At 40.1% G+C, this 144,179-nt stretch overlaps 2 protein-coding genes across 2 annotated transcripts; both read left to right on the forward strand.

Moving 5' to 3' along the window:
- Positions 1–3,607: 3,607 nt before the first annotated feature.
- On the forward strand, positions 3,608–80,908 carry PEX7 (peroxisomal biogenesis factor 7). The gene is made up of 10 exons (XM_042939929.1): positions 3,608–3,834; positions 5,617–5,674; positions 6,578–6,728; positions 18,306–18,383; positions 19,191–19,299; positions 33,615–33,721; positions 35,166–35,279; positions 37,042–37,097; positions 55,715–55,814; positions 80,437–80,908. Exons 1-10 carry the CDS (start codon positions 3,705–3,707, stop codon positions 80,503–80,505), a joined length of 972 nt encoding a protein of 323 aa, XP_042795863.1. The 5' UTR covers positions 3,608–3,704; the 3' UTR covers positions 80,506–80,908.
- Positions 80,909–91,538: 10,630 nt separating this feature from the next.
- SLC35D3 (solute carrier family 35 member D3) lies at positions 91,539–94,471 on the forward strand. The gene is made up of 2 exons (XM_042937416.1): positions 91,539–91,996; positions 93,029–94,471. Exons 1-2 carry the CDS (start codon positions 91,558–91,560, stop codon positions 93,856–93,858), a joined length of 1,269 nt encoding a protein of 422 aa, XP_042793350.1. The 5' UTR covers positions 91,539–91,557; the 3' UTR covers positions 93,859–94,471.
- Positions 94,472–144,179: the final 49,708 nt, after the last annotated feature.

Here is a 144,179-nt window from a genome sequence, read left to right on the forward strand (position 1 = left end):
ATTCCTGCCTTTCTGACTAAGAGGACTGAACAGGTTTGAAGGAAGCCAATATTGTTTTTATTTCTTAGTCAATAAAAATGAAATGATAGCTTTTGAAGAATATGCTGTCTTCCAGAGCTAAGAAATTCAAGGCACATAATGAGCATACTAGATTTTTAATATCTGATGTTCAGATTTAAGATGATCATACATATTCCCTATATACCTGGTAACTTGTTTCTCTAGCTAAACTTCTCTTTCTTAAGAATATATAAACAACATGGGGCACCTGGGTGACTCTGTAGGTTAAGCATTGGATTCTTGACTTCGCCTCAGGTCACGATCTCACAATTGTGAGTTTGAGCCCTGCATAGGGCTCTGTGCTACTAACACAGAGCCTACTGGGGATTCCCTCTCTCCCTGTCTCTCTGCCTCTCCCCTGCTTGTGCACTTTCTCTCTCTCTCTCTCAAAATAAATAAATAAAAAGTAAAAATCCAAATATATAAACAACATATATAGTTCACAGAAATACCTTGGTACTCTATTGCATATTTATTCAAAAGTGAAATATATGTACCGATCTTAGAGGTTTGTGCTTATTGTAAATGGTAAGATTTATGAATTGCTGAGTAAACCTTACCAAGAATCCTAGAAATGAGTGATCCTGCTTTGATTTCTCTCTCGGGTCATTTCTAGGTCACTGTAGTCAGAGTCTTTACACTGCTTAGTCATGATGGGAATTATAGTTGACCTGGATTTCCCCATTGACTTTTCTGCTTGATGACCTCTGAAATATAGTGTGAGCTCTGTTTCAGTCTCGACTTCAGTAGCAGGAAACTTCTGCTTTTTTCCCAAACATACTCCCTCAAACTTATGCAAGTCAGAAGCCACAGTAAAATCACACAACAGATGTTTCTGGCATATGATGCACCAACAGAGACTCTGTGGGCACCAGTCTAGAATTTTTCACCTGCTCCCAGGTACCACTTAACACATTAGAACCATTTCCTACTAATTCAAACTAATGAGACAAGAACAATCTGAATGAGTAAAATCTTTAGTCATATACTTAAGAAAACCTTTCCATTATAATAATTTTACACATATAGAAATATTACAAGAATAATTCATAAAATTCCCATATATCTCTTACCAAGATTCCCAAGTCCTTTACATTTTTACCATATTTGTTTTATCAATCTATTTGTACATGTCCATATTCCTTTTTTTTTTTTCTGAACCATTTGAAAGGTCATTCTTTTATAATTCCCTTTACATTACATTATTTCCTATGTATTTCTTAAGAATAAGGGCATTTTCGTACATAACCACAGCATAGTCATAAAATTGGAGACACTTAAATTTTGCACTTAATTTTATCTAATCAACCATTCATATGTTTTCAGTGATCCCAATAATGTGTGTATAACAGCCAGCAACTCTATGCCTTGCAACTCCTCTTGGGCTTGGTAAACTCCTGTTGCAGAACCTTAAAGATCAACCCATTTAAAACCTACAAACCTTTTCAAATTTTTTCATTCATGCACCCCAGAAATGTTATGATTTCATAAGCAATCAGAAGTTAATAACACCAGAGAACAAGCATAAGCACCTTGCATCCATATAATTTCCGGCTAAAAACAAACAAAAAAAGTTAGAATTTTAGGCTGGCTTCTGCTGCAGAATTACAAATGTGCAGTTCCAGTTAGGCTTTTGAAATATTTGGAATACTTCATTTCAGCCTGTTATAGTCTATAAGGCCTCCTAGCTAGAAATGATTGATGTAGTCGAAACTCTTCTGTTTTACAAAACTTTAGGGAAAGTATTGTAAAAGTCCAAGTGTTGTGTGACCTACTTGCATTTAAAAGACTAATATTCCAAGTAATCAATTAAAAAACCCACAAGGAATACATTTCTAGTCCTAGAATACAGGCAGTTCTTAACAGGCAAAAAATCAGATCAGTGGTTGATTGCGGACAGGGATAGGGATGAGTTTGACTAGGAAGGAGCACAGAATTTTTCTGGAAGGATTGAAATGTTCTATATGTTGATAGGGGTGTTAGTTCCATGGATATACGCACTCGTCAAAATAGACTGAACTACATACTTAAGGTCTGCTATGAATAGGCCTTTAGTAATGTAGTGGTAAGGTGTGGGGACAGGGGAAGCATTCTATATTCCTACAATTACGTCTCAGTCTTAGCCTAGTTTGTGTCTCTGGAGTGTGAACCTCCCCAGTGTGTTCCTCAGTATTTTTCTCCCTTAAGTAGGACAGGATGTCTAGAATGGGCTGGGATTGGCTATTTCCCTTCTTTCAGGTCACTTAGTAATCAGCCTAAGTTAGGCTAATTAGAATTAGCCTAAAATTCTAATGTGGTTAACTAGTTTTCTCTGAGGTCAGGCCTTGTTAAGAACAGAGTGCTCTGGCATGTTTCAAAATGGTTCCTTTACCTTCCACCTACCAGAAGCACAAGATGATTTTTCTCTGATATTTACTGTGGGAACCTAGTTGGCCTCATGGAGGTAACACTCACAATATTTTGGGTCCCTCCCTATGACTACATCCCCCCTGGGGTTTTTAACTCTAAGATTTCACCACACTGTGCCTCCAGTAATTTATTAATCCTAGTTCATGATTTCCTACCTAGGCACTGGTTCCTCTGGTAGTCTCCACTGTTGAGGCTTGACTCTGATAAGTCGTGTCTACCTGTATTCATCTGTCTATCTCTTCAATCTGAGATTGGGCAGAGGTTTGCTATGTGTCTTCCCCTCTCTTAAAAGTCCAAGAAGAGTAGTTAATTTACAGCTTTTTAGGACAGAGTATTAACTTCCAAGCTCCTTACAGGTAAAACCAGAAACCAGAAGTTCAGGCTTTTTTTTTTTTTTTTTTTTTTTAATTTTGAGAGAGAGAACAAAAGAGAATGTGCAAGTGTACATGCAGGAGAGGGGCAGAGAGAGAGGGAGAGAGAGTATCCCAAGCAGGCTCTACACTCAGTGTGCAGCCCAACATGGGGCTTGATCTCAACAACCCTGCGATCACGACCTGAGCTGAAATGAAGAGTCCAGTGCTCAACCGCCTGAGCCACCCAGGTGTGCACCCACATTCAGTATTATTTTTTAATGTTTATTTATTATTGAGAGAGAGAGAGAGAGAGAGAGAGAGAGTGCAAGGAGGGGAGGGTCAGGGAGAGAGGGAGACACAGAATCTGAGGCAGGCTCCAGGCTCTGAACTGTCAGCACAGAGCCCCACGTGGGGCTCGAACTCACGGACCGCGAGATCATGACCTGAGCCGAAGTCGGCCGCCTAACCGACTGAGCCACCCAGGCGCCCCTAACTTGTCTTATTTTATAATCATCAGAAATACCTCCTGATGCCAGTCTTCCAAAATCACAAGGAATAAATAAAACCCCCAAAACGCGCAGTAAAGGCTAACATGCTAAAACAAAAGTTGTCACCTAACCCTACAATCACACTGCCTTGTTAGGTCTAGTACAAGATAGGTGGCGCAAATCACTTTGTTTTGCCCAAAACAAAGATGGACTCCGTCGGAGTCAGAGCCCTTTCCTTTCCGGACCAATCGAAATCCAGCATTCAGGGCACTGGGTGTCCTCACTTCCGCCTCGTCTTCCTGGGTCTCTAATTTGGCGAGGCGGGACTGTCCGCCTCTGATCCGAAACGGCTGTGGCAGCGCCAGGGCGGCGAGGCCCAGAAGCGGCGGGCGGGATGAGTGGGGCGCGCGTCGGAGCGGTGCGGACGCTGCGGGTGCCGGGCCGCCACGGCTATGCGGCCGAGTTTTCCCCGTACCTGCCGGGCCGGCTGGCCTGCGCCGCCGCGCAGCACTATGGCATCGCGGGTGAGGCCGCGCAGCGCCGCCGGGGCGGGGGCGGGTTCCAGCCGAACCCCAGCTTCACCCTGTGGTGGGAAAGCACTTCCGACAGTAGACAGTGCCACAAGTGTACACCAGGGGGAGCCGAGGAGCGCGCGAATTCTGGCTTCCTCCTTTGTCCATTGTGGGGGGTGGGTCTGGGTCTATGATCCTTTCAGTTACGTTGCGGAAGTAGCATCTGGGAGGTGCCTGCTGGCCCATACCCTTATTCCTTAGCGCACCTCCTCCACCTCCACCTGACCCCCCACCCCCACCCCCAGGCACACACTTCCTGCCTTGAGCGGGCTCAGCGGATGTGACCCCTCCGGCCATTCGGACGCTACCGACAGCACTTGTAAGGGGACGGTCCGCAGGGTCACTTGAGTACCTTGCTTATGGGTCCACCTTCCTCACAGTCTGCATCCGGGCTGTGGGTCGTAAGAAGGATGGCCTTGAGCGGACGCTTGGAGTCTCCCCACAATTGCCATCATGAAATTGATCAAGTTCTGCCCCTACCTCTTGTTGTCTCAGGAGGAATACACACATTTGCAAGTAGTTGGAGGTTCAAGTTAACTCGTGCGCGCTCTCTTTCTGTCTCTCTCTTTTGTAATGTTTATTTTCGAGAGAGAGAGAGAGCCCCTGAGCAGGGGTGGGGGCAGAGAGAGAGAGGGAGACTGAGGATCCTATAAGCAGGTTCTGTGCTGTCAGTGCAGAGCCCCATATAGGGCATAAACCGGGAGATCATGACCTAAGTGGGATGCTTAACCAACTGAGCCACCCAGGGACCCCAAGTTCACTGTCTCTTTTCAAGGACTAGACTGGAAGGCGGGATTCCATTCTTAAAATTTCTTCTTTTAACTTAAAGCTTATCTGTTATTTATGCGCAGAAGCTCTGTGAAATAATTCATTGCATAACGTCAGCTTTTGATAGTTGTTTTTCTTTGGCCCTAGGGCGGAAAAAAAATGGTATGATTTCTAAAGTTCAGAAGGCAAGAAATATTTACTTATATTTTCACCACTTAGCTCTTACTGCTTGCACTGGTACATTCAAGTTTACAATACTTACCCACCAGTTAGGTTGAAACTCATGAGTTTGATACTTTAAATTAAATCCTTTGTAAAACTTACAAGGAGGTTTTTTTTTTTTTTAATCCTGTTTAAATTGAGTGTTTTTCCTCCCTCAGTCTATATGACAAATACATCTTTTAAAATATGCTTGTCCCTTAGAAAAATAATTCATTTTGGGTAGATAACTAACCTACTCAGCACTTTACCATCTAATATGTGGTAAATTCCACCAGGTATTTTGTTTTAAAATCCCATGCTGAATGTATTTCAGATTTATTAGCAAGGCAGTGTGATGCAGTAGAAGGAGCAGAGCTTCTGGAATCTGTAAGCCAAAGGTTTCTTGCCTGGAAATAGGGATTATGACACCTATTTGGGAGGTTTATGTGCCTGGCAGGCTGTCTGGCCATAGAATATTAATTCAGATATCTCCCCCTCCCCCCCCTTTAGGGCTGTGTCTGGATCCCAAACATAGGTGAGATAAGTTTAATATTTCATGGTTGAGGTGCAATATAGAAAAACGAATGGAGCTCACAGTCCTGATCAGTTTGTATACACGGTCTCAATAACTTTAGGGAGAAATTTGTGGTAGTAAAATTAGGTACTCATTCCTCAGCAACCTCCCCCACCTACCCTTCACCTTAGCTGTTCCCCTGGCAAGTTCAAAAGCATGATCTTGATTTTTTTTTTTTTTTTTCTCCTTAGGCTGTGGAACCCTTCTGATATTGGATCAAAATGAATCTGGGCTTAGACTTTTTAGAAGGTAAGGTGGCTCTAATGATTAAACTTACAGGTATTCTCTTTTGCTACCAAAGCCTTAATATAATTAGATTTTGAATCTTTTTGATCAGTAAAATATTTTTTCATTTTTAAATTTGTGGTAGAAAAGAAACTTCAGCATGTGCATATATAGAACTTATTTTTGCCAGTAAACTGTGATTATGTCATTTTTCTTCTAAAGCCCTTGTCTCTTAGTGTTCATTTATAAAGTAGAAAACTTAAACATAAAAAAATGTAAACTAGTTAGTATACTGTGTGACGTTTCTAACGTTGCTGTCTTCTTCACATAGTTTGGGTTAATTCATTCAGGAGCTAATTATCCATTTTGTGAGTTATCTAGCACTGCTTTCCGTTTCTTGTTTCTATGGCTGTCTTGACTGTTGGACTCATTAACACCTCCATCTGGGTTAGTCAATGTCAGAGAAAGGAAAGGAAACTCTGTCATGAGATCATGACCTGCTCACAGCTCAGGCGAAATTTTATGTGGGAAGTTGAAATTCTTGGTCTAAATTAGTATTGTGAAGTGCTTGCTGCTCCCTCCTGTGAACCACACAAAAAACCCCCAAAAAAACGCAAAACAGTGAGCACCCAGGTATGGCATCCTGGCCTCATAAATAGCACCAAATTTCTAAATGGGAGACCGAATTTTAATCCAGCTCCACAGTTTTCTTGCTGTGTGACCTGGGATGTTCCTGTCACATCTCTGAACTCATTTCTGGGTCTGTCAAGTTCTAGCGCTATTTCTCTTCCATAGTTGTGAAGACCATGTGAGATAATGGGTGTTAAAATATGTGATAAACTTGAAAGACTGTAAAATTATGGTTCCTATTTTATGTTCAGCTGCCTGTGCAACCAGATTTTTTTAATTTTACTTTTCCTGGTGTAGCTTTGACTGGAACGATGGTTTGTTTGACGTGACCTGGAGTGAGAACAACGAACACGTCCTGGTCACCTGTAGCGGCGATGGCTCGCTGCAGCTCTGGGACACGGCCAAAGCCGCAGGACCACTGCAGGTCTACAAGGAACACACTCAGGAGGTAGGAAGGCAAGTCTTTCTGGGCTGATTGGTTTTGTTTTAGATGAAATCCATTTGGGGATGGAAACAAGGGGACTGGAAGTTTAAGCGTTAGTGTTTCTTGCATATGGTAGATGTCATTTGTTATTTGATTATTCCGACATTAAGTACATCTTGCCCTAAGGAGCTAAGAAAGAAGGAAAGGTCAAGCTTTTTCTTAGGCAGTACAAACGCCCCCAGTAGTAGGTATGCTGTAGCGCTGTTTCCTCCAGAAGAGGCTCATCTCTTTCTTCCCGCTGTAGGGCATGCTTGCCCTATACCGCCTTAAGGAGGAAGTAGGCAGACTTTTCACCAAGGCGTCACAAGATCGCCTTTAGGGCCGCAGTAAGGTTCCTAGGGATTTTCAGAATATAGTGAGCAAGAGCATCAAATGCAGATTATGAGACAGAGCTTACTGAAGAAATTTGAAATCTCAACCAGTTCATGTATCTAGGTTCTGTGTGTATGTATACGGGTAGCACAGAAGATAGTTTGGTTTTCATATCCTTTAGATAAATACCTAGTAGTGCCATTGCTGGGTCGCGGGGTAGTTCTAGGTTTCATTTTCTTGAGGAACCTCCATACTGTTTTCCAGAGCGGCTGCACCAGTCTGCTCTCCCACCAACAGCGCAAAAGGGTTCCCCTTTCTCTGCATCCTCGCCAACATCTGTCGTTGCCTGAGTTGTTCATTTTAGCCATTCTGACAGGTGTGAGGGGATGAATCACTGGGTTCTGCTCCTGAAACCAGTACTACACGGTATGTTAACTAACTTGAATGTAAATAAATAAATTAAAAAAAAAAAAAGAAAATAGTTTGGTTTTCAGTCATATAAAACTACAAAGGTATTTTTAATGAATGTGATGGGAAAGACATTCCCTTATGGTGTTTTGCCTAAAATGTTTCAAAATTTCCCTCAAGGTAGCCGTAGATCTTTCAATTTTACTTTCAGATTTGTGTCTAGCACAGTACCTGGCCCATAGAAGGCCTTCAAAGGATGCTTGTTAAATGCAAGAATATTAGTCGTTTGTGATAAAAGGATTAGTTGTGTGAAGATTCCAGAGTGTTAAGAGAGTGGGTTAGGAGTGACATTCAAGGTGACATATACTCAATTTAAGGTTTACATCAACATCTAGTTCCCAATGTGCTCATTACAATTTTTGAAAAATAGTTAACATTTGTCTTCATTGTCAAATAATAGGCTTATCAATTTGCTTACCTTTTTTGAAAAAAGATTTGACCCACTTCAAGTTCTTGGTTATGAAAACTTACCTTTGAACTAAGGATGCAGCTATTTGTATTTCATTGTGGAGGAAGTGTATTTAGCTATACATTTTGTAGTAAAAATGTGCCATGTGGTTAAGACCTTGCTTACTTTAAGAAAATCAATGAATGGAGTGCCTGGGTGGCTCAATTGGTTAAGTGTCCAACTTTGGCCCAGATCGTGATCTCACGGTTCGTGAGTTTGAGCCTCGCATCGGGCTGTGTGCTGACAGCTCAGAGCTTGGAGCCTGCCTCGCATTCTGTGTCCCCTACTCTCTCTGCCCCTCCTCGCCACCCCCCTCAAAAATAAATAAACATTAAAGAAATTTTTAAAAAAAATTTTAAAAATCAACGATTGACTCTTGTGATATGGTAGAAGCTGAAAAGTTTACAATGATGGATGCCCATAAAAAATATTAATGCAGAATGACAATGAGTCATGCATTTAATACCAGTTTGTTCCCTTTAGAAATTGCATTTATGTTTAAAATGGAACAACAGACTTGTCAGCTGAAGGGATCTATCTTTCCTTTTTCCCTCCCTCCCTCCCTCCGTTCCTTCGTTTCTTCCTTTCTTCCGGGGCACAATTGAACTTGATATATTTCCTTGTGTGTATTTAGTCATGCTTAGCCATTTTTTCTGGATTAGGTTACTGCAATAAGATTTTTCTTAAAATTTAGAATAAATTTAAAGCATCCCCTCCCCCATAGAATTGTGATTATGGGGAAAAATAATTTCCAGTTATGTGTCAGTGAGTCTTGTTGGATTTTACTATGAATAGGATGTAATATCCTTCACTACTTTTCACTATACTATGTTTGAAAAGCATTCACTTTTTTTTTCTTTTTCTTTCTGTTTGTTTGTTTTTTTTTTTTTTACCTTGTTTAGTATTTTAAAGTTTTAACTTGTATTTAAAAAGCTAGATCTGTCCGTACTGGTAGCACATGTTTTGTGCCAGGCATGTGCTAGTCTTCAAAGTTGCAAATATGAATAAGACTCAGGTGCTAATCTCTGGTAGTAGATCTGGGACATGCAAGCAAACTAATATAATGTGATCATGTTGAAAAGAAGTGTCTAGAAGGTGCAGATAGAGAAACCAAGGACCGTCACAAAAGAGATGCCATTTGAGCTGAGTCTTGGACAGTTAGCAGGAATTCACTGGCAGCCCAAGGGGAAGAGGGCAGTTTTAGTAGAAAAGAGCATCTCACAGGTGCAGATCTGTGAAAGAGCATGACATGTTCAAGGCAGTCACAGGTCCTTTGGTGTGACTAGAGCAGAGTGTCTGTGTGGGAATGGTGGGAGATGAGGCGGGAAAGGTGGGGAAGGGCTATATCCTGATGGGCCTTAAATGCCTGGTTGGGGTTGCACTGGATGCTTTGAATATTCAGGGGAGAGATGGATTAATTTTGTAGATTTGGGGCCACACAGTATGGGCAGACAACAGGACATACACGGATGTGTAAGTATTAGCCATTTTCCACTTAATCCAACTTTTCCAGATGCTAGGTATGACTAGACTGTAATTTAGGTACTAAATTTTACTATTTGAAATGAAAACAAAGTAGAAAGTGCTTGTCTTAACTCAGTGGTTTTCAAACTTTGCCACATATAGAATCACGTAGGGACCTTTTAAAAATCTTCATGGTGGTTGGAGCCAGCCATCAATCGGCATGATTTAGATTCCCAGATTATTCCAATGTACAGTAGTGTTTAGAAGCCACTGCTTTAACTTCATAGGCATTCAGTTCTGATGACCTTATTATGTATATTGTCTAATATTTTGAGGGTTGTAGATTCAAAATGGAGATTTTAAAAACTACATAATAAAATGCATCTTTTGATTTACCTTGTGAAGTGGTAACCTCAAAGCTTTAAAACTTTTTAAAGAAGAGAAAGTGATAGTTTTAAATAGATGGAAACTGTGATGGAATATTTTTGGGTCAAGAATGACCTTCACGCATGAATATGGCTACTATATATGTAGTCTCTCTGTCATACACTCATTGTGGGTCTCAAACACTGTGCCTGTCTCTAAAGCAGGTTGGTGAGTGAATCATATCTAGAAATTAGAATCCCATATCTCCTAATTTAGATCTAGTAGGAAACTTACGTAGGAGAATGATGCAATCTTATTTGATAATTTTAAATCATGTGAAACTAGAAATTTTTTTTTAGTTTAGCTATAATCTGATAGTCTATGAAATTATCCTATTGAATTATTGGAAGAGCTGTTTAAATATATGTAGAATTTACATTTTATGTAAATGTAATGTGAGACAGGGAGGAATTTTATATATATATCTGCATATATTTCAAAAAGAAACAATGGAAAGAGAATCCAAAGCCAATAAAAATGGTTACCTTTAAAAAGGGTGGGGAAGATATCAGGGGAGGCAGGGGACAAGGATGGCTAATTTTCCAAATATAATTTATATCACAGTTTTGGCCTTGGAAAAGTTGAAATATTTTACAAAGTTAAAAATCACTGTTTAATTAAAAAGGAAAAAAAATTGCTAAAAATTGAAAACAAGCAGAAAACACATTCATCTAGTGATGTATCAAATTGGCATTATAACCAGGTATTGAAAAAAATTATTTCAAGTGACTTTAGAAATACAGTTTAGTGATTGTCCATGCCTAATAAGATATTTCTGATAAACAAAAAGAGTTGCAAGGAAGTTTTAAACTGCATTCAGAAAGATAAGTATTGTTATTTTGAAACTCTCATATCATGTAGGTTCACATATACCAGTAATTATGTTATTAGAAACCAAAAATTTTTATGTAAGAGAAAAGTAATATGAGAATAAAGAAGTTAAATAGAGACATTTAATCCTAAAACTGGGAAGTATCTGCACAGACTCATGATTTATTTTTCTCTGTTTAAAAAAGTCCATTTGTTCTGGTTCTTTGGACTGTAAAGACTGAGCTGCATTGACAACTCAGTCTCAGTGATATCCCTAGTGCCCAGATTGTTGCCTCTAAATACCATTTCCCACTAAAAGGATCTGGGGATCTTTGGAGAAATAGTTGATTCCAGGACTGGCAGGAAACGTACAAGGTGAATCCAAAACATCTTCTTGTGTCAGAAGACTGTGAAAGTCCACTGGGATCACATTAGACGTTTGGAACAGATAACCTGAAAAGGCTCTCAGTGGCCAATGATGGACAATTTCAACATCAAAAAGAATGACAGCAATGAGTTGGAACACTATACACACAGAGAGATACACACTTATATGTATATTTCTACCCATTACATGGAGTTGTAAACATTAAAAAACAACAGCTGGTCATCACTGAAGATTACTAGGACAATGGCCTCATTCTGAAAATTGATAAGCAAATATGAAGAATCAAGGCATTTATCCTGCCTTTCTGATGTGAATTTTATTGTGGGGTAGTTGAATGGTTGATGTGGAAAATTTCTCATAACTGAATTCTGACTATTAAATGCAGAAGGAATAGCACAATTATAGAGTCACCATTTAGTAGCCCGTAATGAAATAATGAGTGTAGGCAAAGATTAGCTATGAATGCTAAAACATTAATTTAATATTTATACATCTTTTGAACAATTTTGAGATCACTAAAAGTGGGTCAGCCAGCAATTATACACCTAATGTAATAGGAAGCTTAAATAAGATTGAACTGAATTGAACCAAACCTCTAGACCTAACTTCTAACTTAAAGGAAATGGGAGGAGTAGAGGAAAATGTTGACACCAGGAGAGACAATTAGCCAAATCCAGAATGCAGAAGATTCTATGGGACCATTAACTTTGTTTCTTCAACAATTATAAATGTCATGGGAAGGGTGGGTGGGGAAAACAAGATGGGAGAGGAGGACTTTCCTAGATTAGATCTAAGAGACGTAACAACTAAGGGTAAAATATGGATTTTGTTTAGTTTTTGATTCAAATAAACCACCTGTAAAAAGACGTTTTTGAGACAGTCAGGGAAATAAGAATGTGGACTGAGTTTTGGATGATATTAAGGAACTGTTATTCATCTTGTTAGGTGTGAAAATGGCCTTCTGCTTATATAAAAAAGAAAAATATCCTTATCTGCTTAAGTATTTATGAGTGAAGTGGTCTGATGTTAAAATACTCCAGCAGTCAGTCAGTCAGTCAGTCAGTCAGTAAGTCAGTCAGTAACAGGACAGATGAAGCAAGGTGGCAAAATGTTGATAATTCTGGAAAGTATGTGATAGATACCTGGGGATTTATTATGATATTTTTTCTTTTATGCACATTTTAATGTTTCTATAATGATAAATTTAAAAAATTGTTTCACATTAAAAGAAATATGTAGCCTTTTCTAATCGCTCAGTAATTAAAAGTCAGTGTCCCTTTCCTTTGTATTGATACAGATAAGTATGAACATTCTGGACATAGTTTTTATTTGATGATTTTTAATTAAATAGACCAACTTAAAAAGGGCAGCACTATACAGTAGATTAAAAGCGAGCTCTTTGGGAATTGATTTCAGTAATAAAATTTGTCCTCTCAAACTGTGGTTTTGATGAGGTTCAGATTTCATAAAGCAACGCAAAATACTGTTCAGTGTGGTTTTTTTTTTTTCTTTTTGCAGTTTCTCAATTTTCTTCATCACTGCCGAGAGTAATTACTTAAGATAGGCCTTTAGAGGACCCTGCTTTTAAAGCACAACTGCATTCCTCTCTTCTTTTTTATGCTTAATTGGGCCATTAAGTCATGTCCACTGTTTGAGTGGGAGTGGACAGGGGAATTGGAAATAGGAAAAGGTTGGAGGACTGGACTGATGTGAGGTGTGCTCTTCATGCAGATTTCTCTGCGCCTTCATTCATTCTAGAAACTTTGATTAACCCTACTGTCTGCAAGGGACTGTGTGAAGCCTAGTGGGGAAGATGAGTGAATTGGGAATGGTCCTTGCCCTGCTGGAGTCCTTGTCCTCTCTAGGGAGGGAGGCTTACGCTGCTGGTTATCTAATTTATAATGTGATAAGTGCTGTGAATGTATGGGGTACTACAAGAGGAGAGGATCTTCTCTGCAGGAAGGGACCAGGATGGCATCCTTAAGTCTGAAGGGAGAGTAGGATTTAACTATTCAAGTGGAGGGGCGCCTGGGTGGCTCAGTCAGTGGAGCATCTGACTCTTGATTTCTGCTCAGGTCATGATCTTACAGGTTAGAGAGTTCGAGCCTCACATCTATCTCTGCTCTGGTAGCACGGAGCTACCTGGGATTCTGTCTCTCTCTTTCTCTTTCTCTCTCTCTCTCTCTCAAAATAAATAAATAAATAAACTTTAAAAGATAACTATTCAGGTAGAGAGAGTCCAGAGGAATAGGGTTAGAGGCAAAGGAAAGTGCCCTCTTGAAGGGCGGGTACTGAGCCTGTGTGCCTGGAAAAGTCAGCATTTTGGCTGTTATGCTAAGACCAGTGGGAAGACATTGAAGATTTTGAAAAATTTACCATGAAAGATTTCATGTTTACATGAATATATGTAAGAAGTAAACATGTATAATGAATGCTTGCATATTCATCATCTAACTTAAGAAATAAAACATTACCTATGCTTTTGGAGCCCCTGCTTACAGATGCTATCTTCTGTCTACTTTTTTCTGATTCCACCCTTCTTCCTCCTCTTTTCTTTCCTCCCCTCTTCCCAGAAGTAACCACTAATTGTGAATTTCTATTTCTGTTTTCTTTTCTTTTTCGTTTTACTACATATGTATGCATCCCTAAATCACTCATAGTTTTGCATGATTTCGACCTTTGGGTAATAAGCAGCAGCATGGATGAATGTCAACGTGGAGTGAAGATGGTAAGTTGCAGGAGCCACAGAGCATGATACCATTGAAGGGCTTTCTGTGGGGGAATGACGTTTGTGTTTTTATGCAATGCGGATAATGGATTGGAGGTGAGCCAGGATGGATAGGAAGAGCAGTTGAAGGATGCTACGGTCTAGGTGGTAGGTAGCTGAGGAGTTGATGGCTGTAGCCTCTTAAGAGAAATTATGTACAAACTTGGAACTATGGTCTTTTGGGATCCTGTCTCTCCTAATTAGTTGGCCTTTCTGTTCCTCAGACGTGACAAGCTTGTTTCCTGCTTCAGGGTCTTTTCCTAGTCTTCTGCCAGAGCCTTTCCTCTCAAACGTGCAGAGTTCTGTCTTTCCTGCACGCAGGTCCCTGCTCAGAGAGATCTTCCCTAACCACTCTACTGAGAAGTGACCTCTTAATTCTACATTGTTTTCCAGTCTCCTTCCTTTGCTTTATTTTGCTCCATAGCTTTCCTTTAAAATCGCATTCTGAAATTATTTAATTATAGTCTGTCTTCCTCTGCTAAAATATATGACCCATCTGCACTGAGGCTTTGTCTTGTCTAACATTGTACTCCCCTTCCCCTTGTGCCTTGTACACAGTAGGTGCTTAAGAAATACTTGTTGAATAGATTAGTGAGGTAACTTGAAGTTGGGATATTGGAATCTACTCATCCTTTTTCAACTCTCTCTCATACATCTCTCTGACTGTAAACTTTTTTCAGAGCCTGAGGTTAATGCCCAAACCCTGCTCCCACTAGACATTTCCACTTGACTATCTTGCTGTCACTTCAAAGTTAGTATGTCCAAAATTACACATTATCTTCTTTCCTCCAGTCTTCCCATTTTGTTAATGCCACCACCACTGATAGTCCCCAGGCACAAAACCTTGGTGTTATCCGGCAGTGTTCCCTAGTCCTGATCCCTTGGGTGCTGTCTATGCCTGTATATGACTTTGTGGAGGGGGGGGAGGTGCAGTTCTGATCACTGTTTTCACTTCTGCTTTCTGCTATTGACATTTTAGCCAGGCCTCAAGGTCCTGCTTGGATCCTCTCTTCTGGGCATCAAGCTGAATTTTCCATCCCAGCACCCATGTTGTACTTATGTCTGTAGTTTTATTATTATTATTTTTAATATTTATTTATTTATTTTGAGAAACAGAGAGAGAGAGAGAAAGAGAGAGAGTGAGCGAAGTGGGGGGGGGGGCAGAGAGAGAGGGAGAGAGAATCCAAAGTAGGTTTGTGCTGTCAGCACAGAGCCCGATGTGGGGCTCCATCTCATGAACCGTAAGATCATGATCTGAGCCAAACAACTGGGCCACTCAGGCACCCCCCCCCCCCACTGTAGTTTGTTTATTTATTTGTTTGTTTTTTTAAGTTACTTTCCTGTATCCTAATATTTTAAATACAGTCAAATAAAATATTTTTTGAGTTGCCTTTTTAAAAAATGTTTTTAAACATTTATTATTTTTGAGAGAGAGAGAGAGAGACAGAGAGAGACAGAGCACGAGCAGGGGAGGGGCAGAGAGAGGGAGACAGAATCCGAAGCAGGCTCCAGGCTCCGAGCTGTCAGCACAGAGCCCGACGTGGGGCCCGAACCCACAACTGCGAGATCATGACCTGAGCCAAAGTCAGACACCCAACTGACTGAGCTACCCAGGCGCCCCTTGAGGTTGCCTTTATTTCTTTTTGTGTTATCCCACTTTCAACATCACCCTGGGGATCCTGTCCCTAGTTTTGTCCTAGAGTCCTACTGCTTGCACTTCGTTGTGTGACTGATAAGACAGCTGGCAGCAACACCGCCGTCAGCGTGGTTACCTTCTATCTTTTGTTCTCATTAGGGCTGGGTTCCCCTATGGGGGCTTTTGCAGTTTTAAAAGGTAAGAAGTCATAAGGTTTCGAATCCCGTGTCATACTGGACATGTGTAGAGGCAGTGGAGTGTGAGACGTTGATCTTAGTTTTTAGTTATATTTGTTCAGTTATCCTCTGAAACGAAAACAGTAGCTCTTTATAACTACTTAGCAGTGATGCAGATTGTGAAGGTAAATTCAGATGGATAAACTCTTTTAACTCCCATTTGTTGAGTGCTTATTATATTGCAACAAGCATAGGCATACAAGGTGGTTTTGCCCACATGACGGATCTTCCAGAATCTAGTAGGTATTTAACACAAGTTGTCGTAAAATATGGTAAATGTTGAATTATAAGTAGGTGCAAGGTGCTGTTGGAGTGCATGGAAGGAAACATTTAAATCATGGAGGGTTTTATCGAGGTGAGGCTTATTTCATAAAGGCTGTGGTGGAGCCCAGTCTTGACAAATGAGTGGGAGGTCACCAAGTGGACAGTGGACAAGGGCTTTAAGTTCTTGGATAATTCACGGAAACAAAGTGGGATCAGTTTGGGCTCCCACGAAGGGCGATACTAGTAAGGGCAGGCTTTTACTTCCCTAATGTCACAGCCCCACGTCATTCCAATTCAACAGTGCCCTCAGGTAGCATGATGTAGAGTCAGCCTCACGTAGTGATTAAGGGTGGACTCTGCAGTTAGGCTGCTGAGGTTCAGAGTTCAGCTCTGTCACTTAACTAGCTTTAGGAATTTGAAGAGTTTATTTATACATTTTGGGTCTTGTTATAGTATCAATTTCATAGAAGGGAAGATTAAATGAGATAAAATAGGGGCACCTGGGTGACTCAGTAAGGTAGGTGTCCGACTTCGGCTCAGGTCTTGATCTCACAGTCCGTGGGTTCGAGCCCCGCATCGGGCTCTGGGCTGACAGCTCTGAGCCTGGAGTCTGCTTCAGATTCTGTCTCCCTCTCTCTCTGCCCCTCCCCTGCTCACGCTGTGTCTCTCTGTCTCTCTCTCTCTCAAAAAGAAATAAACATTAAAAAAATTAAATGAGATAAAATATGTAAAATGCTTATGATAACATGTGGCACATAACAGGTGCTAAATAAGGGTTTGCTATTGTGGTTATTTTTGACTGTTCACATCAGCCTAGAGTAGGAGTTGGCAAACTACTACTCACGGGACAGGGCCCAACCTAGCCTGCTATCTGATTTGTAAATAAAGTTTTATTGGAACACAGCTACGCCCACTCATCAAGTATCAGCTATGGCTACTTTTGTGCTCTACTGGGCCGAAAGACAGACCAAATGGCCCATAAAGCCCAATGTGTATATATATACACACACACATATATATATACACACTCTATATATACTCTCTCTCTATATATACTACTCTACAGAAGAAATGTGCCATGCCCTGGCCTAGAGGATAAAAGCAAACTCTTCAGCTCACAATGACTGCTTCCAAGCCTATCTTTTTCCATCCATAACTAACAGATGGCCATGGCAGCTCTTTGGTTTTTGTTGCCCCTTCTTTATGAGCTGCTTCTGTTGCTGGATTGTGGTTTCTTCAGTGTTCCAACTGATTTTCTCTCTTTTTCATGAATATGGACAGCAGCAGGGCCAGGACTAGAATAGGGTGGGTGAAGCACTCACTTTAGGTACATGATTAAGGAGGACCCCAACAACTCAATAGTCAAATAATATCTTAATGCAGTAATTTAAAAAATCAGAAATACTGCAAAAAAATCTGTGATGAGAAAAATATTAAAGTTTTAAACAAAGACAGGATCAGTATTACCAATTTTGTTTTCTGAAACGAAGGTGCCAACATGGCTAGGCATAGTGCCAGACAGCAGAGAATGGGTAACCCATATTTAAGCCCCAGCAAACTGCATATCCTGCTTCCTACATAAATATGGTAGCTAGAATTTTTAAGACTCAGAAGGATCTGCTGGCTGGTCACTTTTAGTGCTATGTACTCGGGTGTATGTCAGGACTACTTTAATAGAGAATAATTATGCATATATGTTGTTGAACTTAGCTTACAGTAGTGATCTGTATATGTCTGTTGTATAAAATGACAGAATGAAAAATATTTCCATAAGTTTTCAAATGGTTCATTTGAAATGGTTCACTGAAAGCAGTAAGGCCTAGATTAGAATAGCAGCACTGGGTAACTACAGCTGTTTACCAAGAGATTGGAAAGGATTACCTGGTTCCTCTAAGCTTTTTCTAAGAAAGGCCAGATAGCGTTATTAACTGAATTTTAATGCTATCTGATGGACACTGACCTGGCAAGCTTTTTTAGATGACTAGCTTTCTAATCTGCTTTGACATTTCTACAAGGTGCTGCAAACAGTGATTTGTCGATAGGTTAAAAATATATATAATTTGTTTTAGTGAAGGAGGTTGGGAAATAATCTGTAGAACTCTGTTAGAATGGAATCTTATCATAAGGAATATGTCTGGAGGAATGGACAAAATGGTCTTTCCATTTCTCAGACACCATGGTGGAGATTTGTAGGACGTCATTTGATGTTTCAATGAAGTAAATTGGTTGTTCTAACTGGCTATCGCTGTTCTAAAGAGATAAAATGTAATATTTAACTTGATGCTCTTTTGCTTTCTAAATGACACATTAAAATGTTTTTAGGTCTATAGTGTTGACTGGAGCCAGACCAGAGGTGAACAGCTCGTGGTGTCTGGCTCATGGGATCAAACTGTCAAACTGGTATGTCAGAATCATTGTATTTAAAACCAATATTCTCTTCCCCAAACTTTCCGTTGAATTTTTTTTCTTCTCTTGAACATACTTCTATATCTTTTCAATTGCACAACTAATTTCTTTTCAAAAAACTGTATTAAAGCCTTTGTTAGAATTTAAAAATTTTTAATTTTTTGTCTGTGAACTAACAACAATTAACTCAGCATTAATTATTTTAGCCCCTTAAATACCATTTTGCTTTATATAAAAATAGACTGTAAAAAATCTTTGAGGGGTGCCTAGACGGCTCAGTCAGTTAAGTGTCTCACTTAGGCTTAGGTCATGATCTCACGGTTTGTGAATTCACAGTGCAGAGCCTGCTTGGGATTCTCTCTCTCTCCCTCTGTCTCTGTCCCTCCCCTGTATGCGCGCGCTCTCTCTCTCTCTCTCTCTCTCTCTCAAAATAAATAAACTTAAAAAAATTGAAATATGAATGTATATTACATGTGTATATGTAAATACATTTATAGAGGGATGCCTGGGTAGCTCAGTGGGTTAAGCATCTGACTTTGGCTCAGATCATGATCTCACAGTCTGTGGGTTCGAGCCCCGCATTGGTCTCTGTGCTGACAGCTGGGAGCCTGGAGCCTGCTTCAGATTCTGTGTCTCCTCTCCCTCTGCCCCTCCCCACTTGCACTCTGTCTCTCTCAAAAATAAATAAACATTAATAAAAAAATAAATACATATATGATGTATTGTATATTATATATATGTATATATAAACATAAACTTGAATTTACGTCTAAGTAAACTGATCTGTTAATTTATTTGTAGTGGGATCCAACTGTTGGAAAGTCTCTGTGCACCTTTAGAGGCCACGAAAGTGTCATTTATAGCACCATCTGGTCTCCCCACATCCCTGGTTGCTTTGCTTCAGCCTCAGGTAAATAATTCATTTACCAAAAAAGCCTTGTCGTGAATGGTGGCCTTACTCTCCCCAGTAGGTGGCACTGTGTACTTGAGATTCGCAGGGAAAAGGGACTTCATTACTATTCTTTGTGCTCTTTAGGATTGTTTCATTCTTTATCAACCTCTAGACAAGAATTAGCCAGGCCTGGATTACTTTTCAACTCCTAGTGAACAAATGTGGTTTGTCTTAGGCATATTATAACTGGTTATAAATCTGCCAAAATTGGGAAACGTTCTAGTTCTTTTTATTAGCCACTGAGCTCCTTTGCTTAGATGGCATTATCCTTGGTTTGTTTATCAGAATAAAGGTTGCTAAGTCTGAGTAACAGTTACAAGAGTGTGTAGTATGTGCTAATTAATGACAAATATTTGTGGTGATTGACAAAGTAAGACAATGACTCTTTATTTTTTACTTCTTTTATAACTTTCAAAAAATAAATTTATAAAGGAAAAACAAAAATGGTATCCTAGATAATCCCTATTCTGACCATATTACATAGTAAGGACATTCAAACAATGCAGAAACATGCCAAATAAAAAATAAGCCCTCATCCCTCCCCCTCCATAGAACCACTGTTAATATTTTCTTGTATTCCTCCATAAAAATTCTTATTCCTATTTCAGAACATATGGTATAAAAATGAAAAATATTTATGGGGAGTATTCTTGAGGAAAATGTCAGATGTCTTTTGCTTAGTGGTGTTAGGTTTTGTATGCTTATAGCTATAAAACTTTTGTTGTTGAAATTGTACAGGAAAATAATTTTATTTATTTTTTTTTTTAAAGTTTATTTAATTTCAGAGAGAGAAAGAGAGTAAGTGAGCATGAGCGGGGGAGGGGCAGAGAGAGCATCCCAAACAGACCCTGTGCCGTCAGCACAGAGCCCTGCGTGGAACTTGAACCCATGACCTGTGAGATCATGACCTGAGCTGAAACCAAGAGTCAGACGCTTAACCGACTGAGCTATCCAGCCCCTCAGGAAAATAATTTTATTATTGTGAGATTGTGAGTCAGAAAATCTCCTTCCCTGGGACACCTGGGTGGCTCAGTTGGTTGAACATCCTGCTCTTGATTTCAGCTCAGGTCATGATACCAAGGTTGTGGGATTGAGCCCTGTATTGGGCTCTGCATGGAGCCTGCTTGAGATTCTCTCTCTCTCTTTCTCTCCATCTGCTTCTGTCCCCTGCTCGCTCACTCACTCTCTCAAAAAAAAAAAAAAAAAAAAAAAAGAAGAAGAAAAGAAAAGAAAAGAAAATCTCCTGTCCCAAATTCATTTTCCCCATTGAAAACATTGCTGTTACAAAACAGTTTTTGATTGTGGAGATTTCTTAGTCGGCTTAGTCCAGTATTATAGTTGAACTGAGTGAATCAGAACACCATTCAGAAGGAGTTCTTAGACTCTAGTTTTAAATAAACTTGATGGAAAAGAACATTCTCCAATTATATTTTATGAATTATACACATAAATTTATATTAAATACTTAAAGTTATGAAATTAAAACAAATTTAAGATAGAAAAAGAGGTACACTACGTTTTTTTTTTTTTTTCATTTGATCTACTACCAATAAACATTTGGCTAAAGAATTTTCTGAATACTTTTTCCTTCCTAAAATCCCTGACACTTTAATATACATTGCTTCATTTTTCTTTTAGATAATTTGTGTAATGTATTGAGTGCCATTAAAGCTGTAAAAAGTGTAGAAATGAAACAAAGGTGAACAATTAATTGGCATAGGCAACACAGGGTTGCTCTGCCAGGCTGCCTCCTTGAGTCACTTCGCCCTTGACTCAGAGAACAAGTAGTAGGAAGGAGAAACCAGTGTCTGCTCAGAGCATTCCAATGTGAGGCATGATTAAATTAGACCATTTGGGGGAATATATTCATAAATATAATCTATATGACACTAATTACTTTCAAGAGTGTTTGTTTTAGAGCAGCAACACCTTATAGATTAATTGAAACAATAACAACAACTTTCCCAGTCTAGGTGATAGTGAGAATCTGATAATGTTAAGGTAATAGTTACTTTAACATTTGGACCTTGAAATGATAAATAAATGCACCTTAGTTTTTTAAATGTTTTCCAATTTGATGAGTGAACAATGATACCTAATTTTTGTTTTGATTTGCATATTTGGTTATGAGGGATAGTAAATATTCTTTATATGTCAGTTGACCACCAGAGTTTTTCTTTTGTGAACTGCAGGTTCATGTTTTGGGCCCATTTTTCTACTGAGAGATGTTGTTGCTTTTCTGTATTGATGCATGAGCTCTTTTTTTATATTTAGGAATTAGTCTTCTGTATCTTACATGTATTTTCCCAACTTTTTGTTTGTTTTTAAACATTTTATTTTATTTGGATGATTTTTTTATATATAATTTTAGAGAGAGAGAGCAGGGGAGGGGAAGAGGGAGAGAGAGAAAATCTCAAGCAGGCTCTATGCTCAGTGCAGAGCCTGACATGGGGCTCGATCCCATGACCCTGGGATCATGACCTGAGCCACTCAGGCACCCCTATTTTCTTTGTATATATATTTTTTACTGTATATGCATTTGAATTTCTTGGTAGTCAAAGCTATCAATTTTTTGCCTGATAAGCTTCTGGCTTTCATTTAGGATGAATAAGGAGTTGGCTCGGTGAAAAGTGGGAGGCCTTGGCAGGCAAAGAAAGAGCATTCCAGGCAGAGAGAATAAGATGTCCACAAGTAAGAACTTGGTGCATTTGAGATACTGAAAGAAGGCCAGGGAGACCATCGCTTAAGAGGAAAGGGTAGTAAAAATGAGGTTGGGCAGCAGATAGGCACCCAGATCAAGATTCAAGATTTTAGATTTTATCCTATGGACATGGGAAAGGTACTGAAGAGGTTTCAGCAAGTGATTTGATTAGGCTTGCATTTTCAAAAACTCATTCTGGTCATGTGTAGAGAATAGTTGGGAGATGAGCAGGTGTGAATGCAGGAAAATTGAGAGAGAGATGAAGGCAAGGATAATAATGGTGGCAGAAGGGCTGGAAGGAATTGGGCTGACTGGAGTGGTATTTAGAGATGGTTGTATAAGATGTAGAAGAGGGGAAGAGAGAAGGATAAGTAAAGAGTAACTCCTAGATTCCTGCAAAGGATAAAGTAGTGGGTGGTTAATGTCATAACTGAGGTAAGAAATACGTTTGAAAGAAAAGATCTTGAGTTTGTTTTAGAGCACATCGAGCTGATGGGACACATGGGGTTGAAATGATGGGGGTTGACTTTGGAGCTGAGAAGTCTAGCCTTGTGAATAAATTGTGTCATTGGCTCATAAACGGTAACTAAAGCCATTGCGGTATGTCAGAGCACCCAGGAAAGGCTAAATAGAAGAAAACTTAGACTAGAGCCTAGGTTGACAAACTACTGCCCTCAGATCAAAAGGACCCACTGACAGGTTTCATAAATAAAGTTTTATTGGAACACAGCTATGTCCATTCTTTTACAGATTGTATGTCTTTCTTTTTTTAATGTTTGTTTATTTTTGAGAGATAGAGAGAGAGAGACAGAGTAGGAGCAGGGGAGGGGCAGAGAGAGAGAAGGAGACACAGAATCTGGAGCAAGCTCCAGGCTCTGAGCTGTCACCAGAAAGCCTGATGTGGGGGTAGAAGCCACAAACTGAGATCATGACCTGAGCGGAAGTGGGACCCCCAACCGACTGAGCCACTTAGGCTCCCAGACATAGATTGTATGTCTATAGCTGCTCTTGTGCTGTAGTGGCAGAGTTGAGTAGCTATGGCAGAAATGGAATGGCCCTTGAAACCTAAAATATTTACTGCTGGGTCCTTCACAGATAATTTTTGCTCACACTTTGTATAGAGTCTTGCGGGGAAATAAATAAATGGAGGCTCTTTTGTGCAGTCTGGTTGTTTAGGGGAAGAGAGAAGAAAATAGCTAGGGGAAGATGTAAAATGTGTCCAATATTGTCTCCTCATTTAATTATCCAGCATCTCCAAATAGGCAATTAGTAGGATAATTTCTTGCTAATAAACTATATCAATGCCCTGAGTTGTTGAATTATGTTGAGTGGTTTCCATAGTAAATATAATGTCACAGAAATCCTTTTCTTTTATTTCTTTTCTTTTCTTTTATTCTAAAAACTTAACAAATGTCCCTGAATTCTAAAATATTGTTAGGTTAAAGACACTTGGAACTGAAAATCTTCAGGTAAATTGTATATAGACAAATATGTCCATTAGATTAAGCAATTTCTTAGATCCTAAGATAATAGCAAATAATAGTAAATTCTGTGTATTGAGGTTAAGTCAAAAAATGTGCAATGATTAAAGTTAATGGCATTGTTTTCTAGAATGAAGAACAGCATACTTATAAAGTTATTACTATTATTTAAAAAATTTCTAGGTTGTCTGAGTCATAGTGTTTTGTCCATATCTGAGTTAAATCTTTTCCAAGATACCAAGTCTTTTGGGATGGGGCCAGTAATATATTTTTCATTGGCACATTTCCTTTTCCAAACCTGAATTCCTTCTTCGATTTTTAAAATTTTTCTGTGGCGCAGCTAACTATAAGGTTGAGTGTGTATTAAGTAAGTGATAGCAATATTGATATGCTTGTTTGAGTTAACTAACCCATTAGCCTGCCTGTATATCTGGAGTTAGTCATCTTTATGCTTTTAATTTAGTGTAAATGCTAATGAGTTTCATGCTGATGGTTAATCAAGTCTGAAGATGACCATAGTTCAGCATAATGGTTATAATATTACTATTGGTGAAAAGCCCTAATGCAGAGTTCAATTAAAATTCTTTAAGGATGTGAATTAGATTGACATTAGCATTATTTTCTTCGAATAGGGATGCCCTTTGGCCTTATGTCCTATAGTTTCAAAGGATTCATTTCAAACCTTGGATGAAATGAGTGATGTAAAATAGATCTGTCTTCAAAATGAACTGGAACATACTTCCTTTCTAGTGAAGCAGTGAAGACATGTCTACTGGGAGCTCTAATTGGCAGCATTCATAATAAACTGGAATTAATAATGAGTATAGTTTCACATGTTTGAAAAAGTATTAGTAAGTAAAACTCCTCCAACTGATATATTTTTGAAAAAATTCCTTTACCTTACTATCGTATGTAATTTTGTTAATGTATACTATTATTAAGGTTCTAAAATTGTCTTTGTTTTTAATCATTGCTTTTTTTATGACCGTGACAAAATATGATGGTGACAAAATCTTGAACTAATATAACTGAATTTATTTAAGTGTCAGGTCAAATTGTGGATATTAGCCTTTTATTTGGGCTGAATCACACACACCTCTTCCTTCTACAATGGCCTTTTGTACGGCATGGTATACATAATATTAACTCTGGATGTTGCATATAGAATATTCAGTGTATGAGACTGAATAGAAGAAAAAGACTAATTGTGTATAGACAGTTACCAATATAACCACAAAACTTAACTATCTGCACATCGTAGATAGGTAATACATAAAACAGTGTTTTGTCATCGCAAAGTCCATTTGGTTTAATAGAAAAAAGATTATCTGTTTAAAGACATTGCCTTCATGTGTTATATTAGAAATAAATGTAAGCAGTGTTCATATCAGCCAGGACTTCTTTGGTTGAAAGTCAAAGAAATTCTGAACCAAACCGCCTTAAGTAAGAAGCTAATTTATTTGCTCACATAGTTGAAATGTCCAGAATCCCATCTGGCTTTATACACATGGCTGGATGTAGGCCTTAGTGGATGTCTTGCCATCTCTTGTTCTGTGCTCTCTTGAGTTGAGTTGTATCAGGCATCATGTGAAAGGAAGATGGCAGCAGTTCTGAACCCTGTATTATTTCTGGTTTCTGTCCAGTAGGAAAAATCATGAGTCTCCTTCTCAGACATCTAGGAAGTTTCATTTTCTCTCATCTGATGGTCCATGTGAATGTTTCTAAACTAATCACTGTGCCTAGGAGAGGCGGGCGTGGGGGGAGGGGGGCTTGGGGCGGGGGGGAGAGTGTAATATGTTGACTGGCTTGGGCCCAGCTTAGCTCCTGCAATTGGGAATGAGAAATGAGAGAGAGAGTGGTACTCAAAGTACATACAGCAAGAATGGAAAGAGTGAACAGTGATTAGGTTGAAGTGGCTGCATACATTCTAGGAGGCCGATACTCACTAAATTGTATGCACATCCAACACTTAAAATAAATCAGAAGGGATTTCATGAAAACCAAGCACTGGACGTATGAGCTATAAAATAGGCTTCTTTTTAAAAAAATTGGATAAAGTAAAGGCATTTTTCTGCCAGTTTTATGGTTTTAGAAACCCATTGGAAGGTTTGTTAAGCATTTGCCATTTTCCTGAAATATTCCTTCATAATGATTTTCAAATAGTAACCTATTTAATAAGGTTGAAAAAATTTATAGTTTTTCTTCCACTCTCTTAAGAAGAGGGTTTATGGTACAGTAAAAGTTGGGGCAAGCTCTGAAGCTCTCACTGTGCCTTTGCTCTTTCATGTGAGATGAGACAATGTGTTTACCAACCTATGCACAGTGTATTAGGAGGTAGATGAATTTCTTTGCATATTTTCTTTACTTGACTTGTTTTCATATGTTTCCTATAGGGCATGTGTATTCTTTTACATAGCTGAGTCCCTTATACAGGCAAACACTAAAATAGCTTTTATTACTATTATATAAGATATGGGAGTAATGAAGGGTGCCTGGGTGGCTCAGTCGGTTAAGCGTCCGACTTCGGCTCAGGTCATGATCTCGCAGTTCATGGGTTCGAGCCCCGCATCAGGCTGTGTACTGACAGCTCAGAGCCTGGAGCCTTTTTCATATTCTGTGTCTCCGTCTCTCTCTCTGACCCACCCCTGTTCATGCTCTGTCTCTCTCTGTCTCAAAAATCAATAAACATTAAAAAAATTTTTAAAAAAGATATGGGAGTAATGAAATTATTAGAAGTCTAAAAACATATCTAAGGTTAATTTTGATTGTTGAGAGGGACATTGACAGTGAGTCCATCAGATATTAAGTGAATGTTCACTGTTTTCTAAAAGATACATTGAAAGGCACTGAAGATACATTGAGGAAGAAAACAAGACAGGGTTCCTGTCTTCTTAGAGCCACAATCCAGTGGAAAAGAGAGATGCTAAGAAACAAAAACTAGCAATGGACAATGTTAAGGAGTGCGAAGTTCTTTGGAGAGGTAACACAGTAAGTATAGTGGTTACCAACATGGACTAGAGCTGGGATGCCTGAGACAAAATTCTTCTTTACCACTATTACCTGACTTTAGTCATGCTGCTTAACTCCTGTCTCTCTTCATTCCTCATTTCGAAAATAAGGGTGATAATAATACCTACATCATGGAGTTTTGAGGAGCATTAAGTGAGTGAATGTGTGTAAAAGGCTAAGAACAGTACCTGGCTCAGAGTAAGGGCTCTATACATGCTGCCTTCTGTTACCAACATGTGTGCTCAGAATTCTGTGGAAACACAGCTAAGGATTCTTGAGCTTGTCAAAGTTGACTGGTCAGGGAAGCTTCCCTGAGGAAATAGTGTTCACGCTGTTACCTGTGAACAACCAAGAGTCCAGAGATGAGAGCTGGAAAGCAGAGGAACAGGAGGTGGCGAGAAAAGAGCATATTTGAGGAGCATTGGAATGGCCATGGAATGTGTATGCGCCATAAGAATTACCGGTGCTTATCTGAAGAGCTTGCTCCAGGTCGACTCTAGAATGCATGGCTGTGTAATAACATACTAGGCCGGTGATGCCGAAACCTGGTTAACCATCAGAATTATCGGGGAGGCTTTAAAAAGAAACAACAAAATTCTGGGCTCCATCTTAGTCCTACTGAATAAAGTACCTCTGGGAGGCATATTTTTTTTTTTTATTTTTATTAAAATAATTTTTTTAATGTTTATTTATTTTTGAGACAGAGCATGAACGGGGGAGGGTCAGAGAGAGAGAGGGAGACACAGAATCCGAAGCAGGCTCCAGGCTCTGAGCCCTCAGCACAGAGCCCGATGTAGGGCTCGAACTCATGGACCATGAGATCATGACCTGAGCCAAAGTCGGATGCTTGACTGACTGAGCCACCCAGGCGACCCTGGGAGGCATATTTTTTAATCGCCCCAGCTGAATCTAGTGATCAGCCTCATCTGGAAAGCACTGTTCTAGTCTATGGTACAGCTTTGTTTGAGATGCCAGATTAATGGTTTGTTTCTGTTGGTGTAATGGGAATTTCATGTTTCTTTTAATGTTCATCTCTTTTCTATTTATTTTTTTCTTTTTTAATGTTTATTTATTTTTGAGACAGGGAGAGACAGAACATGAACGGGGGAGGGTCAGAGAGAGAGGGAGACACAGAATCTGAAACAGGCTCCAGGCTCTGAGCTGTCAGCCCAGAGCCCGACGCGGGGCTCGAACTCACGGACCGCGAGATCGTGACCTGAGCCGAAGTCGGACGCTTAACCGACTGAGCCACCCAGGTGCCCCTCATCTCTTTTTTTAAAACCCACAGAATGGTTTCGGTGCTGAATTCAGAGAGGAAGTGGTTTCTGTAGTCTGAGAATGCCTTAGCTTTTTTTTTTTCTTCTCAGTTTTGTTAGTGATAGTTGAGTCTTCATCAATTTTCTTACTTTGTCTTCTTGCTTACAGACAGGAGCTTGTTGTAAAACATGGTATAGTCTTTGCATCAAAAAAACCCTCAAATGTAAATTTCATGGTGGTGGAGCCCAAAGTCGCAAAATCTTTGTTTTTACAAATATCGCAAATAGTAGAAGCTTATATGATAGGTCGTCAAGATGTATTTTATGTCTAATCCTGTGGCACACATATGATTAATTATGCCACTCAACTGCTTATAGCAGTTTATATTTTAGGATAATATATAAGAATATAGCATTTAGATCATTCTAAGAATTTAGTCACCTTCAAAGTTAAATGGCATTTGCAAATCTAGAACTAAATTTGTTATCATTGGCTAAGTTAACACAGGCCAAAGAGGAGAGTTTTTAGAGATTGAGATCTAGATTTCCCTTCCAAAGCAGAGTTCTCTAAAGACATTGCATTCTGTCTAGTTCATGATATGAGATAGAAGGGAAGAATATTTACGTCTTTACATAAAGAACATTAACATGAAGTAAACTTTCTTTTGAACCATGAAAACTAAGTTATTGCTATTACAGACTCCATATAATTGCATAAGTCATAGTCATGCCTGAATGAAGGGGTCCAGTAGTTAAAAAAATACAAATAAAAAATAAAAGAAAAAAACCCACCCTCATTCTACTCTTAGAAAAAAGTCCTGTCACATCTGATAAGCATCTGGCATTTCAATTCAATTCAGTTATTTGGGCCCAGTATGCACTTTTTGCTGCTCCGTTCTTCGCAGTGTCAGATTCAGCATTTACGCTCATTCTCCTTACTCAACTTCCTCTTACCTGATGCAGTTTGAAATTAGACGTAGCCATAGCCAGCATTTCCTACTCCATACTGTGCACTTAAACTCACTGGTTCTGCTGCCAGTGGTGGGTCTGCAACTGATAAGAGAAGCTGGTAATTCAGGTGGGTCCATGGCACTATCACAGGGCCCTGGGAAACGTCTGGCTGGCAATGAAAGGCCAGTTGTCTGGAAAATGCAATTAAAACAAAACAAAACAAAACAATATAGATACAGATATCCTGGTGGCTAAGGGTTGAGTGAGTCATGGTACCATTTGGCCAGAAGCTGTCTCTCCTACCTGGAAAACAAAGGAGGATGAAGTAAGTAAGTGGAATTCTTAGCTCCTTCAGAACGGTTTCCATCTTTTTGTGTCCTTTGAGTTAGCTGCAAGAAGGGACACCCTAGACCATGGCTTTTTTTGCGTGTGCGTGAATGTTGCTTGCATATGGTAGTGAGGAACCAAAATATTGTCCCAGAGTAATTGGGAGTAGCCACCCACCCAGTCTTTTTTGTTGTTTTGTTAAATCTTTTAGTGGAGTATAATACACTCATGGAGCAGTGCATGATCTTAAGTGTATGACACAAAGAATTTTCACAGTGAGCCCATCTGTGTACCAGCAGCCAGATCAAGAAACAGAACATTCTGAGAGGCTCCCCTACCCCATTCCAGGATGACCACTGTCCTGCCTTCTAATAGCATAGATTCATTTCACCTCTTCTTATACTACTCCTCAGGTTTCTTTCATTCAACATTATGTTTTGTGAGACTCATCTATAATGTTGCTAGAATAAGTTACCTCTTGATGGCCTAGTCCACACTCACTGTAAGGTTTTGGTACTCTAAACCATTCACTGACCCATAAAATGTAATTATTAGGATGAACACAGCACATTCAACTTTCAACAGTGCTTTAGTTGTAGCTGTAGTGGACTTTAGAGTTTCAGACCTGATATTAAATATAAATTTTTGAAAGCTTCTGTACATCATTTAGGTATTTCCTATGTTTTAGTGGAAGCCTTGTGCTCAACCAGATGTTCTTCTCTGGGGCTAGGCTTTTTCCAGACTGAAGCTTTAGGGGATTCCATTTACTCCCTCCATGATGGTAAGGGGTCTCTTTGCCTACAGGTGTTAGAACTTGAACTCTCTTAGGTCTTTGTAGAATTTATTGAAAGGCAACCCCAGAAACGGAAGGGATGCTTGAACAGTCCCAGTACACATTTTCTGTCTTTAATCTGGAGTTTTCTCTGCTTGTTAACTTCATTCTGCACGCTGGCTTTCCCCAAACAGTGAGACATGTGGCCGTCAGCAGCTCCTCAATTTAATAATCTATGAATCCTAAGAGAGGGACTGCCATTTTTCCCCAAGTACCTACCTTTCACCTGTCAGCTGTGGTCAGGACAGGGAATAAGATACTATGACTGGCCTTGCTTGGACCTGTCCCTGGGTGGTCAGCTGTGTTGAGCCATAGGTCTTTCTGGAGTCAGATGGTGAGAAAAGGATGCTTGTGCTATAAGAAGTGTATTGCTAGGAAGTCCAAACACTAGATACCCACGCCACCTTGCTTTATACTCAGAAGGCTAGGGAGAGCCTAAAGATCATTTTACCAAAGGTATTTAGAATTTACAAATTCTACTGACTGGTGGCTAGACATTGACTATGACTAGGGCTCCTGAAGATATTTGAAGCTCTAGTCTATATCGATTCTGAACAGTTTCCATTTGGTACTTTCAAACTCATCATTCCTTCTCATCCCCGCCATATTTACCTAGATCCAAAAATGTAAGTTCCTTTCTTTTATCAGAGTGGTTTTCAATCTTTTTTAAAGTAAGAAGAAAGGGGTGCTTGGGTGGTTCAGTCGGTTGGGCATCCGACTTCAGCTCTGGTCATGATCTCACAGCTCGTGAGTTCAAGCCCTGCATCGGGCTCTGTGCTGACGGCTCAGAGCCTGGAGCCTGCTTGAGATTCTGTGTCTCCTGCTCTCTCTGCCCCTAACCCACTCACATTCTGTCTCTGTCTCTCTCAAAAATAAGTAAACATTAAAAAAAAAGAAAAGTAAGAGGATGGGAAGAGGGATGGGCGATGGGCAAAATGGGTGAAGGGGAGTGGGACATGCAGTCTTCCCGTTACGGAATGAATGAGTCATGGAAATAAAAGGTACAGCACGGGGAATACAGTCAATGGTATTATAGTGGCATTGTGTGGTGACAGGTTGGTAGCTATACTGTGGTGAGCACAGCATACCATATAGAGATATTGAATCACTATGTTGTACACCTGAAACTAATATGGCAACTATACTCAAATTTGAAAAGAGTATGAAGATGGTATTTTATTTTTATTTATTTGAAAAAAATTTTTTGAGAGAAAGAGCATGCATGAACACTTGGAGGGGGGGGTAGGGGGGGAGGGGAGAGGGAGGAGGAGAGACAGAAAGAGAATCTCAAGCAGGCTCAACACCCAGTGCAGAGCCTGACGCGGGGCTCAATCTTATGACCATGAGATCATGACCTGAGCTGAAATCAAGAGTCGGACACCCAACCAACTGAGCCACCCAGGCGCCCCTGAAGATGGTATTTTTAAATAAAAAACTGCAAATCCCACACACAAAGCAATGATACATATATGTGGATCCATAAAAATATAGTGGAAGTATTTACAAAAACACAGACTGAAGGGATGTCAAATTCATGATCGTGATGACCTCTGAGCAAGGACGATGAGGAATGGGATCGAAACTACAATAGAGGTTTCAACCTTTATTTGTGTTACTACTTTATTTCTAAAATAACCGTGGGGCAAATGTGGTAGAATGGTGTGTGTGTGTGTGTGTGTGTGTGTGTGTGTGTGTGTGTGTGATTAAATGTTTTTTCTCCAATTTATTGGAAAAGCATAGAAGTTAAAAGAATAATTCCTCAAGATTCAGCGAATATTGGCCATATGGCAGTTCCCCTCCAGTAGCATTAGGAAGCAGTGCAGGGTGGGTGTGGTGCACACAGGCTGGGGAGCCTGCCCGCCTAGGCTCTTGGTCCAGTCCTGGTTCCATTGCTTGCTCTCTTGCGGGCATTATTTCACTTCCATGAGCTTCAGTTTCCCCATTTGTAAATTACTACAAAAGTTACTTTTTATATTATCAAAATTTCTATCTCACTTGTTATGTTTTTAAAAAGTTAAGGCATATAAAATGTTTAGACCACCACCTGGTATATAGTAAACACTCAATAAATATTCGCTGTTATTCATGTTATTATAAATAGGGGTGGGAATGACTTCTAATCATGGGTATATTTTCTGATTTTATTTTTAAAAACATTATCTCATTTAAACTTTATAAAGTAAATATTTTATCACAGGTAAGGAAAATGAGAATCAGGGAAGTTAAGTAATTTGATTAAACGTCAGCAGGGAGGGGCGCCTGGGTGGTTCAGTGGGTTAAGTGTCTGATGACTTCCGCTCAGGTCATGACCTTGAGGTTCAGGAGTTCAACTCTGCTGACAGCTCAGAGCCTGGAGCCTGTTACGGATACTGTGTCTCTCTCTCTGTCCCTCCCCTGCTTGTGCTTTGTCACTCTCAAAAATAAATAAACATTGAATTTTTTTTTTTTAAACATCAGCAGGGAGCAAATGACTGAGCTGGATTAGAATTAAGCCCTAGAACTCCAGAGCCCCCATTGTTAATCTCCACCTTTCATTACCACCAACAATGCAATTCTTACATTTCTTAAACAACTTCCAAAGAAATCAGAAAAAAAACCCATTGCCTAAAATTGCTATATTTAGATACATGACATATGATTTCGAATTGGGAATGTAGGAAAACATATATAAGTAAAAGACAATTTAAAATTTTAGCATTATTGTATACCATATATTAAAATATCTACTATGTGCTAGAGATCATGCTAAGTGCTTTACAGACACTTTATTACACTAAATTCTTGTACAGCCCTACATGTAGGCATTCTGTTTCTTTTTTGGAAATGAAGAATCGGTCTGAGATACTATATAGCTTGTTCCGGGTCGCACAACTTCTAATGGAATTCAAGACCTGACTGCCATCACACCATAGACTGTGTTCTTTCATCAGGCCTTACCAGCTTTCTCTTTGCATCAGTTATTGTTTATAATTTACCGTTGATATAGATATATAGATCCTGAGTTTTGTTCATCTGGTCATTTTGTTGTTTCCTAATAGTTTATAAAAATTGAAGGCAAACAGTATATAAAACATTTAATCAGGGGTAACTTTGTGGAACTAAGCAATGTAGACCATTTTTGTAAAAATGCAAAATATAATCCTTAAATTCTTTCAACTTGTTTTTTTCCAAGGAGAAAAATATACCTCCGCCTGGCCCATTAAAATGTAGTAAACATAAAAGCTAAGTTTAAAATTTCTCTATTTTGGTAGACTGCCCACATTTAACAGTAAAACTGTTAGCATTTTGTTTTTATAGATTGTGCTGGTATAGGGTGCTACAGGGTTATTTACTGGAAGCTGAGGATTTTCAGGGCCTTTTCCTATCCTAAAGAGAAATGCACTCTTAGTTGCCACTGTGTTTGTGTCAGTGTGAAATTCAGATTTCCTGCTTTGAGTAGATCTAAAAACATTGTCATGGCGCATTACTTTTTGTAGTTCATCACTTTTAGTAGTTCCTATGCATTATAATAGTTAAAAACCGTGTGTGTGTGTGTGTGTGTGTGTGTGTGTGTGTGTGTGTGTGTGAGAGAGAGAGAGAGAGAGAGAGAGAGAGGAAGACAGCAGTATCCTAACAGTAAAACAGTGTATTTTTCCTCAATTTATCATCATGAGTACAATGTCACTGTGCATCCAAGTGGTGTGATGGAAAGTGATCAAGTCTTTATCTTTCATCAGGTGATCAGACGCTGAGAATCTGGGATGTGAAGTCAACAGGAGTCAGAATTGTGGTTCCAGCACATCAGGCAGAAATTTTGAGTTGTGACTGGTGTAAATACAATGAGGTACCCTGTCTGGATCTGTCCTGAGCTGCTGAGCCCTTCCTAATGTTGAAATGCTTTAGATTCTATTTTATCCTTGTTTGTGTGGACTTTGATGGTGTTTATGGACCATTAGGTTAAAGGCAGTCCCTCTTCATTTGTAATTGATGACTGTGAGCGACCCACATTAGCATTAATTGGATTTAAGTGCACAAAAAACAGGCACGATAAGAAATAGAAATTCTCAAAGTTCAGCAGTGCAGCCTTACTTGCATGTTTGGGAAACTGCTTTACAATTTATGTAATTTGTTTTCCTTTATTGCTCTTAACCCCACCAATTTGTATCATCTGCTATTATTTCTTGTTCGCTTTGCTGGTTAGGCTGCTGAACTGTTTTTAACTTGATTTTTAGTTTGGAAGTCCATCAGTTTTTAAATTTTGTTTCATCTTCCCATATAAGCCTGACCAAACTTGATGCTTCAATAACAGTGTCCGTTTGTGCCTTTTTGCAAAGCTTCTGTTAACCACATGAGCATACGAATTCAGAACAGAAGTGGATTAAACATGAATTGATACACTGTTTATGTCCTAAAGTGGTCTGTTGACTGTGACAGATGGAGAAAACATACGCCTGTTTTTTCTCAGTTTTAAATTTATTAAAGTTAAGAGGCATTATATTGGCAGAGTTCTTTAAAAAGAAATAAAATAGATTAAAAGTAAATAGAGTACACGTTCAATAATAATACTTGATCTAAATAAAAATTTCAGTGCTGATAACTGCAGTTCAAATTTCTGTCATCATAAATGAGTTTTCCATATAGGAAAATGAATTGTGGACTATATGTTATACTTTGGGGAATTCTAAAAAAAGGTGCTGATACACAGTTGAGAGTTGTTAATTTTTTTTTTTTTTTTTTTTTTTTTTTGCTTTAAATCATTGAAATTTTGTCCTCAAATGAGCTTACACTGGAACCCAGCACATTCAGACAATGAATTGCTGCTTTGGTTGACATGGGATGGGGCTGACTTTGGAGCCAGCATGTGGCCCAATTCACCCAGGAACTGTGAGTTCACCGAGGACTCTAGATGGAAGGATTGGTAAAACCTGACTAGACAGAAGAATCACCACTTTTTACCCAAGGTCTCAGTTATGATTAGATATTATGTTAAGACATGGCTCATGAGAGTGGGGCACAATGATTGAATTAGATTTAGAAAAACATAACCTAATTTGTACCCTTTGCCCTTCCCCCATATTCCTAAGTTAGCAGGCCTCTTGCCCTTTAACACCTGGTGAAGCCTCGGAATACACTGAAGAGAAAGGTGGGCTCATTTGTCAGGCATGATTTTTAACCCCTTATGTCCTTATTGATACTACTAAAGGTAGAATGGAGACTCCACAGTGCTTTTGAGACTACACCTTGTTCTGACGTGTGCACTGCTCACCTTTTTGTGAATCATTTTGCAGAATTTGCTGGTGACGGGGGCAGTTGATTGTAGTTTGAGGGGCTGGGACCTGCGGAACATACGGCAACCAGTATTCGAACTTCTGGGTCACACGTACGCTATTAGGAGAGTAAAAGTAAGTGTTCATCTTTCTATGGATAGAGCATAAACAGAAACATTATCAATGAAGCGTATATAAAAGGCGTTTAGAGGTTGGGAATATTGATTCTTTTTGTGCATATTTTTGTTAGCCAATTAATGATGATAAAAAATGAAAGCTAAAATTAGTTAAAATACTTGAATAATTACTGAATAAATTGGGACAATGTAGCCAATCAGTGCTTAAGTTTAATTCCAAATGTATTTTTATTCTGTCATTTCCATTCTACTATTCCTTTTCATGTGTTTTTAACTAGGTAATTTACTTTTTGGTATTTTTGTTGAAGTTTATAGAGAGGTGGCTAATTCCTTTCTCTAACAGGGTAATACGTATGGATATTCACAAACATTTGGGGTATAGAAAATTTTCCACTCTGCAAACAGCAGAGGATGAGATAAAGATAATTTTTTTCTGCTACTCCCAAGAAATTTGCCTGGTTATAAGGTGGCTTATGTTAGTTTCCCAGCTTTTATTGGTAGGTTTTGCTAAGTCACTGCGGAAAACATCTTATTTATTTTTTTTTTTTTTAATTTTTTTTAACGTTTATTTATTTTTGAGACAGAGAGAGACAGAGCATGAGCGGGGGAGGGTCAGAGAGAGAGGGAGACACAGAATCGGAAGCAGGCTCCAGGCTCTGAGCTGTCAGCACAGAGCCCGATGCGGGGCTCGAACTCACGGACCGTGAGATCACGACCTGAGCTGAAGTCGGACGCTTAACCGACCAAGCCACCCAGGCGCCCCGGAAAACATCTTATTAAGTGACATCTCCCAATTTCATTTTTTGTTTTATTACATTATGGGTAAAGAAGTACTTTATTGATCTTTTAAATAATTGGGTTATTCCTATTTTAAAAATTCTAAATTTTAGTTAAATTAATATTTTAATTTTTATTGGCTGCAACCCAACATATGAGATTCAGCGCCATGTTGTTTTAATGGTACACAGGTTTTGGTAGTTGGGAAATACTTTCAGTATTTACTTCACAAAGCTTTTGAGAATGAAACTCCGTATTCTGAAAGTATTTTGTAAACTATAAAGCATATTTGAAAGTAGTTTTATTTATATATATAACCATTAAAATACTGGAGAGAAAAAAACTGAAGAAATATAATTACAGTGGGAAGCCTGTTAAAGTATGTTGATTATTTGTCTAAAAGATACTCCTCTTTAAATTTGCAGTTTTTGTACTTGTTATCCTTTTCATTAGCTGTGATGTATGAATAACATAAAAATTCTTTTAAAGATGTTTTTATTTAACATTTAAATGATTATTTGATACTTGTGCCAATAGCAATCATAATATGTATTTGTAACATTGGTAAATTATATAATTATATATTTGTACTATCACATACTTAAATCCCTTATATTTGTAGGAGTTATTTTTGGATAGGCATTATGAAATGTGTTTAATTTTTCCAGAATAGCCACCCTTTGGGAATATTTTATTCTAAATAAGTGCTAAAAAGCTTAAAGAATGATTTTTCTTTGGAGAATATAAAAGTAAATGTTTTTCCTGCAGATGATACTTAAAAGACTAGAAGATTTTTGCCTTGAATTAAGGCATGGAAGGTTTGGGAAAGCAGAATTTTAAGTGACAGTCTTGACTAAACTTTAATTTATTGTAATGCTTGTGGGAATAACCTTATGAAGCAGCAAGTTATAATGACAGCTAACTTGAGAAAGTTTTGTTTTGTTTTTGTAGTTTTCACCGAAAGTTTTGTTTTGTTTTTGTAGTTTTCACCGTTTCATGCTTCCGTTCTGGCCTCTTGCTCCTATGATTTTACTGTAAGGTACGGTGGTTTTTATAAGTTACATTGTGAAATGCTAAGTAGCATTTGTATCTTTTCAACTTTTATGAAAGATAATGTGTTTATCGTACTAGTAAAATGATCTGAGCTGGGCACATTTGAATATTTGCCACTGGGATTAATACTGTATTTTTTCTGTTTTTATAACTGCCACATACATAAATTCTTTGCTATTTAAAGATAGCCTTGCTGCTCCATTTAAAAGCCTTTTGTCCTGATAGTTATTCCTGTAATGACACCTTTCTACACAGTAGGTTGTGTAGCCAATTTCTTTTAAATTTAGATTTTAAAAATTGTGAAATTCCATTTCTTCAGGGTTAATTATATGAATCTTAAGACTGAGATTGTTATAGTTGAAAGAATCAGTATGAGTATATGTATGTTTGTGAATGTATGTAGATGAGTGTGTATATGTGTGTGTGCACATATGCATCTATGTATGAATATATATGTGTGTGTATGTGTGTCTCTAGCCATACGTCCCAGTTCCAATTCTACACTACACAGTGTTTATTCTATTTTTTCTCCTTTTCCAAATTTGTAACTCCTAATTCCCATTATCCACAATATATGGACTTATTTGCAAACCCTAGAATGCTCAGAAAGCAGTTTCAGAATTGCAAAGCCATGTCTCTGTGAAACAGAATCTCACTAATTGGAGTGTTTTGCATCCCTAACAGTTTTAATTGGGTCTTTCTGATTTGGGAATCCTATGAAGGGACATATTAAATCCATTTCTGTCCTGTTTAAAGGGAGAAACCTAGTGACTACCTGTACTTTCTTTTCAGAATTGTCATCATGATCTTAACCCTACTGGCCATTCCCTGTTTTATCCATATACTTAAGTATCCTTGAAAACTCAGTTGGGAAATGCCTGACTTTTGTAGATGTAGATTTGTCGCAGGAATATTTGTTAAGACTGGGATTTTGAATATGAATGTATTACTCTAAAATCTTGTAGGCAACTAAACACGCTCAAAAATGATCACAATGTGAGGCTCACGGCCTTACTTTTCTCTCCATTTCTAAGAATTAGGCTTTGCTTCTTTCCTGAATCCTGAGCAAGACAGAGATTGGAAGATAGATATTTAGTGCTTCTGGGGAGAGGAATGACTTAGGTCATGATTCTGTGAAGTGCTATAAGATCAAAAAGTGTCACAGCTATATCTGTAAGCATTTGGAAAAAGTGAAATTATAATTAAATAATATGAGATCCTTAACGTATAGGTGGAAACGACATTTAATAGGTAGTTTTCCTATATAACTTAGAGTCCAGGTTTCTCTATATGTAAAATGGAATTAATATTGTCTATCCTCACAAGATGATTATAAGAATTTACAGAACAAGACATGCTTAAAAATACTGTGCTAATTTTAAACTGTTTCCAGCCTTTGCTTCGTGTCTCAAGACACCTCACCAACCCTATTCAGTAAAAGACCTCGTTTTTCTCTTTTTTCAAAAAAAAAAACACAACAAAAAACTATAGGGCTCAAGCACAAATTATCTCAGTTTCTACCGCAAGCCTGCAGATTATCTAAATCTGTACTAATCCATTCCTCTGCTACCACTGGACATGAGTGCTCTTAATCCCATATGCTCTTGTTTTTTTCAGAACTTTACTCCTTGAAATCACCCCTTCTCCCTCCTACATCATTAATCTTCAATTCCCCATTGACTTCCTCCTTAGCCTGTACCTTGTTCCTTTATCCTGTATTTTCCTTTAACTCTTCTCTTATATTTCTCTTGCCTTCCCAGCCAAGCTTTTAGTGTCCCCTAAGCTTCCATTCACCAGGGCCATTTTAAGGTCTTTGGGACCATTATCCCTAGTCAAGCCTGAAGCCTGGTATTCTTTTTATTTTTCCTCTGTAAAAATGGTAATCATTTTCTCAATATGAAGTGGATTAAAAACTTAAACCAACTTCCATCAAAGGCAGTATGTAGAAGCAACATCCTCTTTTTTCCAGAAAGAGAATTTTAATTTTAACATACATTGTGGCTACTAAATTACTGTTCTACCTTCAGACTAAATGTAACTGGAGGTTAATAGTTGTGTATTTCAATATAGGACTGTCAAAGACTTTATTATGAGAAGGTGAATAAACAGAAGAAGAAAAAATCATTTTTTTAAAATTTCAGTTTTGAATATAGGTACTATATCTTGTAATTCTCAAAACATGCTGAGAATGCGGCTTTAACTATAATAATGTCTCGCATTATTTGTGTGTGATGACCACTCATTGGAAAGGTCAGAAAAGATATGTTTTTGGTAGATTTTCTTACCCCATGTGATATGAGTTAAATTTATCCTCTGAAGAATTTTAAATCTCATTGGATTGATGATATTTTTAGTGCCAGAACATTCATTTTAATAAAAAAATATTTAAGACAAAAGACCACCCGTAACTTGTTTAATTTTTAGCACTGATAATTATACAGTTATTGCCTCTAGGTTGGGCGTGGCTAGCTTTTGTAACATAAACTCTTCAAATATAAGATTTCATCTATTTGCTCATTTTTGTATTTTATTTAGTTTTTTAAGGCCTTAAAAATTCATTTTAAAATAGTTCCTATTGGGGCACCTGGGTGGCTCAGTCGGTTAAGTGTCTGACATCCAGGTCATGATCTCACGGTGTAGGAGTTTGAGCCCCACGTCAGCACTGCGTGAACAGCTTGGAGCCTGAACTCTGCTTTGATTCTCTGTCTTCTTCTCTCTCCCTGGCCCTACCTTGTTTGCTCTCTCTCTCTCTCAAAAATAAATAAATATTTTAAAAATAAATAAATAAAATAATTTATATTGTAGACATTATATCCAAACTGACGATGTGATGGATATTTTAGTAACATAAAATTCAAGTTCCATATTTTTGTTTTATGTAGATGTACTATCATATCTAATAGAAAGAGGTTTAAGTAGTTTACCTATATAGTAGCTCATTATGTTTCACTGAGTAAATAATAAAAATCTAAAAAGTAGTATGCAACATAGCGTATGAAATTATTTAGTGTGTTTAGATTAAATAAAAACTCCAGCCTTTATGAAAATACCAGAATTCCGGTTAGCTGATGGGCAATATGCTCTGTAACAGTACATGTTGGTTCTTTCTAAACTTCACTCAAGATAATAGTACTAAACCTATAATATTTTGTAGTGAATTATTCCCATTCTTCTGTGAATGTTATCACCGTAGATTTTAGCATATTATCTTCCTCTGATGTGCTGTCCATTAGGTTACTTCTTTTTCTGCTGAGCCATGTTTGCCCTGCAATCATGCATGAGCGTGATTTGAATTCGGAGTGCTTGTTTTTGGTTTCATGCTAAGTAGATTGTTGTGTAATCCCAGTCAGAAATCAAAAGATCTGCTATGTATGACAGCCAAGCAAAAGTAAAAGCTGCTGTAATTACATTTTTTCATTAGGAAAGGCAACATTTTGTCTCTTCCAGGGGTAGCAGATCTTCTCAGATATTTAAAGAGAGAACTTTCATAAATTGATAAAAGCTAAAATGATCAAATTAGCCTTAGACGAATACTCTTCAGTTTCATGATACTTTTATAAATACTCTAACCTTCCAAACATTTTGTTGTCGATGGTCTTTGGTAGCAAGATACCAAATAACAGTGTTTCTTTTAGACTTACAGAATTTTTGGCAAGAAAAATATGAAGTGAGTTTTAATTCCAGTGTTTTCAAACTGTGCTCATCCAAGCATGTATGATGTGAAACTCACTCTGCCTATACCAACAATGTTAATGTTTCCAACTCAACTGTTAAGCTCCTTTTTGGTTACAAAATGGTACAGCTGTACTCTGTTCTATGATTTAGGCATTTTTATAGAAGGTCTGTTATCTGACAGCCCTTGTAATAGAAGGTTCAGAATATCTTGCTGAGGAAACGATAAAAGTAAAGGCCTGCAGAGAAGTAGAAACACACTAAAGGGAGTCCTAAGCATGTCATTTGCGTTGGGGTTAGTGGGAGTAGCCAGGAGCTATGTAGTCACAGATACAGATTTGGGATAGTGGAAAGTCCAAGTTGCATGGACTAATTGTGGGCTGGCACATTCCCTGATAACATAGGAGTCAGGACCACGGACTATGGAGCCCAGCTGCATTTTACTTTCTGTATAAACTTGAGGAGACTATTTTAAAATGGCATAGCTCAAAGTCCTCTTCCTTAAAATGGAGAGGATAATTGTACCTACCATATAGGCTTGTTATGAGGATTAGATGAGTAATATACACATATGCTGGCACAGAGTAAGTGCTATGTAAGTGTTTGCTACTATGGTCAGTATTACTACTACCAGAATGGATGACGACAGAAGACCATCCCTTTGGGGTTGAGGCCCATTTCAGCTCTAGTCTCCAGGGGTGAGAAAATAATTTGTATTTCATGGCAACAGAAGCAGGCAGCCTCAAACCTGGCCATTTGTTGTCCTCTGCCTCCTTGGAGTTCAGTTTCTTGGTGACAGTGTGAACCTTTTTTGTCAACGTGTTAGACACTAGCATTTTTAGCAGTCCTTTTCTTCTTTATAAGGCCTGATAATGGTACAATTTAAATTTATTAACAGTTTGTTAATTCAACATAAAACACAGTAAGGGCTGACCAGCGGTTTCCTGATAAATGTTTAACAGCTGGCTCTCTAGGTAGGTGGGGGCAACCTGATTTGTGGTGTTGGAAATATAAGTTTAGTGGTGTAAGCCTTCCCACCGTGGCCAATATCAAGCTGCCAGAGTGATGTGACGTCTGTAAACGTAGGTCGAGGAGGTGTGCACATCCTGCTCTCACGGCCCAGAACGAGCTGGCTCCAGCACTCCACTGGGGCTGATCTAGACCTAGCTGATTGCGATCTTAATGATTATTGATTTTACAAAGCTTTTATGATTGTAATATGTATGTATATGTGCATTTTCATTGAAAAGTGTCTGGAAAGGTATATACCAGATAAACTTTACTTAAGCATTCTTTACCTCCTGTCCTGTCCGTGACTTTTACCCCCTTGGAAGAACACTTTTACCCACTTATTTGTATGGAGGTGAAAGGACCTGAGGCTTAATGTGTGTGTTTTCCTAGTTACGTTGACACTTTAAATTAAACCCGCAGTAATTCTTAGTAGGGGCATATTTGGTTTTGTGGCAGTGCTGGGGGTCCCGGGTCAGTAGCGCCCTACTGAATGGATTTCAGACAGTAGGAATGCTGAGCAGGATAGGTCCAAGAGGAGAAGAGTCTTAGGCCTCCACTTCTGCCACATCAATATCTGTTCTTATATTTAACTTCTTATTTTTGATTAGCTATGTCTAGTTTACAAAGTATGTTCACATACAGTATTTACTTTAATCCGTACATCGCTACCGTGGGTGTGTACTCCCATATCCAGAAGGCAGTTGTTCCAGGGAGGCGGGGGGGGGGGGTGGGCCATTATCACACGGCTGGCAAGTAATGGAGCCAAACTTGAACCAAGATCTTTTATTTCCAGATCTGGTACTTTTTGTATTCCTCAATACCTGAGCACATCTTGTAAGTCCAGGCCTTTATGTATTTCCAAATAACATAATTTTCCCCTGTTACATAAACATTATCTCCTTAGGGACTGAATTGCCAAAATACAGTATTGTTTCTAATACCTATAGCTGTTTCAGAATTGAAGTATTCGACATAATTGCGTCTTGACAGTGGTAGACACATAAAACAAGCATGGATTTAAAAATTTTTAAATTTTTTAAATTTCAGAATTATGAAATATGTGTATACAGATACACATGTAACTGTATATACAACCGAGCATACACATATGTGTACACATTTTTGTTGAAAAGTGTTTGGAAAGATCTAACCAGAATTTAAAGAAGATTACTGATAGGTGGGATTTCAGGTATCCTTACCTTAAATTTTTTTCACTTCTTTAATTGGAGTATAACTTAGGTATGCTTACAATCTTGAATCTTTCTCAACAGAAGTCTAACCTTCTCTGACCAAGGCTGACCGTGTATAAGTTATTGAACTGCCTGTGTAATGTAGAACTGTCCTGAGAAACCGTGGCCCCAGAAAGTTTTACTTCATAGTTTCTTTTACTTTTTATATGTTTCTCTCTGCTTCTTCACTTGCAGATGGCATGTTATTCTGCTTTTATATGTACTATTTTTAGTCTCGCTTAATATAATTCACATAACTTAAAAATAGCCATTTTTCACATACACTCACTTTTCTGTCTGTTTTTTTTTTTTTTTCTTTATTTTGGGTTCTTGTTCCTCTCAAAAGTCAGATTCCTAAACACGTGCAGTGTTACTAGGGTAAGTACATATCAGATGTCCTTGTGTGAACTATATTACTATGTTATTGAAATATATTTAAGTCCCAAGTTACAAATAGGATCTATTCCTGGACATACAACATAGTTAAACTTATATAATTTTAAGTTTTTATTGGGAGAGATTAGACAGTCTAGGACCAAGACTTCGTAACTATTTCATTCAGAAAGAACGTTTAAGTTCAAGATACAACAGAATTGCTAACTTTTTCTAAATTATCTACTCATAGATTATAAGTTAATAAAATTCCAAATTTTCAGAAAGAAGTACTAAGTGGGAGTAGGAAATGATCTAGAACCAGCACTATGTCTCCCCATTCTTTGCTCTCTGGAGACGTATGGGAAAGCTCTATGGGTTCAAAATCCTTTATGTGGTGGGGTAAACATAGGTTCTTTTGAGTCCATTAGACTTGGTGATAGGCCATTTCCTCCATTTAGTAGGTGTGAAAAACACGAAATGATACCTGCTTTGCAGAATGTTCAGAATGTTAAATGAAACTATAAACACTCTTGGCACATAACAAGTGCTTAAAGAAATAGCAGATACCTTGAGAATTGTTATAATAAGTTTCCTATTTTAAAATGTAAGTACTGTAGGGAGAGTTAAGGTATTCATCATTCATGCCTTACCTCACCTTACTTTAATAAGATAATTATGGTGCTTAAACCTTGGAGGAGCTCTGTGAACGGCAGTTCTCGTCACATTGTGGAGATGGGATGGGGGAAGCACACTGTGTGAAGGTGCAGCATGAGCCAGATCAGTGCACGCTGGGCACAAATACAAAGTTGAGCACGTGTGGACCATTGTATTCAAATCCATGACCACCTGACCAGTTCTGCTTCAATTCAGCCTGTATTTTTCTCTAAATTATTATATATTTGTTTAAAAATTATTGCTTAGGGAAGCAGCATGTTGTAATAGAAAAATAGATCTGGTTTAAAATCCTGGATTTGCCATTACTAGGTATTCTTATATTTAATCTCTTATAAAGACACTTGACCTCCCATTGTTTCCTCGGTCATAAAACACATTATTATGAGATTTAAATATCAGTGTATGCAAGCCTGTTCCCATAGTCCCAAGCCCATATCAAGCACTCAATAAATTTTAGTTTCTTCTCTTTTTCATTCACATATTTATAAGCCTCAAACTTTGTACTTAGTACTGTATCACTCACTGTAAATATATGCTGTTATATTTCTGATCACAATTGTTAAAAACAGGAGCGCCTGGGTGGCTCACTCGGTTGAGCGTCAGTTCTTGATTTCAGTTCATGTCATGATCTTTTTCTTGGGATTGAGCCCCGTATCGGACACTGAGCTGAAAATGCACAGCCTGCTTGGCATTCTCTCTCTCCTTCTCTCTCTGCCCCTCCACTGCTCTCTCTCTCTAAATAAATAAAAAAAAAATTGTTAAAAAACAAGCAGAATCACAAAAAGACACTAAAGTTCTGATTTCTTCAATTTATTTTTAAAACGTTCAGCAAAAGTATTCTTTTATATGTGTATGTATAGAGAAAGATAGAAAAGTGTAAAATTTTAATAATTGGTGAGTCTAGACAAAGAATATATGAGTGTTCACTATGTTCTTTGTAATTTTTTTGTGGGTTGGTAATTTTTAAAATAAAAACATTTGAGAAAAATAAGCTGTATTTGCTCATGTAAAATAAGACACTGAAAATGTTTCTTACTAATACCTTCTCATAAATGTGATATTTAGTGATACTGTTTAATTGTGAAATAAGATAAATAGCTTTATTATGTTGCATGAGCAGGAAAATGGTCTTTAATCATATTGTAGTAAACTTAGAATCTTAACAAAGCAGCAGATGCAGAAATGCCTTTTATCTTTGTCGCATTTACTCTCATGGGACTTGCCTTTATATAGTAAGTGTCTTAACTTTGGTGTGGTTGATGGGCTTTTTTGATCCTTATGTTTATTAGCACAGAGATTTCCACAGGCAGACACTTCTCTTTCTTCCCCTTCCCCATAAAAAAAGGTCAGCCAAAGTCAACAGATAGTATAGCTGAATATGTACTCTGCCTTGCAAACCTTTCATTTCAACTTTACCTAGTCCCCCTTACCCACAAAAAAAGGTCAGTCAAAGTAAATAGGTAAGAAACGTGGCTGAGTGGGAGCTTGTATGCAGTTTCAAATGATCATTTTACCTCATCTTTAATTTTTTTTAATGTTTATTTTTGAGAGAGAGAGAGAGAGAGAGAGAGAGAGAGAGACAGGCAGGATGTGAGCGGGGGAGGGGCAGAGAGAGAGGGAGACACAAGATCTGAAGCAGGCTCCAGGCTCCAAGCTGTCAGCACAGAACCCACAAACAGCGAGATCATGACCTGAGCCAAAGTCAGATGCTTGATCTTAACTGAGCCACCCAGGTGCCCTTACCTCATCCTTTAAGAGAGTTCTTAATTCCTCTACATTTGTTTATGAAATCACAAGAAATTATGTGGCTAATGATATGAGACTATTTACATCTGAGGAATGGTGATTGAATCCTTAATGTGATCAAAGAGTTGTTTAATATTCTGTGCCTGTCAGATATCTTAGATGGGTCTTTGTAACTCTATCACAGGTTTTGCTTCGTGGCAAAGGTTCACTAAACTTCACCACTGATGTTAGGAAAGCATCTTAACGTAGTTCTCTCTGGTTTACTTTTCAAGAATGAGAATATTTGCATTCATATATTTGCTTGATTCTTCTAAGGATATTTTGGTACTGAATGTATTTTGTGTTAATAAAGCATATTGCTTGTTTACAGGGTAGGTAAGATTGTCTGTTTTGTTATTTTGTCCCTAGTACCTGGGACATTTATATACTAAACTTTTAGATGTAAGTGAATTTATGTTGCATGAAAAGCTAAATTACTCTTTGCTTACTCTGGATGTAAAAGCCTACAACAATTGCATTTTGATATGGCTTTCCCTTTAATTATATTTGAGGTAGTCATTAATAAAACTGAATTTAAGGTGGAAAGTTCTGTTGGGATAAGAAAGTGATATTTTTGCAGGATAAATCTTGCAGTTCTATTACATTTAAGTCAGCACTGACTAGATCACAAAATTTTGCTACTTAACAAATTCAGGGCCATTGTATTGGTATCCTGATTATCACTTAAATTTATAAATTGATATATTTTATTTTTCCTCCTACATTCAATTATAATATGCAATTTGATAATCTCTTTAATAAATAATGATCAATTTAATAACTCTCTTTGAGCTTCATATAACTAACGGTTAAGGTGTTTGTATGTGTGAAGCAGTAACTCCCAAGTTTGTTGATAGATTGATGTTTTTATATGTCCCAAAGGGTTTTTCCATTTGACTTGTTTAAATTAGAAAAGTCTTGTGTTGATTATTGTTTATACTGGAAAGATCTTTTGATGAAATGAAGCATAATTTTACAAGTTAAATGCCAGGTGAAAAATGAAAGTAATTTTCTGTAAAATGAAACAATATACATTAATTAGAAAGAAACATATATAAGACTTTTTGATTTTAAATATCTTGATTTATAACTGCAGAACATTTTCAGAATTATTTAGTACTAAAATGTTTCATGAGGAATCAACCCAAATCCGTGTCTAATTCATAACCTAATGCAAGCACATGAAGAGACACTTAGATCTAAAAGGAGTGAGGAATGTTAAGCCTTAGCTTTATACACTATAAGTCACTGCTTTGAACTTTAAATTGTGTTGATTAGTTCCAACAGAAAATTTGTGGAGTTTGCCAGTTCATGTGCATTATAATTTTTAAAAACTTCTGTTGTGCATTTTCAATAGGCAACTGAGTGGCTTTTGTTGTGTATGTTTACATTTTCTAATGCAGATAATGTGTTGTCTCATCTTCCGTAGCAGGAGGTCAAAGGATAATATGTGAAAATGAAAATAATCAATGAATTCTGTGAGCATGTTATTTGGAAATATAGAGCAAGTAAGTACAGAGTATCAGAAGAAACAGCTAAAAGAATGTAAAGTGGGTGCCTCTGAGGTGAAGGGTTGAGAGACTGTTCAGGAAGCTGCTGTTCTCTGTCATAAGCCTTGTAGAATTAGTGGACTCTAATCCGTGCGATTACAGTTTTTAAGAAAAAGGTAATTGGGCAGAAAGCCTCAGTGTTCCCCGCTCTGAGTTATCTGTGCACATAGTGAGCCTGTTTATTTAGATCAACTGGGTGCTACTCGTCAGTAAGTAGTAGTTTATTCTGTCTCCTAAAAACTCAAGGATAAATAATTCACCCTTGAGATCTGTGCTGAATCCCCAGTCTGGATTGCAGCAACACTAAATATTCTAAAATTGAATCTTAGAGATTTGACCTAATGGAATGAACCATACAGAGAATAAACACCAATAATTACTAATCTAATTGTCTCTTATAATTCAGCAGCATCCCTTATGTTTCTGCACTATTAGGGCAAGTTATGCGTGTATGCATGTGTCAAACAGAGACTTTCTGGAGCTAGCTTATATAGAAAAGGTGAGATGTTTCCCGGGATCTGGGGTCCCTCGGAGCGCCAGGGCAAGAGTGCAGCAAGGGGCAAAGGAAGGTACTGAAACTGCTTTGCTCAGGTGCCTGCTTCTCATTTCTCCTCTTTCCGCACTGAGTTTTTTTCCTCAGGCTTTCATGTCCAGTCACCAGAAAACGAACAGAATTATTTGGTCTGCTCCGTGTGTTTTCCTCTTTCCCACATTTATCCCCTGTATCCGTCCTCTGCTGACAAAGGAGTTGTTCAGTAAAGGAGATCCTTGTAAGCTGTGGAGACATCCCGCAACCCGACAGCCTGAGTGGTCTTACTCATAAATGCTTAGCTGCAGAGATGAGGATATTAACAATTTCGTAGTGATAACAGTTTCATAGCTAGTGAATGACGGAAGCCCAGGCAAGCAGCTGCTGTCAGTTTGGCTCTTCAGCATTTAGGTACACAGTTCTCCTGCAGCCTCATCCAGTCACACTAGGGTCTGTGCTTCTGTGAAATAACCTTTTGCCACATTTTCGTAGGTAGTTAACCTAGGTAGCCACGTTTTGGTGCCAGTTACAGTTCAGTTTAACATAGACTAATCTCACCCCCGGGATACTGATAATATTTCATGCTATATAGGGTTCTTCCCACCTCCTTTAGACAGATACTTGTTTGAAACTTTATTGCAAAATTATTGCATGGCTCTTCAGTTTGTACCAGTAAGCAGTAAACAAAGCCTGTAAGAGTTTTGTTTTTTTTTCTTTTTTCTCCTCTTGTTGAGATGCGCCATTTTTCAGAAAACCATCCTGTATTCCTGCAGATTGCAACCATGAATACTTTCAGAGCAAGCTTTCCATCAGCTAATGGTTTTCTTTAATTTGTCAGAATACACTAGGCTTTGTGTTATATATAGCTCCTGGACTCAAAGGTTTTTTTGTGATCAAGTGGTATAAGTCCCTCTAAAATACTGATCTAATGAAAGATTTAATTGAAATATAATGAACTTATTTTGATAGAAAATCTCAATTCTAGAATTTTGTAATTAACCTTGAAAGTTTGTAAATATGGTTTCTGGATATTTGTGAATGAGTTGTTCTAGAAGTCACCTCTAAGGGGTGCCTGGATGGCTCAGTCAGTTAAGCGTCCAACTGCAGCTCAGGTCATGATCTCAGGGCTGGTGGGTTTGAGCCCTCCGTAGGGCTCTGTGCTGATGGCTCAGAGCCTGGAGTCTGCTTCTGATTCTGTGTCTCCCTGTCTCTCTGCCCCTCTCCTGCTTGCTCTCTCTCTCTCTCTCTCTCTCAAAAATAAACATTAAAAAAATTAAAAGTCACCTTTGAAAATTGTTCAATAATTCTTCAAAATTAATCATATTTTTCATTTAGCAGACAGTATTTTTCAGTTTTAAATTTTATGTTATTACAAGTTCAAAAAATAAACAACTCTCCAATCTAGTCATGCAAACAAATGAGCATTAGCACTCAGTAAATATTCTTTAGTTAATGAATGAAGGTTTAACTCTTTACAAGATTGTTTTGCTAGTGTACGATTTCAGTGTTTTAATCCCCTTCAACAGCAATACAGACAATAAAATAATAAGCCCATGATTCCATGTGTTCTACTCAGGTTCACTTCAAAAAGATGGGAATCTGTGAGGTTACAAAAAGATCTGATGGGTTGAGTGATACAAAAGTCAGGAAGGGACAGCAAAGTAGATGAGAGATGCAGTAGGTCCATATAAAAAATATTAGGACAAAGGAAAATTTCTGAACTCTTTGCCATAGGAGTTCAGATTTATTATAGCTTGTAATTTTCTTAGGGTATTGGTTTTGAAAGTAAGCTGGCAGGCTAATGGAGTCTTGGCATGGGCTTTGGCTAATGGAATTTTCTATGTAGTTTGAGGAGTATGGGGAAAGCCTGACTTGGTCTAGGTCCATTTGAACTTTCAGGGCATTAATCAGAATTACCTGAAGAGCCCCAGATCCTGTCCACCTACATTCCAGATTCCTTGGCACAGCCCAGAGAAAAAGTGAATGGCAGTATGTTTCAGTAGAAAAAATACTGGGCGTAGTGCCAGTAGAATCTGTACATTGGGACTGCCGTTTATTAGCTGCGTCACAATGGTTTGCTTAATTTCTAAAGCAAATTCTTGAGCCTCACTCCATACCTTCTAAATCTGTTTTTCACAAGCACTCCAGGTGATTCTGATGCAAAGGTTAAGTTTGAGAACTGTGGGTCTAGATCAGTGATTCTCAATTAATGGGTAATATCTGCTCTCCCCACTCCAACAGAGGTTCTCAACCTTGGCTGTGTATTACAATCATCTGGAGAATGTTTGAACCTCCCAATGCCCTTGACATACCCAATTAAATTAGAGTTTCTAGAGATAGCATTCACACGAGTAGTTTTTTAAAGTTTCTCAGTTGATTTCATTTAGTGGAGGTTGAGAACCACTGCCCTGTTGGTTTTTCCCTTGCCTCACCTTCTGCCTGATATCAGTGCTGTTTCTTTTTTTTTTTTTAATTTTTATTTATTTATTTTGAGAGATGGGGGACAGCGTGAGTGGGGATGGCACGGAGAGAGAATCCCAAGTAGGCTCCATGCTGTCAGTGCAGAACCCAACACAGGGCTTGATCTCACGAACCATGAGATCACGACCTAAGCCAAAATCAGGAGTCTGATGCTCAACTGACTGAGCCAGTGAGGCACCCCTCACTGTTGTCTCTGATGGGAATTTTTCAAATCTGTATCTGGGGAAGTGCTGTTTTAGGTGGTGATTCCCAAACCTAGTTGGTTGAGTATCACCATTTCCTGGGAAGAGATTTTTGGATTCCATACAGATCTCCTCAACTGGAATTTTCAGAAAAAATTCCTCAGCAAAGAGGAGGAACAAGTCTCTGGTCCATCATTTGGGGACCACATCTATAGGTGATTAAAAAGTTACCTCATTTTTGAGGTTGGCCATTGTCATTTGTTTATCTTGTCCTTAATATGCTCATTTAATTTATTTTTTATTCTTTAGTTCAAGAAATGTTCTTTGGGTGTCTGTGTGTCAGACACTTTTTATGTGCAAGAAATACAAAGAAGAATAGGACACTGTCCCTGAATTCGAAGAGGTTTAGTGCCTTTGAGAGGAAAATAGATCTATAAATAAACAAATGCATTGCTATTATCAGTACAATGATAGAAGCCAGAAACATAGGAATCATTATTTTTTCTGTCCCATCAGTCATTATTGTTTTTTCTGTCCTATGAATTCTTCTGCCTGAATGCATCTGCAGTCCATTAACCCTTCATCATCACTCTTGCCACCTTAAATTCAAGCCACTATTTTCTCCTTTTGGACCCATATATGGGAACTCTCTACTTTGTTCACAATTTTTCTGCAAATTTAAAACTATTATAAAATTTAAAAGTTTACTAAGAAATGTTTTTAAAGAATGTAAAGCCCAGTAGATAAATCTCCTTCAGTGTTTTGTTTTGTTTTTTATACTTCAGAGAAAATCCCAAATTCTTCACGTGGGCTAAAAGACCTTTGTGATCCGACTCTGCTTACCCTGTGTGACACCCTTGCCCTTTCCTTGTCCCAGCCTCATGGGCCCTCTGTGTCACACACCTTTTTGCCCCTTGCTTTCTACCTGCCTAACTCCTCAACCTTCAGATTTCAGCTCAGTGTCAGTTCTTGAGGATGTCATTTGTCCACCGTTCGGCGTTGCCTTTTGGGGCACTTGTCAGTTGCAGTTACATTTATACCTCGGTGGTCCTTTAAAAAATGTCTGTCTGTCCCATCAAACTCAGAGCTGCTGGAGTGAGGTCATATCTCTCTTGCTTTTGGTGCCCAGCACGGTACCTGGCACACACGAGGACTCATAAATTGTTGAATGGATGAGTAATTCAGTGATGAGAAAAGAAGCTTCTGTGACAAAAATATTTTGCTCATCACCCTAGAGATCATGAGACCCAAGCAGTGCAAACAGGGAATTATATTTGTTCCATTTGCTTAGAATTTTAAAAACACCACTAAAATTAATGTAACTAAAATTAATTAAAATTCAGCTTGACTAAAATTAATGTACATGTAAGGCATGGAAAAGTAGCCTAAAGCTTTACCCATCTCTTTATTTGTAGGTAGGAAAGACTCACAAAGTATTATGGACTAACTCGTAAGTTGAGAACAGGGAAGGAAAAAGAAGAATTTTGAAAAGTATTATCAACCTTCCACTGAACTCATATGTTGGCAAAATTTCATAAGTGTTAGTATAGGGATTTCAGATTCCATTTGAGTAAAGTAAAAAATAATTTCAATTTAATTTTTGAAAGAGTTTAGATATTTTATTTAACACAGTGCTACATACTGGCTTTGTTAAAGAATTGTGGAATCAAAAGGCAAAAAGGAACTCAACCAAGACATTGTACTGTGATGAATTTTTCTCTCTCTCCATTTCCAATTTAAATGAAAAATGTTCCTACAGTTCTGTAATATTTTTAATCATTGGAGGCCTGTCCAGTAGATTTACTTCCCAAGAGAGAGCTTAAATAGTCAGTGATTTCATCAGCAAAGAGACAAAAAGGCACCAAGTAGTATATGTGCTGGACCAAAACAAACATTACACTTAACGATAATATGCCTTATTTGACCAAGTAGTGATATATGTAGCCCGACGTCTCCAAATAAAAGGAGCCTATTTTGCTTATGCGATAGGCACATGAGGGCCCTCAGATCTATGGAAATGTACTGGACCTCTGAATCCAGAAAAGATCGCAAGGAGACGCCTTGCACGCCCCCTGAGTTGCAAATGTGAGAAAATGTGGAGAAACGCTCACCTCCCTCTTACTGCTCGCCCCTTCTTGGTGGAACTGGAATGGAGAAACCTAGAACAGTCCTGGAAGTGGCCACGTCAACGCATTAACAATGTTGGAGGGTGGGAATGAGGAAATGAATCGTATATTTCTTTTGTAATTCAAAAAACCATTAGCAACGGAAAAATGAATTATTATTGTGTGTAAACACATTGCTTAGCTTTTGATTTTCTCAACTTATTTAGCTTGTGCCATTTACTGTATTTAACTTGATAGTATTGATATTTTAGCTTACTGAAAATTATTTTTAAATTATAAATATTAATATTAATCTTCCTGATTGTTCTGGCTCCTGATCCCCTCGAGGTTAAGAAAGTCCAAGCCCAGGTCGTCCCTGTTCAGCAGACCCTCTCAAGGCAAAAGCTGGCTCACTTGTTGATGTGCTGCTCTGGGTTCAGTCTAGTTTTTACTGGAGTGTTCTTTACTGATGCTCTTAGTTTTTGTGGTGATGTTTGTTTTTAGGTGTTACCTAGCATTTTTTTTTTCAGTGAGAATGTTGATCTAGACATGTAGGTAGCCATTCAACTGGAAATGAACCTCTCATAAGTTTTGTACCATAATTTTTGTACACTTTGTGTATTACATAATTTCTATCCGAGCTGCGAACTGGATGTAATAAACTGATAGCACTTTTATGACTTTTGCTGGACTAACACTCCCTTCACCAAATTGTATCCTTAGAGTTTTAGCATGCATCTCGTTTGATGAATTTTTTGCAGATTGCAGGTAGATACCAGATAGTTTTTCCCAGGTTAAAGTTATGATGAGTGTGACTTTGTGGTGTGGAACTGTGTGATGCCATGACTGCCCGTCAAGCTATGTATTAGAGCAAATTCAGCTGGACTTTTTTTTTTTTTTTTTTTTTTTTTTAGTTTTATTTATTTAAGTAATCCCTGCACCCAACATGGGGCTCAAACTCATGACCCAAACAAAGATCAAGAGTCACTCCCTCTACTGAGTGAGCCAGCCCTGTGTCCCCAGCTTCAGTTTTTGAATAGAGGTCCAGCCCTTCTGTATATGGGACTTCCCTTTTTCATACTTTCAAGCTGAAGTTGGATGGTTTCACACATGCATCCTTATTGGACATCCTCATTTTCTTAAGGCCCACCTGTCTTGCCCTCGGGGCAGCCTTTGCGTCAGCTGGTTCAAACAACAAAAATAGTAACAAAAGCTGCATCCCAGTAATTTGTCAGGAGGGTACAAATAAATCCTTTTGCTTTTTTTTTTTTATCCTTAAAAAGTTCTACTGAAATTTGGAAACTAATTTTCATGCTTTGTCTAAAGACAAATGCCCATCCATTCTATTGAAATGAAACCTAAATCCCAAATGAAGTCAGAAAGCTAAATACTCTAGATTAAGATGACCTTCCCTTAGAATGATTCTACTAACCTGTCCTTTGGGATAAGGCCATTGACTCGTGAGTAGCAGCCTGTGAAACAACGTCTCTGTGTTTCCTTAAGAGATGTTGAGGATGCTTTTCATTTTTGCTTATCAATCTCCTTGCCAGTTCAAATTCACTTCCCTGTCCTCTTCCTCTAACTCATTTTTTTTGCCATATTAAATACATATTTTTAAAACCATTTTGAATATTTTTTGGAACATAGTGGGCATATACAAAATCATTTGATTACTGTATCAAATAATGCAAATCAGTGAATAACCATGTTTTAGAAACCAAATTACATGATGACTTATTTACTCTTGCTTATATAAACATTATCAAAATCTAGAAAATTAGGTTTCAGTACAGTATCTATCTCTTGACCCAAAGGAACAAATATGCAAAGACAGTGGCAGCCGCTATCATGATTTCTGAGAAGGACTGCAGCTTGTTCCCTCATTTATTTGAACAGGAAATTTTCAAAAGTAAAATCACTCTCCTTCAATATTTTGTAGATTTCAGTAATCTGATAAATGAGCTATTTATTCATTGTCTCTCTGGTACCCACACAGTGGTTTATCCATAGCAACAATCCTTTTCAAACTTAATAAGACCAACCCTGTATTTATTAGGGAAATAATACGACCAGGTAAAACAAACTATGGCTGTTGGTTCTGTGTATTTACTCTCTTTCAAAGAGATCCGCTAAACCTTCAGTGTGTTCCAGGTTACAGATCATTAGGGAGGCTGCATTGGAGTATGACTCTATGATTCTGAATGTGACATTTTTATGGAGTGTTTAGAGTCAAATAAGAAAGATGATGAGCAAATAAAGCTTTAGAAATAAAGTACTATTTTGTGTATTGAAAATAGGGCCAAGTTCCTCTGTACAGTGGAAATCAGAGACATATTATGGTAAATATTACCACCCCCCGTCTATAGAGGATAAATAGGATACTTAATATTGGCCCAGGAGAACACATTTCAGTTTTTCTTGACTCTAGAAATTACATTGATATGGAATTTATAAGAAAGGCTGTACCTCAAAAAGAAACAGTTTCAGAATTACAGAGAACAGATTCTTCTTAAAGAATCTGAATTGCTGTTGAAATGTAAATTAAACCTAAGATCTTTTCATGTCAGTTGTTGAGAAATGAAGTAGCATTTAAAATCATAAAATGTTAGCGTTCATGTAATCCAATATCCTTATTTTACAGTCATGAATGCTTTTAGAAATTGCTACAAAAGCCTAGTGTCTCTCATCTTAAATGTCCTTGTGCAATATAAAAAAAAATGTTTTCACTAAAATTTGTTAAGCTTCTATCCTTCAAGGTATACTAATGGAAATATAATAATCTTTTACAAGGGTAGGTTGATTAATAATTTCAGTTCTTTATGTAATAGAATGGAGTACATTTTTTCTTTATTAGATTTTTTAAAGTAGATCAGTAGTGGGGCTCTGTATTTATGAATTGGTTGAAACTGTTTTGATCAAAACTCTGCTATGGTAAATGTTTGTTTTTTCTTAGATACACTTTTTGGTAGTTTTGGCACTTAAATTATTTCCTTCTGTTTATATTCACAGATTCTGGAACTTTTCAAAGCCTGATCCTCTTCTTGAAACAGTAGAACATCATACAGAGTTTACCTGTGGTTTAGATTTAAGTCTTCAGAGTCCTACTCAGGTAATGGGTGCAGTCTCTGGATTTTTTTCTACCCATACAGTTCACAAATAGCTCTATGTGTGGCCTGTGTTGCTTTTAGGAACACACTTTTGCCTTTAGGGCAGTACAAAGTACATTTACTTAATTAACCTGATCTTTTTGTTCGATAAATATGAGCGTTTGAGTAGGCCTCTCCCAATGGATAGTGTGACAAGAGAAGAATGAAATGGGGAAAGATTGTCCTCAGAGGTTGGTGGGAGTCAAGACTGTATCACTAAGCAGTTGAGATGGTGGGTGGGTCATTTTTCTGTCGGGACTGTCACCCTCTTCTCCACATGTCAAAAGAGAGGCTTCTGGTGGGGGAACCAAGTAGAGTAGAATGGCTACTGTTTTAATTAATAAACTTTATATTTTCCCCCTTTTGTTCTCTTAAGAACTTGAGAGTCAATATTTTGGACTTTAAATATTCTTCAGGGTTTTCTTATGCTGTGTCAGTTTTGGAAATTACAAACTTAGGTCAGAAACACAATAGTATTTTGAGTGATTAGGTGCTTTATAACACAGACTATGTGAAAACACCAACATATTCATGAAACAAAATATTATGTGGAAAATGTAGAATATGACTAAGAAATTATGTTTTTATGATGAATTTTATAACTTCGACAAGAAGCAAATCCAATTTCTTATTACTGTATTCTTAAATTTAAATGGATACTTGGGTTTTTTTTAATTTTAGGAACTTAAGACATAATTCTCAGTTTAAAATATTCTCAGATAAATAAAATAATCTCATTAGACATTAGAATATTCTCATTAACATTATAATAATTATTTTTACATGACTTAATGGCATCTAAGAAGAAAAGAAACTGAAGTAGTGATGGGCAAAATAGCATTATCTTTAATGTAAATACAATGTGCTTCAAATTAACTAGTTCCTTTCCTGAGAAATACATTTTTATAGATGACTTTTAATAAAATAACCATACCTGTTTGCTGTCCCAGTTAAAACAGTTGTAATGTATGTATTGAAATGTGGCGGTACCAAACAAAGGATCCTGAGTAAATACTTTCCTTTTCATATGTTTCTGTGAACCCATGCCACAGAAGTCCCAAACGGTGGCCTCCTTGACATACACAGTCACGGCAGTTCCTCCCCCAGAGTGCCAAGTGTTTTCCAAATTCTCCACACATGAACCACCTTATTAAAAGGAACTTTGTTTTCAGAGGATATATTAACCATACTTCTTAATCATTTCATGTTTATTAATCATATTTTAAAATCACTTAAATAATAAGAGATTTATTACATGGCCATATTTGTGTGTGTGTGTGTGTGTGTGTGTGTGTGTGTGTGTGTGTGTGTGTAGGCTGGTGACTGCCACCCATTTCTTCCAATTGAATAACCAAATTCCATTTGTGCTAAAGAAATAGTTGCTATTGAGAGCAAACAGGAATGGAGAAGCAGTCATCTTTTAGCTCTAAATAAGCATCAGGTTCAATGCCATAATATACAGTTCGATTGTACTAGAAATTTCCACTGAGTTAATTCATAGTGGCTCAGAATCTTGGGATTAGAAGGGACCTTAAAAATAAGACCACTCCTTCTCATTCATTTATTCTTTGTACAGATATTATCATGTCAGACCTTGTAGTAGGTACTGGGGATTCAGTGAGGAATGAAAATAAACATGGGCCCTGTCTTTATAAAGCATTTAGTCCACCATTGTATCAACTTCTCTCACAAATGAATGTGAACAGACAGCTGTGACAAGCCTATGAAGGAGAAGTACATTGTACCTCAAAGGTTCATAATTAGGGTAGATATTTAACTTATATAAAAAATCTGTAAGGAAGTGAGGCTCATCTTAGACCTGTTGGATGAGTAGGCATTAACTAATGAAGAGACAGAAGGGATATCCTAAATAGGCAGAAGTAATATTATATCATAGACCCTGTGACAGGGCAGCAGGGTAGGGGGGAGCATGGCTAGTACTTGAGAATGGAAGAAATTATTTCTTCCTGATTTATGGCATATTTCTCAACATTAGAATTTAAGAAAAATATGTCTGTTTACTTGTCATATTTTTAAAAATTGAGCGTTAAGATTATCAACTAAAGTTTATGTTTCTCCCTATTCTTCAAGGTCAGTCAACTTTGCTTTATATAATTTTTGCTATATATTGTAGGTCATACAAATTAAATATTGAAAGGTTTTTATTAATAGATCTTTTATTATTAATGTATTTTTAATGTTTTGAAAATATTACATAACTATTTTTCTGTTTCTCTTGATTTTCTTTGACATTCATTGATTCTGTATTTTATTCTGTCACATTTATTGAGTACTACAGCTGTGCAGGACTTAATTACAGTGTAGTGTGATATGTGCTAAAACAGAGGGAGGCAAAGGATGCCTTGGGAACATATGCCTTCATTCATATTTGTCAGGTGCCTACTAAATGCTGGGTCTTGTCCTAGGCACTAAGAATAAACCAGTGAACAAAGCAGACTAGATTCCTGCTGTCATGGAGCTTCCATATTATGGGAGAAATCAAATAATAAAGATGATTCAGAATAGGAGCAATTTGATAGAGAATGATGGGGTACTTTTGCTTGAATGGTCTGGGGAAGACTCTCCAAGAAAAGTGAAATGTGAGCTGATAACTGAACAGTGAAATGAAGCCAGCCATCCACAAATCTAAAGCAAGAATGTTTTTCACAGGGGAAACAACTGTCAAGTCCTTGAGATGCCAATGGGTTTGTTATTATTAAGGGACAGAAAGAAGGCCATGGTGGCTGGATCCTACTGAATGAAGGGGAAAGTGATAGGAACTAAGTAGGGGCCAAATTGTGTGAGGACTTTTAGGCCACACTGTGTTTGATTTTCTTTGTTATTGCCATTAGAGATTGAAAAGCAGAAGAATTATAGAAATTGATTTGTGGGTTTTCTTTATTGAGGTATAACTGACATTTCAGATGTACAGCATAATGATTTGACATTTAGGGGCGCCTGGGTGGCGCAGTCGGTTAAGCGTCCGACTTCAGCCAGGTCACGATCTCGCGGTCCGTGAGTTCGAGCCCCGCGTCGGTCTGTGTGCTGACAGCTCAGAGCCTGGAGCCTGTTTCAGATTCTGTGTCTCCCTCTCTCTGACCCTCCCCCGTTCATGCTCTGTCTCTCTCTGTCTCAAAAATAAATAAACATTAAAAAAAAATTTTTTTTAAAAGAAACTTTCAAATATATAGTACAGTATTATTAACTATAGTCACCATGCTGTATATTATATACCCAGGATTTATTTATTTTATAAGTGGAAGTTTGCAACTTTTGACCCCTTTCACCCATTTCTCCTACTCCTCACTCCGTGCTTTCTGGTAACCACCAATCTGTTCTCTGTATCTATGAGCTTGGTTGTTTTGTTTTTTTGGTTTTTGAGTTTTTTAAGATTCCACATATAGCAAGATCATATGGTATTTGCCTTTCTCTGTCTGATTTCTCTTAACGTTATGAGTTCAAGGTCCATCCATATTATCAAAAGTGATAAGATTTCATTCTTTTTTATAGCTTAATAGTTTTGTATATATGCTTTATTTTCTTTATCCATTCACCCATTGACAGACATGTAGTTATTTTTATATTGTGGCTATTGTAAATAATGTTGCAATGAACATAGGGGTACCTGTATCTTTTGAAATTAGTGTTTTCATTTTCTTTTGAATACTCACAGGCTTGAACTCACAGACCGTGAGTTCGAGCCCCGCGTCGGGCTCTGTGCTAACAGCTCAGAGCCTGGAGCCTGCTTTGGATTCTGTGTCTCCCTCTTTCTCTGCCCCCTCCCCTGTTCATGCTCTGTCTCTCTCTGTCTCAAAAATAAATAAAAACATTAAAAAAAATTTTTTTTTAAATCGCTGGATTGTATGGTAGTTCTATTTTTAATTCTTTAAGGGACTTCCATACTGTTTTCTATAGCAGTTGCACCTGTGTACATTCCTACCAATAGTTTATAAGGGTTCCCTTTTCTCCACACTTATTGCTAACACTTACCATTTCTTGTAATTTTGATAATTGCCGTCTTTCTTTTTCAGAAAAATGTTTATTCAGAGCTTGTGCCTGTTTTTTAATTGAATTATTGGTGGTTTTGCTATTGAGTTGTAGGAGTTCATTGTTTATCTTGGATATTAACCCCTTATCGCATATGATTTGCAAATACTTTCTCCCATTCTGCCTTTCATTTTGTTGATGATTTCCTTTACTGTGCAGAAGCTTTTTAGTTAGATGTCGTTCCCCTTGTTTATTTTTGCTTTTGTTGTCCTTCCTTTCAGAATCAAATCCAAATTCTTGTTGCCAAGACTGATGTCAAGGAGCTTACTGCCTATGTTTTTTTCTTGGAGTTTTATGGCTTCAAGTCTTTAATCCATGTCGAGTTAATTTTCGTATATGGGATAAGATAGTATCAGGTTTCATTCTTTTATATGTGGCTGTCCAGTGATTTGTGTTCTAATTTTATTTTATTTTTTATTTTTTTAAATGTTTATTTAATTTTGAGAAAGAAAGCAAGTGGGGGAGGGAAAGAGGGAGAGGGAGACAGAAGATCCAAAGTGGGCTCTGTGCTGATAGCAGAGAGCCCAATATGGGGCTCAAATCCACAAACTGTAAGATCATGACCTGAGCTGAAATTGGACTCTTAACTGACTGAGCCAGTCAGGCACCCCTGATTTGTGTTTTTAGGAGATCGTTCTGTCTGCTATGGGAGAATAGACGACAGGTAAAGCTGGGAGGGCAGCTTAGAGTGACTTGATGTAATCCAGGCCAAAGATAATGGTGCCTTAAAATCTAAGAGATTTTGAGATGGAAAGTTTCAGCATATATTAGCTTGAACCTTATAAAGTTGCTGGAAATTTCACATGGTTTACTTTGGAGATAGTAAGTAGGATTTGTTGATAGATTACAAATGGCCATCAAAGAAACAGGAAAATCAGTGGTTACTCCTAGAAAACAAGGATCTAGAAAACAAGGTGGACAATGGCTTAATTTGCTGAGATAAGGGAAGAAGAGGTAGCTGAGATAAGGGAAGAAGAGGTAATTTGGGATAGGAAACAATCTGGAGTTATATTGGAGATGTCTCCTGTTAGACATTCAAATGGAGATGTTAGGTAAATAGATTTAGGCTTGTCTACCTCAGGGAAGAGTTTAGGGTAACAGATACAAATTTGGGAGCTTTTGGCATAAAAATGATATTAAGACTCGGGGGCAGATTAAAATTCTCTAGAGAGAGTATATAAATAAAGAAGAAGCTCAGAAGGAATTCTAGAAGTTTGAAAGAAGAGAATCCAGTAAAGGGGATTGAGAAGGAATGGCCAGTAAGATAAAAAAGAAAAACTAGAAAAGTATAGTGTCTTTGAAGTTGAAAGAAGAAAGTAATTCAAGAAGGAAGACACTCCCACGTATTGCTGGTAGAAATATAAAATGTTGCAGTCACTTTGGAAAAGTTGACAGTTTCTTAAAAAGTTAAATGTAAATTTACCATACATTTCAGCAATTACACTCTTAGATAACTAACAAAAAGAGATGAAATTATAGGTCTGCACAAAGACTTGTGTGTGAATGTTCCTAGCCAAAAAGTGGGAGCAATCCAAATGTTAATCAGCTGCTGAAAGGATAAACAATGTGGTATATCAATACAATGGAATACTATTCAGGAGTAAAAAGGAACAGTTTGATACGTGCTACAACATAGATTAATCTCTGAAGCATTATGCTAATGAAAGAAGCCAGATGCAAAGACCATATGATGTATAATTTCATTTATAGAAAATGTCCAGAATAGGTAGATCTGTAGAGATAGAAAGGAGATTACTGGGTTATTTGGGGCAGGGGATGAGAATGGGAATTGTCTGCAGATGGACACAGAGGATTTTGGGGGGAATGATGGAAATGTTCTAAAACTGAATTGTGGTGATAACTGAACAGCCCTGTAAAGGCACTAAAAATCATTGACTCGTACACCTAAAATGGGTAAATTTTATGCTATTTAAGTTTCACCTTAGTGAAGATGTTTAAGAAAAAAAGAAATGGACATTCTGATATTCCCTAAGATACAAAAAGATGAAAAAGCATTCTTCCACTGTAAAAATAAGAAAAAGTCAGACAAACTACAAAATCAGACTTTGAACCCATCAGAGACCTGAGGTGGTAGGGCAAACAAGTGGCCTGAAGTCCAAGGAGGGATAGACCCCTCCTTCCAAGGAGAGATGGGACACCAGGACTGCTTTACTTGTGGCAGAGCACAGGAAGAAGATACAGCTGCTATACAAATATGAGATCCAGTGGGACAAGAGGACATTGTGTGAACAGATGAGGGATTTCAGCTGAGAGATAAAAATATAAGAAAGAGTCCAATGAAAGAAGTAGTTTATTTATAGTATCAGAGATGCAGTCCTTCAGTGTTCCCATCAGAAGACTCATCAACGAATTTAGAGACAGATAGGTCACTAGAAACTAGCCAAGCTGAAACAATATGAGAAAACAAGAATGAGGGAAATAAAAGAAATAAAAGAGAGCGTCTGGCATCTGTGGGATAATATCACATGTTCTTACATGTACGTAATTGGAGTCCCGAAGGGGAGAAAGCAAATAGGGAAGAAGAAATATTTAAAAACAATTTTCCAAAAATAATAAAAGTCAAACTACAGATTTGAGAATCCCAGAGAGGATTTAAACAAACAAACAAACAAAACAACACATCAAGGTATGCCCATATTCAAACTGCTAAAAACCAAAGATAAAAAGAAATTTTTAAAGGCAGAAAAAAGAAATATCCAGGAGAATCTAGATAAGAATTACAGCAGACTTCATGTCAGAAACTATGTAAGCCACAAGACAGAGGAATGTTTTTTTAAAGTACTGAATGAAGGATGTAAAGAGGGATCTTTTGACTATAAAGAGGAAATTTCAGACAAAAGCTGAGAGCACGTCTGTGTTACAAGCAATGTTAAAGGAAGTTCTGTCAGAAGAAATATACTCAGACCAAATGAAAAGAAAGAGGCAGACAGAGGGAAGAGGGGAAGAAGGAAGGATAAAAGAAAGAAGGGAAGGCAGGAATGATGAGAGGGAAGGAAAGGAAGAAGAAAAAAAGAAAATACAGTAAAACCTTGGTTTACGAGCATAATTTGTTCCAGAAATGTGCTTGTTAATCCAAAGCACTTGTATATCAAAGCAAATTTCCCCATAAGAAATAATGGAAACTCAAGATGATTCATTCCACAACCCAAAAATATTCATATAAAAATGATTACAATGTTGTAATATAATACATAAAAAATACAAAACATAAAGAAAAATAAATTAACCTGTGCTTCCCTTTGAAAACCTTTGTGGCTGGTGTGATGGAGACAAGAGAGAGGAGGGTTATTGTGTAGGATAACTTTCACTATCACTGACAGAATCACTGCAATCTATTGGCTCAGTGGAATCTTTTTCTTTTCATGCAGCTTTAACAAGGAACCTATCCAATGACACTTGCTTTTGCCTTCTTTTGAGGATTTCACAGGAATGTGACATTGCATTGTCATTAAACAGATTTATTGTTTGCAATGTCACAGCCTTATTCAGGTGGTGCTTTTCTACAAAATTTTGCACTGTTTCCCACATTTTATACATCTCCCTAATATCTTTTAAAGTGAGGGATTCCTCCACCTTTTTCTCCTCCTCCTCTGCAGACAAGATGCAGACATAGACTTCTTACAAAATCTTGCAGTTTCAGCCATCACATACCTCATTTGTACTTCTCGATGATTTCCTTCTTAGCTTCCACTGTAATCATCTCCTTCTTCTTACTGCCTTTCCTTTCAACCTTTTTCTGCATGGGGCCATTGTATTTGCTAGCACAGATGTTGACGACAGTACAGTATTAATAAACTCTTGTCATATACTGGATTTAATGTAATAGCAATAAGGCAGCAGAGGAAAGGGCCTATATCTGCAGGCAGCCTGACCTAGAGTGAAGCAAAGCATTCCTAAGCTTATTCTTGTATGGAAAAGCAAAGGACTGTCCATAGGTACTTCAAAGTGACAAAAAATACACTAATGCCAGTTGTGGGCACCTTCCAATGTTCTGAAAAGTCACTGATTTCTGCCAAACACCATGGCCTGAGACCAAGCATCTGAGCATAGGAGATGATCACCCACAATCCCACAACGAGAGAGAGAGAAGAACCATTGACTCAGTTGTGATCATGTGATAATGAGCATCACGTACTACTCCTATCGCAAGACATAGCTTGTTTATCAAGTTAAAAATTTATTAGAAATGTTTGCTCGTCTTATGGAACACTCACAGAACATTACTCGTAATCCAAGGTTTTACTATAACTGGAAATGGCAAAAAGTAAGTAAATATACAAGACAGTTTTAAACTTAACATTAAGTTTTGACCTAAAACAAAAATAGGATTGTATGCAATATATTTGCATACAGTATATTATATAATTCATAGTATATGCAAAAGTTAAATGTATGACAACAATAAAACAAGAAAGAAGAATTGGAAGTACACTATTATAAAGTTATTACTATATATGAAGTCATATAATATTTGAAGGTAGATTGTGATAAATTCAAGATGTATATTGTAAACCCCATGTTAACCTCTAAGAAGTTTTAGAGAAGGAGCTATAACTATTAAGCTAATAGTGGAGATAATTATGAAAAATATCAATTATCTCAGCATAATGAAGGCCATATAGAAAAACCTACATCCAACATCGTGGTGAAAAACTGAAAGCTTTTCCTCTAAGATCAGGAATAAGACAAGGATGCTTGCTTTCACCATTTCTATTAAACACAGTATTGGAAGTTAGAACAATCAATCGAGAAAAAGAAAAAAAATGCATCTAAATTGAAAAGGAAGAAGTAAAATTAATTTCTTTTTGCCAAGGACATGATCTTATATGTGGAAGCCTTTAAATCAAAGTATTCAAAATTATACTAAATGTAAATGTTCTAGGTGTACCTGGATGACTCAGTGAGTTCAGGCACCATGTTGGGAATTGAACTTACTTAAGTAAAAAAGGAAGGAAGGAAGGAAGGAAGGGGGGGAGGAAGGAAAGAAGGAAGAAAGGAAGGAAGAAAAAAGAAAAGAAAGGTAAATGATCTAAACATCCAAATTAAAAGACATATTAAAAGTGGTAGATATGTGAGAGATTTTGAGAAACTCACTAGGTCCAGACTATTGGATTTGGGATTCAAAGAAGTTTTCTAACTCCCAAGTTCTAGGATCTAGTTACTTTCTGTATATTTTCAGTGATGAATTTGTCTATGCTTCTCCCTGTGAATTTGTCTTTAAAAATTTATTATTCTTTTTTTCAAACTAAGATGATGACCTCAACCAATATATTTTTTACGTATCTAGCATGAGCACATTTTAACACAAATATTTGTATTGTTTATATTATTAATTTATGTTTTTGCCAAGTAGAATTTAACTCCTTTGTAGGGAGATACTAGTTAAGTTCTTGGTGCATGTCCCTATTTTTCTCACACTTACTTTATCTCAGTTATCTATTGCTATAAAACAAACTCTCCCACAACTTAATGACTTAAACAATAATTTTCTTTGCTTACAATTCTGTGAGTCAGCAATTTGGGCTGGGCTCAGCCAGGCAGTTCTGTTGGTCTCACCTTGGGTCCCTCATGTGACTCCGGTCACCTGGTGACTTAACTAGAGCTGAATGGTCTAAGGTGGCCACACTCCCGTGTCTAGGGTGTAGTGCTGGTTGTCATCTGCGTCACGTGTCCCCAGATGAGCTCAGGCTTCTTCACTTAGCAGGTGTAGATTTCCAACAGGGCAAGAGTAAAAGCTGCCAGGTATCTCCAGCACTAGATTTAGAAGTTCACACAGCAGTCCACCTGTTGCAAAGCAAGTCACGAGGCCAGCTCAGAGTCAGAGAGTAAGAAAAATAGACTCCATTTCTTGGTGGGAGTAGCTGCAATGAATTTGTAGCCATTTAAAAATCCATCACATTAACCTTTTGTTGGTATAGTTGGCAGTTTAAGTTATTTTTGACATATTTATCCTTTATTCTCACAATATGTGGTCAGGTTTACTGATTGCATGTTAATTTCACCCTTTGTTCATATTTTATTCCCTTAGAAAGTATCTTTCTCTCACCTTTTAGAAAGTACCTTCCCATCTGTTTTTAAAAATTTGTTGTCTCTTGTGATCTTAACAGCCATAGGACTTTGCTGACGTTATTTTAGGTCTTTGTGTCTTAATATATTCTTTATCTTAAAAGAGATTTATCTGAGTTCTTGTATTTCTAATGCCTTTTTCTTTTTTTAGCGTCTCTTTTCTTAGAGATCTGAAAAATGAGATTCAAAAGCATTCTTGTGTTATACCTCCTTTCTTCTTGACAGACGTAAGATCTTGTCTTTAAAGGTTTAAAACTTGACAAATAAGTACCTAGGGTCATTCTTTGAGGATAATTGCTGAAAAATGCTCTATGCCCCCTCTTGTTAACCAGGATGAAGTTATCTTTCAGTTCAGAAAATTTTTCTTTGATTTTTTTCCCCTCTGATCATGATTTGTACAGCTCTGGCATTTTCTCTTTTCTCTCTTATCCTTATTACTTCTAAATTAGATACCCTTTTTCTGTTTTTAGACATATGATCCTAGACCTGTAATATTCCCTTTTGTATAATTAGAATTTTCTGTATTAATATATTTTTAGAATTCCTGACTTTGTGCTCTGCAGTATCAACCTTGCTCCTTTGAGTGCTCATTGATGTTTAATTTAGTACTTATAATCTGAGAATAGGTTTACATATTGTTACACATTCCTTTTGGGTGACAGTTATTTCTCTTTTTTTTTTTTTAAATTTTTTTTTCAACGTTTTTTATTTATTTTTGGGACAGAGAGAGACAGAGCATGAACGGGGGAGGGGCAGAGAGAGAGGGAGACACAGAATCGGAAACAGGCTCCAGGCTCCGAGCCATCAGCCCAGAGCCTGACGCGGGGCTCGAACTCACGGAGCGAGATCGTGACCTGGCTGAAGTCGGACGCTTAACCGACTGCGCCACCCAGGCGCCCCGTTATTTCTCTTTTTAATGTCTTCTAAGGTAGACATTATTAGTTCATTCCAAAATATAATCTCTATGTTTCATGAAGTTGATCTTTTTTTTCTCATGATGAAATTGGGAAATAACATTCAGAAGAAAGAGAAAAGATTTCCATAATCATGCCACTTTAGAAAGAATCTCTGTGATACCATATTAGTATGTTTCTTTCCAGTCTTTTTTTTTTTTTTTTTTTTTTTTAGAAATTTTTATTTGAAGTGTAACATCCCTGTTGGAAAATGCATTTATTTATTTATTTATTTATTTATTTATTTATTTAGTGAAAATGTACATATTTTAAATAAGCAGCTCAATTAAGTTATCAAGAAAGGACCACACCTGTGTAACCTCATTCAGGTGAAGATATAGAGCACTACCAGCATCCTAGAAAGCTCTCTTGTGTTTCCTCCCACATCTTTCCCCCTTATCCTTCCCCAAAGTAACTACTCTTCCAGTCATTTTCCATATATATGCATATTTTTCATAGTTGTGGTTATATTATATAGGTAGATTTATCTTCTGGGACTCCTAAAATTCTTGATAAATATAATCTCAATTGAGTGGATACCCTAGGCTATCCATGATAGGAACATGTATGCACTAAAAACAATTTTGTTTAATTGGGCAAAAGAAATTTTGTATATTTTCATTTTGTTTCAGTGGAAGATGCTTAGATTTGGTTCTGATTTAAACTAGTTCTATAGATGTGTTTTTAAAAGTACCTTTGACTTTGTTGACATTTTAGTAAGAAAATATTAGAAATACATACATATATTGAAACATTATATTGTACACCTAAAACTAACATAATGTTACATGTCAGTTAATCTCAATTAAAAAATAAAATTATAATGAAATTTTTAAAAATTAGGTGTCATTTAAAAATTCAGCTCAGGAACGCCTGGGTGGTTCAGTCAGTTGAGCGTCTGACTTCGGCTCAGGTCATGATCTCACGGTTTGTGAGTTCAAGCCCCACATCAGGCTCTGTGCTGATATCTTAGAGCCTGGAGCCTGCTTTAGACTCTGTGTCTCCCTCTCTCTTTGCCCCTCCCCCACTCACACTTCTCTCTCTCTCTCTCTCTTTCTAAAAAATAAATAAACATTTTTTAACAATTAAAAAAAAGATTCTTTCTCCCCTTCCCTCAGCCCCTCTCTCCTACTCACATGCTCTCTCTAAAATAAAATTTTTAAAAAATTTTAAAAAATATTCTTTCTCTCTCCCTCTGCCCCTCTCCCCCACTCCCCAGCTCTCACTCTCTCTCTCTCTCTCTCAAAACTAAAAATAAATTTAGAAAAATTCAGCTCATATTTTGATTCAAACTTTTATGTCTACAATCTTAGATGTAGGTTGGTAGTGCATAAAAATATTTTGAAATTCTCAGTATGAGGTTGGAAAATTTGATTTTAGAAGAAGACCAGCATTATTGGTAGTAGGATAACCATATCTTTTTCACTTTTTATCTGAGGTGATATTTTCTACATTTGTCACAGACTGGCTTTAGAGTTGAAAAAGAACATGTGCCAGAAGCATCCAGTGTCTTCAGGCATTCGTCTCTGTTGTTTCCTTTTTGATGCTTTCATAGTTGTGTGACTTTTAGCTTAAAATTCTGGGGGCGCCTGGGTGGCTCGGTCGGTTGAGCGTCCGACTTCGGCTCAGGTCGTGATCTCACGGCCCGTGAGTTCGAGCCCTGCGTCGGGCTCTGTGCTGACAGCTGGGAGCCTGCAGCCTGTTTCAGATTCTGTGTCTCCCTCTCTCTCTGCCCCTCCCCTGTTCATGCTCTGTCTCTCTCTGTCTCAAAAATGAATAAACGTTGAAAAAAAAATTTTAAAAAAAATTTCTGTTACAAGGGCCAGTTTTCCCCCAGGTGTAAAACATTCCCAGGCTCAGCTTTGTAGGTTCTTGGATGTGTTCCTAAGTCAGATGTGTTACCCTGTGTCTACAGCCTACTGTGCTTCATAGACAACCCTTAGCAGTGAGAACTTCCAGAATTGTTCCCACCTTAGTCTCTGCTGCCTCTGGGATCCCAATCCTGAATCATGCACTTTTCTTACCTCCTTGTCATTGTTTCTGAAAAACCAGGCAAAATTGCTGACTTGGCACACTACAGTTTACTTTTTCAGAAAAAAATTTCATCTGGGTTCTTGGTCCTACTCAACTTACCTTTGAAGTCGCTTTGATTTTTTCAAAAATCACATGTTTTGTGCGCATTCTCCACGTCTTTTCTCAGCCTTCCACAGTATCATGAACACTGAACATTTGACTTTACTTCCTACTTGATTGTAAAAATAGACAAGAATGAATAAATATCTTCTTCCATCTCTATGACCTCAAAATATTTATGTTCTATCTCTGTTTCCCCTTCTCTCCAGCAGGTGCCTGATTTTCTCACTGGCTTCCTCATCCAGGTCTTTCCTCCCTCAGTTGTACACTGTGTTTCAGATCTTCATTCAGTTCTGTTGTCTATTTTCAAAACTCACTTGGCCTCACTGTCATATCTCCCTACCAGTAAATTTGGGTTTTCTTCCATTATTAGACATCAAGAATTAGTAGGTTTACCTGCTGCTTTTAGTTTCTCAAAATCATCATTCTCTTTTTAAGCCCCTATGTCAGTCTGCCTCTCATCATTCAATTGAAGTTAAGCCCAAAGAGGTCACCAGTAAACTCCTAAAAACCAAGTTAGCCTTTTCTCACACTTCTTTCTTCTTTATCTATTAAAGAAAAATCTTCCCCTCCTATTACTTTAATGCTAATTGTGCTAACCTCATCTTCCTAACCCCTTTGCCAAATGTCTTTATCTCCTTTGCCAGTTTCTTCCTTACAATCCTTACAAAAGTAGACATTCTTCAATATCCAATTCTTAGTCCTCTTACTTGTATGTACCTTTTCCTTGAAGCTGTCATTTTATTATACGCTAGTGATTCTTGTCCCATTTATCCAATCGTGTTTACTGTATGATCTCAGTAGATGTCTTACTTTTTTTCCTCTGGTATTCTTAATTGATTGTGTGATGGGCTAGACCTGAGAGTCATTCTAGTTTTCTTGTCTCCCTAAATTCAAGTGTGCATCAAGTTGATGAATTTTTCCTCACCAATATCTCTGAAATCTGGACCATTCGTTCCCTTCTAGCTCTACTGCCTTAGGTAAGCATTTATTAGTATCTCTGCTGTGGTTACCACAATAATCTCCTAACTGGTCCCTAAACTCTTTTCATCATTCCATTGATTCTCAACGCTGCTTCAGGGGAGAGCTTTCCATAATGCAAATCTGTCCTTTGTCGGTGGCTTCATTAAAGGTAGGAACAAGACGAGAATCACCATCTTTACTACTGATCGTCAACATGGTTCTAAAAGGTATAGCCAGTCAGTAACAGAAGAAAACAAGATAGGATATAAATATCTTTAAAAGGTAGAAATATTGACATGGCGTTCTTCATATTGACTCCGTATGATTGTCAGTGTTATAATCCAGAACATCAGCTTTGAACCTATTAAAAACAATGAGAGAGTTCAATAAGATCAGTAAAAATGTACAAAAATGAATACTGTGTAGATGTCAATAATCATCAGTTAGAAAATCAAATGGTAAAAATTACTTTTGCGGGGCAACAACTGTGTGTGCATGTGTGTGCATTTGTGTGATGATACGCAGAGGAAAACAAATTTTAAATGTGCAGGATTCTAGGTAAAGAAATTATGTGTATTTATCAAGAGACCTTTAAAAAGGTTAGAATAAGTGAACAGACCTACCATGTTCCTGCAACAGAGTACTTTTTTTTTTTTTTCCTCATCACTGTCCTGTTTTATGTGTTTCTCATCTCATAAAGATACTGCATTTGCCTCCCAGCAGGTCTTTCTCATTTTGGCACTCATGATCTGCCACTCCTGCGACGCTCTTAGCTACTCTGTTATCCTTCTGCCACCCTACTTACATGCCTGCTTTAATTTACAAATCAGCACAGTTAAATTATCACCTTTAGCATGTCATCTAGAAACCTGCAAGAGGCAGCCCATTACCTTCAAGATAGAGTCTGAATTTCTAATCTTGCTTTTAAGATTCACTATAATCTGTATTGCTTTGTTTTTTTTTTTTTATGTTTATTTTTGAGAGAGAGAACACATGTGGGGTAGGGCCAGAGAGAGAGGGGGACAGAGGATCCAAAGCGGGCTCTGCACTGACAGCAGAGAGCCTGATGCAGGGCTTGACCGTATGGACCATGAGATCATGACCTAAGCGAAAGTGGGATGCTTAATGGACTGAGCCACCCAGGTGCCCCATATAATCTCTATTGCTTTCTAATTTTATTTCCCACTATCCTATGTAATCCCTCTATTACCTACCAGTCGTATTTTGTTATTTGTCATCTCCATATTTCTTCTGCCTGTACAAAGTATTTCTGCCTTTCAAAGTCCAGAACAAGTTCTTCTCTTCTTTCCTTTTTTGCTTCAGTAAATATTTGAGCGCCAACTCTCTACCAGGAGATACATAGTAGATTAATGCAAACTACTTGATGTATATGTACTAAATAAATATTGAACGAATGAGCGAGTGAGTGAATGAATGAATGAATGAAAAGAATTTGTTTTAGTATATCCGTCAACTCTTTCCTTACTTTTACTTAAACTCCATAATCATTAACATGATAAACTATGTTCTTCTCTATAGTCACTTCCTACTATAAGTTGGTAGAGTAGGTAAAACGTGTTCTTTCTCTAGCTCATAATTTAATACACTTCAACATAATAACCAGTCTGCCTTTTCCAAATTTAGAATTGACTATTAGAGATTTTTTTTCATTCTCTCTATATCCTTCTGCCTGTTTCTTTTGTTCGTTTTTACTAAAGAGGCCATATGTCATACAGATAATTACAATAAATTGAACAAGTTTCCCAAGGGCAAAAGCAATTGTCCACAAAATTGAGAGAAAAGAGTATAATGAGAGAAAAGAGTATAAATAGGAAATGGGAAACTTGTCAGTACACTAAATCTCTTACTGGGACAGTAGGAATTCTTTCTTATATTTACAGCCATATTACATCATTTGAAATAAGTTACCTTATCAGTGGCCTGTGTAAACATTTTAATACAATGGAAAGAATTGATAACATTAAGGACTATAATGCATTTTCTAAATTATATATGTATTTAAAGCTATTTTCATTACAAGGTTTCCTTTTCCAAAATTTGCATTTCTATAACCATTATTATTCTGGATGTTCTATAAGAGGTCTTATTTGATCCACCAGTGGCATATTTTTATTATAAACTTTCTATCGACTGGATTTGTTTATTTAATATCCTTGGGCCTGCTGTAGAATCTAGCCAGTACTTTGCACATAGGAAATGCTGAAATATTTGTATAATACAGTTGCTCCCAAGCATTCTGTGTGTGACATTGTCATGATGTGTATGCCATAGCTGTATTTAGAAATTAATAGGCTATATTGATAATACATTTCTATTCCATTTTTAAAGAAGCCTTCATTATATGTTTTAAAGAATCGACATAGCAGGAAATTCATATTTCTAATTAGTGTGCTTATTCCTCAAACTTAGAAATACTTGTTTTGCTATCAAAAGTGAAAATAAAATAACTAAAAATATAACTTATATGGAACTTTATCCTATTAGTTATTCATTATGTAGAAGATAGAAGATTTTTAAAAAATGATGAAGAAGATTCTGTCTTCAAGTTTCACATTAAGTAAAGAAATATAACATTTTGACAGACTACTTTTCCTCTAACGTTGATAACTATAATTTTGAGTTTTAATGAGAAGATGTGCATTTTGATGTCAGATTAAAGGGAATTCAGACAGCCTAGGGATGACACATACTACGGTAGAGGCTTGCAGGTTAAGGAATCAATTTTCCGCTTGAATATCCTTGGGCAGAAGGGGCTGAGTCCGCAGGCTCCGACCCCATGGTGTCCACATACACACTCACCGTCAGGGGAGAGGGTCAAACGAGATGGGCCTTGGCAGCCAGCCTTCATGAAACCCTAGATGGGAGTCAGACACGAGTCAGAAAAAAAGCCTATCTCGAAAGATTAAGAGTTTCATCTGAGGAGTTACAATGCAATTTAGCGGTCTTAAAGCTAGAACTTTTAATCCTTCATTTATTTGTATTTATTCCACTGCCTAGAACACGTCCCTTCTCTCCAGTGTGTCCCCACCCCCACAAAGAACAGCAACAACAAATGCTGTCTGTCTGAGGCACACTTCTCCTGGAAGCCGCAGCTTAGATGATGTTTCTCCCTGAATACATCCACTTTCCTCACATTTGGTTATAGTGACCCCTTCCCTACTTGTCCTGGACGCTATAATTCCTCTATCGTTGCCCATATCTCGCTGCATTGTCTGTGTCTGTTTACTTATTCATTTCTCTGCTGGACTCCAGATCCGTGGAGTCAGAGATCAGGACCATCTTGTTTACTGTAGTGTCCTCAGCATACTTCTGACGGAGGACATGCTCAATAAATATTTGTTAAATAAATTAATATATATGTGTGTGTGTGTATATATATATATATATGTACATATGAATTATGTTTTTTATGGCTTTGTAATGCAGAGGAATAGTTGACGAACAGTTCCTGGGACATAAAAGAAAGCTGTCTGTGAAGTCTCTTTAAATAATATTCATGACACTCAAAAATCCTGTAAAACCTATACAACCTATTGCCTTCACTGAGATCTCTAACCTCATACCTGACTAGGTGCTCCTCCCCATGAATGAGACTCTACCCCAGAAAATCCTTGGAGGAGGAAAACCAGTGCTCAAACGTGCATTCATTCATTCATTCATTCATTCAACAGGATTTACTAGTTTTACCATATATAAAACGTAAGGAATACAGATTTGGTCAAGATAGATAATTTCTGACTCTAAAAAAAGAAAACCCTCTTCAGGTTTAATTACACAGAAAACCCTATTCAGGTTTAATTACACAAAAATGTTTACATCCATATGTGAATGTTGTTAGAAAACAGAGACCGTATTACCCAGCATGCTTTCATTTTCTTCCTGGTCATCATAAAGCAACAGGGCCTGATTTATTGTACAAGTGTTGTAATGTGTTCAGCTCTAATGCCTGAAAGCTTTTGCTCTATTTGTCCCTTTTATAACAGACTTTTCCCCCCTAAATCTGTATATTATTTTGTCCTGTGCATTAATCTCTAAACCACTTCAGTCCATTTAGAACTCAACAGGATGGGGTGTCTGGGTGGCTCAGTTGGTTAAGTGTCCCACTCTTGGTTTCGACTCAGGTCATGATCTCAGGGTTCATGGGATCAAGCCCGGCTTGAGGTTTCTGCAATGGACGTGGAACCTGCTTAGGATTCTCTCTCTCCCTGTCTGTGCCCTCCTCACACATTCTCTCTCTCTCAAAATAAATAAGCTTTAAAAAAAAAAAAAAAAAAAAAAAAAAGAAACCTCAACAGAGTGCAAATATCAAATAAAATAAATAAAAATATTGGTTTTAACCATAGCTTACATGATTAATACAATTTTCTCATGTTTTTAAGTAGAAATTCTGGATTCTGGCTCATGCAGAACAAGATCACGAAGCTACATAAACTCTGGGTGTAGGAATGCTTCAGGGAGGGCTGGTGTTTTTCTTCAAAGATAGTTTAGTCATGTTTCTTTTTCCTTAGTTCTCCTCCCAATTCGCTATCTTCCTACCACATATCAACCTACCAGATTTGAACCTTAAATTTTAAATAAATGTGAAAATATGGCATAAGATGTTTTCCATTATATTAGTGGCAGATGAACTTTTTCTTTCTCAAGAAAGGAAGAGAATTCTCCCTCAAGAATATTTGAATCTGGGGCACCTGGATGGCTCGCTCAGTTAAGCATCTAACTCTTGATTTCGGCACAGGTCATGATCTCACGGTTCATGGATTTGAACCCTGAATCGGGCTCTAGGCTGACAGTGTGGAGCCTGCTTGGGGTTCTCTCTCTTTCCCTCTCTCTCTGCCCCTCCCCTGCTCACTCACTCATGCTGTCTGTCTCTCTCTCTCAAAATAAATAACAAAAAAAAAAAAAAAAAAAAGAAGAAGAAGATTTGAATCCTACTAAATTTGGGATTTTTTTTAATCAGCAGCAAAAAAATTCCTGCACTTGACAAAAGCCCAGTTAAGAAAATTGATATACATCAGGCGTTCTCTATCTGGGGTTCTCCATTCTGGCTGCATTTTAGAATGTTCCCTAGGTGATTATAATACTCAGTTGGGGAATGCTCTGGATTAACTTTTTTTGAGAATCTGAAGAAAATGATTGATTCTTTCTACCCTCCTACCAAAATATATATATACACACAAAATGTTGCATTTACAGACTCTGAATTCCCTCTGTGAGCTTGATTTGGAAATCCCAGGCTGTACATCAGCCCTGGGTGATACCAATGAAGCTGACCCCCAGTACCACACTTTGAGAACCAGTGCTTTGAGGATAGGGACCAGCCCTCTGTGTTCGCCCAGGTGATTTAGTGTGCTTTAGCACACTAAAGCTTAAGAACCACTGCCCTAAAGAAAGACTTCCAGAAAACGACAGTTGAATAGAATGCTTTTGGCTTATTTCAGGGTTAGATGTTTGAAAAAACAGCCATATGAAGAATGACTTTGTATTTTTTGTAAAACCACTTTTTCGGCACTGAATGACTTTTGTGATGGAAACATGTTATATATTTCTCTTATAGCCAGTCAAGTGGTAAGAAAAATTTTATCTCTTCCAATGAACTCGTAAAATGATCATGATATTTGCATATCTTACATTATCGTTTGCTTTTTTTTTTTTTTCTGCCTTTGCTGCCAGGAGATGTAGAGCTCAATTTCATGCCCAATTTTAGCAATTATTCTTAGCTTTGTTTTCTAGCATAATTATCTGCCTATTCTTTCATTTCATGTTTGTTCTTTTAATGAAATGGCTTTTCTGTTACCGTGTTATCTCCTGTGAGAAAGCAAGGGTTGTTACGTTCTATAGAAATAAATAACGGTTACCCTGTCGAGGCAAATAAGCTATATTCCTGTCTGTGGCCATGTTAAAGAATAATTTCAAAACAGTGATCATGACTCTCACACAGATGTATTATGAACATGAGTTAAAGATTTATGCAACTCATGATAGATTTTACAACTAGCTCAGAAGAACCAAAGAACAGACATATATAGACAATCACTGAATGCTGAGATGCACCTACTAATAGGTGCAAAACTGGTCGATATCCACAGGGCAATAAAGTGTAATGGTTGGAATTCACTCTGGGGGGTAGGAAGAAGCATCAGTTGCAGGTCCACAGGACAACATTCACTTGCAACTTTAATGGATGAGAATCATTTGATTACTATCAGTTTTCTATGACTTTCAGAGCTGTAAAATAATCCAGTCAAAGACAGTGAAAGACATAGACCCCTATAGAATCAGGAATCCTGTGGGGCCCTAGGACAATGCCAGCATTTCCCCAAAACAACACCTAGCAATCTTTTTGCTGATGGCCGTCTTTCAGTTTTCCTGACAGCAAGGTAATGGGCAAGGAAGTGAGTCCTCATATCGGAGACTGAAACTGAGAAAGAGGATCTTTAGTAGATGAGAAAGGAGATACCCTATTATCGTCTTCTTCTCATTCTGTATCCCGGGTGTGGCCTTGAAGGAGTCATCATAGCCAAGAGTGCCTTCCTGGAGACGGGAGGGAAAGATGGCTTTTGTCGTGAAAAAGCAGGATAGGAGCTAGGAAAGATTCCGCACTTTGTGTGACCGGCTAAAGAATGAGTCCGTCTCTTCCTGTAAAGCAGATTGTTTATTTTCATGGCATTCGCTCTACTTTTCTATCTTTTGGTCTTTTTGTTAACCCTTATTTTTAGCAAAGTATTTTTTTTAATGTCTTTCAGGCTGGCCTCAGATGGGTAATCAGGGACATTAAGAAAGAGCCTGTGTTTCCTCTCAGTCACAGAATTAAGTGGGAAGCAGAGCCTCCAGAGGCCATTGAGGTGGTGGTGGTCATTAATGAGAGCCCTACCCACCACCGCCAGGAACCACACCGTCATCTTTCCTTACCAGGAAATCTGCTGTGCCTGCCTACCTCAGAGAGTCAGGAGCCTCTTTGTTGGTTTAGTAAAGTGCTTTTCTTCTTACATCATCATCATTATTATTATTATTATTATTATTATTATTATTATTATTATTTTAAGTAGACTTCACACCCAGCGTGGAGCCCATTGCTGGGCTTGAACTCACAGCCACCCAGGCATCCCAGTATTGTTTTTCATTGTAAGCTTTTTTAAACTTGTAGCTGGGGGTTAATTAATCATTTAATGGAGAAATATTATTTGCATTAATTTGAATCAACTATTCATTATTCTGTATCATTGCAGTTTGGGGTCTTTTTGATATGCCAATTAACTTATAGATTTGTGAACATTTACTGATTCGTTGGCCTTGACATTTTTTAGTTATTGTAAGTTGAGTAAATAACATATGGAAAGGTCTAGCACTTGAAAAAGTATACATAGATCAGATAGGGGTAAATTAATATAATGATCTTTGTATCTCATGATATAAAAACTTATAATTGCAGGATTAGACAGGTAAGAAATGTCAGTTTGCCTTTTGTGAAGCACTGTTTATAGTGGACAGACTCCATTGATTGAGGTTCTGGTTCCAGCTCTGCTACTCTAGTATGAACATGAGAACACAATAATCTCTATAATCTTAATCTGTAAAATACATTATTTGAGCTAGTATCTATTGAGTCACTATTGTTATACCAAGACATGATCTATGCCCTCAAAGAGCTGAAGACACATAGCAATAAATACATACAGCCGAATAGTGCAGGTGCTATGGAAGACAGAGAAAGTGATGCTTAAATGATTCTTCAGAAGAGAGGTATCATCTCCAGGCAGAACAAGGCAAGGAGGAGACAGAAGGAGAGGGAGAAGAGAGGTTACTCAGGAGGGGATTGGGAAAAGGACAAGAACACAAGGACAAGAGGCCCAGACTTGACTGTAGGCTCTGCAATAAGAAACAAAAGAAGTAGGTAGCAACCAAATGTTGAAGAGTCTGGTATTTAATGCTGAAATTAAAAAGTTAAATAGTAGAGACTATTAAATAGTAGAGACTAAAAGGTCTCTACTATTCTCTATAGTTGGGATTCTGATCTAAAATACTGTTATTGAGTGATAAGGAGTTAATATATTCAGATTAATCTGAGGGGTTCTTGGACGCAGTCAGTTGACAGCCAGATGATTAGACTGTCCACTAAGACTTTGAGTTCCCTTGTGAAACTTGTAGCCTTTGTAACCATTAAAGGATGGGAAATTGAGTGAAAATACCTTTAGTCAAAATCTCTCTCGTGCCACTTCATCCTTCATGTCACTGTCTACATTTTTTCTTGTATTGTTTTTTTTATTGTGAAAAATTTCAAGTGCCTAAAAAGTAAACAGAATAGGATAATGAACTTCCATTACCCAGCATAACGATGATCAACATTCTTGTTTTATTTATTCCACTACTCATGTCCCATCCCCATTCAGTTATTATTATTGTTGTCATTATTATTCTTACTACTTCTAGGTATCATTCATATACATCAAAATGTACAAATCTTAGATATATGTTTTGACAGATACACTCTGTAATCTAATCCCAATGCAATAGAGAACATTTACATCTTCCTCCAAAATTCCCTTTTATCTCTTTCCAGTCTCTCCCTATCCCCATATCCACCTCCAACTAAAACAAAACAAAACAAAACATGACCCTATTTTTTTTTACCTTAGATTAAGTTCTGCCTGTTTTAGAATATATAAGATATATATATATGATGATATATATTATGTTTTCTTCTTAAAGGTTTATATGTTTAGCTTTTATGTTTAGGTTTATGGCCCACCCACCGGAAATTATTTTTTGTTTATGGTGTGAAGTTGGGGCTGAGGTTCATTTTTTTTTTTTCCCATATGGATATCCAGTTCTAGCACCATTAGTTGTAAAGACTTTCCTTTCTCTATTGAATTGTTTTGGTACATTGGTTGAAAAGGTATTTTCCAAGTCTGGAGTCTATTCCTGAACTCTCTTCTGTTCCTTGATCTACTTGTATATCCTTATACCTATATTGCACTGTTCTGATTACTATAATTTTATGGTAAGTCTTGAGTCAGGTAGTGTAAGTAGTACAGTTTTGTTGTTCTTTTTCAAGATTCTTTTGGCTCCTCTGGGTCCTCTACATTTCCACATAAACTTTAAAATTCATCTTGTCCGTTTTCATTAAAAAAAACCTTCTGAGATAATGAATTATTTACAAATTATTGGGGGGGGTAGAATTAAATTGTTAATGATATGGAATCCATGAACATAGTTCCTCATTTATTTAGGCCTTCTTCAATTTCTCCTAGCAGTGTTTTCATTTTTAGCGTGGCTGTTTTGCACGTCTTTTGTTAAATGTGGTATTTTGTTATTTGATACTATTGCAAATGAATTTTTCAATTCTGTCCTGCTAGTATATAGAAATACGGTTGATTTTGTATGTTAATCTTATACTCTGATACATTGTGATACTCACAAGGTTTTTAACACAGTTCCTGAGCACCATGGACTTTCTTCCCTTCATGTTTTTATGATTTTTTAGACCTAAATTTCCTTGTCTCCCGTGTCTGCCCCTAAAGAGGGCCAGTGTGAATGCCACAGCATTTGTGAAGTCTTCTGACACCACCCCACTTGGATTCAATAGTTCCTCCTCTGAGAGTCTCTATTAGAGGACTTTCCACTTTGGGTCTTGTGTGAACCATTCTGTGAAGGCAAGAGCCATACTTTATCTCCTTTCTATCCCCATAATACCTAGCATGGTGCTTTGGTTCCCAGTTTACGAGTGAGTTTTTTCAACATTTACCTTGGGACACAGAGGGGATTATTTGGTTCGGAGGTGAGGTGGGGCCCAGGTAAGGTCATAGGGGACAGGAAATCCTTACAGGCAACTTCTATCAATTAGAAACAATCCGTGAAGTGTATCTGAAAAAGGGAAAATAGACCTTCCTATTTAAAATAATGGTTCCCAATGGGTGAATCTACTCCCACTTTAAATGACTTCCGCATTTGCTGCCTATTTGGAACATTTGTAGGTTATGTTTCTTTTCTTTCTTTTTTTCATTTTTTTTATTTATTCTCAAGTCAGCTAACATACAGTGTAGTCTTGGCTTCAGGAGTAGATTCCAGTGATTCATCACTTATATACAACACCCAGTGCTCATCCCAACAAGTGCCCTCTTCAGTGCCCATCACCCATTTTCCTCACCCCCATCGACCCTCAGTTTGTCCTCTGTATTTAAGAGTCTCTTATGGTTTGCCTCCCTCTCTGTTTTTATCTTATTTTTCCTACCCTTCCCTTATGATCATCTGTTACGTTTCTCAGATTCCACATATGAGTGAAATCAAATGATGTCTCTGACTTATTTCGCTTAGCATAATACCCTCCAGTTCTATCCACGTTGTTGCAAATGGTAAGATTTCTTACTTCCTTTTTGTTTTCTAGGTGGCTGATTGTGCTTGGGATGAAACGATAAAGATATATGATCCTGTTTGCCTTACTATGCCTGCGTGAGATACACTCCTCCAGTCAGAAACAAAGGAGATTGTCTGAGAACTACTTAACAGGGAATAAATTAACTATTAATGACATATATATGCTTTTATATGCTATGCAGATTTCAAATTTTAAAAATTGACCCTGGAATCAGTTTTGAGGCAGCTGATAAAGACTTTGGCTCACCATATAAGCCTGGTACATAAGCCATATTTCTTAAAATCCTAAGAAATAATTGATGTGATGGAATATCTTGTAGTATCCATTAAACTGTAATCTCTGTGTTATAAAGTGGATTAAAATATGGGAGATCTGTAGATTATATTGTTAGTGATATATTTCATTTTTAATTTGCCACTTTTGATGTAAAATATAATCACTGCTGTTGGTAAAAATCAAAATAAACTACATCTCTTGATTACTTATGATTTTATGACATCCTATCAAGGTTGCTTTTTCTAACATAGTATACATATGAATATAGTGCTATATGTAATATAGAGTTTATTATGGTTCAGTAACAGGGCTCTAATATAGATTTGATTTATTCAGCAATATTTATTGAGTGTCTACTGTGTTCTTGACATAGAGACTGAATGAGACTGTCTCAAGGATGGGTGGCATGCTTTAAGAACATGGAATGCTATGAGTTAAGAGCTTACAGGGGCGCCTGGGTGGCTCAGTCGGTTGAGCGCTGACTTCGCTCAGGTCACGATCTTGCGGTCCGTGAGTTCGAGCCCCGCATCGGGCCCCTGTGCTGACAGCTCAGAGCCCGGAGCCTGTTTCAATACTGTGTCTCCCTCTCTCTGACCCTCCCCCATTCATGCTCTGTCTCTCTCTGTCTCAAAAATAAATAAACGTTAAAAAAAAAAAAAGAGCTTACATGTTTTTTATATTTATTCACATCTTTTTAGGTAGTATAAGCTTTGCTCTGTATTTCTCTTTCCTACTTTTCTACCATCAAATTTTTTAAAAAATTGGTCACTGGGAAAAAAGTGTTAGGTCCTAATAAGTTTCAAGCAGTTGCGCTTGAAAGTAGCCCTAGGTAATACTATAGACCCTCCTTAGTACCGCCCTAAATCTCCTTGAAAAATCCCTAAGTGCAGATGACCTGTAAAAACAAAATGTGTGGAAAGGGAAAAATTGGTAAAACAAGCAACTGTATAATATGATATTTTGTCATTAAGTTTTTAGCAAGGTTTTGAGGATTCTTAATTTTTTTAATGTTTATTCATTTTTGAGAGAGCACAAGCAGGGGAGGGGCAGAGAGAGCAAGACAGAATCCCAAGCCGGCTCCAGGCTCTGAGCTGTCAGCACAGAGCTTGATGCAGGGCTCGAACTCACAACTATGAGATCATGACCTGAGCAGCAGTCAAAGCCCAACCCACTGAGCCACCCAGGCGCCTCACTGAGGATTTTTAAAAAGCAAAATACACTTGCAGTAATCACAACAAAAATAAATCAGAACCTATGTATATTGCCTAATTAACATATTTACATTGCACATTTACTTGTTCCAGAAAAAAAATGACAGCTTACAACATACAAAAACAAGATGACACAAAAGATAGAAGACAAGGAGACATAAAGTGAAGCCATGAGTGGAGCTTAAAAATCTATGCCTTGGGGCACCTGGGTGGCTCAGTCAGTTAAGCATCTGACTTCGGCTTAGGTCATGATCTCACAGTCTGTGAGTTTGAGCCCCACATGGGGCTGTGTGCTGACAGCTGAGAGCCTGGAGCCTGCTTCAGATTCTGTGTCTCCCTCTCTCTCTGCCCCTCCTCCATTCACTCTCTGTCTCTTTCTCTCTCTCAAAAATAAATAAACATTAAAAAAAAATTCTTTTTAAAATCTATGCCTCAAAGTGCTTTAGAAAGTTGCTCCTTGGAGCACCTGGGTGGCTCAGTCAGTTAAGTGTGTCTTGATTTCAGCTGGGGTCATGATCTCCCAGTTCATGAGTTTGAACCCTGCCCCGGGTTCCTCGCTGATGGTGTAGAGCCTGCTTGGGATTCTGTCTCTGCTCTGCCCCTCCCCTGCTAGCTCTCTACCTCTTTCTCTCAAAATAAATAAATAAACATTAAAAAGAAAGAAAGAAAGAAAGAAAGAAAGAAAGAAAGAAAGAAAGAAAGAAAGAAAGAAAGAAAGAGAAAGAAAAAAAGAAAGAAAGAAAGAAGAAAGAAAGAAAGTTGTTCCTAGAAACATAAATAGGAAGCCTGCCCAAGACCTAAGGCAAGGACTTCATCCTAGTACCATGCCTGGTACCTAGAAGGTGCTCTGTAAATATTTGTTAAATGAATTAATGGTCTGGGGGAAAAGTACAACTTTTTTTAAAATGTTTATTTTATTTATTTATTTTTTTGAGAGAGAGAGACAGAGAGCACGTGAGCAGGGGAGGAGCAGAGAGAGAGGGAGAGACAGAATCCCAAGCAGGCTCCATGCTGAGAGTGCAGAGCTCGACTCTGGGCTCTGTCTCATGCATGACCTTGAGATCATGACCTGAGCCGAAATCAAGAGTCGAAAGCTTAACCAGCTGAGCCACCCAGGCATCCCAACTCTTTTTAGTCTTAAATTGTTTTTGAGAAGCCCCCTAACGAGGACACTGCTTTCTTAACATGAATACAATGTAAGGAACAAGGAGTTCAGACACATCCTTACAGCTGTCACGATGATGAGGCTCATCAATCTGTTTCTCGCTTCCCTCCAGAACTAGTGACATCACACTAAGTACAGTTCAGTAAAAGCAGGTTCACAGTGGGTGCTCTCCGTATCAGCCAAATTTAAAATAGACCTTTAAAAACACCTAACCAGGGGCGCCTGGGTGGCTCGGTCGGTTAAGCGTCTGACTTCGGCTCAGGTCATGATCTCACGGTCTCTGAGTTCGAGCCCCGCGTCGGGCTCTGTGCTGACAGCTCAGAGCCTGGAGCCTGTTTCAGATTCTGTGTCTCCCTCTCTCTCTGCCCCTCCCCTGTTCATGCTCTGTCTCTCTCTGTCTCAAAAATAAATAAACGTTAAAAAAAAAATACCTAACCAGATCACATTTACCATGTGAATTTACGTTCACAGTAAAATGAAATTACATATTTATTTTCCTTGTAGAATGCAAGAGAGTTTATTAAAATAATCTGTCATGTATCTTTTGAAGCAGATACTTGTGATTTAAAAACTACCACCTCTCTTGATCTTTCCCCCTCAATTTGTAGGATGTTAGAGATGTGTGGAACAGTAACTGTAATACTGAACTCAGGTTCTTAGAGTCTCACAATATGAGAGAGTTTGGGTTTATCCAGTGGGTTCCCTGGGGCTAAGATTGGAAAACTAGAAGGAAAGGGGCTGGATTCTCTCCTGAAAGAGAATTCCCGAGATTTTTAACTTCTTGGTAGTTCACAAGCCGGGCGGTCTCTGGACAGCACTTGTGTCTTGGGTGTTGAGCTCTTAGCTTTCATCCCTCCTGCCTCCCCAACTTCTTCTGTGACCTGGGCACAATGTGAGATGATTTCTGTATGTTATTTCTTTGATTTTTATAATGTCCCTGAAAGGAAGCCCTCCCAGTTTTCCAGACAGAGAAATGAAGGCCCCCAGGAGTCCTAAGAGCCAACAGGTATGAAGCTGGAATGTGAAACTTGCTCTGACTGGATCCGAACCCATGGTCCTGCCACCTAGCCTTCCTTTCCTAGGAATAACAGAAATTGGCCCACAGAGAAGTAGTAAACGTGTGGAACTCTCTGGTGACTAGCTTTTGATCATTCCTGAGAGAAGCGACAAAATGGAGTTTTCCAAGTCGAAATTGCTAAGAAGCTGCCCCAGGGTCTGGAGTGACCCTACCAAGGTATGTCACCCCCAGGGAGATCCAGGCTGAGAGCCTCCTGTCTCTTCTGCCCATGGCGCTTTTTAACTGACCAACTTGGCTATCCTTTGGCTTCTCCCAAAATGAACTCAATGATTTCTTAGCAGGCCTCTTGTTGAGTGAGATAATCCACTTAAATATTTTTTGCTTCAGAGATATGCTGAAGTCTATGTCTCCTGCCTCCCCCAGCCAGGTCTCTCCACAGCTCAGTTTCTTCTAACCAAACCCAACTTTCTCAGTAATGGGCTCCTCTGGCACATGCTCTCCCATGTGCCAATACTCTCCACCCAGGCGCTCAAGCTAAAGACCTAAATCCCATTCTTGCGCCTTCCCTTTTTCCCACCTCTCCACTCGAAGATGCATCACATAAGTCCTGCCCCTTTTCTCCCCTAAAATACTTCTCCATTCTGTCCCCTGCCTTCAATCCAACCACTGCTGCCCTGGTTCATGCCATTGTTAAGTTTTCTCTGGACAATCCCAGCAGATGATCCAATCCCTTCCCAAATGAGGAATCTGTTTCTAGTTTTGTGCCCTTGGAGCAATCCTCCCCAACACAGCTGCTGGAGATGGATCTAGAAATGCAATCTGATGACATCAATCGGAGTGTAAAACCTTTCTCTGCCTATAGGATTGCCCTCAGGAAAAAGTTCAAGCTCACTCATCAGACTGTGGTCCTTTGGGGCTGGCCCCTGCCCCTCTGCAGCATCGCATCTGTCCTTGTGGTCACCAACTTTGTGCTCCACACCCGTGTGCAAGTTTTCATTTCTGCCTTTGTTCAAGGCAGTCCATGTGCCTGGATTGCCCTGTTCTTGGCTCAGTGAATCATTTTTTATTATAGTTGATACGTGATATTACATTAATTTTTAGGTATATATTGGTTTGACAAATTCTTATCCATCATTTGAAAGTCATGTGAAATGACTAAAGAAAAGGACTGATAACACACAAAAATTAAAATCACAAAACACACCATTAGCAAAGCTAAAAGAAGACACAGTAGAAGGTGTATTTGTAACATATGTAACAAATTGTTTAATATCCACAATTTAAAGAGCTCTCAAAACTCACTGAGACAGCCAAACGTAAAAGTGGACAAAGGATATCAATAGATAATTGACAGATGTAAAAATGCAAATGTTTAATACAATTTAAAAAAAATACCCAGACTTTGTCTAATTTGATGATAAAGAAATGCAAATTAAAAGATTTGATTCTATTTTTTTGCTTATCAGTTTGGCAAACAATAAAATATTGCTAACATCCAATATTAGTGAAAGTGAGAGCACTGTTACATACCTTTTTCGAAGGCAATTTGGCAATAAAAAATTTAATTTTTTTCAACTTTTTTACTTAAATTCTAGTTAGTTAACATAGTGTAATATTCTTTTCAGGAGTAGATTTTAGTAATTCATCACTTAATATGACACCCAGTGCTCAACACAAATGCCTTCCTTAATGCCCCACACCCATTTAGCCCATCCCCCCCCCCCACCTCCCTCCATCAACCTTCGGTTCTCTATCATGAAGAGGCTCTTATGGTTTGTTTCTCTCTCTTTCTTTTTCTCCCTTCTTCCTATACGTTCATCTGTTTTGTGTCCTAAATTCCACATATGGGTGAAATCGTATGGTATTTGTCATTCTCTGTCTGACTTATTTCACTGAGCATAATATCCTCCAGCTCCATCCACATCGTCGCAAATGGCAAGATTTCATTCCTTTTGATGGCTGAGAAATATTCCATTGTGGGTATATATGCCACATCTTTATCCATTCATCAGTCGGTGGACATTTGGACTCTCTCCATAGTTTGGCTATTGTGTTTGTTTATTTTTGAATTTTTTTAAATGTTTTTATTTATTTTTGAAGGAGAGAGAGAGAGAGACAGAGCATGAGTGGGGGAGGAGCAGAGAGAGAGGGAGACACAGAATTCGAAGCAGGCTCCAGGCTCTAAGCTGTCAGCACAGAGCCGGATGCAGGGCTCGAACCCACAAACTGTGAGATCATGACCTGAGCCGAAGCTGGACGCTCAACCGACTGAGCCACCCAGGCACCCCAATGTTTGTTTACTTTTGAGAGAGAGAGAGAGAGACAGTGCGAGTGGGAGAGGGACAGAGAGAGAGGGAGACATAGCATCTGAAGCAGGTTCCAGCACAGAGCTCGTCGTCGCATGGCTTGAACTCACTAACTGTGAGATCATGACCTGAGCCGAAGTTGGATGCTTAACCAACTGAGCCACCCAGGCGCCCTGGCTATTGTTGATAATGCTGCTATAAACATTGGGGTGCATGTACCCTTCAAATCTGTATTTTTGTATCCTTTCAGTAAATATCTAGCAGTGCAATTTCTGGATCATAGGATAGTTCTATTTTTAACTTTTTGAGGAACCTCCACACAGTTTTCCAGAGCAGCTGCACCAGTTTGCATTCCCACCAACAATGCAAGAGGGTTCCCCTTTCTCTGCATCCTTACCAACATTTGTTGTTTCTTGTGTTGTTAATTGTAGCCATTCTAACAGGTGTGAGGTGGTATCTCATTGTGGTTTTGATTTGTATTTCCCTGAGGATGAGTGATGTTGAGCATCTTTCGTGTGTCTATTAGCCATCTGGATTTCTTCTTTGGGAAGATGTCTATTCATGTCTTCTGCCCATTTCTTAACTGGATTATTTGCTTTTTGGGTGTTGAGTTTAATAAGTTCTTTATAGATTTTGGATGGCAATAAAGATTTTAAGTTACAGACTCAGCTGTTCCAGTCCTAAGATTCCCTGTCTGTACCCTGACACCCCAAATACTAACAGAGTATGTAAGAACAAATGTCCAAGGGTATCCATTACATCATTGTTGGGTAAAATCTAGATGCCTGTCTACAGAGGAAAGGTGATACTATAGAACAGTCATTTAAAAGAATAAGATAGAACTATGGAAAGACACCCTGCTATTGATATGTGTATTAGTTATCTATTTCTGTGTAACAGATCACCCCAAAACATAGCAGCTTAAAACAAACATTTATTTATCTTAGAATTTCTATAGGTCAGGAATCCAAGCGTAGCTTAGCTGAGTTGTTCTGGCTCAGACTGTCTCAGGACAGTGCAGTTAAGCTGTCACCTGGGTCTGCAGGTATCAGAAGCTCAATAGAGGCTGAAGGATCAGCCTGGATCAACCTGGTCGTTAGCAGGCCTCACATACTCACCAGGTGGGACCCTCCACAGGTGGCCTGGGTGTTCCTATAACATGGCATCTGGCTTCCTCCAGACTGAATGATAAAAGAGAAAGAAAATTCAAGACAGAAGCTTCAGTCTTTTATAACCGAGCCTCAGGGAGTGACACCATCACTTCTGCTGTGTCCTATTGGTCACACAGACCAGCCCTGGTAAAAAGTAAGAGGGTTAACCAAAGGTGTGAATACGAGGAAGCAGAGATCTTAGGGGCTTGTTATCACAGTATCTTAAAAAAATTTTTTTAATGTTTATTTTTGAGAGGAGAGAGAGAGCGTGCACGAGCGAGTGGGGGAGGGGCAGAGAGAGAGAGGGAGACACAGATTCCGAAGCAGGCTCCAGGCTCTGAGCTCTCAGCACAGAGTCCGATGCGGGGCTTGAACTCATGAACCTCGAGATCATGCCCTGAACCGAAGTAGGATGCTTAACCAACTGAGCCACCCAGGTGCCCCACAATATGCTTTTTAAAATAGCAAATTATAGACAAATATGTAAATGTCCTAATTTTATTATTTTTTAAAAGGGGATTCTGTTTGTGTAAATATATATACATGAAAAACTTAAAGGTTTACACCAGTAACCCCCAGCTCTGTGCAGTGGGGTTGGTGTGGGGTTAGTGGTGGGGAATATGTTTAGTTATTGTTATAAAGTTTGTTTTCCTTTTACATATTATAACGTGAATGGGTTACTTTTTAAAAATTTTTTTATTTATTTTGAGAGAGAGAAGGTGCACAGGGGAGGAGAAGAGAGAGAGGGAGAGAGAGAATCGCAAGCAGGCTCTGAGTGGAGCTCGATCTCACGAATTGTGAGATCATGACCTGAGTGAAAATCAAGAGTCTGATGCTTTAACCGACTGAGCCACCCAGGCGTCCTGAGAATGGGTTACTTTTACAATTAAAAATAAGGAAATAAGAACACATTTCCTCCCCCAGGAAGTCTTCTCTGATACCCCCTTCTAAAGCTGATATTATTTCCCTCCTTAGCGGTCTCTTGTTTCTGCCACACGACCCCACTGTTGCATACGCACCATTGTGTTGCCTCACCTGCACCTGCGAATTCCTGAGAACTAAGATGAGCGCTCATCTTTGAATCCTCTGTGGCTAACCAAGTGCCTGGCCCAAAATACTTGCTCTGCATGTTTGCCAAATGAATGAACTGAAGGATTTATTTAATGCCATCAGTATGTATTAGGTAGCTCCAAAGATAATGGAGCTTGAGTCTAGACCCTTGGTACCAGTAGGTCAAATAGCTTTTTGACCTTCAGATCTACATTCTTGTTCAATTAACCTTGCTAAACATAGTATTCTTGTTTTTCCCATTTTTCTTTAGGAGATATCTAGTAATTGGTGTGGCTGATGGTATTAATTTTTTTTAAATAAAAGCCCTAATGGAAAAGAATTATATGCAATAAAGTGGAGAAAATGAACTGTTTCATGCCAGTGTAGGTTTCAAATATTAAGCAAAATTTCCTTGCCTAAATGAGAAGGGTGAGATAGCTGAATCAGCCCCAAATCTTTTACCTAATGTTAGTATCACAAATGGAAGCAATTATAATTGCTGGCAGAAATGAATCATTCCCAAACTAGGTCTACGCAGACAGGTCTTTATTATGTTCACTTAAGATGGCTTAAAGAAACCATCCTTTAATTGGAATGGTCCCCAGAAGCAGAGATCTGTTATTTGCTGATTTCTTTAAAGAGTTAATCTTCAAAGTTTTTTTTAAATCTGAGTATACTTTGTATGCTTTGGATATATGCTTATACTACACACATGGGGTCCCTTGCTTCAGACCTGATTTCCTCAAGAAAAGAACATCCCATGAAAAACAGAATCCATGAAATAGCCACTAGTGTGTAACCATAGCTATTAGCAACAAAAACAAAGAATTTCCCAGGGAACTGGAAGCATAGGTTTCAGTACATTGCTTTCCAGGGGTATTCCTGGAAAGTTGACACACTGAGCCATTTGTAAGCATTTTCTTGAGTGTCCACTTGAGGGGGGGGGGGGCGGAAAGTGGCCCTACCAGGCGCTGGGCACGTGAGCTGGAGGACTGGTTGAGACCTAGGTCTCTCCCACCAAAGTGAGCTCCCAGCTCCTGGAAAGCTGGCCCAGAGTAAGGACTGTGGTGATGCTGCCAATACCCGATGTAAATTATTTTTCTGCTCTGGTAAAAACTGTCGCGGCTTCAACATCTGGGCTGCAAGTGTCTCCTTCAGCACAGAGGTGGAAGTGTGGAGGAGAAAAAAGAATCACGAAGGAAATGGTTCGTGCATATTCGTGCAGCAGTTCAGGGTTAGGAGGTTGGGATCCTGCTGCAGGTGGGTGGATAAGAGAAGTGAACGAAAGGGAGAGGTGGTTCGAAGCAATTTGGAGCTCTCTTCCTCGCTCCCAAACCCTAGCCAAGTCCATAATTTTTAAGCAGCGCGAAAACTGTGCCTGGCTCTTGGCTGTGATCTGGGCTGAGCGAACCCCTTTGCCGCTCCTGAGTTTCCGGGTCTAGGAGTTACTTTCCAGGGAGCGAAATTCAGATCAAAGGGTCACAGAAGCTTTGTACCCGCAGCAATTGAGAATTCCCTTTTTCTTCCGGCCGGACGAGACAAGTAAATAGTTCTCAAGTCCTGCCGGGAAGCCGACCTGCCCTGGCCGGGGGTGGGGGAGGTAGGAGGTAGGGGTTGTCCTGCTCTCCAAAGCAGTCAGTCAATGACTACCCGCTAGGCTGCGTTCGGTTCCCGGGGATCCAGAGAAAGCTACGTCCAGTCTCGGCTCTGTCTTGGTCCTGGGTTCCTGCCCCCGCTACGCCCTCTCTCCCCTGCCAACACACCCCCTCCACCTCCGAGCGAGGCCAGTAGCTCCCCCCCACCCTGGGGCACCGTCGCCCCCGCGATCCACCAAAACGGTGGATGGTTCTCCCTCCCGAGACTTAGGTTCTGCTTTTATGCTCATTTCACGGCTTTGCCCCACTTGGAACGTGTGCCCTTGCCTCCGCCCCCAGGCTCCGCAGCCCGGCGAGGCCACGGACCCTCCCCCCTAAAAAAAAAAAAAACACCTCCCCCCCCACCCCCCACCCCCCGAGCCACTGGAGTAATCCCAGGTCCCTCCCTGGAAGGCGCACTGACTGGGGAGCGCGTTGCCCGCGCCGGGAAGAAGCCAGCCCTAGCGCCCTAAAGCACTCCGGGGCGGCGTCCTGGGGCCGTGGGTTCCTTCAATGTGGGGGCGTTGGCGCCCGAGCACCGGGAAGCCCCGCAGCCAGCTGGCACCGACTTTTTTCCATTTCCTGGCCGACAGTTGGACATGGTCCGGCGGCTGCGCCGGGAGGGACCGTGGATAGAAAAGCGATTGAAGCTGCGGGTGTGGGGACGGGGGAGGGTTGCTGGGGGTGCTGTCACTTGTTGCGGTTCTCGAAAACAGTGCTTGACCCTGGAGGGCTGTTGTTTCTAAAATCTTCTTTGGCTGTGCCCGGGATCCCCCAACCCGCGCTCCTGGGTTCGGGGCTGGAAAGAAGAGGCGAGCGGGAGCCTCTGGCTTTTGCGGAGGCGGGGCGGGGGGGGGGGGGGGCGGCGCCCAGGGGTGGGCGCTGGGGTGCCCGAGAGGTGCGAGTCCGGTCCCGCGTGCGGCAGCGGCTGGGGCTTCCAGGCGCAGAGCGTCCGCCCTGACTGTGAAACCGCGCGGGACACAACCCATTGCAGCTCGTCACATACTTACAAATCGCTGTCGCTAGGGTTCCCGCCACTCCTCTCAGACCAGCCCCCCCACCCCTGCCACTTTTCGGAGTCCCCCGCCCCCGTCACTGCCTCCCGGGAGCTGCGGGGCAGTCGGACGCGGAGCTGTGGAGCGGCGAGGACGCCTGGCTGGAGCTGTGCCCTCTGCGGGGAGCCGGCGCCCCCTGCCCTTGGCCGCGGCGTTGGGCGGGCACCCCCGCCGCCCTCGCTCCGCTGCTCCCGGCTCTCTTCTCCGCTCTCCTTCCGCAGGTCCCGGAGCTCCGCCACCGCCGGGTGCGGCGCGGCAGGCGCGATGCGGCAGCTCTGCCGGGGCCGCGTGCTGGGCATCTCGGTGGCCATCGCGCACGGGGTCTTCTCGGGCTCCCTCAACATCCTGCTCAAGTTTCTCATCAGCCGCTACCAGTTCTCCTTCCTGACCCTGGTGCAGTGCCTGACCAGCTCCACGGCGGCGCTGAGCCTGGAGCTGCTGCGGCGCCTCGGGCTCATCGCCGTGCCCCCCTTCGGCTGGAGTCTGGCGCGCTCCTTCGCGGGGGTCGCTGTGCTCTCCACGCTGCAGTCGAGCCTCACGCTCTGGTCCCTGCGCGGCCTCAGCCTGCCCATGTACGTGGTCTTCAAGCGCTGCCTGCCCCTGGTCACCATGCTCATCGGCGTCCTGGTGCTCAAGAACGGCGCGCCCTCGCCCGGGGTGCTCGCCGCGGTGCTCATCACCACCTGCGGCGCCGCCCTGGCAGGTGAGCCCGACCCCCGCCCGCCCCCGGCCCACCCTACCCCACCGGACCGAGGCTACGAGGATCGCTTAGTGCCAGGCCCGCACTTCCAGTGGGGAGACCGAGGCAGAGAGAGACTTTGAATGTGGTTGCTCGGCTCGCGCACGGGACTTCTGGGACCCCGCCGAGCCTTTCGGCGCTCCGACTTCCTGCTTCAGAGCGTACCCCTCCCCCCAGTCCCGGCTTCCGACCCCCGCCCCTGCCTAACTAGCTATCGCCCTCTCCGCTTTCCCAGCTCACCGCCTCCCCTCTCCACCCTCCCCTCTCCTCCGCCCCGCACCCCTTCCTTCCTCCGGGAAGGGTCGAGAGCCGCCGGAGCCGGAGCAGACTGGGTTTGCAGGAGGCGGGGGCGGTGAACTTCCCTGGGTCACGCGGGGCTGGAGTGGTGGGGGGCGGGGGACGATGGAAACCAAGCTTGAGCCGCCTGAGCTAGTTTAGGGTCTCTGGCCCCGCGCGAGGCGCTCCCGGCGCGAGGAGGGGTGGGGGCGGGGGTGGGTGGATTAAGACCCACGTGAGGGCCGAGCTTGAAGGACTGAGCCGGGTGGGAGCCGGCGGGAACCGGGAACCTTCACACGGAGGTCGAGAGGGAGGCGTTCGCTCGGCGACCAGCCCGCCTGGGGTTAGAAGACACTGGCTGGGGATCCGTCTTCCTTCCGCGGCCCAACAGAGCGGGGGCAGCGTACGACGCTCCTGGGTGACCTCGGTGCCTACCCCGAGGGTATCTGCTCCCTCCCGGTCCTTTGTCGTGCACAGAACTAGACAGGGTGCCCCCCCCCCCCCGCCCCGGATATGCAGGAAGGCGCCTCCGCTCATGCTTGGAACTGGGCATTGGCTGAGCCTGGCCTCTCCGATTTGTGCCCGTGGGCAGACCTGGGACGCGAACCCTGTCCACTCTCCAAGGCTAAGCGTTGCCCCAGTGAATACCCACCCGCGCCAACCCGGTGTCTTCTCTTTTTCCTTCCTGCCCTGGCTCCGTGGTTCTCTGGGGCGCTCCAGGAGCCGGCGACCTGACGGGCGACCCCATCGGGTACGTAACGGGCGTGCTGGCAGTCCTGGTGCACGCAGCCTATCTGGTGCTCATCCAGAAGGCCAGCGCCGACACGGAGCACGGGCCGCTCACCGCGCAGTACGTCATCGCTGTGTCCGCCACCCCACTGCTGGTTGTCTGCTCCTTCGCCAGCACCGATTCCATCCGCGCCTGGACCTTCCCCGGCTGGAAGGACCCGACCATGGTCTGCATCTTCGTGGCCTGCATCTTGATCGGCTGCGCCATGAACTTCACCACGCTGCATTGCACCTACATCAACTCGGCGGTGACCACTAGCTTCGTGGGCGTGGTGAAGAGCATCGCCACCATCACAGTGGGCATGGTGGCCTTCAGCGACGTGGAGCCCACCTCTCTGTTCATTGCCGGCGTGGTGGTGAACACCCTGGGCTCCATCATTTACTGTGTGGCCAAATTCTTGGAGACCAGAAAGCAAAGCAACTACGAGGACCTAGAGACGCGGCCCGGGGGAGAGGAGGCACAGCCAAGTGGAGATCAGCTGCCATTCGTCATGGAGGAGCTGCCCGCGGAGGATGGAAATGGAGGGTCAGAAGGGGGCAAGGCGGCAGGTGGCTGCACTCAGAAGAGTGGGCCAGAGGCAAGGGGTGGCCCCACAGGAGTCCCGCTGGTGGCTCGGAGTTCGCAGATCACACGCGGCCCGGAGGAAGTGAGCAAGAGGTCACTGAAGGATGCTTACCTCGAAGTGTGGCGGTTAGTCAGGGGAACCAAGTATATGAAGAAGGATTACTTGATAGAAAATGAGGAGTTACCCAGTCCTTGAAAAGGCAACGCATGTATGTATATATGTACATACGCTTATTTTGTATGTTCGAGATACCGTATTTTAATGAGGGGCCGCACAGTTTTATTCTTTGAGGAGTGGGGAAGGGAAGCAAAGAAAGAAGCTGAAACGCACTGGCAGCAACAGAATTAGCAGCTGCGTGAATTATTTAGCCTGAGTTTACCTGAGGCATCACAGAGACAAAGGAATGTGGAGGTGCTGAACAAAGTGAGGCGGCGGTCTCAGCTGCAGACGGGATATGTTCAGTGCAGGCTGCACGTGAATTTTCTGTCTTTATAACCATAACCGAACGGCGGCATGCACTAGGAGTTCCTCAACCCACCCCCTCCAGAGATGGAGTGTAGACAGATGACAGCACTTAATAAGCTCAAAGAGGACGTACGGGGATACATCTTCAGTGATAGAACTGCACTGTTCATGGCCAGCTGAGCAAGAGTATATTACTGAAATTATTATACACATGCATATATACGTACGTATACACGTATACGTACATATATACACACGTATATATTGAGTTGACGTTTACTGTTTATAGTCATCTGAAATATCAGGTTTACTCTCATTTTTCTTCACTCAAAAAAACAATTAAGTGCTCTGTTACTCTATTATATATTGGTAGAAAATGTTAAAGCTGTTTTGAATATATGAGTTCATAGCTTCAAACCCGAAGGTCGAAGTTGGCTTTTAGTAATTATAAAAATATTTTAAAGGTTGTTTGGGTTCATGGCTTCATAATATCTATTATTGAATGCCATAACCTTTTGAGAAGCCAGTCTTACCGCGTCCTGTATTCTTTCAAGCAAATGCAAAGGCTGAGAAATAATTCCGTGTTAACTGAAACCCAAGCAGACGTGAGACCATCCGGTTAAGCCGGCTCTCCCGAGTCACCCTGCACATCCCAGACCCTGTGACAAAAACAGCAACTGCTATATTCACTTTATGATATTTTTCTATCTTAAATTTGTCAAAATAAAGTATGAGTCTCTCTGCTAAAAGATACATTGTTATACATTTGTTTTAGACACATTTGGGCTCTATTGTTGTGGTGTAGTTTGTGCCTGTCTTCAATGTGTGGTGTCTGATATCCTGTGTAGGGGCCACCCCATGGAGAAGTTCCTAAATTAGCTTGGCAGTCCACTGTAAAAGTACCAACAACAACAACCACCACGAAAACATTCTCATTTTCCAGTCAAGGGAACTGTTACAAAGTAAAATAAAATACTGCCTCCACCGGAGGTAGGAAAAGTCCTCCACGGCCAACATCAGTTAATATGGAGCCTGGGTTGTAATGGTAAAGAGAGCACCCAGAGGGAACTCTTTCTTTCAGCTCTCTCCAGAGAGGTAATTTGAGAGAAGGCACTTTCATTATTTGCCAGCATGTTCCTGAGGCTCTCAGATGGCAGTATCCTCTATGTTTCGTTATTTTCCAAAACATCCCAACAAAACGCAAAGCAGACTCAAAAACGGAAGTCTCAGTTTCATCAGCTTGGATCCACGCGCTGGGTAAGCAAGTGTTAATTATGGCGGTTTGTGATTGGTGCTGGTTTATTGGTTGTCACAGGCAAGTCATCATTTCCATAGGTACCTCTACAAGCCATTTAAGATGTAAGAGCCCTCATATGTCTGCTGTTAAAGACGGTTGGCTAGGGTTAGAATGACTTCTGTAAGACTAAGCATGAATTTTAATGTCAACATGCCACAAGACCATTTCCTGTTGCGTTTCTGTGAAGTAGAGAATTAATGAAAAGCCCCAAAGTTGAATGAAATATGTGTATATACACACACACACACACACACACACACACACACATATATATATATATATATATATATATATATATATATATATATACATTTAATACTATTAAAATGCTATTCTCAGAGAAAAAGATAGCATGATTGGTTTTCACTGAAAAAAAATTCCCTTTTGGTCAAAACTGTTGATTTGCATTTATTGCAGAAAGATGAACTCTTTCCTGTCAACAAACTTGAAGAAATACTCTATCAGTTAAGAGTTCTCCGGAGAAACAGGACCAAGAATAGATACATACATATACAAACGCATACGCATATACATATATACATATATTTATATATTCATATACAAATGTATCTGTAGATAAACAGAACCATGAAGATTATATCTGTATCTCTCATATCTATCTATCATCTATCTATCATCTGTCTCAGAGAGGGAGAACAGGGAATTGGCAATTGTGGGGATTGGCAAATCTAAAATCTGTGGGGCAGGTTGGCAGGCGGGAAACTCGGGCAGGGTGTTTATGTTGTAGTCTTGAGGCAGAATTGTTTCTTCTGCAAACCTGACTCTTTGCTCTTGAGGCCTTCCGCTGATTAGATGAGGCTAACTCACATTATGGAGGCTTTATCTTCTTTATTCAAAATCTACAGACTGTAAATATTAATCACATCTAAAAGATGTCTTCCTAGCAACAACTAGATTATTGTCTGAGCAAACAACTGGCCCCACAGCCTGGCCAGGTGGTTATATAAGAGTAACCGTCACAGGCACTTATACTGGGAGGGGACAGTGGGGAGCGTGCAAGGATAGGAAAAGCCCAGGAAGATCAAAGGTGGACGTTCTGTCACATCCATTAGTTTGGGCGAAGCTTGGGAGTCTCTATGTGATCAAAAAAGTAAGCCATAGCACAGGGCAGAATGTGAGTCAGTGCTTGGAGATCAGCCACAGGAGGGCATGAGCAGGTGACAGGCCTTGCCTGGCTTCTGAATCCTTCTTCTATTGACAGTAACACTCGCACCCACCTACAGACTCAGGTCCACTCTGACCTTCGGGCTCTGGCAAGGCCTTGAGTCAGGCAGGAACAAAGCTTCTGAGTAGCACTCCAGGATATTACCGTGGGACGGACCCAACTGGAAATCCCCACTGTTGCTCGACTAACCCAGTCTTTGTGCCCCATTTTGGACAACTTGGAGTCTCCTCTTCTCTGAAATTATGCCCCTAGTTTGCATGTATTTGGGTGTCTGGTCTCTGCTTTTGGACAATTCGGAGTCTCCTCTTCTCTGAGATTATGCCCCTAGTTTGCATGTATTTGGGTGTCTGGTCTCTGCCTTGACAATCTGTTCCTCTCTCAGTTCTTCAGGATGGAGACCCTGCCTCACACTCACCTGCCATTTATCAACTGGAATCTGTCTGTGGACTATATAGCACGATGTCAGACAGGCGTTCTCAATGCTCACCCCACTGCTGGCCTCGCCCCCTACTTGCTGTCTAGCCGTCTATTATTGAGGCACAGATCGTCCAAAACACTGGGGGAATGATTGCCCAGAATGTGCAGGTGAGAGGGTGTGTATGTGTGTGCTACTGTGGGTGGCTGAGCAGAGCTGAAATAGTGGCCTAAACTTCTGGAAGACTAGCCATCCCACAAAAGTGGTCATGTGTTGTCAGAGTGCCTAATAGTCTGTGTGATTAATTGCAACACTTCAGGGAGCTGAAGGTAGGTGAAACTTACGAGTCCTCGACTGACAGAAGACTCTTTTTGCACTGTAGTTTGGGAAGCTTCTATTGACCTATCTTTAACCTCACTGGTTCTTTTTGGGGGCATGTCCAGTCTGCTGATGGACCCACCAAAGGCATTCTTCATTTCTGTCGCAGTGTTTCAGTTTTTGAAACTACTAGCATTTCCTTTTGATTCTAAGAATTTCCATCTCCCTGCTTAAAGTTTTTTTTTTTTTTTTTAACATTTATTTATTTTTAAGAGAGAGAGAGAGAGAGCTGGAGAGGGGCAGAGAGACAGAGAGACAGAGAATCTGAGGCAGGCTCTAGACTCTGAGCTGTCAGCACAGAGCCCGACATGGGGCTCAAACTCATGAACCACAAGAGTATGACCTGAGCCCAAGTCTGATGTTTAACACACTGAACCACCCGGGGGCCCCTCCATCTCTCTGGTTAAACTGCCCATCTGCTCTTGCATATTGTCTACTTTTTCCATTAGATCCATTAGCATATTAATCATAGTTATTTTAAATTCCCCGTCTGATCATTCCAAAGCCTGTGTCATATCTGAGTGTGATTCTGATGCTCGCTTTGTCTATTTAGGCATATTTTATCTTTGCTATTTAACATGCCTTATGAATTTTTTTTTTGAAAGCCAGATGATGTGTGGGATAACAGAACCTGAGGGAGATTTCATGTTAATAGGGCTACAAGGTGGGCTCTGTTTAGAAGTTTGCCGCCCGCGTGGATGCTTCTAGTGTTCTTGCTTTTATCTCCCTGTTTTCTTTGGGCTTCCTCCTTAGATAGAGTTTGATGCGCCTCAGATCTTTCAGCTGTAAACTACTCTTATCCTGGAGCATTGTTGGTGTACGGTAAATGATACAGGAAAGGTGTTCTTATTATTGTCTTTTAGTGGCCTGTGTCCCTGGATCGTGACCAGTGTTTCTTAGTCGTTTCTTTTTTTCTCCTCTTAGATGAGAAAGGTGGGCCAGAGGGGCCTGCGGTGGGAGAAAGCAGAAAACCTTTCCCTGGGGTGGGATAAAGCTCTGGTAAGTCTTTGCATCCAGAGAGTAGGCCTTTTATGAGAACCTTCTGGGCATATTTCACAAGGATTTCTCTTTCCCTCCCTCTGCCGGAGGGCCAAGGTTCCTGGAAGTCAAACCCATGAAAATGTGGGTATCCCGCTAACACTTGGCCCCCAGGAGTTTCTCACTCTCAAGATAGTTCATATTCAGCCTGCAGAAATTTATAAAATTTACTATTTAAGTGTTCCTACCAAATTTACAGCTCCAGTGGCTTCTGCTCCAGGTCAAGACTCCACTGTAATGTTCTGGATTCATCTGTGTGTCCAGATTCCGGGGCTGGCAGCATTGCCTGCAACCTCAGTTCTCCAATGGGGCCTAGGAAAGCCATTTATTTTCAGTTTGTTCGTCTTTTTCTCATCGTAGCAATGGTAGTTACAACCTCCCAACTCTTTACATGTTGGAGCTGGACCCAGAAGTCCTGCCTGATGACTTTTGGCGAGTCTGCTCAATTTCTGTAGAGACACAGGTTGTGAAGGGGAAGCTGGACATTCCTAAGGAAGGCTCCTAAAGAAATGAAAACGTCCACGGCTGCTGGCCCTTCTTATAACTCCAGGCCTCCTGCGCCTCGTGTTGAGTGTTGACCGCTCCTGCGCTTAAGCTGTGGTGGTTTCTGCATGTGAGTGTGGGAAGCTTTTGAGTCCAAGTGCATTGTGAGCAAGAGTCAATGCACATTCAGATTGGTGCATCGTGGTAGTTGTCATTAGTATCACTCCCCCTTTCTCTGTCTTGGGGTCCTTCGCTTCTGCACGACAGAAATTTCTCCTACTTCTAGTTTTTATTTTACCATGTTTCAGCTACCTACTATGATATCTGAAACTTCCACGTTAGCCTCCGAGTGATCATTGCTGACCTGACTCGTCAGTTGCCTTTGTCTCTAGATACCATGGTACGTCTGCCAAGCTGAACTTCACTATAGCATCTGCTGAAATGGTCCCTTCTCCCTGGCCACGGCCCTCACCACCCCTTACACACATAACAAGTACTTCTGATTCTGCATATATGCCTCTCTGAATCTGCTTCGTTTTGTTCCCGAGATCCAACAGCAGGGTTTGGAAGAAAGCCTGCGAGCAGAACAGGCTAGAACATAGAATAGATGCACAACTTGGAAAATGAACTCGCAAATCTCCCCTGGGGAACCATCCCCTCTCCACTTCTGGGTTCATGTAATTCAGATAGTGTCGAGCCCATCCTTCTACCCTCAGTGTGTGACTCCAGCCAATGCAGTCAAAGCGTTTCTTGGAAGCACAATTAGTTCAGGATGGTCATGGGACCTAGTCAGAGCCAAGGAGATGCAAGGATACTTTTGGCAAGACTTCAGTAGCGTGTTTTTGTTTTGTTTTGTTTTGTTTCTTACTGGACTTGAACCTGGGAGGATGGGGTGGGGCGGGGCACATGTGCTGTTGCCACTTCGCCACGAAGAAAAGATATAATAGAAAGGAAACAATACAGAGTCCAAGTAGACCAGGGAGGTAGAAAGAGAAAGAAATAAACTGAGTTTTGGTGACCCCACGTGGCCCTGGAATTAAGCTTTAACTTAACACTGACCCTCAGGTTGTCAGCCACATACTACAAAACCTTTTGTTATGATTTGCTGACATCATTTCAAGTTGGGATTTTTGCCACTTGTATCCCAAAAAGTCCCAAGTGGCACAAACATAAATTAATGGTTCCCAGCCAACAGGGAGAGTAAAGGACCCGAAGAGGTTTTTTGTTTGTTGCTTTGGTTTTTGTTTCTGATTTCTCACCGCACAAGCTATGACGCCCTGAGCCCAACTAAGGATTAGACATACCTCTCTGGTCTCCTGCTAATTACCATCTAGCATATGCATGTATCTCCCATGGTCTTAAACAGCCATGGTTTTATCTACCGGCTTTCTCTTCAGTTTACAATTCAGTTGATTCCTACATTCACGCTTCACAAAGTCACTGGATATTGGAAGAATTTGTGTATTGCAGACTGTTAGAAATACTACCACTTGATGCTTTTGTTATACTGCTTCCTATTTTCTAAGTGTTTTACATGTACTAATTCATTCAGTTCTCACAACATCCCTAGAAGTTGGCATGGATATTATCCCATTCTTACAAAGGGTGAACTGAGGTATGGAGAGGCTGAGTAACTTACCCTGGTCTCATAGCTGGTAACCTGTAGATCTGGGTTCAGATTTGAACCCAGAGAGTCTGGTGCCAGTGCCTGTAAATTTCACGGACATGCTATTCTCAGTGACAAGCTTTCAATCTGACATCATAAGGCTGGAAATGGTGGGAGTTCTGGTGAGCGGCCACAGCATTTGTTGATTCTGCTGCTCAGTGGGGATCCTGACTCTACCCATAATTCTTTTCTGCTGTTCTCAAAAAGGAGAAAGATACAACTTTATTTCTAGAACAACCTATACGTGTGTGTATGTATACATCATTTTCTGCTTGTGAGCGCTAAGGGACCCAGGGAGGCCCCATGAAAAGCAGAGTAAAGAAAGGGGCTCAGATGCTATTACAACAAAGCATCCCCAAGCTACCCAGCCTTTTGGGCCAATCTCTTTCTTCATAGTCAAATATCCTTTATATATAACCTTGGAGAGTACAGACCTTTACTAGTGTTTCCGAGGATTCATTGAACATGATCAGTGTAGCTGATTGCTTCCTGCTCCCTGCTGCTGTGTTGATCACTTAAAAAAAATACAACTTTATTGAAATATAATTTACATACCATCGAATTTGCTCATTTTAAGTACACAATGGTCTTTAGTATATTTATAGAATTGTACAACCGTTACCACTGTCTAATTTTAGAACATTTTCATCATTTCGAAAAAGAAATCCTGTACACGTTAGAAGGCATTAGCCATTCTTCCCCAATCTCCCCAGCCCTTGGCAATCACCAATTTACTTTCAGCCTCTGTGGATTTGCCTCTTCTGGATGGATGCTTCTTACCATCCTGAAAGTGTTTCTTCAGACTGCTTTTCCTAACTGGCCCCTGCACTCCTGTTTTGTTAATATAAAGGTATTGTTAATATAAAGCTGACATTGAAATGCAGTTGACAAGATTTACTGAATGCTTGAAACTACCCATCATAAGGGCATTTCCATGTAAAAAGGAACATTTGAAAGTCAATATCAGAAGTCCCCAGTCTTGGAGTCTCTGAGCATCCCTCTCTCTCCTTGGGCACAGCCCGCTGCTGCTATGTGGCAAGGCCTTCTTCTCTCAGAACAATCCCTTTTCCCATAGGCACCCCTACCCCACATTTAAGCCCCCTCAGTTCCTTATTTGCTCAATATGTTTCTCCAGAAGTAACTGGAAGAGCTGTAACACTGTCTAGAAAACAAAAGGACAATCATTCTCCAATATACTTTACCACTTCCTAGAATGTGGAAAAGCCATAGTTATTAAAACATCCCCTCCCTCTCGTTCCACTCCAGAGAGAGAGGGAGAGGGAGAAATTATTCTGGAAAATTTTGTTAACTAGTGCAAAGCTGGTTGCCTGCCCACCTATCATTCCCCCATCCCTCCCCCATTCTTCCTTACACAGAGAAGAAGATGTACTTCTCTTACACAGAGAACTCTAACTTTGATCAGATAAAAGCAATAGTGTGCTCAGAGAGGGTGGGCCAGTCCCCTAGTACATTAATCATCATTCTTCGAAAGCCATCATGGTCGACCCGTATCTCTTTGGCAGTCATTGGTCAGGGCTGGGCCTGTGACCCAGCGAGCAAATGAGATGAGTAAGTGTGCTAGGGAGGGGTTCTGGGCAAGTTCACCCGGAAGAAGAAACTCCCTTTATCCTGCCTGTGCCTGCAGTTAGTGAGGATGTGATGTCTGAAAGTACAGTAGTCATTTTGCAACCAGAGGGGACACAAACCTCAAGATGAATGGCAATGTGCTGAGGAAACCAAAAAAAATGAGAGAAAGAGCCTGTTCACTGATGCCTTCCTTGTATTGCTGGATTAACAACACAGAACTGCCTGTGTCTGCATTTCTTGTTATAGGAGAGAATAAATTCCTATTCTAAAGTGCCTTTTAGTTGGGCATTCTTTTTCTTTCAATCAAAAGCTTCCCAACTGATATAATATCAATTTGATAATGAATCTTGCTTCAAAAAGAAAAATACTTGAAAAGTAAAACTTTTTTTTCCCATTGCAACACTAGTTTTCATCCATCCATCTATCCATTATCTATTCCTTGATTCAACATTTATTAGGGATTATATATACCAATTTCTGAACCGTCTCTTTCCTTTTTAATATTTCTGTATAGTAAACGTAATGAGTGGTTTTATATACACGAAGAATTATGTCTAAAAAGGCTAGTTTGATAAAGACTCATCGAACATTCTTTGAAAGGGCAATATAAACCCTAAAGATCCTCTTCTGAAGTTTATCTGAAAGACCAAAATGGGCCATGCTTCCCATATTCACCAAAATTTTAAGAGTGAGCCAGAAGCCCTATCAAAATTGTCAAAAGATACGGACAGAAAACTTTTAGCAAAAGAGATCCAATGGCTCTTGCATGCCTGAGAAGATCCTGAACTTCATCTAAATAGGAGAAAAACAAATTAAACTACAATGAAAATATGTTTGTCAGTGAGGGTGTAGGGACGTTTACAATCTCATAGGTTGCTCATGAGTGGGCATGTCTGTAGGGCCTCTATAGAAAGTAGAGCACTTGTTATGGCTCAATGTTTGACTCCCCCTCCCCATTCATATGAAATCCTAGCCACCTCCCCTCACCCCGCCCCCAGGTGCTGGATATGGGGGCCTTTGGGAAATAAATAGGTCATGAAGGTGAAGCCCTCATAAGTGGGATAAGTGCCTTTATAAGAAGAGACAGGTGAGCTTGCCTCCTCTCTCTGCTCCGCCATGTGAGGATACAAAGAGCGATGGCCATTTGCAAACAAGGAATCAAGCTCATGCCACACACTGGATCTGCCAACACCTTGATCTTGGACTTCCAGCCTCCAGAATCATGAAAATTTGCTTTAGTTTTTTTTTTTTTCTTAATGTTTATGTATTTTTCAGAGTGAGAGTAAAAGCACGAGCAGGGGAGGGGATGCAGGGAGAGAAGGGGACAGAGGATCCCAAGCAGTCTCCGTGTTGACACCAGAGAGCCCATTATGGGACTGGAACTCATGAACCCTGAGATAATGACCTGAGCCGAAGTCGGATGCTCAACTGACTGAGCCACCCAGGTGCCCCAAATTTCGGTAGTTTTTAAGCTACCCAATCTGTGGTATTTCGTTATGACAGCCCAAAGAGATGAAGACAACGATTTTGTTTTAGATGAATATCTTCGATTGGAATTGCATTTTCCCCGGGCTGGCGGCGGTGGGCGGGGGGGGGGGGGGGGGGGGTTCCTACTTCCTTCTTCCTTTCAGTACTAGAGCACCCTGTGCTTTAGCTGAGCACCTGCTGCTGACCTTGGACTACTCTTCTGTCTCTGCCATGAACTGCAGCCAATGGAAAGGGAAGGGAAGGGACGTGGACAATGCCCACATCAGTTGGTTACAAGAAACTCGCTTGTTGATGAAAAAGTTTTGGAACAGACAGAAGTGATGGTTGCACAAAATTGTGAATGCGATTAGTGCCATTGAACTACACTTAAAACAAGTTAAAATGGCGAACTTTTATATCCTATATATGTGTTAGTCTGCTCAGGCTGCTGTAACAAAACACCATAATAATGGCTCAAACAGCAAACATTTCTCTCTCATCGTCCTGGAGGCTGCACGTTCCAGATCAAAGTGCCAGCATGATGAGAATCTGCTTGCTGGCTTGTAGACAGTCACCTTCTCACTGTGTCCTTACACAGCCAAGAGAAAGTTCTGGGCTCCTCATCCCCTTATATGGGCACCAGTCCCACTTGGGGTCTTCAACCCATGACCTCATCCAAATCCAACCACCTCCCAAAAGTCCCACCTCCAAACATTGCCACATCAGCGATTAAGATCTCAACATATAAAGCGTGGGAGGACACCCTCAGACCACAGTGATATATTTTAATCACAATTTGACAAAGTAATAATGCATAATGAATTATAGCAAAACCCATTGAAATATGTGCTACGTGGGTGGATTGTGTGGAATGTGAATTATGTCTCAATAAATTTGTTTTTTAAAAAGTCCAAAGAAACCTGCTTGTCCCTACCTCCCTCTCTTTCCAGTCTCACAGCCCCACTGTGGCTGCAGCACGAACTCAGCTATGACAAAACGTGGGGATGTCAGAGCACGTACAGAAGAAAACCAGGGCGCTGAATAATCCTGTGCATGAGGCTTTCTGCCCCTGCAGCCCTACCCTTCACACTATTACAGGAGAAAAGTACACCTGTTTGTTGAGCTTTTGTACTCAGAGTTCTTTGTGGCTCGGCAGCTTAGCTGGTATTCGAACCAAAACACTGGCACCTCACTTCACTTACCGAGAAAGACAATGGTTCACTTAAAAAGAGAGAAAGAGATAAAGAGAGAGAGACTGAAGGCCTTTTCCTGCTCTCTTTCTTCTACTGCTCCCCCAGGGTTCCAACTTCCTCTATCTGCTATGTAACTTTGCTCTTAATTTACAGAACTTCTGAAGGCACGGTACTGTATATAAGAATGAACTACACTATTCAATATTTTTTTTATTGATTTCATTAAGAGCTGAAGAGAGTTTCAGTGAGGACAATATTCTACGGCAGAAATCAAATAAGAATTAGTTTGTGGGTTATGCCAACAGTCAACTGATGATATCAGCTATGTTCCAGAGAACAAAAACAACTTTTTTCCCTAGCTATCTGAGGAATGCCTATTTGTCATTTGTTTCTTTTATTGCACCACGGAAAAGATTTTAGAAGATGGAAACAAAAGGAAAGAAGCCATCATTTTCATCAAATCCCTCCTTTATACTGTAAACTAATTCAGTAGGTCTATAAAGCTTGCAGATTGCAGCAATGGATTAACCTCAGTGATATGTTCAGAAAATAATTCATAAAATAAACATGATGCAACAGAAAGAACAATTACCTCTTAGCAAAGGGCATGCCTTTGATTTTGTCCTGTCACGTGATGTAATTCCAAATGTGTCTGACCCATACCTGCCTCTGAATCAACCTTCTCATTTGGTGTGATGGAAGAGAGAACGCTTGACTTTAATCATTTGATGTTGAAGTACCTGGTTGAAAAAAAAAACACAAAAAACCAATCATCTTGATGCTTTTGTGCCTGGATGCAGAGCACCTAATCTAGAGTTATACGGACAGTGGAGCAAATTTCTTGCTTTTTGTTTGGCTCTTTGGCTTCACAGAGAGAGAGATTGAGAGAGAGAGAGAGCAAGAGAGAGAGAGAGGGTTTCCTTGTATCAAAGATCTCTTCATGAATAAGAGGTGCTGTTAGTCTTGGAGCTGGCTTTCCACTGCAATTATGATGAGTCTAGAGTGCTAATCTATTGTGTGATATAATACAACACTAGCAGTTATAAATCTCTGCTGTATGGCATCCCTGTCTGGGCTTAGTGGGAGTCAACACTACAAGTCAAAAGTCCTGGCCGTCTGTGGAGGGCTTTCACACTGATTGCCCAATTCTCCAGAGGGCTACCATTCTTTCTCACCAGTAATTTCTGTACCCAGTTGCCTTTAAACAGCACATAAGCAGCAACCCAACTCAAATAGCTAGTCCCCTATTTTTCTTTAAGGAATAACGTCCACTGTTCAAATGAATTGAGTAGGCAAATAGGGAGAAGTTTTATATTTTGCAATTCACCTAGTGGCTGTCTTCCAAAATGTGCAATATATTTTATAAATGTTATTACCCACTTGGTGAGTGGCCATTTCCAGAAACACTTCCAGTCATTGCGGTGGTATGAACGGACATTCACTTTGCCCAGTGTTACCTAAGCTTTCCAGAGTGCTGCTGTAATCATAGGATGGCACTACGTCTTTCATTTGCTGAATGACTTGGGAGGCAAATACCATCCCCTTCAATTCCACAACCACATGGAGGGATGATTGCGGGAAGGGAGACAGTCGGCCAGACGGCTCACCGCACAAAGGCAGGCATTCCACTGCCTTATCTGCCCTCCTCCTTCCCACTGCCCAACACGGTGCCTGCAACGTGGACCAGCACTCAGAAAGTACTTTTTGACTGACTGACAAAAGAAATCCACGTCATGAAATCAAAGTATAACTTCAGTATTCTCATTCGATTGGAAACTACAGTGGATTATAAACTCCTTTTAAGATGGTCTGATAGGTAAGCCTGATTTCCCTATAGTGCCATTCTTGGAAAATAAAATGCTGCAAATTGAATCTGCCAGATAAGGAATAAAAGGCAGAGAGGCAGGATGGCTTGGTGCAGGCTGTTCGGAAGTCTGCTCAGCTTGGACAAGAGCAGTTGCCTGGCATTCTTGGTGCCCCGGGGCTCCAGGCAGGCAGGTTTTTAGGAGACCTGCCTCTGCTCAATCCAATAAAAATGTTCATAAAGAAACTTTCTTCTGTTTTTTTTTTTTTTTTTTTTGTGGGCGGGGGCTAGGATACTTGTCTTGAAAAATAATATGGAACATTTTTAACAATTCAGACAGGGAAAGTAGAAATAGGTCAGACAAAAAATGGAGGGTGAAGTTGTCCTGCCCTTTCTTTAATCTTTTGAACAGTGTTTGAAAGAGCTCTTGGCAGATGAACAAATTTGTTCTGTATTGTGGAGTTAATATCTGTGCCAGGATTTCTGTCATCCCTCTGGGGGTGGTGATCAATATAACTAATAAATAGCAAATGACTAGACGGAGCCCACTGGAGGCCAGCAGTCTCCCTAATGGGGTAATATAATAGATGACGCCCTGGGGTACTAGTCATGCTGAGTTTGGAGAAATGTGGGTCTTAATGGAACAGTTAACAGTTACTAAGTTAGCAGTGAGTTGTGTTAGTGAAGTTTGGCAACAAGACAAGAATAACAAGGAAAAGAGACAGTAAGAAAGTAAACCAAGTGAATCAGGAAAGAAGAGGCCATAGAAGAAGGTGAATGAGCAGCAAACAAGAGACTCCCCCTCTTTTTAGACTAATTTTTAGAGCAGCTTTAGGTTCACAGTGAAACTGAGAGGAAGTTATAGAGATTTCCTAAGTTCTCCCTGCCCCCCACCACATGCACAGCCTTCCCGATTATCAACATACCCCACCAGTGGTACAGATGTTACAATTGATGACCCTACACTGACACATCATGATCACCCAAAGTCCATAGTTTACATTAGGGTTCACTCATAGTTGTTCCAAGTGCTGTGGGTTTGCACACAGGTATCCATCATTATGGAATCATACAGAGTATTTTCATGGCCCTAAAAATCCTCTGTTCTCTCACTATTCATCCCTCTTCCTCCCATCCCCCAACCTTTGGCAACCACTGATCTTTTTATTGTCTCCGTAGTTTCACCTTTTCCAGAATGTCATATAATTGGAATCATTCAGTGTGTATATCATGCAGATTGGCTTCTTTCACATCGTAATATGCATTTAAGTTTCCATGTCTTTTCATAGCTTTCATAGCTCATTTCTTTTTAGTGCTGAATAATATTCCATTGTCTGGATGCACCAGTTTATCCATCACCTACTGAAGGACATCTTGGTTGCTTCCAAATTTGGGCAATTGTGAATAAAGCCGTTATAAACGGCTATCTGTGTGTAGGGTTTTGGGCGGACACAAGTTTTCAACTTCTTCGGGTAAATGCCAAGCAGTGCAATTGCTGGATTATGTGGTGAGAGTATGTTTATTTTTATAAGAAACTGCTGAATTGCCGTCCAAAGGGGCTGTAGCATTTTGCATTTCCACTAGTGATGTTTGAGCATTTCCGTCCTCCCCATCCTTGCCAGCATTTGGTGTTGTCAGTGTCCTAGATTTTGGCCATTCTAATATGTGTGTTGTGGTATCTCATTGTTGTCTTAATTTGCATTTCCCTGATGACACATGATGTGGAGCGTCTTTGCACATGCTTACTCTCCAACTGCATATCTTCCTTGGTGTCTGTTAAGGTCTTTAGTCTCCATGTTTAAATGGGGTTGTTTGTTTTCCTATTGTTGAGAAAGTAAACTTTTTTTAAAGGACAACCGAAGAGTTTGTTGAGTTGGGGGGGGTGAACCAGTGACCTGAAAGATGTCTAAGATGCCTTACAATGCACCAGTGCTACAGGGTATGTATCCGGTGCTAACAAAATTCTAAGTCCTACCCAAGAGAACCTCTGATTAAAACACAATGATAAAGAGAAAAATATGTAGTCACTAACTCAAATGCAAGGAGAAAAGGTGCATATGGCTAGAGATGTTATTTGAGGATCCAAAAGAAGTTCTGGGTGCAGGAGAATTCTTTTTTTTTTTTTAATTTTTAATGTTTATTCATTTTTGAGAGAGGGCGTGCGCGTGCGGGGGGGGGGGGGGGGGGGGGGGACAGAGAGCAAGGGAAACCCAGAATGGGAAGCAGTCTCCAGGCTCTGAGCTGTCAGCACAGAGCCTGACATGGGGCTCAACTGATTTTTTTTTCAACCAGAAAAATTAAGATCTTTTCCTTTAGAAGACAATTGACTAATTGCTGAAATAGGAACCAGACCTGATTACCAAGTCCTCCAGTGGTGTTAGCAGGAATTTCAAGAATTGTATGGAGAACTGCAGGCCATGAATATATGCTTTGCAACAGGTTCACACTATTACCCAAGTGGGCCTCAGTTTTTCTCTTTGAAAATTGGCATGGCTAAAGAGCTTCAGAAGAAGGTTGCTTTGTTTTAAAACTAATGAGGACACCTCTGTTAATTTTTAAAACCTAATATATGAAAATGTGACTAATGAAAGAAGTAAATGATTTGCTTTATAGGGGTGTTCTGAACACACTTTCTTTTATTTGAATAGCCTGTCCAGCTGCCTCAAGCCTATCCTAGAAGGGTCTGCCTCAACACCTGTTATAGGACTTTCACACTGTGTTGTATTTTTATCTATGTTTGTGTCCCCACTAGGCTGAGCTGCCACAGAGCAGGGCTTGGATTTGTCCATCTTCGTATTCCCAGGGACTGCGATTTCTAGTACCTAGTGAGCATTTATTTAGTACGTGCTCGCTCAATGCATGAACCCCTTCTGGCTCAGTGATAATATGTTCTGGCTTAGTGAAACTATTTGTTTAAACCAATCTAAATTTCAACAACACATTTACCATGAAAATCAAAGAAACACCTGTAATGAAGAAATTCACAGGTCCTTTAGTGGCAAACCTTGAAAAAAGGTGATGCACTGAAAATCTGTCCTGAATTTCCTGCTATTGTATTGTCAAATATCAAAGCCAAATTATACTGCAGACATCCAGTTAATGCTTTTTCTCTTTTTATTAAATTGGCCTTTTATCTGTTACTTGCAAATTATGTTGTCCTCAATCCTGGGCAAGTCATTGTTATGTAAGCTGGCCAGTTAGGGACAAAAAGCTTTGTTGTGTTTTCAGGTTCAGTAATGGAAAAAAGATCCTTGGGGAGACTAGCATAGCTGGACAAGTAGGGATAATCCAGCTATGGAAGGATAGTAAAGGTGGCTTTCTAACAGTGGCCTATTTGATGGAGCTACTTTTATGTGGCTGAGGATGCATTCAGATGCCTGCCAAAGCATGCCATTAGTTCTGGATGAACAATAAGACCCGTAATTTTTATTGGCTTAATTTTGGGGATTTTCCCAAAGCTGGAGGTACTCCATTTAAATCTCCAAATCTTTTAATTAGCCAACATTCCTAAGCAGGCTACAATTTCTCCTGACTGAACGCTCTGAATATACAACATGGAATTGCAATATACCTTATTAGATAATTACTTAAATGAGATGCCCATACTTGTGTTGAACAGACATCTTAATTAGCAAAACAGATATGTCCATATTTTGCATCTAAAATAACTTAATAATACCATTGTTCAAGCTTTATAAAGACTTTCGTCTCTGAGAAGGTCAGTGAAATCTTTACATTGTTCATTTGCATGCATCCCAGAGTACATTTCTTATTCCTTCTACTCATGTCATTCTTAGGGGTTTGCTTAAGAGAGGTGTTGCACTTTGCTGAGAGGATAATTTTCATTGTCAGATACATAAAATGATGTCTTTCTGAGACAGTGCAAATTGGTAAAGCTGAGAATAAGAATTTGCTCTAAAATATTTTGTAGAGAAGCATTTAGCCTGGTTGTGATGGTTTTGATAGCTGCCCACAGGAGAAAAGTCTTACCTTTTCTAAGATGGATTATGATTGATCCTTGTCTGAAGCTATCAGTAGAATTATTAAGGGAGAGTTGTTGACCTCTCTGAATATACTCAACTTTACAGAATGGTTGGTTCATTTATTGTCTGCAACGGTGGTTTAAATTTGAAAAAGACTATTTGAATTTAGGTAAATACATAGTAAAATTCAGAATGATTTACTGTTGTAAATGTAGGTAGTTAATCACTTCTAAAGCTAATATGAAGATTGACATACAAAAGTTGTAAAAATACGTGAAAAGACAACGATTTGTTAAAGGACACGCAATATAAAAAAAGCTTCTTTGAATTTATATAAGTACTATGACAGATCAAAATTAGGTGGTATATTCCTAAATGTAAAAAACATTAATATGGTCTATTAGGCTTTTCCCTTTTCTTGGACCAAACATCCAATTAATAAATATTTCTGCTGCATTATGTTGTGTAAGGCACTTTGGACGAGCAAAGAAGTGTAAGACTTAGTTCCTGCCCTCAAGGAGCCAACATTCTCCTTGGGAAGATAAGACATATGCACGTGGCAAGTCGCCTACCAAATCCAAAATGCCACATAAACCAGTATAAAAAGCAAAACAAAACAGAACGGCCCTTTAATTTGCTAACTACAGATGTTTGCTCCAAGGCAGGATAAAGTTAGTAACTACCAAAGCTGGGCTAATTTCACTCCCTCGGTAAGTCTCTAAGCTTGAAAGGTTGGAGGCATGTAATTTGGGAATGAGAACTATCTGTCTACAGATAGCACCAATCTAGATCGGGAGCCGGATCTTTCAGATAGGTAGCTGAGAATAAGCTTTTACTTGCATAGAAGAAAAACTAATTTCCCAGAGATTACCTATAATGACTAGATTTATCAAAATGACTCTTGGAAAGAGAACAAATCGTTGCAGCAATTCCCAGGCATGCTGGAATGGTTGGCTACAAAGCATGGGTAAATATAAATAACAAAAATGAGACCACTTTCCACATGCCCAAGATGCATTATTATTGGTTTATATCATTGTGACCTCACCGCCATGGCTGATGTGCTATAGACTTTCTGGGACCAAAGTCTTGTTAATCTATCTTTCTTTCTTTCTTTCTTTCTTTCTTTCTTTCTTTCTTCTTCCTTCCTTCCTTCCTTCCTTCCTTCCTTCCTTCCTTCCTTCCTTCCTTCCTTCCTACGCTTTCTTCTTACTGTTCCCCCGGGGATTCTCTGGATTTCGCCATCGGAGTCCTACTCACATAGAGGGTCCTCCCTTCCTCCTTCGCCTTCAGCAGGTAAATTCACAGTTCTCAAAAGCAGTTGCTCTCCTGCTCATTCTTACCCTGAGATTAGCTCAAGAGCTATTTCAAACCATTGTCCCTTCAGATTAGAAATGATTTAGAACAAGATCGGGCTCTGAACAGTGGTCTACGCCTGGAGAAAGTTAGAATCCAAATACAGCTTTGTACAAAACATCATTACTAATGCCTGAAAACCAAGAATTGAGGCTAAGGGCCAGAGGTGGCTAACCATACGACCAGTACATAACACATGGAGGTATTGGGGACCACTGTTACTTTCAAACACAAAATTTCCTATTGTTCCAGAAAAAGGAATGCAGAAAAATTATGGGAAGAGAATGAGGCTGCCTCAGAGAACTTAAACAGGAGTAGTTCAGGTTCCAAGCCACCAACAGTTTTAAAAACTCACGAGTCTCCACTAAATTGAATTTCAAACATATCTCTACCCTGATCTATTAATGAGGACAGTTTGACATTCGCTCAGGTGAAATAATTTAAGTAGAAGCCATGTGACATTATAATCAATTTAAGCAGCTCTTTAACTGCTTCAAGTTTGTCAAAGTGTTTTACAGTTAAGCTATAATTAGCTAGCCCTTCTAAATTCACTGTGAGGCAGAGAGTTGAATCTCCAAGCAAGCTTTATATCTGTGGAAATGAAGAGCAAATAATTTTCAAAAGGAGGCAACCACTTGGGCCCTGGCTTCAGGCATGTGTTCATCTTATGAAATTCATCAAAGCTAAATATTTAGGGTGTGTGCACGACCGTGAATGTGCGTTGCATATCAATGAAAAGTTAAAATAAAAAAAATACATCTGAAGAAACCTGGTGTAAAGAGAATGAAGAAAAATCTCCTTACCAGACTAGCTCTTCTGAAACTACCCAGGAAGGGCCTTTGTGTAATGGGCCTTCAGGGTGCTGAGCCAGGCACTAAAGGTGCTAAAATGAACTCAATTCCTCCTATACTTAAATTAGAGTTTGAAAATAATAGAATTGTGTGCTCAGGTGTGTAGATGAGATTAAAGTGGCAGGAAGAGAAATAGATGGATTTTCACATGGCTTATTTACCAAGTGGTTTGCTTCTTCAGTGGAACCATGGGGTCCTGACTACGTGGTGCTCCAGAGGGAGTAAGCGAGCCATGACTCTGACCTCCCAGACCGAAGCTTTCATTTCCCTGAGGAGGAAATAGGCTCCACAGGTGAAAGTACAGGAGGGTTGCAGACTTTCTCACTCCCCAGGCCTCAGCGCTTTGGATCAGATAGACCCGGAAGCAAAGTCCAGCTCTACTGTTTACGTACCATGGGCAGTGGGCAAACCAGTGAACCTTCCTGACTCAGTTTGCTCAGTTGTTCAAAGGAAGAAAATGCAATAATGTCCGTGTTGTAGAACTTCTGGGGTGATGAAAGACAAAACACATAAAACTACTGATATGTAGTAAACATTCCACAAATTTCTACACGACACACACCATTCTTTTTTTTTTTTTTTTTTTAGGTAGGTTTCACACCCAGGGGGGAGCCCAACCTGGGGTTTGAACTCATGATCCTGAGATCAAGACCTCAGCTGAGGTCAAGAGTCAGACACTCAACCGACTGAGCCACGCAGGCACCCCAACAGACACCACTCTTTTTATTTAAAACCTGAGAATTGGGCTAGATTAATTCCAGAGTTCTTATTGGGCAGGAAGTAGGAGATGGTGCATTCTTGAAGCAAAGTTCAAGTCGCTTCCTCTCTCTCTCTCTCTCTCTCTCTCACACACACACACACACACACACACACACTCTCTCTCTCTCTCTCTCTTCCTTTGAACTAGATCTCCTAACGATTTTCTGTCCTTTCTTCCTACTTGGTTTCAGTGTCGAGTGTCTTGAAATTCAAGTCTGCATTGCTGTTTCTGTCTTCCCTTCTCCCACTGGTCATTCAGTCTTTGAGACCAGGGTTCTACCCAGACCACTCCACTAAGACTTCTCTGCCAGGATCCTCAAAGATGCCATGCTTACAAAAGCCAAGTCCCTCCTGTTGATCACTCTCTTTTAAAACACACTTCTCCCCTTGGCTTTTACATGGCTCTCCTGGCTTTCATTCTGCCCCCATCTGCCCATTCCTTCTTGGTCCGGTCTCTTTCTCAGACACCCTTACAGGCAGGTGTTCTCCAGGGCTCCGTATTTTTCCTCAACCACCTCTTTCCCATCTGAGACTTCTCCTACCCACTGGATGGCACCCGAATGTGTCTTTCTACCTTGCCCTGTCTCTCGAGCTCTAACTCTAGATTAATTGCCCATGGGATGTTTCCAGTGATTGAACTCACCTCATTTCACCTGTGCCCACCATTGTGGCTCCCTCCACTGCCTCCTACTCTGCCAGGAGACCCCCTGTTCCTGAGCCCTGAGTGGCACCAGAATCTATGCTGCCACCTTAGCTGTCACTCACTTCCGGCATCCAATCCATTGAAATGTTTGGTACCCTCCTTTCTTATAAATAGTTTTGAATCACATGCATTTCTTTGTCCTCACACTCACTGCTCCAGCTGTACCTTTTATCCTAGTTGGTTTTCCTGATTTGAGTCACTTAGAGAGGAGGTGGCAGTCTATGCACAACACTGACGCCACGGATGCGAATCCGATTATTGCCTTCTTAACATTTCTAGTATTCACTTCCCATCTACTTCAGAATGAAATGCAAACTCTTAGCATAGCCTCCAAGACCTTCTGTGACTGGCCCTGCTTTCACTTTCAAACTCGACTTTTCTGTTCGATGTCTTCTGTCCAGAAAAGTCCTTCCTCTTTCCTGGACAGCTCCCATCCACCTTTCCAAACACAGTCAGCTGTCAGCCCCTCTGGGGAGGCTTCCTTCACCCTCCACACCCCATCCCCAGCTGGGTCGGGTGCCTGGCTCACGGCATCATAGACATTCTGCTCTGTGTTGTGATTGTCTATGTGTCTGAATTTTTCATCAGACACAGGGAACGTGTTCCTTCATTGGTCTTCCCAGGGCGTAGCACGATGGGCCAGTCCCTCCTCAAATGCAATCTGAGTGAGTGACGAGTGGTTACGGCGAGTCTGTGGAAAACTTCCGTGTGGCTGTGGAGATAGATGTAGGGAGGTATGAGTGTGTGAGACCAAGGTGGCTTATCGACTCCTCCACAGTCTAGAAGTAGCTCCAAAGTCATTTAAATAAAAAAAAACAAAAACAAAAACAAGAAGTTCATTTTCCCCCTTATCCACCCACATTAACATTTCACTGCGACCTGAAGACTAAAAATCATATAACTTTCTGTTGCTTGCGTGACCGTGTCAAATGATCTGAAACATGTCACGCGTGAGCAGTCTCTCCGGTGGGTCTGACACCCACGGGATCAGATTCCTCCTCCCCTTTGCTTTCTCCTCCTTACTTTTTCTGAAACATGTTATCTATTCCTGCGAGCTTTTTCATCCTGGAACAATTCTCTGATGAAAACATCCCCTTCGTCTTGTTCCAAACCTCCCTCTCCTCAATAAACCTCCGCAGGGAGAACAAAGGTGATGACTTTTAAAAAATGTTAATGAGGCACCTAGAGGAGTGACATAGAATGAGATTTTAATATTACTCTTGAAAGAAAAAAAACCAGACAACCCGTCTGAAGCTTCCTCTGGAAATGCATCAAAGGAAACTGTTTGGGATTTAAATGTAAATTGTGAAACAGAAGACAGTGTCCATTAGGATGAAGTGCTCCTGAACAGGAGCCCAACAATCCCATTGAAACAAAGAGTTTTGTTCCTTTGAAGTAAACTGAAGGCTAGTTATATTTTTCACCTCATCTGTTTTCCCTCAGTAGTACTAATAGAGAATGGAGGGTAAAAATCCAAAGGCAAATGATAAAACTTAATCTTATCTTTATTACTAAGTCTATTTATTGTTGTTTTACATCAAAGTCTAGATCAATTTAATTTCCAAGGAAAATGATGTTCATTTCATGACCGGGCTATGAAGGAACTCACTGAGTGAGAGAAACAGATAACGGCAGAGGAACATGCAATGCTAAGGAGATTCTGTACCTTTTGTGGAAATCAATGTCTGTAAGCAGCTTCCACACAATTATAAAATTCATTTTGCCCAGATGAGAGAAAGCCTTTGGGAGCTTCTATTTAGTCACAGAATTCCTCCATGTTTAGTGGGTGTTTACTAATAAAATGGGAATGAGACAGTGATTATTGGCATCCAATGTGTTTTACTGCTGATTGCCAAAAGCCCAGTTTTCTCTACAGAATTAAGATCTCTTCAAATTCTCTCTTTCTCTCTTTTGTTTTCAGGAAGCATGGCCATTAATGCCTCAGCTGCTGTGACCAGGCCCTCTGTCACCTGCTGCTGTGGCCAGTACTGTTGAGATCATTTGCCAGGGAGGAAATAATGCAGAAGAGAATTGAGAGTGAGCAAAGGGTCTCTTTGGGAGATATATTTGACAGGGTCTCTTCCCTGTCCCTTCTTCTTTTTTTTTTTTAAATTTTGTCTTTTAATGTCTGTTTATTTTAGAGACAGAGAGACAGAGCACAAGTGGGGGGAGAGGCATACAGAGCCAGAGACAGAATCTGAAGCAGGCTCCAGGCTCTGAGCTGTCACCACAGAGCCTGATGCGGGGCTCGAACCCACGAACCATGAGATCATGACCTGAGCTGAAGTCGGACACTCTACCGACTGAGCCACCCAGGCACTCCTTCCCTGTCCCTTCTTATTTCACATTTGCCCAAGTTCCAGTCCTCCAAAGAGGCCTTCCTTGCCTCTCCCTCTGAACGTGCTTTGGTTCTACAGCCCTCAGCAGCTGCATCTATACCTGTACTTACTGGTGGACTTTTCTTTCGTTGTTCTCAGATGATTGACCATCGGTAGATTTGATTTCCTCAGGTTACTTATATATTCTCTAGGAGACTGGGTTTCTTAAGCTGGGAGTGGAGACATAGATAACATCACCTCTCTATGGACCATCATTCTCTATCAGTTAAAGTGACCCTTGCATTGGGATAGTGTATTTATGAGTTTTTATACTATTGGTTTTGTGGTCGAGGCAACACCATTTTCTGGAGGATGAGGTCATTGATGGGATCAGTCATTAGAGGAAAATCTGTAGCGTGTGAATGTCCGTGGGAAGTGTAGAGAAAAGAGTCACGGGAAAACTGCGGAATTGGGAGTTGGTTGGGGTTTTGACCAGTAGGTCTTAAGGTGTCCAGGAAGTAGCTCCCAAATGGTGGATCACGAGACGGCAGTCTCCGCACACAGCTAGGCTGGAAGGAGAGGAGATTATGAGTTTGCAGCTCTGGGTTTGCCTTTGGGGTTAGGTTAGATTATAGAGACTAAGGTCATGAAGAGCACGCAATGCTAAGTCAACTAGGACAGGGTCAGATATCAAAGTCCAGGGGCAGAATGTTTGTATGCTTAGTCTCTTCTCTGCTTTTCATTTCCATTTTGTTTTATGAAAATCTTTAGTAAATTTTTTGAAGGTTTGGGCCTATTTCAGATATGCTAGGGGGAGGTAAGAAAAGGTACAAGCTTGGGTTACCACACTAGGCTAGAAGTTAATCTTTTCTCCTAAAGGGTCAGAGAGTAAATATTTCAGGGTATGTGGACCTGTCAAAAAATGGTCTCTGTCACACCTACTCAACTCTGCTATTTTAGTGCAAAAGCAGCCCCAGAACACACATACATGAATGAACATGGCTGTGTTCCAATAAAACTTTATTTACAAAAACAGGCAGCAGGCAGTCTTTGGTCTATTCCTCTTATGATGCTATAGACCGATAAAGGGGGTATAACCCATCCCTGGGGCCAGGGTAAATGGTGGTCGAAGTAACAGAAGAGAAACATAAGGCCCAATAGCTCAGGAGACAGGCTGGGATCTTCCTCGCTGCCTAAGCCTTGACGGTTTGAGTTTTAATTAATTAATTAATTTATTTATTTAACGTTTATTTATTTTTGAGACGGAGAGAGACACAGCATGAACGGGGGAGGGGCAGAGAGAGAGGGAAACACAGAATCGGAAGCAGGCTCCCGGCTCTGAGCCATCAGCCCAGAGCCCGACGCGGGGCTCGAACTCGCGGACCGCGAGATCGTGACCTGAGCCGAAGTCGGACGCTCAACCGACTGAGCCACCCAGGCGCCCCTTGAGTTTTAATTTTATTAAGACTCCATACCTCCCCAACTCCATCCCTCTCAAAACAAAAATAATAATATTGAGGTCAGGAATTTGTTTTCCTATTTGGTTTCTGCTTTGTCCCCTGCATCTACATAGTTGCCTGGCATATAGTAGGTACTCCAAACATTTGTTAATAATGAATATTTGAGTCAATAGAATTCTTTTACACCGCAGGGGTGAGTGAACATTTAGCATCTCTGCGACTCTGAGCATGACTCGGGACTTTATCCTTTGTCGTTAATAACAAGCAAATAAACAAAAATACCAGTTTTGGTGTTGTGAGACTGGAGAAAATACGCAGAATAAGAGAGGAAGAAATCAAATATATCTTCTTAATTTTAAGCTAATTAAAGGTGAGCATTGTGTTTATTCATCTCTGCATCTTGTACAGAACTGTGCCCTGTGTAATCCACACTCAGTGTCAGTAACTGGATGCTTGGGGGGCAGAACTAAATCTCGCAGACAGACCCGAACAGGGGGCAGTGCATGGTCTGAAGGTTTGTCCCCCAGAATTTGGATGTTGAAACTTAATGCCCAATGCAATAGTATTAGAGGTGGAGGCCTGGGGAGGTGTTTGGGTCACAAGAGTAGAGCTCTTATGAGTGAGACTAATTATCTCATAAAAGAAACCACAGACAGCTTGCTTTTCTCCTTTTGCCATGTGAGGTGACAGCAAGAAGGTAGCCATCTATGGGCCAGGAAGCAGATCCTCGTCAGACACCAAATCTGCTAGTGCCTTGACCTAGGACCTTCCAGCCTCCAGAACTGTGAGAAATAAATTTTCATTGTTTATAACCCCACCCCTGCCAGCCAGTCTGTGGTATTTTTGTTGTAGCAGCCCCAATGGATTAAGACAGGCTGGGGAGGAAAAGGAGATCTTCACGAGGTTTCTCACAGAATTATCCATCACACTCACGTGGAAGCCAGCCTTCCTGCACATTTTAATATTGTCACTAACGATGCCCTTCTGGAGGCCATGCTGTTAGGTCACACTGTACTGCGTTCAAAGTATTCTGGGGACCAAGGGCTTCTCTCCGTGCTTATTGTCTTGGAAGGCAAGGTCACTGCCCTTTTCAGGTTGGTTTTGGAAAATAGGGCCATTCCTGAGCACAGAAAGGGCACATCGCAGTGTAGGTAGAGGCAAGAGGGCGGCAGGAGAGGACAGACAGGAGGAGAGGTAAAGCGTCTGCCCCAGCTGTGTGCATTTGCACACGTGTGTTCTTGCGTGTGTGCCTGCTTGTCTGAGTTCACGTGTGTGCACATAAGCTAGACGACATGAATGCGTGTGAAAATCCTGCCTCTCCTTCTCACATCCGACCTCTGGGACTGATAATGTGTTTCAGTGACTACTGCCTTATTATGAATCGGTTTATCAGGTTCCCTCTTCGGTGTCTGAACATAGCAGTGATTCGATTGGCGACCGTTTTGCCAAATACTTCACATGTTCCCTAACTTTAACCTCCCCGTGCACCTCTGTAAAGCAGCATTATTTTTTACTGTTCATTCCTGGGAACACAGGCTCAGAGAAATAAAATAGTTTACTGAGATGACTAAGTAATAAGTGGAAAGGACTAGGGTGAGGCACCTGAGGCACAGGGGCAGCAGACTTGAAGGAGGCAAACTCTCCGGTCTGTGCAAGCACAGGTGGACGCACTTGAACCTGGGGGTGAGTGTCTCAAGTTGCACCCTGACCATCCCAGGAATTATGCTTAGTTCTTTCTGAATGCAGAACATGTGTTTCTGACCACTGCACCATAGCTGAAGGCAGACATTCTGGATGGTGACACTAGGGACGGAAGAGGTGTAGGTTGAAATAAGGCAATCCAGTGGTCTTGGAGCTTTTTGGTTATATGTCCCCAAAGGGAATTTTCAAAAGCTATGTGTTCTTTGCATCTGTTTAAGTTGATATCTAAACACTTTCAGCTTAAGTTTACATAGTTGCAATGAATGTAATTTCCACTTTTATTTTATTTGAAATAAACTTGACATGTAATTTTCAATGCATTTAACTGAGCCCAAATTCCACAGTGATAAGAAAGACATGGGCATATGTGAGGGGAAATTTTATATCATCCCTTTTTCCCCCTTAGCCCTTTTGAAATCATATTTCTATTCTATTCTTGATAGAAATTTTATCCTAGTGTTTTCTATGCTTGAAAATGTCAAATGTATTTCTGAAACAAATGTATGTAAATTGAAATTAATTTTTTATAACATGTTTTTAAGTTTATTTATTTTGAGAGAGAGAGAGAGAGAGAGCATGAGCATGAGCTGGAAAGGGGTAGAGAGAGAAGGAGAGAGAGAATCCCAAGCAGGCTCCATATTGCCAGCACAGAGCCCTATGCAGGGCTCAAACTCATGAACCATGAGATCACAATCTGAGCCGAAATCAATACTCAGACCCTTAACTGACCGAGCCATCCAGGAGCCCCAGAATTAATTTTTTGACCCCAGAACCCTAAGTGTAAAGACTTTCTTCTGCATTTATGGCAATTGTTATTAGTACGCAATAGGTCCTCAACATCCTTATATTACAAAATAGTTACTAAATATGAAAGTAAGATGCTGTTAGAACTATCTCTTAATGAGATAGATGGACATTTATAAAGTTATTTCATGTGTTCATAGATGATTACTTATGGTAGAAAAAGATAGGGTTCAGTTCCAATTCTCATGACATTTATTATTTGTATAGATGTGTTGAGAAATTTTGTTCACTGAATAAGTAGATAGTAATGGAAAGATTTTTGTTGCAGGAAAGTCACTCGCTTCTCCAAGATATATCCTAACAAAATCATAGAGTGATCTATCATGAAAATGATTTTTTTTTTTTGAGAGAGAGAGAGAGACAGTGCAGGCATGAGCTGGGGAGGGACAGAAGGAGAGGGAGAGAGAAAGAGAATCTCAAGTAGGCTCCAGGCTCAGCGAGGGGCCTGAAGCAGGGCTCAGTCTCATGACGGTGAGATCGTGACCTTGGAGAAAATTATGACCTGAGCTGCAATCAGGAGTCAGATGCTTAACTGACTGAGCCACTGAGGTGTCCCTATTGTGAAAATGATTTTTAATGACTTATCAGCTCTTCTTTTAAAAGAATCAGAAGCCACTTGACTTGCAAAAAAAGGATTTGTTAGTTGGCCATCAGAGTCTCCAACGTTACTATTTCAAATTGATTTTATCTTTCTTACCTCAGAGTGTTAAGCCCACAACTACATTGAGTCCTGATAGATGAGAGATGTGCCTTCGTTCTTTTAGGTGAGAGAAGGGTGCCTGTGAAAGGGGAGATGGGAACAGAGAATCAGAGGACATGTGGACCACAGGCTCTTTCTCAGGTAGTAAGCTTTTAATAAAAAACCCATATGGCTGCTGAGGATCTGGGAACCGATTCCCACAATACTACCTGTGCACATTTTGAGGACCACTGGGAATAGGGCATGATGAACATCAGTTGAAGGATGAAGGGGAGGTGTGTAGGGCATATAAGTAGGGTATAGAAAGGACAGTATTGGGGGAGGAAGGAAGCACCAGTCAAGTGGGAAAATAGGGGGGAACTCAAAGGGCACAAAAGAATTCACATTATGGGCGCCTGGGTGACTCAGCTGGTTAAGCATCGGATTTTGGCTCAGGTCATGATCTCACAGCTTGTGAGTTCGAGCTCCACGTCGGGCTCTGTGCTGACAGCTCAGAGCCTGGAGCCTGCTTTGGATTCTGTGTTTCCCTCTTTCTCTGCTCCTCCCCCTCTCGTGCTCTTGTCTCTCTCTCTCTCTCTCTCTCAAAAATAAATAAGCATTAAAAAAAGAAAAAAGAATTCACATTTTGATGGCAACTGGCCCCACTGTGTCGTAAATTGGGCATTGACTCACCCTCACCAGCATGTTTAGAACCTAGTGTTTTATGTCTTGTGTGCATGGGACAGGCTGATTTATTCTGGGTTTCAATCAAAAAAGGAATAAAGATTAAAATTAGAATGAGAGGTCTACAAAATAGGTCAAGATTAGAAGATAGAAAGGGTACAATTTGGAAGGAGGAAAAGGACTTAAGATAAAGACCAGGGAGGTTGCTGCTCTGTCCCTGGTTTCTGTTTGCAGTGCTTTAGCAGCAGATGTTGCTTTATGCGTCTCAAATTAAATTAAAGTGTCCTTAGAGCCGGAATAATGCAGTTCAGTTATCTTTCAACCAGAGCCTACGATCTCTCGACACTTTCAAAACTGCTAAGTGTCTTTATTTTGTGCGTAATACACACGGAAATTTCAAGTGTCATTCAGCAACAGGCCATTTCTCTGATCAGTCTATTCATTGGCAAATTGACAGGTCTGTACAAATTCAGGGCAATGTTTGCTATCGAGCTTATTATACATTATTATCAATGTAATTCAAAATAATCTGTGTTAAGATTAGGCTCTTTAGGTGGAAAAGCAATGAAGCTAATTTTTAAAAACCATCTTTGAATAGATAAAAAAATAATAAAATTAAGTTTTGAAATCTTTGCTGTAATTCAAAGTTTATGAAAGCCGTTAACTTATTTTGATACTTAACTTTAAAACTGAAGGAAACATCTAAAATTCGTCTCATGTTGTTGAGCACACTGCTTTCAGCTGTGTCCACTGGCGTTGTGAAACTCATCTGCCTGTTTGCAGAAACGCTGCTTTCTCTTAAGCATAGGTGTTTATCTTCACGAAGGAAAAAGCAAATGTTATATTCACACAATTATAAAAGTATCCTGCGTATAGGATTTCTACTTAAATGAGAAGTCAAAAAAAGTCCTGAGACAGAGCCTTCCCTTATTAAATTCTATAACCTGCTCCTTGCTGATGCCAGTTATCCAAACTGATAATCCAGCTCTTAATTCATAAAATACAGTAGATGGGGAGAAGGTTTCTATTTTGGCTTTACGTTCATTACTTTAACAACTTTTTTCTTTCTCTCCCCAAATACAACTCATTAGCAAATGCCACCTAAATGGTACTTCCTTTGTGACTTTGCAGCTGTCATTGTTAATGCATTCATCAGCCCCGAAGTGCTCTTGTGTATTTCTGGAAAGCTTTTCATCTGTTTAAGCTTAACAAATGGAGCTGTTTAAGCTATGAAAATACAGTAGCATAGTTACTTGTTTTTTGTTTTCTTTTTGTTTTTTTTTTCCATCTTTAAGTTGCATCTAAATGAAAGGTTCTGGCTAATTGGTTCTAGGAATAGTATGAAAAGCAGTTCTAGAGAATTTCTCCCGGTAATTAAGCGGAATGCACTTCTGGCGCTCTCGCCGACCTCACACAAAAGGCATGCCTTTCCTTGTGGCGGCCTGTGCTTATCTCAACCAGCTTGGTGGTAAAGGGCTAGGGCGGTGAGGGGAGGAGGAAAAAAGATAAATGTGGCACAGAACACGTCGACCCGTGCTCAGGGAGGAAGGAGGTGCTCCAACAGAAAGCGGAGCCAGGGCAGGGCTGTCTTCGTGGCCGTCGTGCGATTCTGATTTATCTTCGAATTTGTGTCTTTTAAGGGAACTCCAGTAGGACAATAGATCATAGCCCGGGAGCCCGGAGCCTCTCACCGCCTCCCGCCTCCGGGAGCGGGAGCGGCCGGAGGCCAGCTGTCTGGGCTGGGCGCACCCTCCGCAGGCCGCCCCCTCCCCGCGGGCCCTGGCCTGGGAGCTGGGGGGGAGGCGGGGCGCGCGCATGCTCCGTGCGTGCGTGGAGCCCCCGCAGGGTCCCTGGGGCCACCGAGGGTTTGCAGTCGCCCTGCGAGTATTCCTGTGCTCTGGGAGTGTGGTATCAAGTAGCAAAAACAAAAAACAAAAAAACACAGCATCGCGAAGGGGCAATAGAGAAACTGTGGGGAAAAGGGAAAAGCCTTTTTGTCTGTAATTTTGTTTTGCTTTTTCCTTTCTTTCTTCCGTAAGGGGCCCGCATTTTCATTTTGCACTGGGCCCTGCAAAGTAGGTGGCTGGCCCTGAGCCAGGGTATTGAGACGCCACCAAAGCCGACTGCTCATCGCAAAGCCCAGGGTAAAACAAGCTAACCAACGACCAGAACGCTCTGTCTGCCTTCCGGGAGGCTGGCATCCGCTGGTGAATTCAAAGTTTCCTTGGCCAGAGTCAGAGACAGTGAGGAAATCATCTAGATGTTAAACCAAAGCGACAAACTGAGTGAGGATCAGAGCCATGGAGGTGCGGGGATGGAAGACGTGAAGTTCGGTTATGTTGAGCTCGGACTTTGAAGCCAGGTGGTCGGGGTTCAAATTCGTTTCATCAATTAATTATACTGATACTCTAGCCAAGTCACTCAATTACTCCGAGCCTCCGGTTCCTCATCTGGGAAATTGTTTCTCTACCGGTCTGATATTTTGCTTCCCCCCATATCTTTAAAATTATTATAAACATGGGTCCTCAACTTAGGAGTCTTTTGATCTGGTTTTGGTTAAGGTAGGCCTTCCTTCCTTAATTGGTGTCAGGTCTTCTTAGATACACCTGTAGTGGTTGTATGAAAATCTTAACTTTCAAAAAGGCACTTCCTGAAAAGACCAAAAGAATATATAAGTGGACGGGGCTCCTGGGTGGCTCAGTCGGTTGACCGTCTGACTTCGGCCCAGGTCATGATCTCCCCGTCCGTGAGTTCGAGCCCCCCGTCGGGCTCTGTGCTGACAGCTCAGAGCCTGGAGCCTGTTTCAGATTCTGTGTCTCCCTCTCTCTCTGCCCCTCCCCTGCTTATGCTCTCTCTCTGTCTCTTTCTCAAAAATAAATAAACCTTAAAAAAAACAAAAGAATATATAAGTGAAAATAGAAGTCCTTTAGAACTGAGGAAAATGTTTCGACATCTGATATTAGACAAATTTGAATACATAAATACAAATTACAGTCAATAAGAAAATTTCGCAAACTACCTTAGAAAAAGGCAAGACAAGGCAATTTTCAAAAGAATGATTAATGGTAACTAATAAATAGTCAATTATTAATCAAAGAAATAGAAATTTGAAAAGTGATATTTTCACTTAGCCTGAGGAATATTTTATCAGTGTTGGCAAAAGTGTGAGGAAATAGACACTCTCATACCCTGCTGGCTGGAAGCCTCTTGGAGGGCAACTTGGCATCAACCTTTGAAAGTATTAAAAAATGACTCTTCGACCTGGCATTTTACTTACAGTAATTTATCCTGAGGAAGTAATTAGACTTGGATATATCTGTTTATAAGGATGATGGTCACTGTTTACAATGGTAAATGGCCTAAATGTTCAACAATAGGAGACTGTTAAATATGTAAATATATACGTACATATATATTTTTTAAATGTTTTATTTATTTTTTCAGAGAGAGTGCGAGTGGGGGAGGGGCACCTGGGTGGCTCAGTCGTTAAGTGTCCAACTTCGGCTCAGGTCATGATCTCATGGTTTGTGGGTTTGAGCTCCTCGTCGGGCTCTGTGCTGACAGCTCAGAGCCTGGAGCCTGCTTTGGATTCTTTGTCTCCCTTCTCTGCCCTTCCCCCACTCTCTCTCTCTCTCTCTTAAAAATAAATGTAAAACAATTTACAAAAAGATATAAATAATAAATACTATTCTATAATAAATAACATAAAAACATATGAGTATATATATGATGAAATATTACAAGGATTATTAAATTATTAAATTGTAAATATATATTAAGAACTGGAAAGCATTTTTCATTGTATTTTTAGGTGAAAATAGCATGTGTAGTTTGGAAAAGCAGTACAGCATAGTGGTTTCGTGCATGAATTCAGAAACCAGACTGGCTGGCTTTGACTCATGGCTCTGCCCTTTCCTGGTTCTGCCCCTAAATAAAGCTATGAGTAAATTACTTAATATCTCTGTGGCTTGGTTTCCTCCGCTGTAAAATGAGATACTATTGGCAGCCTATTTCACAGGGTTATTTTGAAAATTAAGTTAGTACATGTACAGCACTTAGTATAGTGTCTGGCGTATGATAAGTTCTCATTGTTAACTTATATTTTACCATTTTATTAATTATATATGCATAAAAATGCATGGAGGGATAGATATGAAAATGTTCCTAGTTGTTATTTGAATTGGAATTTTGAGTTATTTTTTTTTTGCCTTGCTATATATACTTTGCTGTATTTTCCAAAAAATTTATAAGGAACATGACTTATGATCAGAGGGAATAACGAAGGTGATTCCATTTTTTTTTTAAGACAGTGCAAGCTTCCTTGTCTCTAAAAAAGACAAAATGAGGTTGCCTGGATATCTACAAAAGTAGGATAGGAAACACCCACCTCCAAGGACTCAGAAAATCTCCTGACACAAGGGATAATAAATGTGTAAAGAAACATTCAACTTCTCTATTAGTTAAAGCAAATATCAGAATTCCAACTAATGTGTTTCAGTTACCTTCTGACATCGTATGATTGTTTGAATGTTGCCTTTCTAATCTCAGTTATACGTCTCTAATGAAGATGAAATGTAAGATAAAGCCATTGGTGATGGCACAAGAGAACATGTAAGAAGAGCTAACACATCGCATTCATTTAACATCTTGTAAGCACCTTGACAAAGTAGGAGCTATCATTTCCCCTACTTTGCATATGAGGAAACTGAGGCCCAGAAATATTAAGTAACTTGCTAAGTAACATGCTCAGAAAAAGTAGAGGAAGGATTCAAATCCAGTCTGAGCCCAGAGCTATATGATAAAAAATTCAAAAATAAACAAGTGGGAAAAAAAGAAAGGTAGACCTGGAACATTGGGGAGGGACTATCGAATCAGCTGTTTTAAGTGCTTTCAGGGCAAAATTTTATCTTAGTTGTCTTAAATTCTCAGAATTTTACTCCACATCTGATGCATAACAGACACTTATAAATGAATGCCTGAATAGTTCATAGGCCTGACACAGAGCAGATATTCTTAGGTTCTTAATAATAGGGACATGGTTGGACACTCAGATTTGTAATTAAAACAAACAAAAAAGCTAAAGACTCTTCTAAAATCAAAGGAAGACACTAACAGAGAATGTAGAATATGGCACATGAAGGGATCACTTCTTCCAGACCCATACTCTCTTCTCTTTGAGACTGCTTAAACTATTTATTAGTGGTTCCTGGGTCTCTAATTAGAGTCCCAAGCATTTCCTTCTGTTTCCCAAAGGGTTGGAGTAATGCCCTGAGGGCTTGTCACCATAGTCCTCTACCCCTTCTAATCAGCCAGATGGCAGCTGCAGGAAGTGGCCACTAACAGCAACAATCCAACAATCGCAGGGTTGTGTTGACAGTGGAGGTCTTCAACTGAATGGGGACTTGAGGAAGCATATGCCCTGTTTCTGAGCCTGGGATGTTAGGATTCGCTTTTGTCAGTTGGGCTTTATATATTAGTTGTGAATATTTGCTGTTTGATTATGCTAATTTATTAGGCTGAAATTGAACACCGCTTTCAAAATAATCCTTCTAGATGATAATTTCATGTTAGGAACATTGATAATTTGTCACTACTCTTAGTATTCTAAAAATTTTACTCACTTTATTTTTAAAGTTTATTTATTTTGAGAGAGAGAGAAATTGCAAGCTGGGGAGGGGCAGAGAGAGAGAGAGAGAGGAGGACAGAGGATCTAAAGTGGGCTCTATGCTGACAGCAGAGACCCTGATGCGGGGCTCAAACTCACAAACTTGTGAGATTATGACCAGAGCCGAGGTCAGATGCTTAACTGACTGAGCCACCCAGGTGCCCCATAAAAATTTTTACTGACTTTATAAGTGGCTCAAGGTGTGGGTATATTTGTGCTTGTATATTTATTTATTATTCTTATGTGGGAAATTGCATAAAAAGAAAACGCACTCAGACTCTTTAGTAGCAACTTGTAAATCTCATAACCCTTAAGGGAAAAGTGACCAGAGAAATGTGACTATCCCCAGAGAGTTTCCTGGCCGTTGTAGACCTCAGTGTGGTCTTGGCTTCCCTCAGCAAAGGGGCAACATACTGTTGAGATGTGTTAATAAAGAGCAGAGAGTCTAATGAAAATGCCAGTAGGCTCTTTGGGAAGCTGGCAAATAGAGTATGTTGTGAATGTGGACACAAGCGGAAGAGGTATCCACAGGTCTATTATTAGAATAGGGACAATATCCAGTGTCTTTAATTGCTGAAAGACATACACCTGCCACTTAATTTCCTCAGTGTCACCAGTGAATTATACCTAATATTAGACAGCAAGAACATTTGTTCATTAGTTGCCTGTTTGTTCATTCATCTGTCTATCCATCATCCATCCATCCATCCATCCACCCATCCATCTATCCATTCATCCATCTATCCATCCATCCAAACAGTTGAACAATTGAATGTGATCATTTAAAACTGTTTCCAACAGGCTTCTTTTGTTACTACAAATATTCCCTCTTGGAAACCATGATGTGACATGATTTATGGTTAAATGGATTCTCTTTTCCTATTAAAACAGCATTATAATTGAGAGCTTGCTTCTGTTCACAATGTCAAAAAATTATAAACAGGACTTAAAATATTTAGCAAAAACACTGATATAATAAGTAAAACCCTACAAACCTCTATAATCTATTATATAGTAGAAGTATATTCCAAGGTGTTGAATCTTAGGGACGGAAGAGACTTCGGTAATCTTTATTGCCAAGAAAACCAAAGTTCAGAGAGAGAAAAGAACTTTCTGGGTGTCACCCACTTAACTCAGAAATGTTAAAAATATGACCTATGGTTCTCAGATCCATGTTCTTTTTCTGATACCATATGCCCTCCCTCAGAAAAATCCCAAGATTTATTTAAGGTTGCTTAAATAAGAGACCACAATATATTGCAAAATATGTATATAACATATAACATGTAAACATATAACATAGTTATATATCATATATTTCATGTGTCTAAATTAAATATCTAGCCAAAATAAATATGATCAAAATAATTAATTTATAAATTGTGTGCTTTGTTAAGATCCATTAAAATATGGAGGGAACATTGTGGTAGCCCATTTCTCTTAATAAACTACTCAGGAATATCTGAGTCAATAATTAAGTGAACTCCATCATCTGTCTGACTAGCGTCCATCGGTTCTCTCTTCCTCCCTTACAGTTGTGGGCCCCTTCTACTCCTCTGCACCTGTAGATTAATAATATACTGGAGGGAGCAAGAAAGGGAGGGAGAGAGGGAGGGATGAACTCTAGGGCTGGTCAGGTCAGGACAGGTCTAAGGAGGAGTGTACCCCTTTGCCTGAGGTGGCTCTGGAAAAGTCATGTAACTCAGGCAAATTGGTCAAGAGGGGAAGGCTGTTGGAGGCCCTAGGGGAGTTTCTAGAAGATGCCCTCTCTCTTGAGATTATTTTTGTCAGGACTGAGGTTTGCTGAAGCATCTCATTACCAACCCAATGAACTAACAGTGAAGTGAGCCAATGGTGTTTATTATTTAAGCCCACTGAATATTGTCCCTTGTTTGTAGCTCCAGATGGATGCAAAATGCAGGTGCTTCCCTCTTTCCTCCCTCTCTCCTTCCAGCCAGTATATTGTTATTAATGCTTACTATGCACGTGCATTCTTCTTAGCCTGAAGGATATCACAGCGAAGTTCAGAATCCTTGTCCCCAAAGTGCTTACAAGTGTAGAGCAGGATTTAAACTTTTTTTTTCTCGTTATCATCCTCTCTAAGGAGCCTTTTGAGATGTATTTTTATAATGCCATTTCATGAAAATTAAAAACTTTTAATGCTTATTTATTTTTGAGAGAGAGAGAAAGAGAGAGAGAGCATGAGTGGGGAGAGGCGGAGAGAGATGAAGACACAGAATCCGAAGTAGGCTCCAGGCTGTGAGCTGTCAGCACAGAGCCTGACGTGGGGCTCGAACCCACAAACTGTGTGATCATGACCTGAGCCAAAGTCAGATGCTTGCTTAACTGACTGAGCCACCTGGGCACCCCATTTCATGAAAATTTGATGTTACAGATACACTCTATATCTCTGTGTGTAATATATATATGCCTTATATATTAAAATAGTAAGATTGTTTTTGTTCCCCAAGAAGCAATTTTTGCCTCCTTGGGGTGATATACCTCCATGAGGAATGATTTAGAGGGAGAGATGGAAGAAGGCCATCACAATGAGATATATTATGAGTAGAATGTCTCCAGGATGGGGACACCTACTCATTCACGGAAAGGAGGGACTTTGCAGGTTCTTTTAGAAAATAGCCTTGCAACAGAGAAGAATTTAAAAGAATCACCATGCACTTTCTTTGGTCTTAAATTCATTCTATTCCATTTGTTTCTTTCCTTTCCCTTCAGATTCTCCTGCAGCGGCAGCTTCTGACATCCCGAGAGGAGAAAGCAGAACAAAAGGGCAGCCAGGGACGGTGAGCCGGTACAGGCAAGGAGGCTTCGGGTCGGGAGCCTCAGTTTTGGTGGCAAGTCATCTTACTTTCTGTCATGTCTCTGAACGGTCTTTCCTGTCTTTCTCTTGGTTTTCTCCGCTACCATCTTCATAAGCCCGCAGTGCCTCTGGCCTGGGCAATCATCTTTCTATTTTTTTATTTATTTAGGACCAACTGAATTTCAAGTACTTCCTATTACAGTCTCAATCAACACAATAACTCTGCCAGTTACATATTAATGCCTCATTTTATAAACAAAGAAACTAAGGCTCAAGGGTTTTAGTGACTTGCCCAAAGCTAGACATTGGTAGGAAGAAATAGAGCTGATACCTAAACCCAATTGCGCAACCTATGCTCCTGCTCCTTCTACTGGAGCAAAAATACTGTATATTTTTGCAATATACAGTAAAACCTTGGATTGTAACTTGTTCTATGAGTGTTCTGCAGGATGAACAAACATTCCTAATAAATTTTAACTTGATAAATGAGTGCTATCTTGCAATCCCAGTATTACGTGGCACTGAACGTCACATGATCACAACAGAGCCAATGGTTTTTGAAATTCGCTTTGATAGACAAGTGCTTTGGATTACAAGCATGTTTCTGGAACGAAATACGCTGGCAAACCAAGGTTTTACTGTATTTTAATGCATTTAAAAAGTATGGATGTGATAAATGAATACTTTCTTTTTGCAAAAAAAAAATATATATTACAGGTTAATATTCCCATTAATCACTCTTCTCTATTCCTATTCTCCCCACCCCTATGCGCCAAAGGTAACCACAGTCACAGTTTGCATGGATCGTTCCAGTTCTTACTCTAGGTATTTCATATGGCTGTTTGTGCCCCACCACACTGGAGGGACCAATAAAGTGCTCTCAGACATGGGACCCACTGCATGGGTCACCTCCTGTGACGCACGCCAGCTCCTCATGTGGCTGAGGAGCTCTGCTTGGTAACTGGTTGGTTTGCAAATCCTTCTCATTAAACTACAAGTTTATAATGTGCAGGAGGTTCTAGCCTCTACTCCAGACCAGGCAGTGAATTTTCGGTGTGTTCCATTTGGTTTGTGTTTCCATCTCTCCCCTCTTTACATGATTTCTCCTCATCACCTTTAACCAGAACACTTGGGTCCATTTCTCTAAGATAGCTATAGTTCTCTTTGTAGAAGATACTTCAGTAAGTATCACTTTGTGCTGTAAAATAAGCTTACTATAGCACTTTTGTACTACTGATTAATTTACTACCTTCTTTTTTTGCACCTTTTTTTCAGTTAGTAGAACTTGTGAGCTAGCAATGGGGAAAATAAGTTATTTTGAGGTTGCCAAACTTCCTGAAATCAGCCCTGGGGATTATCACTAGACTAGATATACACGTTCACCCCTGCTCCCTGTATTCTGAGTCTCCAGCCCCTTCATGGTCCTGAAGTAGGACGTTCAAGAAGGAAAGGGACACGTTTATAAGGGGAGAGGCTGGCGTTGCTGACCCTCATGGAGATAAGCACTTGGGGCTTGGAATCTGGACAGCCCAACCTGGGAATATGTGGCTGTGTGCCCCAGAGTCCCCATCCAGCGTGCAGATCTTTAGGTAGAGTTCCCATGCAGACCCTACGTGACACGGATTCCATGGCCATAATGCTAAGGTAGGGGGGTGGCTCATCTTGGCCGCACAGATGGAAGTCAGACCCCAGGGTCTTCCTTGTCGCACTTAGCAGACTATGGGCAAAGACATTTGCTCTACATTAGCGTTATTTGAGACACCTGACCAGGGGGTTAAACTAACTTGAGGAATGTGGAGAATAATGGAAAAAACTGCTACTGCTTACCCCTCCTTCAGGTAGGGGCAGGGAGATGAGAGCAAGCAAGCCACTGTGGTCTGAAATTGCCCCACACTCTGGGAGTCAGAGGTGGGCAGTCACAGATGCGCCGCCCTCTACCACAGGGGTAGACACCACACTTTGGGGGCTTGTCAGAGCGCATCTGGTTCCTGAGGAAGGAGGGCCGAGAGGAAGGTGAGTGGTCTGAGAGATGAGAAGAATAGAGTATCTGGGGGTGCCTGGGTGGCTCAGTCGGTTAAGCGACTGACTTCGGCTCAGGTCATGGTCTCGCAGTTTGTGAGTTCGAACCCCACGTCGGGCTCTGTGCTGACAGCTTGGAGCCTAGAGCCTGCTTCAGATTCTGTGTCTCCCTCTCTCTTCTGCCCCTTCCCTGCTCACACTCTGTCTCTTTCTCAAAAAGGGAAGAAGAAGAAGAAGAAGAAGAAGAAGAAGAAGAAGAAGAAGAAGAAGAAGAAGAATGGAGTATCTGGATGCAGCTTTGGTCAAGTGTGCTATCTCCATTAATTTTCTCTGTCTCAGGGCTGCTCGTAGTAAAACCAGCCAGTATATATTTTATTCAGTGATTGATCACGAAGTCCAGTTTATAGACAGAGATGTGCTATAAATAGCTGCTGCCACAAGGTGGCAGCAGCATCTTCTCGGCTGTGTTCACTAGCCTAGTGGGTGCTTTTTCTTTAACTGCGAAGAAATGGTTTTCTCCCAGCTTGTACTTCTAGAGACAAGTTGCTCTTTGAGAAGCTTAGAAGCTTCACAATACTTATTGCAGGAGTTTTCTTAAAGTTTCTCTTTTCTTAAATCAATGTCTGGGAAAATGTGAGGCTATGCATTAGTGGGTAGCTTTTCTCTTTTCCTAATGGCAATATTTTAAATCTAACTCCTTGTGTCTGTGAAGCCAGTGGTTTTGCAACGGGAATAGGGGACAAGGGAAGGTGACCAGATATTCTAATTGAGACAGACAGCCTTGGTTCTGGCAGTGAGCTGGTGACTCTGGAAAAAGTCCCAGGCAGGCTCTGCTCTGCCCCTTATCTGAACCGAGTTGATGAGCTGGCCCCCTTCCAGAGGAGGGTGACCAGAGCAGAGAGGGATCTGGAAACCAGGCACGATGGGGACATGTGGAAGAGAAGGGGCATGTTTGCCACCGAAAAGATGATGTGAACATTGCCGTCAAATATTTGAAGGGCTGTCATGGAAAAGAGGTGGTTGGAATCAGACTGGTTAAATGCTGGCTATGGAAGTGACCTTCAAAATCCCATCAGACACACCCCTCTATTTCCAAAAGGGGGAAATAAGGTTGAGAGGGTGACACTTGTCCAGTGTCACACAATCAGCTGGTAACAGACCAGCTAGGACTACAATCCAGATCCTTGACGACACCCACATATGGTCACCAACCATGTTGGAACTGTACCTGGTTGGGAAAGGCCTCTGTTTAGTGTTGAAACAGAAACTGGACGTCCATAGAGAGAGTTCCTGAATCACTCAGAGAGCTGGCCACAGCCCAGTCACCAGAAAACTGTTTTCGATATAGAAAACTTCTAATATTTTCTACTTCTGTGTGGTCGCCATAGGATTCTCAATAACTGGCAGGTAACTCAGGGTAACGGAAAGTTTGTGTGTGGTTGGACAAGGTGGAGGGGGTGGCCCGACAGGAGGCTAGCAAGATCTCTCGCCCAGGGTTCCTGGGCGTCTGCCCTTGCCGAGTCCCTAGCCTCTGTCTTGGGGGAAAGAGGGCAGCAGAAAGGGGCACTGCGGCCTTCTCTAGACAGCACCCAGGCCCTTGGGGAGGGAACTTGTGATGTGAACTTGGAGCTCCCGTAGTCAACTTCACAAACTCCACTCTTGTCTCTACCTCTGAAAAATCCTTTGTAAGCAATATATGATATACATGTTTTATCATCTTTCCATTTATTGGTTTATTGTCTTTGTTGAGGTGTCTGGATGACCTACTAATGTGGTTTCATCACACCTGGTGTGGCTTTATCACCTGGATGATGAAGAAATGGGTGCAGGCTATTTCCTAGATACAAAACACACAATAATTAAGCGCCTAATGACTGTTTTCTTGGCATGGAGAGGAGTGGCAGCAGCACACTAAGAAAAATCAGGTCCTTCCACCGCATTTAGCCAGAGAATGAACTGGCCGTGCCAGAAGAAATCAGGCGACCATGCTTCCCAAATGTGTCACACATTAGGGGGACCGAAATGACTTTTGGTGGGAAGAACATTTTAAAGGGAGTTGTGTATATATCTTTAAGTGTGTTAGAAATGTACAATTAGTATGTTAAATTTGTTTGCTTAGGATGAGGCTAAAGAAATTGCTGAAGTTAAAAAGGTAAGTAGATTAGCAACATAACGGCTCTTAGGAAGTGCTGTGTGCCAAGTCACATACCGAGTGTTTCCAACGTGGCGCTTCATTTATTCCTTTCCAGCCACTGTAGGAGTTGGATTCCATTTTACATGGAACCAACCTAAAGCAGAGAAAATTTTCTTAACTTGTTCCAATTCAAACAGTTGGAAGGGGCAGACCTGTCTGAATCCAAAAAACCCCGGATCTGCCTGAATTTGGAATACGGATTCCTCACCCCATGAGGTAGGACTCTATAGAATGTAACCGCCACCCCACCCTCAACAGAGGGGCTTTGTTTTTGCTGTAACCCAGCACAGAGTAGGGCCTCAATAAGTTTTCGTTGAATGGATGAAGGAATGAAGGAATGAATAACATACAGTAGATGCTGATTCTGGCAAACATCCTCAATTGGTACGGGTATGCCTGATGCTTAGGAAACCCTGACCTAGTTTAATGGTTTTAAAGTGTGTCCTCAGGAACTACCCTGGGGTTCAAACCACAGAAGAATTGCCGTGGGGGGTGCTGTGAGGGTAGGGGAAGGCCAGGAGGCTGGCTTCCACCCGTTCTCCCAACTCCCCCCAGGGCAGCTCCCTTTTATCTATTATGGCCCCCCTTCCTACTTCAATTTTTTAATAAGTCTTTACTGCTACCACAATTAAAACAAACAAAAGAAACAAGAAAGCAAAAAACAAAACAAAACACAAAACCTCCCAGGGACCTAGAGCAATAACATCACCAAACTGATGAAGAAACCAGGGTGGGGGTGGAGGGGTTGCCTGGGGGCTCAGTCAGTTAAGCCTACGACTTTGGCTCAGGTCCTGGTACTGAGCCCGGTGTTGGGCTCTGTGCTGACAGCTCAAAGCCGGGAGCCTGCTTCAGATTCTGTGTCTCCCTCTCTCTCTCTCTCTGCCCCTTCCCCACTTATGCTCTGTCTCTCTCAAAAATAAATAAATAAACATTAAAAAACAAAACAAAACAAAACAAAACCGGGGCCCAGAGAAGTAAAAGATTAGAAGGAAGTTAGAACTTGAATCCTATCTTTCTGACCCTTTGCCCAGTGCTTATTTCATAACACTTAGAAAATTATGTTTGAAGCACATTGGAAAACACCGCTGTAATTGTGATGCTATTTCTTGTATGTAGAGAAATAGCTGTAGGGATCAACCCTGGCCTACATAAAGATGCATTTTAAATGCTGGGTGTTTCTCTTTACAAAAATGTCTTAGGCGAGGCCAGTTCTCATAATTTATTCCTGCATAAAGCACAGCTAATTTGGAAGTACAAATTTAGGAGGAGTAGATGGAATTAGCCCATCTTATTCAAAAAAAGTTTTAGGACACGATGTAATAAAATATATTGCTCAAACGAATGTAATTTAATAAATCATCATTCAAACCTTGAGCATAGATAAAAGATAACATTATTCTACAAGCCATGGTAAGTGCAAGATGAACTATAGATAAAAAGAGGCAAGTTCAGTGGTTGGGGGGAGGGTGGCCAGAAATTATTTCTAACTGGGGTGGCTTCAAGGTTTCAAGGTATCAGCAACACTTGAGGGGGCCTTGAAGGATTGTTGGGGTCCATTCATTCAAGATATGGTGGGGAAGACTTTGGGTGAGGTGGGTAAAGATTTTGGGAAAACATTTATGATTGGAGCTGGGGCACTAGGCCGGTGGGTGGGGAATGTGTCCTCGGGGCAGAATGTCTGTTACGTCATTTACTTGAAGTGAATGATGGGAAAGAATTTGTAAACATTTTTAATAATGTGGGAATCAAAGACAAGCATTATCAACAATAATAACCTTATTATTTTTTTGAAAATACAGTTTCCTTCAACTACATGCAATAGAAGATTTTTATTATTCTTTAAGATCTATAATTGTTTTTAAAACACACATTTGTCTAGTTTTCTGGAATAAATGTAAATTGTGAAATGCAAATCATTTTTAAAAAGCTAAATTGTGTTTTAAATGAATGAGATTTTATGATTTAATGTGATCATATTGGAAATTTTTGTTAAGTAATAAGTCACTATATGTGTGGGAATTACTATGTTTGTGTTTTGGAGGAAACAGGACTTGACATATTCTTTCTAAAAATAAAACTTTGTGAAGAACAACTTGGGGGGGTTACTAAGAAAATTCAGAAAAGGTAAGTAATGAGGGAAAAGTATTAAATATTAAAATAAATGTAAAAAGCTTAATAAATAGCATTATACTGGTGTAATAGTAGATATAAATCAGTGGAACCAAGAAGCAAGGATTTTATATATAATGAAGAGGGCGTATTAGTTTTCTAGGGCTGCTGTACCCCAGTACCATCAACTGGATGGCTTAAAACAACAGAAATTTATTCTCTCCCAGTTCTGGAGGCTAGAAGTCTGAAACTGAGATGTCAGCAGGGCACTCCCCCCTGTGAAGATTCTGGGGAAGAATCCGGCCTTGCCCTCTTCCTAGGTTCTCATGGTTGCCAGCCACCCTTGGTGATCTGTGGCTTGTGGTGGCATGACCTCAATCTCTGCCACCAGGTTTATGTGGCCATCTTCTCCCTTTGTTTCTCAGTCTTCAGGTGGCGTTCTGTCTGCATCTGTTTCTTTTCTTCTTCTAATAAGTACACAAGTCATATTGGAAAAGGGCCCAGCCCAGCATAATCTCATCTTAACTAATTACATCTGCAATGATGTAATTAGTTCATTATGAGGTCCTGGGTATTAGGGCTTCAACATATCTTTCTGGGGGACACCTTTCAATCCATAACATATGTCATCATAAAATAGTAGGGAAAGAAATAATTGCTCAATAAATGACAATGAACTCTTCGGGGGGAAAAAAATAATCTTAGATGGATACTTTATACTTTAGCCCCAGATAACTTAAAATGGATTCAAATTACACATAAAATAAGAACAAGTAAAAGAAAAACAGAAGAAAAATGTAGGTGCATTTTTATTGTATCATAGAGTCAAAGACTATAAAAGCAGTCATCAATGTTTGTAAACATCTAAATCTGTCAAAAAAATTGAAAAAATTAAAATACCAAAATAAATTATAAACCAGGGAAAACATTTACCGTAAGTATGACAAACTCAATAAGAAAACAATATTAAAGCATCAATAGAAAAAAATAGGACAAAATTATGAACAGTTAACATTTCCAATCAGACTTTTAAAAAAAAAATTTTTTTTAACGTTTATTCATTTTTGAGACACAGAGAGACAGAGCATGAATGGGGGAAGGTCAGAGAGAGAGGGAGACACAGAATCTGAAACAGGCTCCAGGCTCTGAGGTGTCAGCACAGAGCCCGACGCGGGGCTTGAACTCACGGACCGCGAGATCGTGATCTGAGCCGAAGTGGGACGCCCAACTGACTGAGGCACCCAGGCGCCTCTCCAATCAGACTTTTGTCTCCAACTGTCCATTGAGACTGCTCCTGTTGGGGCACCTGGGTTGGCTCAGTTGGTTAAGCAAGCATCTGACTCTTCATCTAGGCTTAGGTCATGATCTCACAGTTTGTGGGATCGAGCCCTGAACTGGGCTCTGCACTGACAGCACAGAGACTGCTTGGGATTTTCTCTCACCCTTTCTCTGCCCCTCCCCCACTCTCTCTCTTTCCCAAAATAAATAAATAAACTTAAAAAAAAAAAAAACCAAAACGCTCTTGTCAAAGTGACCAGTGCCCTTCATCTGGCTAAATCAGTCCTCAGCTCTCACCTCATTTGATCTATCTGTAGCATTTGATGTTGATTCCATGTTCTTTGAAATGTTCTCTTCCCTTGGTTCTGGAACTCTGTCCCTTCTTGGTTTGTACGCTGGCCACCCACTATCCCTCATCCTTCTCAAGTCTGCCCTATCTCTCTCCAAGGTGCCATCTTCCACATGGTTTGCTCTGGCCCCAAACCTGAGGGGTCATTGTTGGCTTCTCTACTTTCTGAGCAACCACATCCAGTCTGTGGGCGAGTTGTCTGTCTTCAAAATATATCCTGAGTCCCATCTCTTCTCCATACTTGTACCACCATTATCCCAGGTCAGGCTTCCATCTTCTCTCCTGGGCTGCTCTAACAGCCTCCTGTCTTGTCTTCTTGCTTTGTCTTGTTCCCTGTAGGTAAGTCTTCACAGAGCGGCCAGAGGTTGTTTCTCTGCAATAGGAAATACAAACACAGGGTAAAATATTTTTTAATTAAAAATAAATTAAAGCTTTCAATTTAAAAATTATCTGAAGAGAATTAATATTGTGAAAACAAAGTCAAACCCTCTCCTGTCCCCCATCCCATCCAGTTCCTTTCCCCAGAGGCAGCCAGTTTCCTGCATTTCCTTCCAGAGTTATCCTGTGAACTCACCACCATATTCATTTCTTTTCATAGATCGCAGAATACTTAGTACAATGTTCTGCATCTTGCTTTTTTAGAATGACCTGCCGAAAACCTCAGTCAGATCAGATTATTCTAAAGCTTAAAACTGTCTAATGGCTTCCTGTTACACTTACAACAAAATTCACATGGTCTGCAAGGCCCCACATGCCTTGTGCCTGCTCCACTCTGTCTCTTACCCTCACCGACTTTACACTAGCCCATTGGCCGTCCTGGTGCTCTTCAACCAGAACAGGCTGGATCTCTCCTCTGGGCCTCTATCCTCTATGTTTGGAATGGTCTCTCCCCATTTTCCTCTCCTTCATTTCATGGAGGTTTCTGCTGGGATGTGACCTTCACAGAGAGGTTCTCCCTGATCCCTTATTCAAAATAGGTGTCCTTACCTCTACCCCTTAGCACTGTTCTTCCTTGCCTTGCTGTCTTTTTCCTCACAGCTTTTCTTCTTCTTTGTTGAGATTATGTTAACTCAGTTATTATGTTTCCCTACCTTGAATGAAAGCTCCATAAGGAAGGTACTTTGCTCACTACTGTATGTCCAGAGCTGACAGCTGTCCTTGCTGTGTGCTGGCATTTGACTAATATTAATTAAAATGAATAATGAAAACAAGATATTTTCACATATGCTGTTGGCAGAACTTAAAGTTAAAAAAAAATGCTAATAGTACTGATAGGGACTGCTGGTAGGATTCTAGATTGGCATCATTTTTACCCTGAAAATAATTAGAAAATATGTGGTAAGAACATTAATAGTTATGCATCCTTTGGGCACATGTCTAGTAATGTATCACAAAGAAACATTTTGAGCAAGATGGGAGGAAATTGTTGTACAGAAGGACGATCATTACTCACCAGGGATTAATGAAATAAATTACTATAAATACATAAAATTTGGTATTACGTAATTTATTAAACTCTTAAATGTAAAATGTGTATAATGACATGGGGAAATTGAACTCTATAATACTAGGGAAAAATACATATGATATATAAAAAGTTTGGAATCCGTGTAATTTTTTTTAAAGTTTATTCTATCCATTTTGAGAGAGAGAGAGAGAGAGAGAGAGAGAATCCCAAGCAGCCTCTGCACTGTCAGCACAGCTTGATGAAGGGCTCCAACACATGAACCTTGAGATCATGATCTCAGTTGCAACCAAGAGTCGGACACTTAAGCGAGTGAGCTGGTGCCCCAGTGTAAACATTTATTAATAGGAGACTGATGAGGTAATATGCAATGTTGAGGCAATGGAACATTATATAGCTTTATATCCTTGTTTGTTTTTTTTTTTTGTTTTTTTAATGTTCGTTCATTTTTGAGAGCAAGGGTGGGACAGAGGATCCGAAGAAGGCTCTGAGCTGAGAGCAGCTATCCCGGTGTGGGGCTTGAACTCATGAACTGTGAGATCATGACTTGAGCCGAAGTCGGATGCTCAACCGACTGAGCCACCCAGGTGCCCTTTATGTAGCTTTTAAAAAGGATCTTTCTCTAGTGATATTGTGGGACTATATTTATAGCAATCAAATAAAACAGGGTGCAAAGCAGTGTGGATAAGAGGCTCTAATTTATACTAAAATTATATACACATATTTATATATGTATTACTTTCTGAAAGAATTTCAAAATAAATTCCTTATTTTTATTTTAAAAATAAATGTAAGATAAACTGGCAACTAGTTGCCTCTGGTGAATGCACCTGGGTATCTGGAGTCTTTTATTTTTGGTATGGCCTTTTGAATTTAATGCCACATGTATGTTTTACCTATCCAAAAACATATTTAAATGTAAAATCTGTATATACAATAGGATAACAATAAAAAGCATGTCTAAATATATGAATAAAAAGACACGAGGATAAATAATCTCAAAATGTTAGCAGGGATTTTCCCTTGATGCTGGATTTACTGTTGATGTTTATTTTCTTCTCGTAGTTTCTGTATTTACCCAATACACATGGATTGTTTTTATAGATAACAATATGTTGTTAAAAACCTACTCATTTCAATTTTTTTTTTGCAACTATAAATTGTTAAAACTGGATTGGCTTTATGTAGACTTATGCTCCTAGTATGCTAAATTAGTTTTCTAAACTGATGTAACGTAAGTCCAAAAATGCACAAAGTTAGCTCAAGAGACTGTTTATATGTTGGAGATATATGAACACAATCTCTTTTTTGTCTTATTGCGTATCTCAACTTTCTGAATTTCCTCTTCACAACGAATAACACATCCAGCGTTATTTTTGATGTCTTCAGTGGGATCTCTGGCTCAGAGTGGCTCAGCTTGGGGAGTGGCTCAGCTCCCCAAGGAGAGATCCCCTTTGAGAATCTTCAGATCATGGGAACGAGGGTCAAAAGTGTGTAGACAGAGACGCCAGGCCTTTAGAGAACTTCCGCCAACTTGGGGTGCCTTTTCACGTGTTCCGCAGTGTTCTTCTCTTCCTGCCTTTACTCAAACCCCAGTTCTTGTCTTTCCAGTGCATCTGGCTGGAGTGTAAAAGCACCGAGGCTAAGCACCTAACCACAGGTGTGGATCACTGATAGGATCTTAAATGAGGGCTCAGGAATTTGGCTGCGTGGAGCTGTGCCTGTGTTGGTTCTGGAGAGGGTGGGGAGAGATTTTTTTCTTTTTGAGGTGAAAGCAATTTCCGGTAAACTTCATTGCCGTTGTACTTAATTTTACTCCTCAGAAAAGGTAAGTAACTTTTTGAACCGAGTCACCCCAGTTCACAGTGCCCGCGCCTGGGAAGTGACCAGGGGGAGCGAAGTAGGCATGTCGATTACAGAGCAGCCGGTGTAGAGTAAGATAGACTCCGGGCTTCCAGGCTCTTCCGGTTCGCAGTCTCTGATTTGTGACTCGGTTGGAGCAGATCTTAATTTTACCTGCAGATGGTCTACTTAATATCTGTCCCATGAGTCTCAAAGTTTTTGCCTTGGTGGAATCTGATTAATATTAGTCAAATGGCCATCGCTAGGCCAGTTGAGCCTGTATAAATTGTTAAATATAAACTGATAAACAGGGGCTCATTTTTCCCAACTGGCCCTACTGCTATGGCAAGAGAAGGGGAACTGCCAGATTCCAAGCCTGTGCTCTGAAATCAAGTAAGTATTCTGAGATAGAGAAACTGAGCCGGTGGGGGGGGGGGGCACAGGCGCAAGCCAGTTGTACCCCAGAACGGTGGAGTATGTGGACACGTCAAGTTGTCTTAATTTCTCTAAAGAGACGGGGCTCTCTGGGAGGCCGAAAACAAAAATGTCAGGGGAAGTGCCGAGTCAACATATATTGGCCATCTCTGTTTGCAAGTGGGTGTTTTAAGCCAGTCCCCTTCTCATTTCAGTACGTCACAGCTCACGTTGCCTCATCAGTTGTTCTGGGCACGTGACCGGGTTGATTGGCCAGCTTCTAGACTACGAGAAATTGTGCATTCACCTCTGGCATTTGTCCCTCTGGAAAATGAGTGAACTGCACGAAACTATGTAAAAATCCTCCCTAAAATCCCCAGAGGAGATGATTTTCTCCTAGACTAGACAACATAGCCATGGACACCCTCTTCTTGTGTTGTCTGCCTGATTAGTTAACCTGGGCATGAAATTCTGGAGTTTCTCTCTCGCTTTCTTTATTCCCTCTCTCAGCCTCTCATTTTGCTTTTCTCCTTTTCTCGTCCTTCTTCCTCAGAATCTAAACAAACTACTCAACTTGCCTCTTGAGCCTCCATTTAGGATATGTCTCAACCGAAGCATGGTCTTGGGGTGCTAACCCTCAATTCCAAGCAGTTTATCAAAATATTTCAGTATTTTCAAATAAAAATAGAGCACTTCTGCAGAGGAAGCCTAGTGAGTGAAAGTTTCTCTAGCTCATTCCATGTACTTTATAACTGTCAGTGATGCTATGGAGCTTGCAAAGTATAATGTTAAAAACAAAACATTATTTCACTGAAAAAAAAAACACCATTTATGGTGCAATCATTATGTGTTGAGCACTCTCCAAGTAATTTGCTTGCCTATCTTACTTACTTTTCTGGCAACCCTATAAATAAATGTTTTACTCCTTATTTTGAAGGAAATGAGTCACAAAGAAGTTAAACAGTCTTGGAAATCATACAGTTGGTGATGGGGCTGGGGTTTGAACTTAGTAGTTTGGTTTTTACTACATACATCTAAGGAAGCATGAAGGAAATTGAGTTTTGAACCAGATGTTGATGGAGAAGCAGAAGAGAGTATTAGATAAGTAAAAGACATTTGGGAATAGGTACTCAGATACTGTTTTATTAATTTATTAATAATTCTCTGTTTTATAATTGCTTTTTATTTGGTGTGCATTAGTTCAGGCTCAAAACAGTTCTTGACTTCAGGTTTGAGTTTTTGTCTTCCAACCAATTCAGAACCCGAGGAGGACATTGGGGTGGGCAAGGGGGGTGGTTAGGGGTGGCTCCTATACACTGTCTAACCCATCTTTCAGCTCCTAAATGAGGGATGGCCCTTCAGTCTTGGCCCTTAGACCAAGGACCCACATTACCCTCTTGGATACTTTCTATTTAGACACCCTCAACTCTACCTGCACCCTCTGCCTCCTCCCTGTCATGCCTTCTAGCCCCTCTGACCTCTGCTGCCTCTAGAAAAGAAGACCACTCCCTCACCTGTTCTGGTGGGGGGTGGGCTGGAAATAACCTTGGGTATTGTATGTGTAGCATCTGGAAGACAATCAAATCACATACACTCCTAGTGGATTTTCCGTGCAGTTCTGACGTCTTCCCTCTAGAACTGCACACCCCAATGTCCTCTATGTTTTGACTTCTCTAAGTGCCGAGCCCAGGAGGGTGCAGGGTGGCGAGAGCCAGGGGATAGAAACCATTTTTCTGCTATAAGCCACTCATTTTACATCTCTGTTCTCCTGGATATCAGCAATGGGTGCACGTTAATATAAAATCTATTTTTTGGCAAGTGGGAGAATAGTGACTATTGCTTGGAAGGGATCACATAATTTTATATATATTTCTTGTTTAAAACAACACATCCATAGAATTATTATTACTACCATCACACCATTTTTTAAAATATAAGAAGGGTTTCAAATCTATTATTTTACTTATTTATTATTTTCCTTACATGAAGCCTCATAACAATATTTTAGAAGGTAAATTAGACATGAATATCCTTGGTGAATCACAAGTTTGTATATTGTCCTCTTTGCTACTTAATGTTTTCTGAC

The sequence above is a fragment of the Panthera leo genome, chromosome B2, assembly GCF_018350215.1.
Source record: "Panthera leo isolate Ple1 chromosome B2, P.leo_Ple1_pat1.1, whole genome shotgun sequence".
Lineage (NCBI taxonomy): Eukaryota > Metazoa > Chordata > Mammalia > Carnivora > Felidae > Panthera > Panthera leo.

Bases quoted from the DNA above. Each gene is read 5' to 3' on its own strand.
- PEX7 (XM_042939929.1), top strand. From the start codon at position 3,705: ATGAGTGGGGCGCGCGTCGGAGCGGTGCGGACGCTGCGGGTGCCGGGC. The intron at 18,384-19,190 runs GTATGTCAGAAT...ATTTATTTGTAG, and splicing joins GGGATCAAACTGTCAAACTG to TGGGATCCAACTGTTGGAAA. The intron at 55,815-80,436 runs GTAATGGGTGCA...TTTGTTTTCTAG, and splicing joins GTCTTCAGAGTCCTACTCAG to GTGGCTGATTGTGCTTGGGA.
- SLC35D3 (XM_042937416.1), top strand. From the start codon at position 91,558: ATGCGGCAGCTCTGCCGGGGCCGCGTGCTGGGCATCTCGGTGGCCATC. The intron at 91,997-93,028 runs GTGAGCCCGACC...GGGGCGCTCCAG, and splicing joins CTGCGGCGCCGCCCTGGCAG to GAGCCGGCGACCTGACGGGC.